The sequence below is a fragment of the Mustela nivalis genome, assembly GCF_964662115.1.
Source record: "Mustela nivalis genome assembly, chromosome: 3".
Taxonomy (NCBI): Eukaryota; Metazoa; Chordata; class Mammalia; order Carnivora; family Mustelidae; genus Mustela; species Mustela nivalis.
In genome coordinates this window covers 152,559,232-152,703,410 of record NC_139022.1, presented here as the reverse complement: position 1 = coordinate 152,703,410, position 144,179 = coordinate 152,559,232, and the positions used below count along the sequence as shown (strand labels likewise).

Genomic DNA, 144,179 nt, shown 5'->3' with positions numbered 1-144,179 from the left:
ACTCTACCCTTCCTTCCCTCACTCCAGAACTTAGTCCCTTCAATCATTTGATATCTCCTATACTTTTGCTATTTCTATTACATTCATTGGCTTTTTACCTTCAAGACTTTCTTATCGATCCAGACCTATACCCTGAGCTTTAGAATCATGTCCACTAAGCTGAACTTCCATGAGTAAATATATCATATGCCTTTTGATCAGGGTTAAATTTCTAGCACCTAGGACAGTACTCACTGGTAGTACTGAATATTTGCTTAATAAATACTTTCTGGTTGAGTGAATGCTCAACTGCCTATCTGTTTCTTACCTAGATATCCATAGAACTCTCAAAAGAGGGGCGCCTGGGTGGCTCAGTGGGTTAAGCCGCTGCCTTCGGCTCAGGTCATGATCTCGGGGTCCTGGGATCGAGTCCCGCATCGGGCTCTCTGCTCAGCAGGGAGCCTGCTTCCCTTCCTCTCTCTCTGCCTGCCTCTCCATCTGCTTGTGATTTCTCTCTGTCAAATAAATAAATAAAATCTTTAAAAAAAAAAAAAAAAAAAAAGAACTCTCAAAAGAGCTCTTCATCTACCCCACTGGTAGCTTCTCGAATTTGTCATTCCCAAGTCTGGTAGAGAAGCTGCCATGATTTGATGAACTTAAGAGACCCTGAAAAGAAGGACAGTAGATGTCTCATGTATAGACTATATGAACTGGGGTTTTCCCTTCCCTTCCCCTATATGCCTCATCTGAGAACCATAGAACAGGAGGCATCTTTGTGGCTCAGTCAGTTAAGCATCTGATTCTTGGTTTCAGCTTAGGTCATGATCTCATGGTTGTGTGATCAAGACCAGCATCAGGCTCTGTGCTCAGAAGAGACATCTGGAAATATATAAGTCGGGACAAATTATGGGAGCCTTAAATGCCATGCCATAGGTCTGAACTCTCAAATGGTCTTGGGGAATTACTGAATATCTTTAATATCTTTAAGAAATGAAGTGACATGATTGAACCTGAGGTGTAGGAAAAATCATCCTGGTATCAGCATGAAGGGTAGAGGAAAAGGTATAAGACTGAAGGCACAGACTTACCTGTGGACCATTTCTACATTTGAGGTAGGAAGAACTCAACATGTAAAATGGAGAAGGAGAAAAAGACAACAAAAAAAAAAATCAGCTGACTCAAAAAACTGCTGTAAAATAATAGCAAACCCTTCTATACAGCTTATTTAGCACCAGCTGAAGTTCTAAGTGCTTCCCATATATTAACCCATTATCTCTGCTTAGCAGATGAGAAACTGAGCTGTGAGAGATCAAGTAGTTTGTCTACACTTATAAAGCTAGTAAGCCACACAGAATCAGATTTGAAACCAGGCAGGCTGACTCTGGCATTTTCACTCTTAACCATTTCTTGGCAAGGGAGGGAACAAAGATCCTTGGGTTTCTAGCTCATGTAACTGAAGACTACAGACTGAGATAAAAGTTTGTTCAGTATTAGTAGAAGATAGGGAGGGACTAATGGAGGCCAGGGAAAGGAATAATGAATTTTATTTTGGATCTGCTGATTTCAAGTGAACGTGAATGACATGTGCAAATGTCTGTTACCTGGGCTCTTGCAATGGAAGAAAGTAAAGTTTCCCTTCCTGCCATTTTTTGGAGCTGGCATTATGTGTTAGGGCTAATATCTTAATGATGTTCTGATTTTTAACTCTATCTGATTCTAAAAATTTTCCCCACAATTTCTATCTGTAATAATAGTCTGCTTTGTCAGTAGACAATACTCACAAACCCTGAAAACTTCCCATAATTTATTAAATTAGGATGATTAGTTATTCTGCTGAATTATGTCCAGATAAGATTGTTCCAATTTAATTCTTCCCTCCAATATGAAACAAAAAAAGTATCTGATGTCTGGTCAGTTCACCAGGGCTTCAGTGAGGTACATTCCAAATGGTATGGAAATAAGATAGCCCATGGAGCAATATTATTTTTACTGTGATATTTTATACACAATTAATTAGAACAGAGGTATAGAAAAGTACCCTACAGAGACTAATTTCACCCTCAAATGGGTGAGGTAAGCCAGATCCTCAGTGATTCCATTGACATGTCTAATTAACATATCTAAAGTGAAAAGTGTGTCCCTTTCATGGGTAGGTGCTCAGCTATGAAACATTGAGAAACAGAGAGGTCAGGGAGGAATTTTTGTTAGTTCCCTCCAGGGATTGTTATGAAAAGAATATTATGGTCTTACTGGCAAGATGAATGCAATGCAATAAACTGTCAGCCTAATTTCATTAAGTATTCTAATACACATGCCCTTTGTTCTTATTCCAGTGACTAAATAACCTTATAATTGTTTCCAACAAAGAACCTGCCTCTAGGGCAAAAATTTTCTCATTTACTAACATAAGTAACCTGGTTCCAGCATGTGAGATAAGACATAGCTACAACTCTCCACGGAAAACTCCTGTGTGGACATAGATGGAAAATTCCTAGCTCCTATACCATAGAGGGAGATAAAGGATGAATTGTCTCAGTGTTGGCATAGCATGAATTTCAAGATCTAGAATAGAGCCATAAGCCAAGAGACAAGACAGGCCAAGTGAAGAATCATTACCTAATGTGGTTGTAGAAGTTGTTTTCTTCATTGCTAATATGACCAAGAATAGAAAAACCTCGGTTCTATACTCCTCCAACCTGGCAAATACCTTACTCCACATGGATTAGCAGGACCACCAAACATGTCTCCCTGAGAAGATGGAAGGCAGGGCACCTGGGTGGTTTAGTCAGTTAAGCACCTGCGTTCAGCTCAGGTCATGATCCCAGGGTCCTGGAGATTTAGCCCATGGGGCTCCCAGCTCAGTGGGGAGTCTTCTTCTCCCTCTCCCTCTGCCCTGCTCATTCTCTCTTAAAAAAAAAAAAAAAAAAGAAAGAAAGAAAGAAAGGAAGAGGAAGAAAATAAAAGAAAGGAAAAGAAAAGAAAGGAAGGAAGGAAGGAAGGAAGGAAGGAAGGAAGGAAGGAAGAAAGAAAGAAAGAAAGAAAGAAAGAAAGAAAGAAAGAAAGAAAGAAAGAAAGAAAGAAAATGGAAGAAAGAAAGAAAGAAAGAAAGAAAGAAAGAAAGAAAGAAAGAAAGAAAGAAAGAAAGAAAGAAAGAAAATGGAAGGCAGTAGGGACTGCTATTTTAAGTGGTAGAAACAGCTAGTGGTCCACTAAAATTTGTACTCTCTCCCTGTTAGATAGATTTGCATTGGCAGGAAGATTTCCTGATTGAGACCACACTTCCCAGCCTCCCTTGCATTTAGATATAATCATGAGACTAGTGCCATCAAACAAAATGCAAGCAGAAGAGATGTGTGTCCCTTCCAGACCATACCTTTTCAGAAAGTTCTTCAGCCTTCTCTACATACTCTTTCCCTTCAGATACCTCGATCTCAGTGACTACAGAGCCTGGGAAAACAGCAGAATCATAAAATGGAGGAATCGTGCAACCCAGAATCACCACCTGGAGGAAAGCTATTCACTGACCACAAACTGGATACATAATACTGCTTCAGGAATGAAAAAGAAATATCTATTATATGAGCTATGATAAATTTTAGGGTTTATTTACCACAAATGTTACCTAACATGCCATGTGTATGCCCTCTGCAACTGCTTAGTAGCATCGGAGAACAAATTGCTAAGTGACTAGACTAAGAGCTGAATCGTCGCTCTCTCCCATCCTCAAACCCAGAGGAGGCTCTGATCTGGCCTCCGCAAGTGTGAGAATTGCATTCTCCATAGTAGATGAGTGGCTTGGCATTCCAGTTGCTATGAGCTCGCTCAACATAGGTCTGTCTTAAGAGATGGACCCACTCCCGGCGGGCTGACACATTCAGAATCTCAAGGCTGGAAGTCTCCAGGACTCAGCCCTCCAATCAAAATGCCTCCACACAAGGCCTCTTGGGAGTGCTATTTTGCTCCTACACATGCCTGGGGGCACATATATTTTCTTGATACCTCCTTCATATTTTCAAGACTCTGATGGCAAGGAGAGGATGGCCCAGCATTGACAAATGGGCCAGGAAACCTTGCATCATCTGCCTTATGGAGGAGCCTAAAAGTGGGTTCCAAAGATGAATTCCCAAAACAGTTTGAAAGCTTTCCTCACTGGTTTACCCTAAAGTTCCAGAAAGCCTCCAAGTCTTTTTTTCCTGATAGGTTGACCCAGGACGTGATCCCACAAAATCCTAGTCTTCTACCAAGAGGGCCAACTGAGCTCACCTTCCTTTTGTCACCAGAATCACTGTGACTCCTGTTCACGCATGTGTGGGCATTTGTTGACTTTAAATCCCTGGCTTAAAATATGAAGATAGAAAAAAAAAAAAAAAAGACCATTAAATTTCAGAATAAAATAAATTTTATTTGTATTCACCAAGAGACACATTAGAATAAGTAAGCTCAGGAAATTTTACAAAGTCAGATGTTCTTCCAATCTTTTTATCATCACCCACTGCTAAAGACTGGAAAGAGAGGGAACAAATAGAGATTTGGGGAAACATCTACATTTACCCCTGTAAGAGGAATGACTGTAACAAGAGGTACATTATTTCACCGAAGAACCACTTGCCAGTCTCACTTCATGGCTTGCTTCATTCATTCCTTCCTTCCTTTTGTTCTTCCTTTCTTTCTGATTTAAAAATATATCCTCAAGCATTTAAGCAATGCATAGGATCCAGGCCATAAAGTAAGATGACTGAAGATCTATTGCTTTTAAAATCCTAGATCTTTCAGAAACTTTAGTTTACACCTTATCAAGAATCTATAGCATTGGACGTCTTTCAAAGTCATTCCACTCTCTGAGAGTCCCCGATTTCCAAAAGAATTAACAGACAGAAAGTCATAATCTCCAGGATTTTGTCATCATTAAAATGAAATAGGCATCCGTGTCAATAGAAGCACTGACACCAGCATAATAGTTCAAAAACTCTTCTTTCGAAACCTGAGAGGGATAAAGAGCAGGAGAAAAAGAAGGACATGGTGTCAAAATATGTGAGACATGGTAAGGCATTTTACATTCTCCCTGAAATGTTTTCAATGGAGTCTGATCTGCCACTGACAATCAAGCAAAGTCAGGTAACTGACTCTGAGATCAGGGAACCTGGCTTGCCCCTCCCCTCTGAGGTGGGACCCTTACACGGTAGGCTAAAGACCCACCTGCCCACTGGCCATCACCTTTTGCATTAAGATAAAAATGTTTAAAGCTGTGCTATCCAATACAGTAGCCTCTAACCCCACATGGCTTTTTAAGTTTAAATTTGTTAAAATTAAACATAATGAAAAACTGAATTCCTCTGTTGCACTAGCCACATTTCCATTGCTCAATCGCCGTATGTGGCTAGAGGCTGACATCTTGGAGAGCACAGATGGAGAACATTCCCATCATCACAGAAGGTCCTATGGGACCGTTCTACTCCAGAGCATACTTGGCATGATTATACTTGTGATTATTATTAATACTTTAGAGAAATTTATAGCATAAATGTACAGGTTAAAAAGCTCTTTAAGGAAAGGAAGTTTAAGTAAGATGACTGAAATAAAGGATAGAACTAGAGAATGGGGTGCTTCTCAGGATCCTTGGACACCCAGGAATCCACGATGGCTGGGATTCAATAACAGGATGTAAGGCACTAGCCACATGGGAGGTGCTAAAAGGCAAACTTCTCATTTTGGTCAGGATGTGTATTCGTGTTTCGTCATTGGCCCTGTGAAGCCTATAATGGGCAATGAAATTAAAAGAGCAGAAATCAGCCTGTGGGTTCCATTTCTTTCTCCTCCCTCTTAACCCCCCCTGTTTCTTAATACAAACACACAGAGTATTCTATTCCCCACAGTCTTAGGGGTACCACTCAGAGGCTGGGCATTGCGGGAACTTGCTTGGCCTGCCAAATGGGAGTAGTCCAACCCTGCAGGAAAAGGAATATAGACATCAAATTTTCAAACTCTCATTCTTGGCTCAAAATAAGTGGGGGTGGGGGGGGTAAAGTTACATTTTGTCCTTTTAAAAACATGAGCAAGTACAATTTGAAAAGGGCCTTATCATTTTCAAAGAAGAAATTTCATCCCCTTTAACTGAATTATCACACAAGCAACATTTTAAATGATCCAAAAGCACCATCTGGGAAGTAAACTTTTAAAAGAAGCATGATATGTAACATGTTAGCTATTAAAGAGATAAATATTTTGGAAAGACTTTAAAACAGAAACAAAAGCTAGATGAACTCTTTTAGTACAGGGTTGTTAATGCTTCAAGTCTTCAATTGAGGGAATTATGTTAAATTAGAAAATCATGTGAATGTCAAGACACAATATGATAATGTAGTAAATTGACAAAGTTGGTATTAGATATTAAATTAGATCTAACTTTGGAGCTCAAAATCTTCTTAATTTCTGGTTTCTCAAAGCAATATCTTAACTGTTGACATTATGACAAATTCTTGCTTTCAAAGCATACATAGCTTACCCACTACAAGCATGTATAGATTTTTTAAACAAAATATTTGAACATTTATATCATAATGTCACTGAAATTCTGCTTTATAAAACACCTTTTCAGCTTCAATTTCAATTAAAGATACTATCAGGATAAGATTTACATATAGGAACTCCTCACTATCTAGAAATGGTTTGAGTCACAGTTAGATAAATAAAGTCTTGCCAATGAACAATTGGCCTAGGGCCATTTTCAGATATGTGGGAACTTTTTATGACTAGCATTTTAATTACATTTATTTGCAAACAGATATCTCCAAATACCTGTAAAACATATATGCACATAAGCCGGCACAGCTCTTATAATCTTTACATAATGACTTGCTTAAGAACCCATCCTTTTTAGTGTTGGTGAGACGGAAGTAGATTTTCACTCAAACCCTAAGTGAGCTCAATTAGAGGAGCTTAAATTAATGGTGATTTACTCTATTTACTGTGCAGCTTCAAAGATTATCTTAAATAAATGGTTGTGGAATGATGTTGCTAAATGAGATTTTAGGCATGACTCAGGATGAAATCTGTGGAACAGAGTTTATTCTGCAGTCCCCTTGGAAACTAAAAGAATGATCTGGGTTTCAGAAGGTAATGCCTGGTGTTTGGTAATGCTCTGCGTTTGTGCTGCACTTTATCCCATCAAGGTGGAAGCAATCGGAGGCTCACGATAACCCCGGCAAGAGAAGCTACTCTGCCATCTGTCATTTTCTCTCAATTACAGGTTCCTTTTCTGTTCCAAGGCGCTCTCAGAGCACGGGCCATCATCAGTTCCGCATGTGGTCTGAGTGTTTCTAGGAGACCAGCAACTCAAACCTTTCAAGTATAAGATCAAGATGTTCCCAGAATCAATACCCGTGTCTGAGTGCCAAATGCAAAGGTTTGTAAAGAGCTTTCATGACAGGATTACAAACTACATACTCAGATCTTGCTTCAAAATTTCAGGAGCTTGAACTCCGAGTCACAGGGTCCCTCTTAAATTTATTATGGGGTCTCCTGCAGAATGACACACCTGAGCTGCGCGGCACTTGTCCCTATGTTGGGAACGAGAGTGGGAACAGGAAACTCATGGTGCTCACAAGAACTTTGGTGAAATAGAAATGGCATCAACCATGTTCCGTGGCTGTTAGAATTTGTCATACTCCAGAGAAATCATAAACAAATAAATTCCATTTATGAAGAGTAAGAAGACTCTAGAACAGGAGGGTTCATTTTGAGATTTTTCTTTCCCTGATATGATATACCTTTCTGGTTGTTGCAAGTTCCATTATCAAAACCTCAGCTACTGGTCGGTGGCTCACATTTTCAGTGGGTTCACTCCTAAAGAGCACCTTTCACTCTATTCTGCTGAGGGAAGATACTGGCTTTGGCGAAGCAGGTGTGAAAATAAAACAAGAAGGTCATGCTATTCTCAGAGAGGAAGAGCTGCTTCACCACAAGCTTCTCACCACACCAACTGAGGTGGCAAAAGAACTCTTCTCACACAGCAGCTTCTCAGAACCCCCATCAAGCATTTGTTTATGTTTCTTTCAATAGATTTCACTCGTCATCTGTTTTATAAGACATAATTTTAAGGGACTCATTTGGTAACTTGGTTTTTTTTTTTTTAAGACAAGGAAAAAACTAGTTATCTCTCTCTAAGTTATATAGTTTCCACATCAGCAACCTGGAGGAGTAGAAACACACTTAGAAACTGGCTTTCCAAAGGATCAGTTACATGAAGATGACATTATACGACAACCTATCAGATCCTTTGGCAGCTTTATTTTTCCTTGAATCATAAGCATTTCTAAAATTGAAAACTTTGCTGCTTCTTTCAATAAGCTCTTAATTTACAACAGCAGCTTACAATTTCCAGGAAAGCAAGTTTGTTGACCAATCTGAGAAACTGGAATTTGGAGGGGGGGGGGGGTTCTTTTATGCCCCAGAGGGTTGTTTATAAATCCAAAAAGGTATACCACTCAGAGGATGTTAGTAGAATTTCATGAAGGAGGAGCAGAAGGGCCCCACACACCAGCCAAGAATACATATTTGGTTAATTTCATCTCTCCACTTGATTAAACATCAGCAGAACAAATTGCCTCTGTAGGTTACCTGAAGAGGGTTGAATCATTCCCTACTTGTACTCTCATGGCTCAGCAAGGCAATTCACAGTGGCCAAGGGAAGTGAAACGCTGACAGTGATCTGCCTCCAAGAATAAAGGGGTCTTTTCCTGGCAGTGTCTTGATAGACTTCCTACAATCAGTAAATTTACTGCATGGTCCTACAGCACATTGTCATAGGAAGGGCCCCAACTATCCTCCCTTCAGGGCTGATGCTTCTCCTCCTCTCTTATCTCTGAACTCTGGGCTCTTGGTTTGGGTTCAAAGCCAGTGGTTTTGTTTGAATTTATCCTATAGCTTCTTCCTCTATCCCCAAAGCCTACACATAGTAGTGACTCAATAAATATTTACTGATGGGATGTATTCAACCTTGAACTGTGACAAAGGCAATCTGCAGCCTACTTGGCGGGGACCCAGCTCTGCCTTAAAAAGCTGCTCTTAGGGTATGAATGTTGTTCTGTGTTGCTACCAAACTACAAAGAGCCATGCATCATCCTCCAGAGTGTCATCTGGGTCTGGGACAAAATCCTATCAAGGTTCGAATGTCTAGGAAAATTAGCCATGCAGGTGGGCTGGAAGAATTCTGCCTCAGGCTGCAATACCAAGACTTCTTCAGGCAGGATGGGAACCAGCCCTTGGAGAAGCTGGTTAGGGTCAGAACACCATTCTTGCCTAGTTTTGCCTTTGCAGGGTAGGGCGGGGGAAAGGGTTAAAACCCAGATTCAGTATTGATATTGGTGGCTTCTTGTGGCCAATCCTGATTCTCAGAATTTTTACATACTGTTTCTGTTTCATGAAAAGCTGCTAAGCTCATCCTCTTCTCTTTGGCTTGTTTCCTTCCTTCCTGTCTGGGGTCCTGGCCCCAAAGGTAAAGTGCTCCTAAGGGTTGGAGATATTTCATTGTGTTTAGCTTCTGACCTCAGTATTTACATTTTCAATTGGAAATGGAGTAATATTTAAATTGTGTAAGTTAAATAAATAGAATATATATCCAGAAAAGTGTTGTTAGCAAATGATTTTTCTTAAATGACTCTTTGTTCCTCCCGTGCTACCAGAAGGAGTAAGAGTTAAATTATGAGTGAGCCCTGATGGGGCCAGAAATCACAGTTAAGACTCAGAATAGGAATGTAGTGATTCTTGACCATCAGATTGTTAGATTTTTTTTTTTTTTTTTTTTTTTTTTTACTGGGCGCGGGGGTCCTTGGTGGAATCTTCATTTGTGGGCCCAGCATCTGACCTGCTGGAAGGGAGACATCTGAATGTGGCCAGATACACGCTGAGGTACAGGTTATCTGAAATCTGATAGCTGTGCCCCAATTTGACAGGAAACAAGAGTACGACTGGGGAAGACAAAGCTGATAGCTACAACCTAGTCCTTATTCAGAATCACATGCTAACTCTCCAATTAAGCAGAGGTATGAGTCATTCCCAAAATCAAAGGCACAATCTATCTAGAACAATACACTTGAAATCATGGCCAGGAAACCTGGGACCTCTCCTTCACCATCATCTGCAAGGTGCAGGTTACAAAAAACATGGATTTTTTTTTCCCTATGCATTCCATCATAATCTCTTCTGGATTTCTACCTCATTTCTACATATTTCTTCATAATACCTGGCATCTTTTGGCCTGCCAATGTCTACATAAGCCTAGAGAATAAAGTCAGTGGAAAGCCAGACTTGTGCAATCAATTTCTGAAAAACTAGCTTCCCATAATTTGGGGATGTTCCCAACCTCAAGAAGTTGTTTCTTGAGGGAAGTGGGAAATTTCATAGGGAAGTGGGAAATTGGCTTCTTGACAACAAACAAACTTCTATGATTCTTATCTGGAAACACCTGCTTTCACAAATTTTAAATCAATGTGTATCTTGGTCTCCACTTCCAACTCTCTGAGATAAAAAGTAAACAAGCGAATTAGTACAAAATACAGCAAGTGTGTTTGATTGACCCTAAACCCAGAGCCACTTAAATACATGGGATCTTAAAGGGTACTATTATCTCAATCCACATCCCCAAAGCAGGGGATGAATGCAGCCAGGGACAGAGGTGACAAAAAGGACTGTCCTCGAGTAACAAGGCAGGTAGTCATAGTCAAAGGGCTGTCACTGTGCTTCTACCTCTGGCCCCAGACACAGAACACACAGAGGGACAGTGGTGGTTTCAATATCTATTTGCTAGTAGCTGGGGCTGCTTTTGCTCAGAAGCCTTTCATGGGGAGATTCTCACACACTGACAATATGAAGCCAAAGCTTAGATCTGGGAGGAGAACACTTTGGGCCATGAAGTGTCAAGATGGAAAATCTTGGAGTAGCAGGCCTACTCAAGTACCCCACCCCCTTGTACTAGTAGGAATGTCAATATTATTGGCCCATGGCAGGGACGGGGGAGATGAACATTCCACCAGACAAAGGCTTGCTGATATGGTCTGCTCACTCACAGGGCAAGAGGTCCCACATAATATCTGAGAGCACAGCCCAGCCTGAGACTTCAACCACACGGATGGTCCTAGCTCACCTGCTCAAGGAAATGGCCTCCCCTCTCACAGACACTTTAGATGGCCCAAAAATGTCATTTTAAACCTACTCACCAAACTGAGGCTTCCCTAAACCACTGGCAGAGAAACTTAAGATTCAGGTATAAAAATTGAGGCCAATGTGTGGTTCTTCTGGTCCCAATTTGGAACTGAAGCACTTAAATATTTACAGTCAGATATAAAAACAGGTGAATTCTCCCACCTAGAAACAGATCATCTAAAATGAGGTGGAGAAAGACTGTGGGTGCGTGGGTAGGGATTGTAATTAAAATAGTCAAACTTTTATTTATGGCCAAGGAAGACACCTATGCTTATTAGACATGTGTATGTATCCTAGAGCCTGGCTCTAGTAGCTTTTTGAATCTTATTTTAATTAATCCCTCTAGTAGATCTAAGGAAACAGCTTTAGCGAAGTCTTTTCTGCCCCAGAAGATGCAGTTTGCGTTGACACGAAAGAAACTGGGATGAACATGAAATCAAATGTGATCCCGGTTTGGGGCTGATGTTTAACCATTTGGAGCCACGTGCCATACACCCAAGACCCTAGTCACCAGGTCCTACATTTAGAGCTTCCAGGCAGTTCTCATCATGACAATGAAATACACATCCGTGTCAATGGACGCGCTCACCCCTGCATAGTAGTTCATAAACTCCTCAGGGGTCACCTGCAGTGGAAAAGTCAGACACAAAAACAAAACTTTGCTTCCCACCACTTCAGTAGAGGCCCATCACCAGTACCTGGAAATGAGAGAAAAACTTTGGGCAAGGCTCTTTAGTGACACAGATCAAGAGTAGATCTCACACGAGAGGAAACAGTCAAGGGGAGGATGGCCATGAGGGGTAGCGGAGGGGAAAAAGGAGTAGAAAGTCTTGAAAATTTCCAGACCAACCTAAATGAAAAGTGAGACACAGGCTTTTGCCTTTCTTTAAGTGCAGGAGCCTATCTGTTTGGATAAGTGTGACTGAAACACAGAATGGGAAAGAAGTTTCTTTAGTGGTAGTTAGTATGGGCTTTCTGCAACATGTCAGAAATAGTGCTTCAGGTTCTGGGTCTGGGCAAGTAATGGTTCACCTTTCAGAAAGTGGGATTCTGCCCTGTGGATAAAGAAACAGATTTCTACTTAAATACCCCTTGGCCTTATGCTTTTTTAAAGTAGAATGTACTCATTTCAAGGCACAAAGTGAGTGGGGAAAAAAAAGGCGACCTCTGCTCCATGCCTTCCCACACCCCCTAGGATGGGTTCTTTCTCCATCCTGTGTCTATAACTGTCTCTTTGGAATATCAATTAATGTGTTTACCTAGGCTAGAATTTTATTTTACTTTCCTTCTAGAAAGAAGAAACAATAGTTTTCAATCTTATTTTTTAATAGGTATAGACGATGTGTATGCTACAGTTCAACTATACGGGCTGACGTGATTAGGTGACTCAGGGAAAGAACTGTTTTCCTGTTCGACTGAGCTCTCTAACCAATCAATTTAGCCCAAGTACAGCCCTACTTACACAGGAGGACACAGAAACAATTATGATGGCTGTTAGCCCTCAATGTTAAGTGTCAGAAACGATTAAAAGCATCACAAAAAGTGAAACCCATAAATAAATAATAAATAAATCCATATAAATAAACCCATAAATACACCCATAAAAAAATGAACCCTTCTTTCACAGAATGCCCACCTATATCTACTAAGAATCATGGAGCTGACTCACCCACTTACCTTTTTTTGCAATTATAAGTGAACAGAGAAGGAAAGTCACAGGATCCATATTTCACTCTCTACACCTAGCTCCCACGTGAGCCCAAAATAGTAAAATCCAGAAGGAAGAAAGTCATTGGACTGAGCTAATAGTTAAGCTGGGCTTTTCAGTGGCCTAGAAGTAGAAGTCGATGGACATAGCTTTTACTAAAATCAGAATACTCTTAGTGTTCTCCTTTCTTCAATTTCTTTACCTATATCTTCCTTTGCATTTGTCCGTTACCTAGCATGAAACCCCACCCGAGAGTCAGGTTGCATAAAACTGGACATCAGAGCTAAGATATTTGATCACGTCAGAAAAGGCCATCAGTTATTCTTCGTGAGGTGTCTGCTTGTTTCCTGAGATTCACCGTATACGGAGAATAGCCTGAATTGAAAATCCTATGATTTCCCCAAGTTTGCCCTCATTGTAGTAAAAAGCACCTTTCACTAATAATACCCGACTACGGAATTATCTTGTTGGACATTAGTAAAAAGTGAGAAAGCGGACATGTCTGCTCTTGGTCAGCCTCTTGATGATGCTACCTTAGCTGATGGACTATTTATTATATGATGGAGAGTGTCCCAGATGGGAATGAGGGGAATATTTGAGTCATGATACAGAGTACAGTACCCTTTTCTCTGTTTAAGACTGATTTCTTAAAAATTGTAAGATAAATTTAGGTTATTTGTATAGACTCAGTAATATATTTAAAATAATTTTAATTATTAAAAAAAAACCGCTATGAGATAGATGAGGCAACAAGACCCATATTCTCTCACAGGCTAATCTACTTCTGAGAGATTTTTTTTTTAAATATTTGTAACTGTAAAATGAAATATATAAATGAAAACTTTCAAACATAGATATTAAAAATAAGAAGTAAAAAATTTCAACCAACTAGGGCGGGATTTAGAGAGAGAATAGGAGAGAGGATAGTGGCTGGGTGGCTTAGCTGGTTAGGCATCTGACTCTTGATTTTGGCTCAGGTCGTGATCTCAGGGTCATGAAATCAAGACCCACCTCAGGCTCCAGGCTTAGCGGGGAGACTGCTTGAGATTCTCTCTCTCTCCCCCTGCTTCTGTCCCTCCCCCTGCTCAGTCTCTCTCTCTTTCAAATATATAGATACATCTTTAAAAAAAAAAATCAGAGTGAATAGGGTTCACTTCATATATTATACAGTTGCTTTCATCCACATGACTTCTGTGCACCCATTGCTTGGAGGGCGGGGTATGGGAATTACTAGTACAGGACCATTACATCAAAATCCATGACTACTATAAACCCCAGGAGACTTTATGACTACTTGAGAGCTTAGCCCACAAATTTGAGCATCATCCTTAGCTGAGAAGTGTACTAAATTTCTTGCCGTAGTCTAAATTCTGTCTTACTTGGATATGAGCTGTATATTTTAACCATAAATGAGTGCACTGGCTTCAAACATAGCTATGCTTCACCATAAGAAATCTTGATGTATAAAACAACTCAATTTGGAAAGATAAGTTAAGAACTAATTATCCTCTTTATGAAAGAATTTACCGTGGAGTTTCTTTACATGAACAGTTCCTTGTGCATTTAAAATATGATTCAGTGTACAAAAGTCTGAATCACACATCACATTCCAGAAACATTTTCATTATGTCTTTTAGGTGAGATCGCTCTGTAAAACCCTTAGCACAATACCCAGTAGGTAAGTACTCAATAAATGATCTAGATCTGTAATTATGCCACATAAGTTTCATGTACGTATTATATGTAGTAATTAAAAAGGGGCACTTCTGAATCTTTTAGAGACAAGGATCTCAGATGTGAACATGATTAAGAGTCATCGGGGGCCCTTACTAAAACTGCAAACCTTTGATCTCCACCCGAAAATCATCAGGTTCTGTGGTTCTGCCCGGTGGCCAGCAAGGTACATTATTAATCCATCCCCCAGATGATGATCGGGCACAGTCAGCTGGGCATTTATACAGGGTCTGTGATATTCAGGTAATATCAAACACTATAACTGCTAAAACCCCCCAGTGACCTTTATGAGCATTTGAGAACTTGAGATGGCTTGTTAAAATAAATGTCAGAAAGGACAGGGGTGGGAACTTTAAATCAGCTGAATCATAACAACCGGCCACTCTGACTTGGGTTAGAGCAAAGAGCAGCTGAGGTTTCCCCTGGCAACGGGGAAAAGGAACCACCTGCAGAGAGCAGGCAAGTACACCCTGGGATCTCATGTAGAGGTGGGCTAATTTGGGGAAATGGCAGTTGACTATTTTTCCACTCCCATTTCAGAGATCAAAGGCTGGCTATGTTGGAAGAAAACATACGGTTCAGTTCTGTTATGTCTGTCTCTAAGCATTAGGCTGCCCTACAAAATCTACCCCTAACCCCTTCTTTGAATCCACCTCTATAATTCCTTCAACTAAAAGGAGGGGTATTTCTCTGTCCCCTGGGGGAAAATGTCAGCAGGAAGGAAAGAAAGGTAGTCCCCTAACCCCTTGCTAATAAGACTTTCCATGAAGTTTCACAGAAAAATTTGGGGGAAATTCCCTTCAGAAGGGGAAGCGTTGTTTCCTATTCCTACCATTGCCATTTTTCCTCCTGCCCAGGGCCCCACTCTTCTTCCTGTGTAACTCGTGGGGGAAGAACCCTCCCTAGGGTTCCGCTGCACTGAGTGTCAGCCAAGGAGAACACTCCCTTCCCCATCATCAGAGCAGCCAAGACACCTAATAGCAGAACTGAGGCCAAGTTCAAAAGTCTACTTACGGCTGTTGATAAAAGACAGACGACTGACACTGTCATCTCAGCGTGACACAGCTGCAGTTCCTTAGCCTATCAGACTATGCATTTGCAGCCTAAAGATACCAGTTAATGGAGGTGGGGTGGTTGCCTTTTTTTTTTAAGGCCGCTGTAGTTTCCAAATGCAAGTTAATCTCAAAACCCACTAACGATGAAATCAAAGCGAATTCTGTTATCTGGCATTCCCTTTACTGAGGGCCTCCCTTAAATGACAGGCCTGCATAGCAAAGTGTGAGGACACACAATGTTGTGGGGGTGAGTGTGAAAAGCACTGCCACAGCCTGTGAATCATGTTTCACCTTGTGAATCATGTTCCAAATAATTAAGTTTTGGTTTCATTTTGAAGTTGAATAGGCTCTGCTGCAGTCGAGTTCATTGGAATGTGGCTGGCTAAGTACGGTAAGTACAGTGACCATGAAATAGAGTGTTAAATCAAAGGACCACGTTCTCCAGATGATGGCTATTTAGCCGTATGGAGATCCCTTACCAATATATGTGCACACACACATATCTTATCACTTCCTCTCCCAACTTTCTAGATAGTCTCTAAGGAAATACTTTACTTCTACTTATAAGGAATATGTTACACATATCTGTTAAAGCTTTGGCTCTCTTTCCTAACTAAAATTACAAATTTGACAGAAGAAATTCCACTAAAGTTAAGCTCTTCTACTTACCAATCCATCTTTGTCATAGGGTGAATCAAAGTTATCCAGAAACTTCCTGAATACTTGCTCCTCCGTCCATTCTCCATTTTGGTACTTAGGGTGGTGTTTGGCGTTATATACCTCACGAAGATCTTCAATTGTTATAACTCCATCTCCAGTCTTGTCTAACTTCCGAAAAGCTTGCATAATTACCTCTTTTCTGGCTCTAGACATTGGAGGCTAGACAAACAGAAACACACACACACACACACAGACAACGCAAGTCAATGAGCTTGTTTTGTATCATACATCATGAAATACCTGTTTCCTCTCAAGGGTATGAAATGGTCTGCGTGCCGTTAAACAACATGCATGACAATTACTCTGAAAAGTCCCTACACCTGTTGCTGATCTCCTTCCCATCTCCTCCACAGTGCGCTGACAACTTCTGAAAACAAAACCTTAAAATAGCCAACCCAAACCATGTGAAAGCCAAACTCAGCAGATACAGATTCATGAGGCCACTTACTCTTAATGTAAGAAGAAATTCATTGAAGTCTATTGTTCCGTTTCCATCTTTATCAAACCTCCGGAAGAGCTCTTCTGCCTCTTCCTTTTCCATGACCACGGCATAATCATTTAGCCCTTTCACAAATTCTTTGAAGTCAAGAGTTCGGTTGTTATTGTCATCCATAATTCGAAACACTCTAAAGAAAACATACATGGACACAAAAAGAAAGACCGAAAAAAAAAAAAAAAACAAAACACAGAGAACAAGGGGTAAGAATAAAGATTTAAGAATAAACACTCTCACAGTTTTTTAAAGTAAAATACAGAAGCCCTAGATTCTACTCTGAACCCTCCTCCCAAAATAGGAGAGCCTCTTCCGAGCCTCTCATAAAATAAAATGTGCTATGCGATTCTAATTTTAAGACATTCTGAAAAATGCAAAGCTATAGAGACAATAAAAAGACAAGGGAACGGGGAGAAGAGAATAGGCAGAGCACAGGGGATTTTTAGGGCAGTGAAAATATTCTGTATGATTTTATAATGATGGGTACTTGGCCCTATGCACTTGCTAATGCCCACAGAACTTTAGTATACAAAGAGTAAACCTTAATGTGTAAATTTTTAAAAAATTATTTAGGAGGTCAGGGGATTCCAGGAAGGAACGTAGACGGTGACAGGAGAACCTAAAGTTGGAAATAATCTCACTGAATGTGGGGTGGGGTATGCTGACTTGTAACTGGAAATTAGAAGAGTGCGTAGGACTAAAGGCACAAGGAACTGCACATAGGCACCGGACTCTAGTTCATAAAGATATTTCCCATGGAGATTTGAGTGGTCAATTCTGACATGCTATAAGCTATACTGGAATTAAACAATTGAGTAAACAGAGGGCAGGTGGTGGAAGTTAGTGTATCACTGTTGAAATGAGAATTTAGATGAGCTAGGGAGGAGCCTAGAATGGTCTGATGCATGCGGGTAATGGGCTGGAGTTGGAGACATTGATATGAACTCATGTTTAGCTTAATATAAATAAAATGATTACATATAAAAATCTATAGCTATGTACACATATCATATATTTTCTTTTTCTGTCAGCTAAGAGAACCTAGAAGTAACACCCCATTAACAAGCACATCTAGAGCCTAGATCTTGGTTTCCAATACAGTTCTTCAATAAAAGGAATGGGGATTTTTGGAGAAATGTCTGATTCTAGGACTGGGGCATGATATACAAGATGAACTTGGAATATCTTATACCAGAAAGCAAGGAAGTGCTCAAAACAAACAAAACTACAAGTGAAAGAGCTCCTAAGGCCCAGACTTCAACATTTTGGGCAATAAAATAGTGTTGTGCTGTAACCCAAAGTATAAACTAAATATCCATGAGTTCATATTGATTTAAGTAAATGATTCAATAAAGAAATAAGCAAATATTACTTAGAAAAGACAAATTTCTCTTGCAGAAATATTCCAGATAAATTGTGCACATACTCTGTCAAGGAGGAAAGCATAGTCCCCACTCCCTATGTATGGCTCTGCACAGAGACTTCCTTCCAAGGAGTACAATACAGAAAGGGAGGGAACAGTAACTTTACATTGGAGAAGCCAGACTAACATTGTCTCAGCCAGATGATCAAGGTCAACATCAACAGTGATAAGTCAAGTTGACAGTAGGCATCCTTGACATGAGGTGATGAAAATGGTGCTTCCCTAATGTGGTCTCAAAAAACCATAAACCCAGTCTAATCATGAAGGAAAAAGGAGAGGGTAGCTTCCACTTGAGTTGAAGAGTGATTAAGGAAAGGGCAAAACCAGTAAAGGGGCAGAGGCAGACGGCACATTGGAGCATGAACGATCCAATAAATGAGCCAATAAACTGGCTTATAGGGGCAGGGCTGTTAGGGATTGGTCTGGGGGGTGGGGATGCAGGTAGCAAGAGGGACTCTACTGAGCGGGTCAGTGAGTAGGTGAGAGGGCAGTGTCGCCGAGGGGTTTGCACCAAAGACAGTGATAGGACTCCAGAATGAAAGAGGTGGAGTGTGGAAGTTAGGGTGATACAGTAGTGAAGAGAAGTGGGCTAGTCTTCCTGCTGGACTGTGGCCACCTGGCCACCAGGGTCCATGTGTCCACAGTCTGGACTTCTGACGGCACTGGGCTTCCTGTGAGAATTTGAGACCACTGAACGTGACAGTCCTGATACTCAGCGAGTACCTCACTGGAAGAGAAGCCTTCCACAACCTCCTCATGTGAGGCCGGGGCCCCTGAGGCTGCCCTGTACTTCTCTCACACACGACGTCACCACAGAGATTCTCACTTCCGTGACAATGAGTCTCCTCAGTCTAAGGCCTGCGTGGAGCCTGGAGGGGCCTTGTTCACCCACGAATGTACACGCACCTGGCTCATGGCAGGCTCTCCTATAGGCTGTCAGAGAGAGGTAATGGGGGGCTCGGTGGTTCAGTCAGTTAAGCGTCTGACTCTTGATTTTGGCTCGGTCATGATCTCAGGGTGGTGGGATCAAGCCCCGCGTTGGGGCTCTCCCTGCCCACCACAGAAAGCTCTCTCTCTCAAGTAAATTAATTGATTAATTAATTTTTAAAAATCTTTTTAAAAGGGGGGGCCTGGGAGGCTCAGTGGGTTAAGCCTCTGCCTTCAGCTCAGGTCATGGTCCTGGCGTCTTGGGATCGAGCCCCGCATTGGGCTCTCTGCTCAGCAGGGAGCCTGCTTCCCCCTCTCTCTCTGCCTACTTGTGATCTCTGTCAAATAAATAAATAAAATCTTAAAAAAAAAAATCTTTCAAAAAGGAGAGAGAGAGAATGCACAGGATCTGCCCACTGGAGGCTAACAATCTCTTTCTCCTTAGGTTTTGAGGACTTCTCCCATATCAGAGGGTCCGAGGACAGGCTCTATGGAGCTGGGAGAATCCCACTGCCGTGGTATATCCCACAGGCAATTCCTGTGGCCCCTCCAGAGGTGAGCAAGATAGGACCGCCTGAGAGCAACCTCCTCCCTCTTCCACGCCGGCCCCTATTGTCACAGCTGCTAGGAGCGTCTCTCTCCAGGTCCTGCTCCGTGTCTCTGGGACCTGGACATGCCTCTCCCTTCACTTCCAGGCATCCCAGCAGCTGGGCTCTCTTGTCACAGACACAGCCTTGCTGAATCTCGGACAAAGAACTAAAAATTGTCACAAGGGACCTCAGAGATCCGTTCCTCCAAACTGCATTTTACAACTAGGGAATGGAGACCCTAGGAGGCCAAGACTTGCTCAAAGACCCAGAGCTAGTCATAGCCTCACCTGGCTGTGTCCCGCCTCTCTACTTTGGGCCCCTGCGACCCCCTGGCCCGGATCCTACCTGCCGAGTCCTTTGATGCCTGCGGAGCCCCGGGCCAGGCACTGCAGCCGGAGTCTTTCAATGGGGTCAGTGGCCGTGGTGAGCTTTTTCTTGGCCTGGATTGCCATCTCCCGATCGTGCCGTGCTGTCCCTGCCATCTGAGAGGAGAATTCGCAGCACATCAGCAGAGCTCGGGCCTCATCAGCCAGCTTCTGGCTGGGCAGGGGGACAGCAGCCTCTCCCAGAAGGAAAACACTCTCACCCACTTCCTGGGAAAAGCCTCGAACTCCCCAGAATTTCCAGCTTTTGGCTAGACCAACTATGTGCCTGGAGTATTCCTTGCTTACTTCTCTGGTCCTGAGGACATCTGATTTCTCCAGCCTGGACAGCAGTTCTGGACCACAGTTCAAATAAACAGCCTTTCCCAGACACACTTTCATTTTGTCGAAACACTCCTCCCATCATACAATGAAAAGTCCCACTTCTCTATATTCTCCTTTTTGAGTTGTCCTTCTATTATTCTCGTAGTTAGCATTCTACCTCTTCCCTTTGACTCCACATTTAATATTCTCCTCTTTGGCCTAACATTAATTTTTATTGTTTCTGTCTTGGCTGAGCTGCTCCACACTGGGCCCTCGGAATCCCTGCCCATAGCTGGCATGTTTTGTTTAACAGGTTGGTGTTCATTACTACCTGGATTCCTGAGACAGAGAACGGTAAACAGGTACTCTCTCTCTCCTGACAAGTAGATATAAGATTTTTTTTTTTTTTTTTTTTTGTCTACAGTTTGGCTTTTGTGTTTTAAATATTCAGAAATAGGAGAGGGTGGGTACCGTGAACCTCCCTCCGGAGAAGTCCCTGAGCCACACACAAACTCCTGCACGGAGGTTTGGGGTTTCAGAACCTGCAGAAGTGGAAAGCGCTCTGGGATGAGCGCCTGGAGACCCAGGTTCTAGTCCAGACTCCCAACTCCCTCTCAGTGACGTCTGAGCAAATCTCTGGGCCTCTGGTTTCTCCTTCTCTGTCAAGTGAAAGGCTTAAACGATTTTACAGTTCCTCCCTGTTCCAAAAACAACTAATCCTCCTATGAGCTCACTGACCCTGCAAATGAGGGATTCTAGAAATTACTTTTCTTAATGGGAGTTGTGAATGAAGGAGCAAGACAGTTGAGGGGTCGGCAGACACAGCATTCAAATGCAGAAAAGATGGTGCTGGAATGGATCTGCTCTTGGCTCAAGGCCCCCCCCCCCCACCACGCCTTGTCCCTGGCCAAGTGCTGGCAATTCTCCTGAGGCCCACACTAAAAAGGGGGAATTCTTTTCATCGGAGCCGACAACTCTCAGACCGATGCTCTCTAAGGCTGTTCACCTACACTACAGGTCGTGAGTTCTCCCCCACAAAAATCTCATGATTTCACTTTGGAGCGAGGGAATCTCAGACTGAAAACTGAGACCACAACAGATAAGTCAGGGATGTGAATTCCCAACAGCCTCATTTCCTAGCACATGTCCCAAGAGCCAAGTTAGAAGTTCTCTCCTTCTTGACCCACATTCTGGTTCCCACGACTTGAATGTAACTTGGGAATAATTCTCAGTTCTCTTAGACCCCCAAGGCAAGAAGGAGACCTTTGTCCAGTAGGTCCTGGCCGCTTTATTCCACATGAAGAAGAAACTGGTCTGCCCAAGGCTGGCTGGATCCTTCCTCGCTTCCTCCAGCAGCGAAGGAACGGGTTGGCCAGAAATCCAGATGGCCACCTGCCATGCTTTTGGAGGCCTCTCTCTCCACTCCCAGTGGGCCTGTACACACAGGTCTCCAACTCACGCAGCCACCTCAGCCACAGCCCAAATCAGCTGCCTTCCTGGCAGCTTTAGCCTCTTCAAACCTTCCTTTTCCTGTTACTATTTTGTCACCTGATGTCAAACCGACAACTCCTGGAGCTTGACCCCAGCTTCTAGCCCTAAGGCCACCCCACAGAAGGCTTCAGCCACAGTCAGAACCCTGGGTTTTTCTGTACGAAAACCCCAGCTCCCTCCAGGCACCCCCTGCCCCCGTACACAGCTAGCCTTGCCCAAGCCTCTTCCTAGCCCTGAGCAGCCTGAGCAGCCCTGACCAGAGGCTGCTAGCAGCACCGCCACCGCGCCCCTCCCCACCACCGAGGGAGCTGGAAAGGCGATCGGCAATCTTGTGCCCTAGCTCCGTCAGGCCCCCAGCCCTCACTTGGTGCCATCTGCCCAGTGGTTGCCCCCTCCCCCTATTCATCTCCCTGTCCTCATTTCCATCACCTCTCCCCTGCCTTTTCACCCCGCCCTGCTGGTTCTGGTTTGCCACACCGGTCACAGGGGCAGGCGGGGAATGGAGAGACACACAGGCCACAAACCAGTAACGGGGTGTGTGAGAGACAGCACGAGAAAGGACCCAGGTGGGGCCCTACCGACACACCTTCAAAATTAACAGCGTCAGTTGCTAGAGTTTATGGCTCCCCGACCCCGTGGTAGGCGTGTGCCCAGGCCTCACAAATGCCCAAGGAGCTGAACTGAAAACAGAAGCTCAAACAAATACACGTGCGTCCTGTTCAGAGCATTCCTCACGGTGGCCAAAAGCACAGAAAGCCCAAATGTCCATCCACAGAGGAGCAGATGAACAGAACACGGTTCCACTTCTCCAAGGTCACCCAGTCTTCAGATGCCCTACCTCCTTGTGGACCCGGGTTTGGGATCATAATAACACTGCATTAACCTCTACTGTTCCCATGCTCCTGCTTGGTCCTTCTATGCAGTAAGTGTAACCTTGACCCACATAAAGAGTGGACTCGTCTGCTAATTCAACAGCTATTTGTTGGGTAGGTACCATTGGTCGGAGTCTGCTGGGTGCTGGGAATCCAAAGATGAACCCAGGTCTGTCCCTGTTCTTCAGATTTCACTAGCAGCTGGAGAAGGGGAGGTGCACATGGATGATTAGGGTAAAGTGAGAAAACTATAAGATTGGTGCTTCAGCAGAGAGCCGTCGTAATTGGGGAAAGGACCTCACATCTGGCCTTGAGAGGGAGTAGCAATGCAACGAGCAGAGAGCCGGACAAAGCATGCACAGACACAAGAAGGAAAAGCCAAAGTCACACACTGATTCCATGTACAGGGAACATCAAGAAAAGTCAAATGCACAGAGACAGAACACAGACTGGCTATGGCCAAGGCCTCAGGGAAGGTGGCCATGGGAAGTGGAGTTTTTTAGAGGAGCGGGAGGGGGGGTGATGAAAATGTTTTGGAACCTGATACAGATGGTGGTTGCACAACATTAGGAATCTACAGTATATTTTTAAATGACTAATTTCACATTATGTAAATTTCACCTCAATTAAAAAAAAAAAAAACCTGTGAGCTAGTTACAGTTATGGTTTCTATTTCACTGATAAAGCAACGGGGGGCGCCTTCGGTGTGGCTCCCAGGAATTCACACACCGTTAGGACCATGAGGTCACCCCAAGCCCCTCCTCCTTCAGCAGACTGGGGAACTGAGGCGTGTGCTGGTAAAACAACTTGCTCCCAGATCCTGGCTGACACCCAAACGTAGGTCTTCTGACGTTTCAGCAGAGCTCCTTCTACTTCACCACGTTTGTGAAGTAAGATAAAAGAATCTCAAAGCACAGTAGGTGGTTCCCATCCACAGGAGAGCAGGGCAGAGCTCAGGAAAGCCTCCTGCGGGTTTTATCCCCTGTGCCCAACCCCACACAGCGACCATGCACATGGTGGCCTCTGGGGTTGACTCTGATATATTCAGTAAAAAGAAGTCCATTCCCTCCTGCCATGATTCTTGAAATGCCTGAGTTAACCATTCACATCCATCGCTTAGTTACCTGGTTCATCAACAAACGTATGTTCTGTGCGCTGTTTTCAAATCACAAGTGTCAGAGAGGAAGGATGACTCTGAGAAGCAACTCCTTGAACAGCACAGGATCTTAAATTTGATTGAAGATTAACCACTGAAGTCCCGTGGTTAAGCAGGACAGGAAACAAAGTTTGGTAAGAACTGGGGGGTTTCAAAGAAAACCCAACAAGGCAGGGTTTTGGCGATGAAAGACGACACTCGGGACTTCCGGAACTTGCCTTAAGGCTCCAGGCACCTGGGCAAGAGTCTGTCCCCAAACGTGTGTCACTTAACATCACTGCAGGACATAAAGCGTCCCTAGACTGCAGAAGACCCTCCCTGAGCCTCTAGGAGCCGGCCTGGTGACCGCCGAAGAGCATGCCCTCCCTAGGCACGGGGCCGCAGCGCCACCTAGTGTTGGCACCGCGTCTGCGCATTTCCCCAGGGGGGCTGGGTCCCTTTCTCCAACAAATGTTTATTAAGGGCTTCATTTAGAGCTGGTCACTGAGTTGGACTGGGGAAGAGGGAGTAAGGGCGTGGGGGAGAGCAACCCTACTACTCACTCATCACACATCAGAAGAAGGTAGCTAACCTGACTTCGAGCAGGGTTTTCTGAAGACTTCTCAGAGAAGGGGCTGTCTAAGCTTTTATCCTAAAGGAAAGAGTAGTTAACCAGTCTAGGGGTGTGGGGGGCAGAAGAAGGAAGGGTACCGTACACTTCCAGAGTGCCAAGGCCCAAACGAAAGAGAAAGTGGTATAATTACAGAAATGCAAGTATTCTAGCAGGACTGCAGAATGGTGGGCGGGTGGTGTGATGAAGCCCTTGTTGGGAAAGGGAGGAAATATGGAAAGCAGAGATTTGGAGAAAGATGACACTGAGAAGGTAAGCAGGCATCAGATCACAAGGAGCCTGGGACACAAGCTGGGCAGTTTGGATCCTGTACCGAGAGCAACAGGAGACGACAAAGGACTTTAACGAGGCAGTGACAGTTTGTTGTCAAAGAGCCCTCGGATTCAGTATGGCACAGACTGGGGACAGCCAGGTGAGAGATCCTGCTGACTGAGCGAAGGTGTGGCAGCAGGGACAGAGAAAGGGAAAGATCTGAGATGGAGAGTACTCAAATATACAGTGTGAAGGAGAGGGAGGGCTCAGGGTTGGCAGAGATCAACCACCCACGACCTCGCCAACACCCCCCCACACACACACACTCCCCCAGCTGGTGAGGAGGAACGTTCACAGAGCAAATATAGGGAGGGACCTGGAGATGTGGGGCACAGGCCAGGTGGAGCCTCCAGCAGCAAAGCCAAAGGAAACTTTGCAGCAAGGGTCACTGGGGCTCCTCACACAGAAGCTAGTTAAGGCTCCCTCATCCCACTGTCCAGCTGCACAGCCTCCTGCCCCTGCCAAAACGCTCTGCTTGGATTTTAAATGAATCATTGTGAGACAGGATATGGACAGGTAAAATTGCATGGAGGTCTGTCTTTTCAAGTGTCTCAGGAAGTCGTCTTTGCAGAGTTCAGGGACAGATTTAAACTGAACCTTTGGTGCCTTCTTGCGGCCATAAGCTGAATTACAATTCTCTCGTGGCAGTAAGCGGAGAGAGGTCTCCGTCTCTCTCTGTCTCTCTCATAAGACTACACCCAACAGCTTACACACAGAGGTGGATCTTAAAACCAAAGAGAGAGCCCCAGGAGTCATTTATTCAGACACCGATACAGAGAGAGCACCAAGATCTTCCACATCCTCTGACACAAAACAGGAAACATCTCATCTGTAAAGCACACTACCCTCTGTTTTCTGTGACATTACACTTCTGGTTTTCCTCTTTCACGAAAAGGATGGTTGCAGGAAGGTGCAGAGGGAACTGCAGCAGGGTTAGTCAGGTCAGACAAACTTTAGAGAAAGGGAAAGCTAGCCTGGAAGTGTTGGGGGAAACTGAATTAGGGAACCGTGGTAGAGGGAACAGAGAGGCGGAGGCTGTGGGCTGAGGAGGAGGAGGGAGAGCAGGCTGGCCTCCCCTGGCTGCGCAGGGATGTTCACCATGATGATGGGACATGGTTTTGCCCAGAAAGTCCTCCTTTGCACCCCACTGCTTGGGGTGCAGAGACAGGGGGACAGTGTGTACTGTGAGGGAACTGTCCTACTGAGGAAGTCACAGAAGCCCAGCCCCATGAAAACAGTAACTGCCAGCAGAGCCGTCCAGTCTTTGGAAAGACTTCATGCTATCAAGCCCATTTTCCCCATAGCCAGGCCATGTAGTGTAGTGAATCTTGCCTTAAAAACCTTTTGAGGCATTTCTGTAACCGTTAAGTACCTGTGCCATTACATTAACCATTTCAATAGCAAGGGACCCAGAGTTGCTATAATAGCTCTGTGTGATTTTAAACATTTTTCTATTTAGAGAAAAGAAAAGAGCAAGGCAATGTCAGAGTAGGTAGCTGCTGCTTAAACTGTAGAGCTTCGAACTCACCCTTAGAAGATGGAAGACATACTGACCTTCTCTCAAACCCACACCCAAGCCAAACCTTTCCCCATCTTGACTTTGTGGGGATGATTCTGTGCCTAAGGGCCATCCCTATGTGGGGGGGTTTAGATCGTCTCCACTTGGGAACAGAATGTAAGACTCAAATTTTGATTTAGACTCAGTGCACCTTTTACTAATTAAAATGTCATCCAGGGATAGGGTAGGACATTCAACATATCGTGTTTGAAGGCAATAGTAGGGAAATATCAAACCATCTCTACTGACTCCAATCCGTTTAATAAACTAGCTCCTGTTATGTAGCAGATGGCAAAATCCTGTAGTTCCTCAAGAGTTTCCCTTAGAAAATGCTCCTCTGGCATGAACTGGCTCCCAGTAGCTCAGAGTAGCCTAGCAGGAGGCTAGAAGATGCCCCTCTGAGACTGAAATGAAAGACCCAGATGATTTGAGGAAAGACACAGTTTCTGCAGTAGAGTCCTGGGAACCTGCACTCACCCCAAGTTTAATCACAGGTGTGGGTCAGTGTTGTTGATGTCCTGGGGGATCCTTCATTGAACCCATTTGAGCTCAGTTCAGTGAAACAGACCCTTAGCATCTCTAGCTACTAACAAGGGACGGTGCTAAGTCTTCAGGAGCGGGTACAGAGCTATGGTTCCAACCAGGTACGATTTCACCCACTCTGCCCTCCCTCCCCATCCCCAGGGGATATTTGACAATGTTTGGAGACGTGTTTGGTTGTCACCGCAGGGGTCTGGGTGGGTATTACAGGCATCTAGTGAGTAGAAGCCAGAGATGCTGCTAAGCTTCCTACAAAGCACAGGACAGCCCTTGACAACCAAGAATCTTCCAGTCCAGAATGCCGGTAGTCCCGAGGTTGATCCCCCCTGGCGGAGAGAAGGAACTAGAGCACCAGGAGCAACAAGGGCACCAGAGGTGTTGTTGATGACTCAATGTCCGTGCCCCACCCCAAGCACAGGAAGTTAGAATCTCCAGGTGTGAGGGCAGGGATCTGTACGGGGCTCAACACGTGGCTCAACATGGGGCTCAAAACCCCGACCCTGCGATCAAGACCTGAGCTGAGATCAAGAGTCAGATGCTTAGCCAACTGAGCCACCAGGATGTCCCTTCAGAGGGTTTTAAGATGCACCCGAGTTTGAGAATAGAAGGAAGCAACAGGAGCTACAGGATCCCTCTAGTGGCAGGAGTGAGACCTTGAGTGACAGGGCTGGAGGAGAACTGAAAGGTAACACAGGATAAAATTCAGGCACGAGGAGAAGTGTTAAACCATAATTCAAACCACTCCGGGGGCCATGTCTGTGGCTCAGTGCTCTACATGCAGGAGTTCATGGCCTCGGGCAGTTGGTTCTATCAAACATTGTCACCCTATTCCAGGACGTTGGCATAAACCCAGAGAACCCAGATCCTTGCCCAACCAAGAAAGTGCCAGGGGCAGTGGCAGAGTCAGCGCGGACACCTTGAATGTGCTCTGGCGACGTCCCCATGTTCAACAGGGATGCTCCGGTGCTCAGACACTGCTTTGGGAATTCAGGGAAGGTCCCTGAAAGGAGAAGGAAAGCCAGAGCTCCAAGGAGGAAAGTGCCTTGGAGGGTTCGAAGGCTTTCACTGCAGACAAGGGAAGGGGACAACAGCACAGGGCCAAGCCAGGCCACACAAGGGGATCCTAAACACAACCCCTCGCCCTCCTGCCTCAGGGCCTTTGCTCAGTTAGCAGAGTGATGTGCAAGGTATTGGTTTTGTTTTTTGAGGTTTTCTTTTTTGTTTGTTTTTTTCCGAAATCAAAATCAAAGCTACTGAGCTGATTATCTTCCATTATATTTGTCTTTTCCCACAAATTATTTTTTTTAAGATTTTATTTATTTATTTGACAGACAGAGACTACAAGTAGGCAGAGAGGCAGGCAGAGAGAGAGAGGGAGAAGCAGGCTCTCTGCTGAGCAGAAAGCCCGACTCAGGGCTCGATCCCAGGACCCTGAGATCATGACCTGAGCCGGAGGCAGAGACTTAACCCACTGAGCCACCCAGGTACCCCATTCCCACAAATTATTTTTAAAATTGCTCCACAACCTATGAATACATGAAACATCTGGGTTTTGTTTGGATTGTTAATTTCCACATCAATTTGAAGTATGATGGTATGCAGATCTACACTTTAATGATAAGAACACACTGGAAATGAGACATCACTGAAGTCTGGCATCTTATCAGGTTTTCTCTGTGCCAAAATACATTTTCATAAGATGTTTAAAATTCCTGCTTTAGCCTTTGTCAATTGGCAGGTTTCTCTAGAGCCCATGTCTCCTAAATCATTGTCTTTTATTCTCTCTACTGTTCTTTGGGATGTGACTTAAGTCCTCGTGTTACTGTTTATGATATGGCATGATTTGAGAATAATGCATTATAAATATCAGTGTTGGAAAGTGTCTACTTCATACATCTGCTTGAAATTTTATTTTATTAATTCAACCAGGGCCAGGATTCAGGCCCAGTAAGGTAGGGGACTAGGGTGCCATGTTTAAGGAGGCCCTTCATCTCAAGACGGTGCAAATGTCAACATTGCACTTGTCCAAACCTAAGAGTCAGTGCCTCCTTAAATATTGTGCCCTAGGTGCCTGCTTTGCCTCACCCTGGTCCTGGTCCTGAAGTTAATGTCTGTTTACTGAACACCCATTATGTGCCACAACACAGTGATAAATGGGACAGCCAAGGTCTCTTCCAGGAGTTTCCAGTCCTCAGAGTAGTTTTAACCTTGTTGAATTTGAACTACATCTGATGTTCCAGACACTGCAACTGGCTTATTCTAAAGTCATTCCAATCTCCTTTGTCTGCTGCATTCCATTTTCAGTTGGGTGGCCACGTGAATGAGTTCTGGCCAGAAACCCAACTGAAAGTATCGAGAGCTCTAGGAGAACTCTTCCATTTAGTTTGCCTCTTCCTGCCTTGAACAAGAACGCAATGTCCAGAGATTTAGCAGCCTTTATGCAGTCATGAGGAAAAAGCCAAGGGAATCACAGATACCAACTTAAAGCCCTACTGTCACTGTGCTGCTGTACCAAGTTAGCAACTGCCTGACTCCATGCTCTTGTCCTGAGGAACCTGTCAGTCAGGTTCTCTATCACAGCCAAAAGTATTTCTAACTGATATAGTTGGCAAAAGCTTCTGTGTACAGAGCTTGGCTTGACCTTAGATATTGACCTTTACCCAGGTAAAATAACTAGCAATCCAATGTGAGGAGAGAAGCTCCCCCGAGAAACAGTCGAGAGGAGATCAAGTGACTCCATTACAATCTGCTCTCTCCACAGAATTTTATCAGCATTCAGCAACCTCTGCAGCATTTTTGGCTACGAAGAAGTGAAAAATACTCTTCAGCCTTATACTCAAGAACCCATATCACTAACACAATGTGATACCAGTTTATTAAAGCCCAGAGGTCCCAGGCTTGCGAGATCCTTATAATGAGCATCTCCAGGGAATCTCTGGAGGCAGGAGGCGGTGTAATAACACTCTCCTTGCTGTCTCCTTCTCCATCTTTCTCTGCCTTTAGTCTCTGGGGTTTTTACCAGGAAATCGCTTGCAATCTATTCCGGTCAGACAGCCTATTACACGAAAGATCTTAAAGAGGCAGAGTAAGAAAAGACCTAAGCTACACAAAAGTAAGAAAAGATTTGGCTGGATTTGTGTACAAAATGCAAAAAAAAACCAAATAAACAAACAAAAAAAAAAGACAAAAGAAAAATAAAACTTTCATTCCATACTCCCTGGTTTTAGTGACTATGCTCTTAGATCCAACCAGGCAACATTCCAATATCCCATTTTTCAGGTACCGTGAGACCTTGGCCTCAGTGATTTCAAACCCACTGCAGAGACAAACCCCAAATGTCTATCTTCTACTACTTTTAGATGGGAATAAAGGTCTGAGTACCATTTGTATTCTTGCAACATTAGAAACCAAAATCACTTAAGTAACTATTTTACGGCCACTGAAAATGCCTCCTTTGGGGTCATTTGTCCATATAATGTTTATTTTATAGCCACTTAGAAATCCAGCCAACTATTTGCATCTTGCAGGCTTTTAACTGATACTTCCAGAAAACCAAGAAGCACCAATGGATAAAAACCCAATGTCAGAGTGACAGTATCTGCATAGCTAGCGTATCAGACAGAAATCATGTCCAGCTACTCATAATAGAAACACGTAATTGTCTGTGAATATGACAGAGGTTTATTTCCTCTCATGTAAAGGAGTCTGGAGGCATTTCAGAGAGTCTATGTCCCAAAGAACTACCATCTTTCTACTTTACCATTGTTTGTATCCTCAGAGTTGCTTCAAGTTACAAAAGAACCTTTGTTGCTCCCACCATTACATCCACACCCCAGGCAGCAGAGAAGAGTGAGGACAAGGAGAGTGCCCTTGGCAGCTGAGTCATCCCTTCTTAATGGCTCCCACCTCCTTCCTTAATGGCACCCAACTCCTTCCACTGAAATCTCATTGGCCAGTCCCTCAAAGGCGGCTAGCACTATGATCTGAATGTTCATACCCTTCCAAAATTCATAAGTCAAAGTCCTAACTCCCGGTATTAAGAGGTGGGGACTTTGGGAGGTACTTAATTCACAAGGGTAAAACATGAATGGGATTAGTGTCTCATAAAGGAAGCTCCAGAGAAATCCCCTGCCCCTTCTACCACCTAAGCAGTAGCGCGAAGGTGATGGCTCTACACCAGGTAGGGGGCCCAACCATGCTGGTGTCTTGGTCTTAGATTCCTAGCCCACAGAATTATGAGAAATAAGTTTTTGTTTTTATAAGCTACCCAGTCTGTGGTATCTTGCTAGAGCACTCCAAACAGATTAAGACAGCTAAGAAACCTAATTTTGGGCTGGGTACTTTGCCATCCTTCAGGTTGTTTATAAAGAAGAGGAAAATTGACAGGTTCTGCCACAGTTGTCAGAAGAAATAGAGTCCTTCTAGAAACTATGTCAGCGCTTCCAGATCAGTTTTTCCCACAACATCCTGCGAAGCCACCATATCATCCTGACGGAGAACACCAGTGTGAATCCTGGAATCAGAAGTGAGTACGTTGATGATTTCTGGGCTCTCAACCTCTGTTTCCCCAAAGAAACTAAGATCCACAATTCCCTGGGCAGTTGTCGAGAAGACCCTGAGTTTACACCAACATACCCGAAAATGATCTAGACCTGGAGACACCAAACCACAGCCCGTGGGCCAAATTTGCCCCTCCATCCAGTTTTGTAGATAAAGTTTTACTGGAAAACAGACACACGCATTTGTTTATGCATGATCCTTGGCTGCTTTCATGCTACAGCAGGAAAGGTTAATAGTTGCCACAGAGACCTCTGGTCTACAAACCCTGAAATATTAGTTTGACATTGATTAGATTCCTCTTTCAATCTTCTCAACCTATGCCACGCTCCTCCACACCTTGTCTTGAAAATCACAGTAAAAATGGAGATGAACTCACTTGCATCACCTCCTCCAAGTCTGTACAGGTATTTATCTCCAAAACCATCCTGACTTTGTCCTCCCTGCCCTGTAGGAAGTGAGAATTGCCTCCCAGCTGAGGATGGTCTCCACCTAAAACACAAATCCCAACCCCTCTTCAACCCTCAGCCCCCATTTATGCCCCTTCCCTCCCCTCCACCAGCTCCTCCTTTTAGTTCATGAATCTGCAGTGATCCCTCCATCGTACACGGCCTCCAGCTCTCGCCCTTCAAAGCCCACTACCTGGAGGAGTCTCTGGCTTCTCCACTTTCTTCCCTTCCATCCATACTTCAGCCCACTGCAGTCTGGTCTCCGCCGTCCCTCCACTGAGCCTTCTCTCAGGAAGCACTGCCCACCTGATTACCACCACCAACAGTCACTCCTCATCTATTGCACTTTGCCCAGCAGTTGACTCTGTTGATCATTCTTCCTTCTTAAAACTAATCTCTCAATGAATCTACTTTCCTCTGTCTCCCTTTGTCTCAGGAGGTCTGACCTATTTTGCCTCTCCCTTGCCTTTTGGCTGCTTTCTAAAATGCTACTCCCTCCCAGGATTTGGTTATTTATCCTCTTCATGCTCTCATACCATCCCACGGCCCTTTCAGCCCCATCTACCGACAGCACGATGGCTCCTGAGTCTTTATTCCAACTCATGCACTGTGCTAGCTTCACAGTCAGCTTTCCCCACAAAATGTGTGTGCTTCAAGGACCTACAGGCAACTCAAGTTTAATGTTCCAGAGCCAAGTTCATTATCTTTTTCCTCCTATTCCTTGCCTCAGGAAATGATACCACCATTTCCCCAGGTCATCCACTGAACATTATCCTAGACGACTCCTCCCCTCTGTGTTGAATCAGCAGGCAAATACTGTAGAATTTCGCCATCTTGACACCCCTTGCCTCTCTGTTCCCTCCCTCATCTCCATTGCCATGGATACCACCTAAGTCCAGGACCTGGTCACCTCCCATCTCCACTATTGAATTTGCCTCTTAGCTGATTCCTTTTCCCTAGTCTTCCCCTCTCCAACCAGCCTTCAGATGACTGCCATAGCCATCTTTAAAAATGGAAATCTGAACTTCAAACTCTAATTAAAAACTTTTTTAAAGACTTTTTAAAAACCTTTAAGTTTTTTAAAGGTTTAATGGCTTAAAGGTCTAATGGCTCCCCATTGTGTACAGGTAAAGAGTAAACATCTTCCCATTTGAAGTAGACACTGGCCCTGCCTGTCTCCCCAGCCTGGTTTCTAGCAATTCTCCACCTCTTTACAATTTATTCTGCATTTATACCCACTCACATTCCCCACACGCACTATCGCATTTTGTCCCTGTGCCTTTATACATGCAGTCCCGTGTTCAGGAACACTTTTCCTCACTTGTTGGCCTAGAAAAGTCCTGTTCTTCCTTGTATAGTCACTATGGTGAAGCCTGGCATAACCACTCTCACCAGAGGAAAACAGCTTGCGTCTTTCTTTGCACCATCTGCGCAAAATCCAGATAGTGTCCATGCTGAATCACGATGCAACTCTCCACTTTCAGAACTGCCTCTCCTACTAGACTATAAGGTTCTTAAGGGCAAATGCTGTAAACTTTGTGTCTCCAGTCATACCATCAGCACTCAGCAGGGTGCTACTAGATTGTTATTAGATCACCGCTATTTACATATAAATAGAAATACATGTCCACAATTTAAATCTCGGTATTTAAGATGCAGTTACAAAATAGAGACATTTCTGTAGTAAAGAGATTTTGGTAAAAAATAAACAAACAAATAAATAGGAGCTCTAAAAACTGGAAACGAATTCATCTACTTAGTATGATTTAACTACACCCTAGAGACTGAAGGCAAGATAAACAGTATTGCTGTTTAATAAGGTCCTTCTCAATTTTGTGACCAATCAAATCAACTCGACAACGTCTAGCAAGCAGTGTCCAGCCTACTGCTGTTTTCTGTCTAAGTGGTCAGTTCAGCAGGGTATGACAGAAATAGCACATCTTTCAATGCCGGAAAAACCAAAGTCTGAATCAAAGCTCAGTCTCTTGATGGCATTAATGACTTGGAGATGCTTCACCTCGAAGCTGTTTCCAATGGTCATACAGGCTAGATGAAGCAATTCACCCAAACGCTTCACACGTCAGTACCCTACACCTAGTGACTGCTCAGTGATGTGTACTGCCCTCCCCTTTAGGGAATAAAATTGATTCTGTACCTTTTTATCTGAGCTCTTCTTCTCAAAAGATGACCAATCGTCTCCCAGAACCACGCTATTTCCTCCCCAGACTGACAACCGAGAAGTCTCATCAACTGCTGGTTTTCTCTTTAGAAAGTAACACCTTTCGTCTTCCCTCTCCTTCTTTCTTTCTTTAGCTAAAACTAACCAAAGTGATCAAGCCAACATAATAGTTCAAAAACATTGATTTACCTTCAATGCTAACCTGAGGCCACCAGTTGCTGGGAACCGAAACTACGGACGCGCTCCCGGGTGTGCGCCTGGGCGGGTTCAGCCCCCCTGCATCTCCCGAGGCCTCCTCCGCGTCCCTCCCCCGCGACCCGCTCCGGCCGCCCTCGGCGCTCAGTGCAAGGGGCTTGGACTCCCAGAAGCAGAGTCACACCCTGATTGGCTCAACTCACTGTCCATCCCTTCCGTGGCCCTGCCCTTCCCCAAGTTTACATTTTGGTTGCCTAGGAAACGCGGTGGCGGTGAAAGCCCCAGCGGCTCCCCGCCTTCTGCAAGAAGTGTACCTGGCGATTGTTTGGTTTCAAGGACGGCATCAAAACTTACCTCGTTTGTTGTATCAAATGATGTTCAGCAAATTGTCTTACTCCCTCAGGCCACCCCCTCCCGCCTTTCTGTTGTCTCCAGGCGGCACCCTGCTGGGGTGTCTCATTCTTTCTCAGGTGACGCTGAAAACCTCAACACACAGGAGACGCCACGTTATTCTAAGTGATTCAAAGTCCTCCCTCGTTCTCCACAAGCTCAAGCTGACACGATGCCATTCTGTCCTGTTTTGGTGACCTCTTTTCTCCTTTCTTCTCACTTCCCTTCTCTTCTTACACTTGTTGCTCACGATGAGTTTGCCAGATTAGAAGCAGCCTAGGGCCCTGTTCAGAAAAGGTACCTAACTCCAGCTCTCCTCCCTCCTTGCACCCGTGACATCCGCCCCTTCTCTCGCTTCTGTCATGAACTTGTCCAAAGAAACCAGGACTCTAATGATGAGGACAGGAGTTCCACCCTCTGTCTGGCATTCTACATTCTACGGATTCTCAGACAAGTGTGGTCATTGATGTCTACTGTCTCTACAGAGGACATTACATGTCTCTTGTCCACTTGTCACCCTCGCCCTGGAGATCAAAGAGGTAATATTCTCTGGGGATTTTAAGGAGGACTTGCCTTGGTCGAAGGAATTTCCATCCGCGTGTGATTTGAGGAGCAAGAAGGGCCACTTGCAAAATAAGTCCTTTGTTTCTCTTTTAGGATAAATGTTGCTTTCAGAAAGCCCCTCTCAAAGGTACACAACACCCACCAAGCAGTAAAAACTATTGACACTGGCAGGGTATTTGATGTGGCACCCACCTTCACCCCAGGATAGTTCCCAGAGTCTTCCCCACACACCATTAGCTTTTTGTCCAAACGCATCCCTCCTTACTGCAGCTGACCCCGAGGTACTAAGCAGTATCATTTCACTTTCACTAAGTGAGATTACTAAGCTAAACTGACCATGAGACAAGAGGCACTGCCAATGACAGATAAGTCTACTTTTCAACTAATAAATCAGTAAGACTGTGGGAAGTCACATGAGAGGACCAGGAAACTCTGCATCATCTTTGTATCTTTCAAAGCTCCCAGCATGATGCCTTGTTACAAATAGGAAATCAGTTGATGTTGGCTGAATCAAATTGTTGAACTGGGTAAAACGCACTCATGTTAAGGACATTTAAAATATGAAATCTAGAAAGAGCTAGTTCCTTGGACTAGGTAGAAATTTGCTTAAGACAACAAGTATTCCATTTACCTCCTTTTTCAAGGGTAATTGGTTGACACTTGTACAAATAACTATCTCCCAGTAGACTGCAATTAGGATGTGATTTTTTAAAAAATATTTTATTTATTTATTTGACAGAGAGAGAGATCACAAGTAGGCAGAGAGGCAGGCAGAGAGAGAGGAAGCAGGCTCCTGCTGAGCAGAGAGCCCCATGTGGGGCTCGATCCCAGGACCCTGAGATCATGACCTGAGACAAAGACAGAGGCTTTAAACCATTGAGCCACCCAGGTACCCCAAGGGTGTGATAAACCAAACAACAGAAGATTGACATGGGGGGAACCATGTCAATTACCGTAGGAACCAACAAGTGATCATGACTGATGCTAATATAGAAATAGATAAGCAGAAGAATCATTACATAATGAAGGGAAACATAAATGACAGATTGAACTCTATATCAGCATCTTAAAATGTACCTCTAAATACATGTATTTTGTATGCAGATACTGAGTGTCCTATTTCATGCCCATCAAAGATCAACATATTAAATATTTTACCTGTGTTTATCATTTCTCAAATGTGTTATTTTAGGTTATAATTATGGAACAACTCTAGGTCCCACTCACAAAATAAACTTGAATTAAGTCTGATACATGTATCTGATCACTTAGTCTGATTCTTCAAGAAGTAACTCCAATTCTTACACACACTATCTCTTCTCTCTTCCAAACTGTACTAGCTCTATTTTAGAAATTATTAAAATGTATTTGAATTTCTAATTATGTTCAAATACAACAATAATTCTTGAATACTACATTTTAAGGGACTCAACAGAGTGACACTGAAAAACACATCTCACACTTAGAGATTTTCAAATCAATTTTAAGTATAATTTGTATACAACAAGCTGCATCCATTATATAACTATAATACAAATGCTACTTCATTCATCTTTTCATGGGCATGTAGTTTTTTTCTGGGGCTATTATAAATAAAGCTGTTATGAACATTTGTGTACAGATTTCCAAGTGGACATAGGCTTTCATTAACCAGAGTAAATACCTAGAAGTGGAATGTCTTGGTCATGCGGCCAGTGTGGCTGAACTGAGAAACTGCAGAGCAATTTTCCTGTGTGTGGCTACACCATTTCCCACTCCCCTCAGCAATGGAACAGATAGGAGTGCCAGTAGCTCTGTCTCCTTGCATTATAACTGTTCATATCATCAGTCTTTTTAATTTTACTCATTCTAGTAGGTGTGCTATGATACTGTGGTTTTATTTTGCTTTTCTCTAATCACCAATGTGTCAAGTAATTTTTCATGTGATTATTGGCCCTTTGCATATCCTCTTTTGAGAATTGTCTGCTCAAACCTTTTTTTCATTTCTGTACTGGTTGTGAGATTTGTTTGGATATTCTATATACAAGGGTTTTGTCTGAAAAATGTGCTGCAATATTTTCTCCCAGCTGATGGCTTACATTTTTATTTTCTTGTACATGTCTTTAGAAGAGTGAAAGTTTTTCCTTTTTATAAAATCCAACTTATCAAATGTATTTATTTTATGATTTTAGCTTGTGTGATATGAATAATAAATCTGTGCAATCATAAGACTAGGATGACTTTCCTTTAGAATATTCATAGCTTCAGTGTTCACATTTAGGTTGATGATACACTATGAGTTAGTTTTTGTATATGGTACATAGTAACAGTCAATGTTTCTTGTGTATGTTATTAAGGAAAAAATATAAGTCATTCAGATATCAGTTGTTCCAGTACAATTTGATGGGAGATTTTTCTTTTCCCATTGACTTGTTTGTGTACCTTCATGAATCAACTAAAGATGTCTATGTGGGTCTATTTCAGAGTTTTCCAGCTACCTTTGGAAGTAGTAACCAGAATCAAATCACAGAAGGCTATATCCCATGCAAGGAGAACCAACAAAGGATCTGAATCAGGGAATGATGAGATCAGATGTCCATACCATCAAGGCCATGCTGACAGTCTGCCCCAAGGAGAAGATTTCAATGAAAAGAGACTGGAGGCATCAGCCCGGTTCACCGGCTGCCTTGGATCAGATTCCTTGGATGAAAGTGGAACTTAGGAAGGAGTAGGCACAGAGCTGGCTTCTCTGATTTATAAGTGTTCAGGCAGGATGACAGGGTGAGAGTGGGAACAGGACTCATCAGCTGGAAGCCTCATTCCTTGGTCCCTTCGTTGGTTATGAGGGGGAAGAGTCTTGGCTATTTATTCTAATGACAACACAGAGAAAGCTTCAGGTCTGCCTTTCAGGAATTATTACAGAGACAAATTTCAGAGATTTCATAAGAATTGCAGAAATAAAACTTGAATTACACACACACACACACACACACACACGCATGTCTTCATGGACGTGCTTGTGGCTGTAGGTGACATCATACAACACGAGAACTCACAGAACCTGGTAGACACCTGCCACCAGCTCTGCATTCTACCTAGAAAATCTTATCTTGACATGAGCACGGGTGGGCCTCTTGCCACTTCTGCATGGAGTATTTCGTAGTAGCTGCTTCATCCTCCATTTGAATTATTTCAAACATGTGGTCATAATCCCAGAATTAACCAATTAAAAATTAGGGTGTCTGGGGCCATCCTGGATATGTACTGTTTTCTTTACTATGTTTTAATCCACAAGGTAACATACATTTAAAACTTTTAAGGAAAATTTACTTCAATCTGAAAATGCAAAAGCAAATATAAGCACAGAATCTGAAGATTGCTTCATAAGAATTTCTAAGGGAGGCAGAAAATAGTGAAAATCAATTTTTGAATTATGTTCAAATACAACAATAATTCTTGAATACTACATTTTAAGGGATGAATATGAGAAGTGTATGAAGTATGAATATGAGAAGACACCAGCGGTGCCCTGTGTGAGGGAAAATCCTTCTACAACCAAGACCTCCCCAAACATGCATCAAGGCTGCACCTCCATCAGGCTTTCTTTAGCTTCCTGAACCCATATAGCCAGCTGACCACCATGCCCGGCAGCTTTCCACAGAGCCACAGGGTGCCCAGCGTGACCATCAGCAAGAACAAGAAGACATCCAGCAGGTACTGTTCATGCCACGGCTGCTGCAGGCCATGGGCTTGAGGTGGGCTACACCCCCTGTCTGGAGGATGTGGTCAATCCAGCCCACCAGCCTCTGGGCAGGGGTCAGGGGGTGGGAGCGCCTGATGATGCTGGTGGCCATAGCTGCTGACTTGTACCTGTTGGCAGAGACAGAGGTTGGGCATTACTCATGTGGTCTTAGAACTCTTAGAGACCTTGTATCACACACACACACACACACACACACACACACACACACTTTCAGTTATATGCACAAAAGACTCTGTTTCAAGGAATAGTTGTTGGCCTGGACTTGTTAGAGTTTAGCTGGGTACCATTGAAAAGTTCAGGCTGGTCCTTCCATGCAAAGATGCATGCCTAGTGCTAAAAGTGCTAAATTATTTAAAAAAAAAAAAAAAAGTGTATACTTACTAAGTGTAAGGATGAGTCTCTACCCAGGGGAAAAAACTATAAAGAAGTGTCTGAACTGTAAACACGCCTCTACACAAGGACACTTACAGTAGGCTAAAGGAAAGAGTATATAGGAATACATGTGATAGAACATACCCTGGATTCAGAGTAAATTTCCTTGAGACCCTAATAAGATACCCAGTCCATTGTGATTTTCCCATCATTGTGCCAGAAGGGAATTTACCAAAGAGAAGATGGGCCCTTTTACTGACTTACTTAACAGAAATTCATCCCAACTTACTTTTGTGGCAGGCCCTGTGATAGTCCCTGAGAACACAGGGAAAAACAAGAGACACTGGGCTGTCGAGGGTAACTCTCTACTTGCTAGTGTGAGGGACACTCAGTAAATTAAAACAGAAAGAAATGGGGTAGTTACTGATCCTGAGAAGTGTTAAGAAGGAAAAATGAATCATGATTGAAGAGGGTGGAAGACAGGGACACATTTAGGACTGTCACACAAAGACCACCCGCCTCTCTGATATGAGGGTACTGGAGAAGAACCCAACTGTCAAGAAGGAGACAGACCTGTGAAGAGAAGAAGGGATGTCTGAGGGAACAACACTGACAAATGGTCTGAAGCAGGAAACACTGTGGCATATTAGGGAACAAGAAGGTGTCCTCCTGCTCAGTGTAATTCTATTATCAGTAGCCCCCAAATATAAGATCTCTCAGAGACCCTATGTAAGTAGGTCAGAGTCCTCACAACACTTAGGGAAAAATTGCTCACAATATCTAACCTAAATTGCCTAGTCCTGTTCTCAGAAAAAACAGGCCATCTGTTAACATCACACAGATATCATTCCATGTCCCAGAAGCTTCAGCTTTTATTACAAAAAAAGAGCCACATGTTGCCCTTTTTGCTTAATGTCTTCATTCAGCTTAAGTGAACACAAGCCCAGAGAACTCCATACCTCTTGTCTTCAATGACTTCCTTCATCTTCAGAGCCAATGTCTCTGCCTTGATCTGCTTTAGCTGGATGGAGACACCAAACTTTTGGCTACTACTTGGACCAGGTTGTCAGACTGGTCTCCAAAGACAGGAATCCCCACCATGGGTACACCATGTTGGATGGCCTCCATTATGCTATTCAATCCACCATGCGTGACAAAGAGACAGACAGATCTGTGGGTTAGCTGTTGCAGATCAGGAACAAAGCAGAATATTTCAAGATGAAAACTTCAGAACACCAGGGAATGTATTTGGGTAGGAAAAAATACCAAAGGATCTCAAGGTATGTTAGATAAAATGGATTTACTGACTTAGTTTTAGACAGACTCAAGGGAGCATATTCCAGAATACAAAATTCTTGCCTTGACTCTGTACAGAGACTCTAAATCAATCCATCTAAGACTTGGAGCTCAGGGAAATCTGTAGAGAAGGGTGGTAAGTAAGGCATATTCTTCCTCCCATTCATCCAACCTTCTTTCTATCTTTTTTCTCTCTCTGCTTCCCTCTCTTTGTTCTCTCTCCCTCTCTGTGTCTTGTCTGTTTCTTACTTTGTAGGTCTCAGGCTCTCCCTTTCACTGCCCATTCACTTCCTGCTTACATGAAGGCTAACACCGTCACTAACATTACATCTCATATGGCATTCATCAAACTTACACTGTATGTCCTTTCTCCTCAATTTCTTAAGAAATCCTCTAAAGTAGGCAATGATGGAGCACCCATCTAGGTATATCCAGTTCCTGTGTGCTCACCCCACTATTATTTAGAGAAAACTAAAACAAGTGTTGATAATGAAGAGTTCATGTCAAACACTGCTTCTCAATAGGGATGTGCATCAGAATCTATTTGTGACTGGGTAATGCATATTATTAAGGGCACCTGTGGTCATGAGCACTGGGTGTTATAACACAACTAATGAATCATTGAACACCACATCAAAGCTAATGATGTACTAGATGCTGGTTAATTGAACATAATAACTAAAAATTAACTAATTAATTAATTAATTAAAAGAATCTATTTGTGTTTCTTTGAAAATTAGAAACCTTTTTCCCTACACCATGTGTAGACCCTGTATCATAACTTCTCAATATGCTTGTGAGCCATAGTCTTAGGGATCAACTTCTGATGTAATCAGTGGTTTTGGTAGTGAGGAGGCTCTAAAAAGTGGCACAGGACAAAGACAACCTATTAGTGTACAAGAAGTTCTCTGTTACCAGAGAGCTGGATGGACAAAATAACTGGCTGAGAGGTTACTTAGCTTCACACTCAGAAGTTTTGGCACATTCTTCAGACACTGTCAACATAAACTTTGTGAAAGTGTGAGTACACTTTTTGGGGAAAAAGAGGAAGAACCAATGTGTATTGATTGGAGTGTTTCTATAATGGCATGTGGCCTACCAGGGACTAAAGAGGCTAGGAACAACAGTGGCAACAAGAACCCCAAATGTAATCCCAGAGTCCGCAAACTGTCTTTGATTGTGTCTGGACAACCTTGGTCTGTGCCAAATATGGTAAATTCCAAATAACCTAATGAAAATATTGCTTCTGGTGGCAAGAATCAGGACTGGAATAGAAAGGAAGAAAAAAACATAGCAGCTGAAGCCATTTGGGAAGCCGAGCCTGATTTCCCAAGAACTCCAGCTGACTGCTCCATTCCTGTCCTCTAAAGATTACCTTTAGCTACTAGATGGCCCTTCTCATGCTGGTGGGGTTGCCCAGAGGAAACCTAAATATACATAAATAGGAAGAGAAAGAAGATCCAGGCACTCCTCACCCAAGAGGTCATTCTGAGGAAGCCAGTCCACGATTCTCACATCTGCTGCCAATTTGACATCTTTGGGCCAACAAGAAGGATTATACTTCCATATCACCCCTTGGGACAGATGAGCAAAGGCACTGTTCATCTCCCTGAGAACTTCCTGGGACTGATAGCTGTTCACAATGGAGCTTAGGGCCACAAGGACAAAACCAGTCTCCCTACACGGCAATGAAATTCTCACTCTCCTAGAGGGAGGTAAGAAAGAAAAGGAGATTAACACAGTTGTTCATGAAAGCCTGGATGCTTTGAAATGAAAGTCAGATATTTACTGAATACATCTTCCTGTCAGTGCTTAGAGCTCACTAGGTTCTCCTAGCCCCTGGAAAGCTCAGTGTCCTCTGCACTCTGCTCATATCCATTGTCTGTTGGACTTGAAGTCATTTCTCTGAGATCTCAGGACACATCTTACCATATAAACACTTTCAGTAATCACAAACGAATGTGAAGACAGCTGTAGGTGTCCAGCGACTTCCACAATAGTCCAAGTTGCCCTTGAGGCACTCAAAGCATACTATAGCACCAACATCTAGATCCAGGACTTGCGTGTATAACAGTGTTTTATAGCAAAGGAAAGTGGAGGTGGTGGGAATCTCTTCCTTCATTGAAAACATGGTCCCAGGGTTATCTTCATCCCTCATTCTAGGTGTGGGGAGGTATGGTCATTTCGGAGTGTTCCAATGCCAGAGCAGAGGTGCTAGTGCCTGGGAGAATGCCAGTTGCTGTGCTGGCCCAGTCGGGGGCAGCATGCTTTCTGGAGGCTGAGGTAGATGATGGGGAAATGTTTTTATTATTGTCTCCTTCATATGCTTATTAGCTATCTGTCTGTCCTCTTTGTTAAGGGCTCTGGGAAGGTTTAACCATTTTAAAATTTTTGATTGGGGTTTTTTATTGTTATTATTGAGATTTAAGGGTTTTTTTGTATATTTTGTGTATATGGTTGTGTATTTCTTATAATAGTCTTTATCAGATATTTCTTCTACAAACATTTACTTTTGGTTTGAGTTTCTTACTTTTATTCCCTTAGGACTGTCTTTCTCAGAACAGAAATTTTAATTTCAATTTAGCCCATTTACCAACTCTCTCCCAGAACATGTCATAGGTTTTGTATCTAAAAAGTAATTACCCAACCCTATGCTTCATTCAGATTTTTCAATTCTTTAAAACACTTTTCTTCTTTCCTTTGTATTTTTAGATGTTTCCAGATCCCAGCCTCTACCCCATTGCTCCACTCGGGCTTTACATGACTCCATGCAGCACAACACTCTAAAAATTACTACTCCAAAGGAACCACTTAAAACAGTTTCATTGCCCTTTTATAATTATAATGATCAATATAAATTTATTACTTAAAATTAGAAAAGGCAGAATATGATGTCAGGATAAGAAGGTGAAGGCTCTCATTTCCCCACAGAAACATTTAAAACAAGAAGAACTAAAGACTGACTTCATAACTTTATAGGCCTTGGGGAAACAGTATATACAGAAACCACATATACCCATCGAGGGACAAAAAACACACTCAAAATGCTGGAACTTTCTATGGCATTCTTACTCTCCCTTGTCCTACCCTCTTCCTGGAGAGGCGTGTCACAGTCCAGAGGCAGCAGTGCTGGCCTTGCCTTCCCCAGCAGCAGAAGAACAGAAAAAAATTGCAACATTACAGCCACTCTGTGGGCTCCCAAGTGGAAGTTTCTGTCTCACCAAACTTGGAACTTTCACTGGAAATGGAAATATAGTCCAGATATCAGGCTGGCAGGACTCTTGTAAGGTAATAGTGGCACCATGGCATTTAAAACATGCACAATTCCACAGAATTTAGAGTCTTGGGGCAAGAGATATGGGCAAAAACTAAAATAGAACACCTAAAAGTCCTAAAAAAAAAAAAAAAAAAAAAAGAACACCTAAAAGTCCTGAACAGAATCTGGGTGAGAGTCTCTGGGAACATAAGACATTAAAATTAGTCAAGTACGCAGGAAGAATCAGAGTTGAATAAATAAATAGATTAATTAATTAATTAATTAATTGCATATAAATAAATAAATGCAAATAAATGTCCTAGACAGGACAAATACCCAAAAATATCTAAGAGACTTTAATCCTTTGCCCCTGGCTCTTCCAAAAACTCATAACATGCCCCACTAATTAGTAAGGTTCTTTCATGGTAGTCTGCAAACACTGGCTGAGGTGACTGTTCTTCCAAATGCCCAATTTTCTACAAAAGATCACCAAAAAAAGAAACAAGTCATCCAAAGGAAGAAAATAAATCTCCAGAAACCCCCCTTGAGGACACACAGAAATTGGGTTTACTAAACAAAGACTTACAAAGTTGACTAAATATGTTCAAAAAACTAAAGAAAAATGTGGACAAAATCTAAAGAAAATCAGGAAGACAATATATGAATAAAACTGATAATATCAAGAAGTGCAGAATTTTTTTAAAAAAGAGTAAAGGAAATCTGGAGCTGAAAAACACAATAATTAAATTGAAAAATTCAGTAGGATATTTCAACAGGAGGCCTAAACAAACCAAAGAAAGATGTATTCAGCTTGAAGGCAGGGCATTTAAAACGTCAAATATAAGAAGCAAAATGGAGAAAGTATCCAGAAAATGGAAAGGAGTCTAGGGACTCATAGGACCCCATCATATAGATTAATGTATATGTTGTGAAGATCACAAGAGAAGAGAAAGAGAAAGAAGCACAACAATTGCTTAAGGAAATAATGGCATACAAGATAATATTACATGTAGATATTATATGTAACACCATATTATATGTAACAATTCCAAACACAACAAAAAACCCTGTCAGAACTAATAAACAGTAATGAAAAGTACCAAAAACACCAAAAAAAATTAGCTCACAAATATCAATTGCAATACTGTATGTTAATAATGAACATTTCAAGAAGGAAATGAGTAAAACAATTCTATTTATAATGTACTCAAAAATAAAATACTTAGGAATAAACTTAACCAAAGAAATGAAAGATTTTACATTGAAAACTATAAGATATTGTCAAAAAAAATTTAAAAGATATAAATACATGGAAAGAAGTCCAGGCTTTATGAGTTGAAGACTTAATGCTTTATAAAGATGTCAATATGAACCAAAGTGATCTACAGATACATACAATCTTTATCAATAGCAAACAATATTTTGTTGCAGAAATAGAAAACTTATTCTAAAATTCATATGGAATTTCAAAAGAACCTGAGTACCCAAAACATCTTGGGAAAAAAAGAAAAGTTGGAGGTCTCACTTTTCCAGATTTCCAAACTTACTAAAAAGCAACAATAATCCAATAATCAAAATAATGTGTGACTGGTATAAAGATAGATAGATATATCAATAAATAAAAAAGCTATCCCAGAAATACACCCTTATATATATTTGGTCAAATATCTTATGACAAATGTGCCAAGACCACTGATGAAGTAAAAGACAATATTATCAACAAATGATGTTGAAAACTGGATAAAACCATAACTCAAAATGGGCAAAGACTTAGATATTTCTCCAAGAAGACATATAAAAAGCCAATAAGCTTATGAAATGGTGAACATCACTAATCAAGGAAATTCTAATCTAATCAAAGTGAGACTGTACTTCCCAACCATTAAGAGGGCTAAAAACAAAATTAAAACACACACACAAACAGAAAATGACAAGTATTTATGAAAATATGGAAAAGTTGGAACTCTTATGCATTGTTGACAGAAATGTAAACTGGGGCAGTCACTCTAAAGGACTATATAGCAGTTCCTCAAAAAATTAAATATATAATTGTCATACAAACCAGAAATTCCATTTCTCAGTATATTCCAAAAGGAATTAAAAGCAGGGGCTCAAACAAATATTTTACATTACTGTTAATGAACATAGCAGCATTATTCACAATAGCCAATATTGAAAATAACCCAAGTGCCTTGGATAGATGAATAGATAAACAAATGTGGTATACACATACAATGAAATATTACTCAACCTAATAAGGAAAGAAATTTGGACACATGCTAAAACATGATTGAATCTTGAAGACGTTATGCAAAGTGAAATAAGCCATCACAGAATAAACATTGTACGATTCCACCTATATAAGGTACCTATAGTTGTCAAATTCGTATGATAAAAGGAGAACAGTGGTTTCCAGGGTCTGGAGGCAAAGAGGAAATAAGAAGTCATGGTTGAGTGGGTATGAAGTTTCAGTTTGGAAAGAAGAAAATGTTCTGGAGATGCGGTGATGGTTGCCAACAGTATGGAAGTTCTTAATGCCCCCAACTGTACTCTTCACGTGGTTTAAGTGGTGAATTTCACACTATGTATATTTGGTCACATTAAAAAAAAAATTGGAAAGGAGAGAAGAAAAATTACACAAGTGTTTGCTGTCTCACGGATTACACTCTAACTTCCATTATTCTCCACCTCAGTAATTCCTGTCTCAGTTCCAAGACCTAACTCACCATCATGTCAGGTAAGACCTGTGTTTTGTTCTGGTCTTATTCATTCAACTGAATCTTCCACTACTCTAGTGTGGCCAGTGTCACTGAAGGAACCCAGCCTCATGGCCATCTCACTTATACCTCCACACACTGGACCTCCTATTCTCTCGACATGCTGTTTCTTCCTCCCCAGTTCCATTTCTTTGAAAATGTCACCATGAACCAAAGTCCATCTTGCCCATGAATCATTCCCCAGCTTTTTCTGTTCACTCAATACAAGGCCAGCAGAGGAAGGGTGGAGAACTTGGTGCCTAGAAAGCACAAGGACATCTAGGCTTTGGTGCTCTGAGCTGAATGTACTAGGGGGAAAAAATTAAAAAATTTTTAAAAATTAAATATATATTCACCTGAATGTCTGTCCTCTCATTTATAAAATTGGAGGCCATCACTGTTCCCCCAAGGTGGCATGATATACAATCTATGAAGTAAATTCCATATAATAGCAACCCAGTACCTACAGGCAACAGGCAGCCTCTAATCTCAGCTCTACTTCATTTTGATAACTTCTAGAGCAGTGGTTCTGAGTTCAGGCTCTGCATTCAGACCAGCTGAGTAGCATTTAAAACTTACAATGCCTAGCCCCAATCCCAGACCAATCAAATCAGAAAATTTAGACTGAGTCAGGGATGGGGGCTCTAGAGAAAGGAGCCATTGGAGATGATGGCTGCAGGTCTTGCTGTCAGTTGCACCCAGTCCAGCCTTGTTATACTATGTCTCTTTAGTTTTTTTAAGATTTTATGTATTTATTTGAGAGAGACAGTGAGAGAGAGATCATGAAGAGGGGTAAGGGTAGAGAGAGAAGTAGACTCCCCACTGAGCAAGAAGCCCAATGCAGACTTCATCCCAAGGCCCTGAGATCATGACCTGAACTGAAGGCAGATGCTTAACCAACTGAGCCACCCAGTGGCCTCTATGTCTCTCTCAACCTCTCTCTTTCTCTCTTCAAAATATATTTCATCATGGATAACCAATCTCCTTAAAAATCGTTTCATGCGGTAGCCTCTCACTTCATAATTATTATGCATATGATCATAAAAAAAGTAAAATTAAAATGTCAACATACTGAAGCATTTTTACCAGCAAGATTAGGACCAGGGTAAGGAATAGGAAAAGCTTAAGAGTTCCTCAAGGAGGTTCACAATAGCAGGGTCATGTAGGACCTAACAATACTTCCATTACCCTTACAGGAAGGGCTTCCTTAAAAGTAGATCCTGGAGTCAGCAAGATGGCAGAGTAGGAATCCCTGGACATTCTTTCCCCCTGAAAGCACACCAATTTGGCAAAATTTCATGGTCAAATTCTCTTTGTAAGAAATCCAGAAACTAAATGAAGGGGTACTGCACCCAATGCAAAGGTTAAACAAATTCACCAGAGCTGGCAGATAGTTTTGAAAATACCCTCTCATCAGAATTCCAGCAGATGGATAGCCACATAAACAAGAATAAATTTGGACCTTTACATCATACAAAATTTCAAAATTGATGAAAGAATAAAAATAAGACCTGAACTACAAAGCTCTTAGAAGAAAACATGGGAGGAAAATTTCATGGTTTTGGTCTTGCCAATGATTTCAGAGATATAGGACCATGGACAGGCAACAAAACCAAAAATAAACAAGTGGGACTATATCAAACCAGAAAGCTCTATAAAGACTAAAAAGACAATTTAGAGAATACAACCTAGAGAATAATACATTAATTATTATTATTATGTATTAATACATTAATACATAATGTATTAATGTACAACCTAGAGAAAGTATTAAAAACAATATACCTGATAAGAGGTTAATCTCCAAAATATACAGAGAGGACTACAACTCAATAGCAAAAATTAAAAAAAGAAAAATTCCTATAACTAGATTAAAAAGTGGGCTAAGTATATAAATGACATTTATCCAAAGACAAAATACAAACAGCCAACAGATACATGAAAAAAGGCTCAAAAAGCACTAGTCATCTGGGAAACACAAATCAAAACCACAGTGAGGTTTCTCTTCATATCTGTCAGTACAGCTAATACCAAAAAGCAGAAAGAATAAATTACAACATTTATATACTAGTTTCCAACTAGTAGCTGGAAATGCAAAGTGGTATAGCCACTGTGGCAAACAGTGTAGTGATTCCTCAAAAAGTTGCAAATACAACCACCTAATGATTCATCAATCTGATTTCTGTGTATATAGCCAAGAAAATAAATCAGGATCTCAAAAAGATTTCTGCACTCCCATATTAATTAAAGCAGGATTCATAAGAGCTGAGACATGGATACAACCAAAATATCCATTAAAGATGAATAGGTAAAAAATTATCATGTATAGATACATAAACACAAAGGAATATTATTTACCCCCTTAAAAGAAAGACATTTTATCCAACACTTAGGTGGCTCAGTTGGTTAAGTGTCTGCCTTCAGCTCAGGTCATGATCCCAGGGTCTTGAGATTAAGACCCTCTACCTCTCCCCCCAATTCATGTGTTCAATCTTCTCTCTCTCTCTCTGTCAAATAAGCAAATAAAAAATCTTAAAAGAAAAGAAGGAAATTTTACAATATATGAAAACATGGATGAATTTTGATGACATTATGCTAAGTGGCATAAACAAATATTACATGATTTTAATTATATGAAATATCTAAAACTCAAATTCATAGAATCAAGAGAGAAAAACCACGTGGTCCTCTCAATTGATGCAGAAAAAGCATTTTGTTCCTGATTAAAATGATTCAAAGTATAGGGATAGAGGATAACTATGAAAAATCCACAGTGACTATCATCCTCAATGGGGAAAGCTGACAGCCTTCCCTTTAAGATGAGGAACACAACAAGCATGCACACTCTTGCCACTTCTAATACTCTGAAGTCCTGGCAACAGCAATCAGACAACAAAGAGAAATAAAAGGTATCCAGGTTGGCAATGAAGAAGTCAAGCTCTCTCTCTTCACAGATGACATGGAAAACCCAAAAGACTTCACCCCCAAACTACTAGAACTCATACAGCAATTCAGTAATGTGGCAGGATACAAAATCAATGTACAGAAATCAGTTGCTTTCTTACATGCTAACAACTAAAATAGAAAAAGGGAATTTAGAGAATCAATTCCATTTACTATAGCACCAAGAACAATAAGATACCTGGGAATAAACCTAACCAAAGAGGTAAAAGATCTGTACTCAAGGAACTATAGAACACTCATGAAAGAAATTGAATAAGACACAAAAAGATGGGAGACCATTCCATGCTCATGGATCGGAAGAATAAATATTGTTAAAATGTCTATACTGCCTAGAGCAATCTATACTTTCAATGCCATTCCAATCAAAATTCCACCAGTATTTTTCAAAGTGCTGGAGCAAACAATCCTAAAATTTGTATGTAACCAGAAGAGACACCAAATTGCTAAGGAAATGTTGAAAAAGAAGAACAAAACTGGGAGCATTACGTTGCCTGATTTCAAGCTTTACTACAAAGCTGTGATCACCAAGACAGCATGGTACTGACACAAAAACAGACACATAGACCAGTGGAACAGAGTAGAGAGCCCAGATATGGACCCTCAACTCTATGGTCAAATTATCTTTGACAAAGCAGGAAAAAAATATACAGTGGAAAAAAGTGTTCAATAAATGGTGTTCTGAAAATTGGATAGCTATGTGTAGAAGGATGAAACTTGACCATTCTCTTACACCTTACACAAAGATAAACTTGAAATGGATACAAGACTTCAACATGAGACAGGAGTCCATCAGAATCCTAGAGGAGAATATAGGCAGTAACCTCTTTGATATCAGCCACAAGTTCTTTCAAGATATGTCTCCAAAGGCAAAGGAAAAAAAAAAAAAGCAAAAATAAACTTTTAGGACTTCCTCAAGATCAAAAGCTTCTGCACAGCAAAGGAAACAGTCAACAAAACAAGGAGACAACCCACAGAATGGGAGAATATATTTGAAAATGATAGTACAGACAAAAGGTTGATATCCAGGATCTATAATGAACTCCTCAAACTCAACACACACAAAACAAAAAATCATGTCAAAAAATGGGCAGAAGACATGAACAGAAACTTCTCCAAAGAAGACATAGAAATGGCTAACAGGCACATGAAAAAATGTTCATCATCATTAGCTATCAGGGAGATTCAAATCACAACCACATTGAGATACCACCTTACTTACACCAGTTAGAATGACCAAGATCAATAAGACAGTAAACAACAAGTGTTGGAGAGGACGTGGAGAAAGGGGAACCCTATTACACTGTTGGCAGGAATCCAAGTTGGTGCAGCCACTTTGGAAAACAGTGTGGAGATTCCTTAAGAAATTAATAATAGAGCTTCCTTATGACCCTGCTATTGCACTACTGGGTATTTATCCCAAAGGTACAGATGTAGTGAAAAGAAGGGCCATCTGTACCCCAATGTTCATAGCAATAATGGCCACAGTTGCCAAACTGTGGAAAGAGCCAAGATGCCCTTCAACAGATGAATAGATAAAGAAGATGTGGTCCATATACACTATGGAGTATTATGCCTCCATCAGGAAGGATGAATACCCAACTTTTATATCAACATGGACAGGACTAGAAGAGAGTATGCCAAGTGAAATAAGTCAAGCAAAGAGAGTCAATTATCATATGGTATTGCTTATTTGTGGAGTATAAGGAATAGCATGGAGGACATGTGGAAATGGAGAGAAGTGAGTTGGGAGAAATTGGAGGGAGAGATGAACCATGAAAGACTCTAGACTCTTAGAAACAAACTGAGGGTTTTGGAGGGGAGTGGCAGGTTGGGTGAGCCTGGTGGTGGGTATTATGGAGGGCACATATTGCATGGAGCACTGGGTGTGGTGCATAAACAATGAATTCTGGAACATTGAAAAGAAATTTTTAAAAATTAATTTTTAAAAAATTTACCTATGTAAAAAAAAAAAGTACTCATTAATTTCCAGGGGTTGGGGGAAGTAGGTAATTGGTAATTACTATTCAAAGGAGGAAGAGTTACAGTTAAGTGAAATGAATAAGATATAGAGATCTAAGGCACAACATGGTACATATAGTCAATAGTTATGTGGTATATGTTAAAAATGTGTTAGAAGAGGCACCTGGGTGGCTCAGTGGGTTAAAGCCTCTGCCTTTGGCTCAGGTCATGATCCCAGGGTCCTGGGATCAAGCCCCGCATCAGGATCTCTGCTCAGCGGGGAGCCTGCTTCCCCCCCCCCACCCCCGCATCTCTCTCTCTCTGGCTGCCTCTCTGCATACTTGTGATCTCAGCCTGTCAAATAAATAAATAAATCTTTTTAAAAAAAAAAGGTGTTAGGAAGGTGGATCCCATATTGCCATTCTTACCACAGTAAAATAAATTATAAAATAACAGAATGGAATAAAATTAAATGAAATTGATTTAAATTAAATCAAATTAAAATAAAAAGGTACATCCTAACTGTTTTGTTATCTCATCCTACTTTACTCCCAGTTCCCATTGGCAGAGGAGTCAACAACTCTGCACTAAAAGCTTTGCATAAGTCCATATTGAGCGTAAAGGTTTCACTTACTTGTGGTAATGCTTTAACAGGTCTCACCATTAAGCCTCCAACATACACAATGCTGGGTAACAGGAGCTGAGTAAATTCAAAGGCAAAGTCAGAGCTCAAACCACAGCTCTGCTTTCCTTAGAAGATGAGACAAAACAGGCCTAGAACCTTCTGGGAAATGTTCCTTAATGGTGCTGTCAAATGCAGACTGGATTCACCATTGCCTCTTGAAGAAATCAAAGAGCATCAGAAAATTCTTCATTCTTCCCCAGAAGTCCATGTGGTCAGTTAGCAAGGAATGGCATGCTGGAACATAAGACATAGGGATTGGTAGCCTAAAGTCCACACTGGCAAATGGGGTGGGAAGAATTGACACAAATGGTTTCCGAAGCTTGTCAGCAACCAGGAAAGAACAGAAGTCAAATGCTTCAACAAATAATAGGTCAAAGTTCTCATACTTTAAGGAATCCATGATATCTCCTCTCCTTAGTAAATCACAGGGTGGCTCAGTGGGTTAAAGCCTCAGCCTTCAAATCAGGTCATGATCCCAGGTCACTCAAACCCTGAAGTCCCAGGTTTCAATCTAGGGGGCTGCCCTAAAGAACTTTCCCTTTGCTGTGGGTCTGTGAGTCTGTCCTCAGTCCCCAGCATGGGAGGCTTTTGTGCTCTGGTGGTGCAAGATCCCAGAGACTCCCTCCCCCTTCCATTTATCTTCCAGTATTTCCTGTAGAGTCATGGCTCCCTGCTTCATACCTCAAAACCAACCGCCAGAGATACTCTGTTTGTAGAGATCTGGATATATCTTCTTACATCTCAGGCTGATTTCCTGGGTGTTCAGAGTGGTCTGGTAGGTATACAGCTCAATTCAGGGAACTGGTTGAAATAGGGTCCCCCTCCTCTTCTGTCATCTTGCTGCAACTCCCATAGCTTGTGCTTTATGTGGGACAGCAGCACAACCCTCTTTGTGAGCTCCTGTGTGAATGTTCGTGTCTTGAATGAGTGTGCACAATGAATCTCTGTAAAAGCAAGTTGTCCTCAAAGCAGTGTAATACATGTGCTCCTGGAGAAAGTTCAATGTGGTTAAGATCTTGCCAGCCAAGCTTATGAGCAGGGCTGTTGAGGCAGTCCATGAGAAGCCAGTTATGAGGGATTTATATCCTTCCAAGATGAAGATGAAGAGAAATTGTGGTTGAGAGCTTGTTGAAATAGAAATTAAACAGAAAATATGCACCAAATTTGTATGGTTGTGAAGTATTTATGGGTACTTAGATATGGTCAGCAATTTCAATAACATTGGAAATGGGAGCCCTGATAGATGAGGCATGGCATTAAAGTTATAGTAGTCCCCTGTAAGGCACCATTCATTCTTTCCAGGTTTAGGAATAGTCTAAATTAGGCTATTAAATGGAGAATCACTGGGAATAATCACTCCTCCACTAAATAGGATTTAATCCTTAAAGGCACTGTTCTAATATAAATTAAGTTGTATTAACAGTTTTAATATGTTGAGCAGATCCAACATTATCTCTGTTTTTTTGTTATGCTGACTGTAAGTGCCAAAACCTTAATTTTATTTTAATTTATGACTTTTTAGATAAGAGCTACCACGTCCACTTTGAAATTATTTAACAAATGGGTTTTCTAACTATGGGATATTTAATTTCATGTGTTATGACAGGGCATGCACATTTGTCTTCTAATGTTTTGTAACTTTTAAGAGTTACAAACTCCTAAAACTAATTTCAGGGAATTACCTTGATAAAATTAGATAGCTATTCTGATGTATTGATGAAGATCATTAAGTCTTGCCATTCATTCATCTCACCTGATGTTAAAAGTAATTTAGAAGCTCTGATGTCAAAAGCACAGAAACAAATCTGTTATAAAGTTTTAAAATAATATTAAACTCCACATGTCAAAACTAAGAACTTTGCTTTAATTTCTTTCCTGACCCTCCCATCTTGCCTTTTCCTTCTCTTTCTGCTTTCCTTTGGTTGTTATTAGATGTATTTTGGAGAAGATATTCTTTCCAATCTGTTCATATTTATAAGTTTCTTCCTCACAATGTCCTACTTAATATCATCAAGGTGAGGGGCATTCTCACTGGTGATTTTGAGAGATCTTAGATTAAGCTGAGTTTGAATTAACTCCCTGAATTAACTCCATGGGGGTTATCTATGATCAGTGTTTTCCCCTATTACTCTGTTAGTCAAGGTTTTCTTTTCGCTAGAGAGATATAATCAGCAGCAGTAGCAAAGGCATTTTCTAAGGTTCTAGTGCACCTTCTATGTTTACAGGTATGGATCTCATGATATGCCATGATGACTACTCTTCTTCACACCATTCTCTGGGCTTGTAAATTGTATCAGTCTTACCCTGGAGGACCATCCTTAATGGGGAAAGTGCCTGACTAGCACACAGCCATTGGTTAGAGGGTTCCAACTAGCCTGGTGTCAGTTACAGTTCATGCTGCAATCCAGGGCCATTTAAAGGCTAAACCCATACTTTTGTCTAAATGCACTTATAGAAGCCTCTCAAAGGGATGGAAGTGAGGATTTCCCTACTTGGATCTGACTTGCTTGGCTTGAAAATCTTGCTTACACAAGGGAGGGTATGTTGAGACTTTCACTTTGCCAAGATGATTCAGAGAGGATTAAGAGGGAGGTGAAGTTTGAAAGCTGTCAGCAGTCCAACCTCAAAAATGGTGTCAGACTCTATTACACATGAGTTTTGGGGGAAATCCAGGATGGTAAGTAGGGCTGCAGAGGACTGTGGTTTTTAACTTAGCCTTTAGTATTTTGGGGCAGAATAAAAAACCTTGGAAGGTACCACCTTTATGTTTAACCTTTTTTTCAAAAAGAGAAAAGAATGGGGAACTATGTATGATAATAGAAGATCTGTATTTCAGTATAAAGGATACCACTCATTATATGTTCAATCTTGAGAAATTATTTGACACTCTATTCATTTTTGTTTTCTCACTTGTATGATGAAGAATAGCTATACCTTTAAGCGAAAGCTTTAAGTAGAAACTTCTGGTACTTTAAATTGAATAAAAGTGACTGGATCATTATAAGGTTCTCAATAATATTATCAGGTCCTATGATTGAAAACTGAGAAAGCAAGAAAACAACAGCAATAAAACATACTTTTTACTTTTTTATTATTTATTTAAAAGCATATATATATATATATATATATATATATATTCTTTTGGAATTAAAAAACTATTGTATCATCATGTTAATATTAATCTGAGGTATGTGACCTAACTCTATCTTTATTATTGCTTATTATGGTGTGTTTTTTTTTTTAGAGAAGAATGCAAAATCATACCAAGTTATCAGTTGGTTTCCCATTGAAGATCATGAAAAACAATTTTAAAAAGTTTTTATTCTTTTTAAAGACAGAAGCTTTGCATGGCAGGTAATTCTTTTTATTTTCTGAATGAAAGACTTACCATTTTAGTGACACAAATGAATTTTTGGATGCATGGATACTTGGAGTGAGTTTAAGAGAAATGGATGGATGGATGGATGGATGAGTGGATGGATGGGGAGATAATGATGGGTGGCAGTGGATGGGTAAAGTAAATGAGTCTGGCACCCCCAATTTTTCAGTCTGTGTACTATTCCTCTTCCACTGAAAACAAAAATGTATTTCTGTATACTGAAGAGGATTGTTCCTTCTGGATCATCCTGGTAATACTTCACCTACAGTCTTTGTGTATATATTCTCTCCCTAATTAAAAATGTGGATAGACAACTTAACTTCCCATTGTTGGTAGGCAAATCGGAGCCACCATTTTTTATTTACTTTTCCTCCGTTCTCCTCACATAAAATCAAGAATGGAAAAATACTGATTTTTTAGACCTTGAGCCACTATTTTTTTTTAATTTTTTATTTTTTATAAACATATATTTTTATCCCCAGGGTTACAGGTCTGTGAATCACCAGGTTTACACACTTCACAGCACTCACCAAAGCACATACCCTCCCCAATGACCATAATCCCACCCCCTTCTCCCAAACCCCCTCCCCCCAGCAACCCTCAGTTTGTTTTGTGAGCACTATTGGGTATTTACCCTAAAGATACAAATGTAGTGAGCCGCATCTCCACCTACTCATGGGCCCTGTCCCCGTGCCCTAATAAAACGACGTCTTAAGAATTCTTTCTTTAGTCGTCGGCTCCGAACCTCCTCACCCCACCGAACCTGACTTAGGTTCTGGGACTTCATCATTTTTGGCGAGCCAGCAGGAGTTTTGTGAGTCTTTACATTTGGACTCTGAGCTTCGGTGCAAAATTGATAGAAGAGAAGAAGAACAGCAATTCTGGAAACAGAAAAACAACCACTTTCTGAAAGGTAGGACCGGCGGAGAAGTGAATCCAAAGCGACGGGAAGATAGACCCCGGGGGGAGGGGCCGGCTCCCGGCAAGCGGCGGAGCAACCGCGCACAAAATCAGGACTTTTAAAAGTCTGTTCCGCTGAGGGACATCGCTCCAGAGGCTAAACCGGGGTGAAGCCCACGCGGGGTCAGCGTGGCCTCAGGTCCCGCAGGGTCACAGAAGGATCGGGGGTGTCTGAGTGTCGCAGAGCTTGCGGGTATTGGAACGGGAAAGCCGGCTGCAGAGACAGAGCCGACAGTAAGCTCGCAGCTCGGTGTTACCTTGAACCGGTCGCAGGCTCGGGGAGCTCGGAGCGCGGCCGGAGGTCAGGCAGACGGGAGTGACTGGGCGCTGTTCTCTGAGGGCGCACTGAGGAGTGAGGCCCTGGGCTCTCGGCTCCTCCGGGCCGAAGACTAGGGGGCCGCCATTTGTATTCCCGTCCTCCAGAACTCTACGGAAATCGCTCAGGGAACAAAAGCTCCTGAAAGCAAACCCGAGCGATTACTCACCCCGGCCCCGGGTAAGGGCGGTGTAATTCCGCCTGGGGCAAAGACACTTGAGAATCACTACAACAGGCCCCTCCCCCAGAAGATCAACAAGAAATCCAGCCTAGACCAAGTTCACCTACCAAGGAGTGCGGTTTCAATACCAAGGAGAGCAGCAGAATTCCAGAGGAGGAGAAAGCCAAGCACGGAACTCACGGCTTTTTTCCTGTGATTTTTTTAGTCTTGCAGTTAATTGAATTTTTTCTTTTTCATTTTTTTTTTTTTTTCTTCTCGCCTTCGGGTAAAATTTTTTTTTTTTTTAACTATTACCTTTTTCTTTTTTAACGATTTTTTACTAGTTTATCTAATATATATATATATTTTCTTTTTTACATTTTTCTCAGGTGTTTTCTCTTTTTTAAAAATTTTTTTCTTTTCTTTTTTTTTTTTCTTTTCTTTGTTCTTTTTTTTTCCTTTCTTCCTTTTTGAACCTCTTTTTATCCCCTTTCTCCCCACTCACGATTTTTGGATCTTTTCTAATTTGGTTAAAGCATATTTTCCTGGGGTTGTTGCCACCCTTTTAGTATTTTACTTGCCCCTTCATTTACGCTTATCTGGCCAAAATGACAAGACGTAAAAATTCAACACAAAAAAAAGAACAAGAGGCAGTACCGAAGGCTAGGGACCTAATCAATACAGACATCAGTAATATGTCAGATCTAGAGTTCAGAATGACAATTCTCAAGGTTCTAGCCGGGCTCGAAAAAGGCATGGAAGATATTAGAGAAACCCTCTCGAGAGATATAAAAGCCCTTTCTGGAGAAATAAAAGAACTAAAATCTAACCAAGTTGAAATCAAAAAAGCTATTAATGAGGTGCAATCAAAAATGGAGGCTCTAACTGCTAGGATAAATGAGGCAGAAGAAAGAATTAGTGATATAGAAGACCAAATGACAGAGAATAAAGAAGCTGAGCAAAAGAGGGACAAACAGCTACTGGACCACGAGGGGAGAATTCGAAAGATAAGTGACACCATAAGACGAAACAACATTAGAATAATTGGGATTCCAGAAGAAGAAGAAAGAGAGAGGGGAGCAGAAGGTGTACTGGAGAGAATTATTGGGGAGAATTTCCCCAATATGGCAAAGGGAACGAGCATCAAAATTCAGGAGGTTCAGAGAACGCCCCTCAAAATCAATAAGAATAGGCCCACACCCCGTCACCTAATAGTAAAATTTACAAGTCTCAGTGACAAAGAGAAAATCTTGAAAGCAGCCCGGGAAAAGAAGTCTGTAACATACAATGGTAAAAATATTAGATTGGCAGCTGACTTATCCACAGAGACCTGGCAGGCCAGAAAGAGCTGGCATGATATTTTTAGAGCACTAAACGAGAAAAACATGCAGCCCAGAATACTATATCCAGCTAGGCTATCATTGAAAATAGAAGGAGAGATTAAAAGCTTCCAGGACAAACAACAACTGAAAGAATTTGCAAATACCAAACCAGCTCTACAGGAAATATTGAAAGGGGTCCTCTAAGCAAAGAGAGAGCCTACAAGTGGTAGATCAGAAAGGAACAGAGACCATATACAGTAACAGTCACCTTACAGGCAATACAATGGCACTAAATTCATATCTCTCAATAGTTACCCTGAATGTGAATGGGCTAAATGCCCCTGTCAAAAGACACAGGGTATCAGAATGGATAAAAAAACAAAACCCATTTATATGTTGCCTCCAAGAAACTCATTTTAAGCCCGAAGACACCTCCAGATTTAAAGTGAGGGGGTGGAAAAGAATTTACCATGCTAATGGACATCAGAAGAAAGCAGGAGTGGCAATCCTTATATCAGATCAATTAGATTTTAAGCCAAAGACTATAATAAGAGATGAGGAAGGACACTATATCATACTCAAAGGGTCTGTCCAACAAGAAGATTTAACAATTTTAAATATCTATGCCCCCAACGTGGGAGCAGCCAACTATATAAACCAATTAATAACAAAATCAAAGAAACACATCAACAACAATACAATAATAGTAGGGGACTTTAACACTCCCCTCACTGAAATGGACAGGTCATCCAAGCAAAAGATCAGCAAGGAAATAAAGGCCTTAAACGACACACTGGACCAGATGGACATCACAGATATATTCAGAACATTTCATCCCAAAGCAACAGAATACACATTCTTCTCTAGTGCACATGGAACATTCTCTAGAATAGATCACATCCTCGGTCCTAAATCAGGACTCAACCGGTATCAAAAGATTGGGATCATTCCCTGCATATTTTCAGACCACAATGCTCTAAAGCTAGAACTCAACCACAAAAGGAAGTTTGGAAAGAACCCAAATACATGGAGACTAAACAGTATCCTTCTAAAGAATGAATGGGTCAACCGGGAAATTAAAGAAGAATTGAAAAAAATCATGGAAACAAATGATAATGAAAATACAACGGTTCAAAATCTGTGCGACACAATAAAGGCAGTCCTGAGAGGAAAATATATAGCGGTACAAGCCTTTCTCAAGAAACAAGAAAGGTCTCAGGTACACAACCTAACCCTACACCTAAAGGAGCTGGAGAAAGAACAAGAAAGAAACCCTAAGCCCAGCAGGAGAAGAGAAATCATAAAGATCAGAGCAGAAATCAATGAAATAGAAACCAAAAAAACAATAGAACAAATCAACGAAACTAGGAGCTGGTTCTTTGAAAGAATTAATAAAATTGATAAACCCCTGGCCCGACTTATCAAAAAGAAAAGAGAAAGGACCCAAATAAATAAAATCATGAATGAAAGAGGAGAGATCACAACTAACACCAAAGAAATACAAACTATTATAAGAACATACTATGAGCAACTCTACGGCAATAAATTCGACAATCTGGAAGAAATGGATGCATTCCTAGAAACATATAAACTACCACAACTGAACCAGGAAGAAATAGAAAGCCTGAACAGACCCATAACCAGTAAGGAGATTGAAACAGTCATTAAAAATCTCCAAACAAACAAAAGCCCAGGGCCAGATGGCTTCCCGGGGGAATTATACCAAACATTTAAAGAAGAACTAATTCCTATTCTCCTGAAACTGTTCCAAAAAATAGAAATGGAAGGAAAACTTCCAAACTCATTTTATGAGGCCAGCATCACCTTGATCCCAAAACCAGACAAGGATCCCACCAAAAAAGAGAGCTATAGACCGATATCCTTGATGAACACAGATGCGAAAATACTCAACAAAATACTAGCCAATAGGATTCAACAGTACATTAAAAAGATTATTCACCACGACCAAGTGGGATTTATTCCAGGGCTGCAAGGTTGGTTCAACATCCGCAAATCAGTCAATGTGATACAACACATCAATAAAAGAAAGAACAAGAACCATATGATACTTTCAATAGATGCTGAAAAAGCATTTGACAAAGTACAGCATCCCTTCCTGATCAAAACTCTTCAAAGTGTAGGGATAGAGGGCACATACCTCAATATCATCAAAGCCATCTATGAAAAACCCACCGCAAATATCATTCTCAATGGAGAAAAACTGAAAGCTTTTCCACTAAGGTCAGGAACACGGCAGGGATGTCCATTATCACCACTGCTATTCAACATAGTACTAGAGGTCCTAGCCTCAGCAATCAGACAACAAAAGGAAATTAAAGGCATCCAAATTGGCAAAGAAGAAGTCAAATTATCACTCTTCGCAGATGATATGATACTATATGTGGAAAACCCAAAAGACTCCACTCCAAAACTGCTAGAACTTATACAGGAATTCAGTAAAGTGTCAGGATATAAAATCAATGCACAGAAATCAGTTGCATTTCTCTACACCAACAGCAAGACAGAAGAAAGAGATATTAAGGAGTCAATCCCATTTACAATTGCATCCAAAACCATAAGATACCTAGGAATAAACCTAACCAAAGAGACACAGAATCTATACTCAGAAAACTATAAAGTACTCATGAAAGAAATTGAGGAAGACACAAAGAAATGGAAAAATGTTCCATGCTCCTGGATTGGAAGAATAAATATTGTGAAAATGTCTATGCTACCTAAAGCAATCTACACATTTAATGCAATTCCTATCAAAGTACCATCCATCTTTTTCAAAGAAATGGAACAAATAATGCTAAAATTTATATGGAACCAGAAAAGACCTCGAATAGCCAAAGGGATATTGAAAAAAAAAGCCAACGTTGGTGGCATCACAATTCCGGACTTCAAGCTCTATTACAAAGCTGTCATCATCAAGACAGCATGGTACTGGCATAAAAACAGACACATAGATCAATGGAATAGAATAGAGAGCCCAGAAATAGACCCTCAAATCTATGGTCAACTCATCTTCGACAAAGCAGGAAAGAATGTCCAATGGAAAAAAGACAGCCTCTTCAATAAATGGTGCTGGGAAAATTGGACAGCCACATGCAGAAAAATGAAATTGGACCATTTCCTTACACCACACACAAAAATAGACTCAAAATGGATGAAGGACCTCAATGTGAGAAAGGAATCCATCAAAATCCTTGAGGAGAACACAGGCAGCAACCTCTTCGACCTCTGCCGCAGCAACATCTTCCTAGGAACAACGCAAAAGGCAAGGGAAGCAAGGGAAAAAATGAACTATTGGGATTTCATCAAGATCAAAAGCTTTTGCACAGCAAAGGAAACAGTTAACAAAATCAAAAGACAACTGACAGAATGGGAGAAGATATTTGCAAACGACATATCAGATAAAGGACTAGTGTCCAGAATCTATAAAGAACTTAGCAAACTCAACACCCAAAGAACAAATAATCCAATCAAGAAATGGGCAGAGGACATGAACAGACATTTCTGCAAAGAAGACATCCAGATGGCCAACAGACACATGAAAAAGTGCTCCATATCACTCGGCATCAGGGAAATACAAATCAAAACCACAATGAGATATCACCTCACACCAGTCAGAATGGCTAAAATCAACAAGTCAGGAAATGACAGATGCTGGCGAGGATGTGGAGAAAGGGGAACCCTCCTACACTGTTGGTGGGAATGCAAGCTGGTGCAGCCACTCTGGAAAACAGCATGGAGGTTCCTCAAAATGTTGAAAATAGAATTGCCCTATGACCCAGCAATTGCACTACTGGGTATTTACCCTAAAGATACAAACGTAGTGATCCAAAGGGGCACGTGTACTCGAATGTTTATAGCAGCAATGTCCACAATAGCCAAACTATGGAAAGAACCTAGATGTCCATCAACAGATGAATGGATCACGAATATGTGGTATATATACACAATGGAATACTATGCAGCCATCAAAAGAAATGAAATCTTGCCATTTGCGACAACATGGATGGAACTAGAGCGAATCATGCTTAGCGAAATAAGTCAAGCAGAGAAAGACAACTATCATATGATCTCCCTGATATGAGGAAGTGGTGATGCAACATGGAGGCTTAAGTGGGTAGGAGTAGAATAAAAGAAACAAGATGGGATTGGGAGGGAGACAAACCATAAGTGACTCTTAATCTCACAAAACAAACTGAGGGTTGCTGGGGGGAGGGGGTTTGGGAGAAGAGGGTGGGATTATGGACATTGGGGAGGGTATGTGCTTTGGTGAGTGCTGTGAAGTGTGTAAACCTGGTGATTCACAGACCTGTACCCCTGGGGATAAAAATATATGTTTATAAAAAATTAAAAAATTAAAAAAGAAAAAAAAAAGATACAAATGTAGTGATCCAAAGGGGCACATGCACCCAAATGTTTATAGCAGCAATGTCCACAAGAGCCACTATTTTTTAAACTCATTTTAAAACCCAAATACCTTGATGATAACAATGGGTGATTAGCCTGAGAGTTTTTATCATTACCTGGAGTATATAGAAAGTTCATCTTTGACATAAGAGGGGAAAGACAAAAATTCATGCTTTGTTGGTTAATAACAGCAGCCTAACCACACCTCTTTTCTTTCCTTAAATTTTTATTGAGTTAAGGTGGTCCTAAAATCTGACTTTTCCCAGAAAGCCTTTCTCCTTACCTAAACTAGGCCAAATTCTCTCATCTGTAAGAGATCTGATATACCCATTTGAAACTTTGGCTATGTCATCTTCTGTTATTCATAATTTTTAGTGCACATCTTGTCTCTTCTCCCCAGCTTGATACTTTGTAGACTAATTGTCTAAAATTGACTAAAATACATGTTAAATATGGTATGGTATACTGAACACAGTGATTTCTTATATTTTGTTCAATTTATTAACTTCAAATCTTATTAATGCTCTACTTTTGAGGAGTTTGTACTTCATGACTTGCATTTATCCACAATCTATAGTAATTATTCATTATGCAAAACCTTTAAAAATGTAATAGAGGGTAATTTCGGCTAATCATCTGTTGTCTTAAAGTTGATTCTAAAGTGCCATGGGCATTTCGTATTGCTAAGGAGCTCTCACCTGTGGGCCTTCTCTAAGTGGGCTGATATGGTGTAGTGTTGTATGGGTTAGAGGTTTGGTGGGCCATTGATTCTCAGTCCTTCATTTAAGTAAGAGGAACATGGGTCTCCAAAGCACCAGCACCTGTAATATCTGGTCAGGAGCATTCTTATCTATTGCCCATAAGTTGTGTAAAAATGTTCATTTTTTTTTCCAGGTACTGATGGGAAAATGTTGAATGAGAATAGTGCCATAGACAGCGTCTTAAATAGGTATCAGTAAAATGTTAACATTACTTCTTTGAATACTCTTGGAAACATGAAATGGATAGGTTAATTATAAGCTTCAAACATACTTTTATTTTTTTTAATTGTTTACCTCATAAGCTAGAAAAATGTGAATCTTGTGTTCAGCTTAGAATTTGGATTCTAACTTTTACCATCAGAAGGTTCCTTATATGAAGCAATTTGTCAAATTTAGATTGTACACAATTTAAAGAAAAAAACAGGGCTAGATTATCAATATTGGAGGACCCTGCTACCAAGTTACTTCCACAGGTAGGCTGGGAAGAAGATCGTCACTCATAAAAAGTCAGACAACTTTCATACAGATAAAAGTTATACAGAGCATCATAGAATGTGTCAAGAAGACAAGGAACTATGAGATTTGCTACAGTCAGGGATGGCTTCCAAAGTGGAAAGTTCTTGAGTTGGCATGGATGATGGGTATATACAATTGGCTGGGGAAAGGGCAGGAGAGGAGGTGAGAACAATTTAGGAAGCAGAAACAACCAAGACAGTATGACCAGAGCAGAATTATTTGTTGGAAACTTTTAAAATAGGTGGGCTGTTGCCAGATATGGTCTTTCTTAACCTGGGGTATTTTATTTGAGCCAAAGATTCTCCTAAATATTATGAAATTGACATCTTCAATGAATATTTGTCATGACCATGAACTTCAGGAGTGCACTGTAAACTGGGGATGGCAGGTGGCTTTAGAAACACAAAGGGCAGAGACATGCCCAGACCTGGAAGCAAGGGCTGGGAGGGCTGCTGTGGGGCACATAACCCAGAACACTGTGGTTTTTAGCAGCACATACAAAAATGGAGAGAGTATGGCCTGCAGTTTTTACTGAAGAACAGGCTCTGATATTTCTGTTCTGAGACAGAAGTTCAGATATGGTTACTTCTGCTCTGACTCAGAGAAAAGATGTGGAGAGCCACCAGAGAAAGCCGCCAGAGAATAAAAGCCCCTAAAACCTGTTTTCACCGAGCCCCCCCCCCCCCGCAAAGGGCAGAGAAACTCTGCCCAAACAGGTTTGCCTGAGTAATAGCACTGCAGGCCCTCCCCTATAAAACAGATGAAAGAACAAGAGGCTGACAACCCTAAGGTCCCTATAAATCAAGTGCATCTTGCTTAGGTTGTTGCCAATAATTTGGACTCTAAACATTCCCTCAACCACCCCTCAACAGAATGACTAAGTGGAGAAACCCCCAGCATAGGAAAAATTCAGAGACTGTGACCTCTGCCACAGAACTAATAGATGTGGATATAAACAAGATGTCAGAAATAGACTTCAGGGTAACAGTTATGCAGATAATAACTACATTGTAGAAAACTATTAATGGCAACATAGATTCTCTAAAGGCAGAAGTGAGAGCTGAGATGGCAGAACTTAAAAATGCTAGGAATGAGATCCAGTCTAATCTAGATACTCTAACAGCTAGGGTAAACAAGGCAGAAGAATGAATTCATTATCCAGAAGACAAACTGATAGAAAAGAAGGAAAAGGAGGAGGCTTGGAACAGCTTTGAAGCCATGAAAACAGAACTAGAGAAATAAATGATGCCATGAAAATGTTCCAATGATGGAATCATTGATGTCCCTGAGGGGTTGCAGGGAGAGAGAGGGCTAGAACATATATTTGAGCAAATCCTAGCTGAGAACTTCCCTAATCTGTGGAATGAAACAAGCGTTTGTGTCCTAGAGGCAGATAGAACCCCTTCCAAGGTCAAGAAGAATAAACCAACGACCTGGCATGTAATAGTAAAACTTGCAAATCTTAAAACCAAGAAAATCATCTTAAGGGCAGTTAGGGGAAAGAGATTCCATGTGTACAGAGGAAGGGACATCAGAATAACATTAGGCTAGTCCACAGAGACTTGACAAGCCAGAAAGGGTTGGCAAGACATATTCAGGGTACTAAATGAGAACATTCATCCAAGAATACTTTATCCAGTAAGGCTGTAATTTAGCATGGATGGAGTGATAAAGAGCTTCCAAAACCAGCAAAAACTAAAAGAATATGTGACCACTAAGCTGGCCCTGCAAGAAATATTAAGAGGGTTCTATGAAAGGAGAAAGACCCCAAGAGTGATACAGAACAGAAATTTACAGAGACAATCTATAGAAGCAAGGCACTCACAGGCAAAATGGTAACAATAAAATTGTATCTTTCACTAATCACTCTCAACATGAAAGGCCTAAATGCTCCCATAAAATGAGAAAGTTGCAGATTGTATAAAAAGATAGGACCCATCCATATGCTATCTACAAGAGACTCATTTTGAACCTAAAGATACATCCAGACTGAAAGTGAAGGGATGGAGAACCATCTTTCATGCCAATGAATAATGAAAGCCAGAGTAGCAATTCTCATATCAGACAAATTAGACTTTAAGTTGAAGACTGTAGTCAGAGATACAGAAGGACACTATATCATTCTTAAAGGGTCTATCCAACAAGAATATCTAACAATTGTAAATATCTATACCCCTAACATGGGAGTAGCCAAGTACATAACCCAACTGTTAACCAAAATAAAGAATTTGTGGAGCATAACAAAAAACATGGAGGACATGGGGAGTTAGAGAGAAGGGGGTTGGGGTAAATTGGAAGGGTAGGTGAATCATGAGAGACTATGGACTCTGAAAAACAATCTGAAGGGTTTGAAGTGGCAGGGGAGTGGGAGGTCAGGGTACCAGGTGGTGGGTATTATAGAGGGCACGGATTGCATGGAGCACTGAGTGTGGTGAAAAAATAATGATACTGTTATGCTGAAAATAAATAAATGAAAATAATAATAATAATAATAATACATTAAATGTAGGAGACCTTAACACTCCACTCTCAGCAAAAATACAGATCATTTAAGCAGAATATCAACACAGAAACAAAAGCTTTGAATGACACACTGGACCAGATGGACCTCATAGAACATTCCACCCTAAAACAACAGAATAGTCATTCTTCTCAAGCGCTCATAGAACTTTCTCCAGAAGAGACCACATACTGAGTCACAAATCAGGTCACAACCGAAAAGACTGAGATTATTCCCTACATACTCTCAGATCACAATACTTTGAAACTGGAACTCAATCACAAGAAAAAGTTTGAAAGAAATTCGAACACTTCAAAGACAAAGACCATCCTGCTCAAGAATGTTGGGGTCACAAGAAAATCAAAGAAGACAACAAAAGGAAATTAAAGGCATCCAAATCGGCAAAGAAGAAGTCAAATTATCACTCTTCGCAGATGATATGATACTATATGTGGAAAACCCAAAAGACTCCACTCCAAAACTGCTAGAACTTATACAGGAATTCAGTTAAGTGTCAGGATATAAAATCAATGCACAGAAATCAGTTGCATTTCTCTACACCAACAGCAAGACAGAAGAAAGAGATATTAAGGAGTCAATCCCATTTACAATTGCATCCAAAACCATAAGATACCTAGGAATAAACCTAACCAAAGAGACACAGAATCTATACTCAGAAAACTATAAAGTACTCATGAAAGAAATTGAGGAAGACACAAAGAAATGGAAAAATGTTCCATGCTCCTGGATTGGAAGAATAAATATTGTGAAAATGTCTATGCTACCTAAAGCAATATACACATTTAATGCAATTCCTATCAAAGTACCATCCATCTTTTTCAAAGAAATGGAACAAATAATGCTAAAATTTATATGGAACCAGAAAAGACCTCGAATAGCCAAAGGGATATTGAAAAAGAAAGCCAACGTTGGTGGCATCACAATTCCGGACTTCAAGCTCTATTACAAAGCTGTCATCATCAAGACAGCATGGTACTGGCACAAAAACAGACCCATAGATCAATGGAACAGAATAGAGAGCCCAGAAATAGACCCTCAAATCTATGGTCAACTCATCTTCGACAAAGCAGGAAAGAATGTCCAATGGAAAAAAGACAGCCTCTTCAATAAATGGTGCTGGGAAAATTGGACAGCCACATGCAGAAAAGTGAAATTGGACCATTTCCTTACACCGCACACAAAAATAGACTCAAAATGGATGAAGGACCTCAATGTGCGAAAGGAATCCATCAAAATCCTTGAGGAGAACACAGGCAGCAACCTCTTCGACCTCTGCCGCAGCAACATCTTCCTAGGAACAATGCAAAAGGCAAGGGAAGCAAGGGCAAAAATGAACTATTGGGATTTCATCAAGATCAAAAGCTTTTGCACAGCAAAGGAAACAGTTAACAAAATCAAAAGACAACTGACAGAATGGGATAAGATATTTGCAAACGACATATCAGATAAAGGACTAGTGTCCAGAATCTATAAAGAACTTAGCAAACTCAACACCCAAAGAACAAATAATCCAATCAAGAAATGGGCAGAGGACATGAACAGACATTTCTGCAAAGAAGACATCCAGATGGCCAACAGACACATGAAAAAGTGCTCCATATCACTCGGCATCAGGGAAATACAAATCAAAACCACAATGAGATATCACCTCATACAGTCAGAATGGCTAAAATCAACAAGTCAGGAAATGACAGATGCTGGCGAGTATGCGGAGAAAGGGGAACCCTCCTACATTGTTGGTGGGAATGCAAGCTGGTGCAGCCACTCTGGAAAACAGCATGGAGGTTCCTCAAAATGTTGAAAATAGAACTGCCCTATGACCCAGCAATTGCACTATTGGGTATTTACCCTAAAGATACAAATGTAGTGATCCAAAGGGGCACATGCACCCGAATGTTTATAGCAGCAATGTCCACAATAGCCAAACTATGGAAAGAACCTAGATGTCCATCAACAGATGAATGGATCACGAATATGTGGTATATATACACAATGGAATACTATGCAGCCATCAAAAGAAATGAAATCTTGCCATTTGCGACAACATGGATGGAACTAGAGCATATCATGCTTAGCGAAATAAGTCAAGCGGAGAAAGACAACTATCATATGATCTCCCTGATATGAGGAAGTGGTGATGCAACATGGGGGCTTAAGTGGTTACGAGAAGAATAAATGAAAGAAGATGGGATTGGGAGGGAGACAAACCATAAGTGACTCTTAATCTCACAAAACAAACTGAGGGTTGCTGGGGGGAGGGGGTTTGGGAGAAGGGGGTGGTATTATGGACATTGGGGAGGGTATGTGTTTTGGTGAGTGCTGTGAAGTGTGTAAACCTGGTGATTCACAGACCTGTACCCCTGGGGATAAAAATATATGTTTATAAAAAAGAAAAAAAAAATGTATTCAAATTGCCAAAGAAGAAATCAAACTCTCTCTCTTTGCAGATGACATTATACTTTATATGGAAAATCCAGAAGACTTCACCCCCAAACTACTGGAACTCATACAGCAATTCAGTAGTATGACAGAAGAGAAACTCAATGCACAAAAATCAGTTGCTTTCTTATACACTAACAATAGAACTATGGAAAAAGAAATTAGAGAATAGATTCCATTTACAATAGTACCAAAAACCATAAGATGCCTTGGAATAAAACTAATCAAAAAGGTAAAGGACCTATACCCTAGGAACTACAGAACATTCATGAACAAAATAGAAGAAGACACAAAAGATGGAAAAACATTTCATGCTCATGGATCAGAAGAATAAACTTTGTTAAACTGTCTATGCTGCAAAGAGCATTCTATACTTTCAACACCATCCCAATCAAAATACCACTGGCATTTTACAAAGTGTTGGAACAAATAATCTTAAAATTTGTATGGAACCAGGGGCGCCTGGGTGGCTCAGTGGGTTAAAGCCTCTGCTTTCAGCTCAGGTCATGATCCCAGGATCCTGGGATCGAGCCCCGCATCGGGCTCTCTGTTCAGCAAGGAGCCTGCTTTCCTTCCTCTCTCTCTGCCTGCCTCTCTACCTACCTGTTATCTCTGTCAAATAAATTTTTTTAAAAAAATTTTTTTAATTTAAAATTTGTATGGAACCAGAAAATACCCTTAATCACTAAGGAAATGTTGGGAAAAAAAAAAAAAAGCTGGAGGCATCACACTGCCTGATTTCAAGCTATATTACAAAGCTGTGATCACCAAGACAGCATGGTACTGGCACAAAAACAGACACATAGACCAATGGAACAGGATAGAGCGCCCAGATATGGACCCACAATTCTATGGTCAAAAATCTTTGACAAAGCAGGAAAAAATATCTAATGGAAAAAAGAAACGCTTCTCAATAAACAGTGCTGGGTAAATGGGACAGCTATGTGTAGAAGAATGAAACACAACCATTCGCTTATACCATACAAAAAGATAAACTCTAAAAGGATTAAAGACCTCAATGTGAGACAGGAATCCATCAGAATCCTAGAGGAGAACATAGGCAATACCTCTTTGACATTGGCCACAGCAAATTCTTTCAAGACACATCTCTAAAGGCAAGGGAAACAAAAGTGAAAATGAATTTTTAGGACTTCATCAAGATAAAAAGCTTCTGCACAGCAAGGGAACAATCAACAAAACTAAGAAGCAACCCATGGAATGGGAGAAGATATTTGCAAATGACATTGCAGACAAAGAGCTGATATCCAAGATCTATAAAGGACTTCTAAAACTCAACACCCAAAAAACAAATAATCAAGTCAAAAAATGGGCAGCAGATATAAACAGACACTTCTCCAAAGAAGGCATACAAATGGCTAACAGACACATAAAAAGATGTTCATCATTAGCCATCAGGGAGATTCAAATCAAAACCACATTGAGATACCACCTTACACCAGTTAGAATGGCAAAAATTAACAAGGCAAGAAACAAAAAATATTGGCAAGGCTGGAATGCAAGTTGGTGCAACCACTTTGGAAAACAGTGTGGAAGTTCCTCAGAAAATTAAAAATAAAACTACCCCCTGACCCATTAATTGCACTACTGAGCATTTACCTCAAAGATACAGATGTAGTGAAAAAAAGAGCCATATGCACCCTGATGTTCATAGCAGCAATGTCCACAATAGCTAAACTGTGGAAAGAGCTGAGATGCCCTTCAACAGATGAATGGATAAAGAAGATATGGTCCATATATAAAATGGAATATCATTTAGGCATCAGAAAGGATGAATACCCAATTTTTGCATCAGCATGAATGGGACTGGAGGAGGTTATGCTGAGTGAAATAAGTCAGGCAGAGAAAGTCAATTATCATATGGTTTCACTTATTTGTGGAATATATGGAATAGCATGGAGGACATTAGGAGAAGGAAGGGAAAAATGAAGGGGGATTTCAGAGGGGGAGATGAACCATGAAAGACAACAGACTCTAAGAAACAAACTGAGAGTCTTAGAGGGGAGGGGTAACAGGGATGGGATAACCAGAGATGAGTACTAAGGAGGGCATATATTACATGGAGCGCTGGGTACTATACACAAATAATGAATCATGGAACACTACAATAAAAACTAATGATGTACTGTATTGTAACTAACATAATGTAATAAAAAGATTTAAAAATTAAAATAAAAAAAAGCACAAGCTATGGCATGTCAGTTAAAATTTCTGAGAAGAACTATTGTTGCGTTGAAGATCTTTCCATCCCTACTGTCAAGGATGCAGTTTTATTTCCAGCATGACAGTACTGGAAACTTTCCCAAATACATGTTCCTACAGAGGTATATATGGAGGTGGGGAAGATTCTGAGACAATGGTGGAACACCAGGAATCTGTCTTCTGACCTAGACAACAATTCCACTTGCAGAATCTTTCTAAAATAACTATTTTGACATTCTGCAGTCAATTGATCACTTGCAACACCCAGGAGAAGTCTGTAAGTGTAAATTGCAGATAATTTCAGTTAGCTTCATCTCTTATCACAGTACAGTTACCCATTCCACCACCCCTCAGTCTCAAAGCAGGCAGCTGAACATGTGTTCAAAAAGCAGCTTACATACAGGTTTAAGGAGCCTACGCAGGCAAAAAGGAGGTTCTTATCCAAATATCAGGTATCTGTGCTCTAATTGCTGATTGCTTCTTCTGATCAAAGAGGTATAGACAAAGAAGTCAGCAGCAATATTTTTGCAACACTGTCCCATTGTTGCAAGTACTTCCTCTTCTACTTGAATGGAATTCCAGGGAACTTAAAAGCCTAACACCATTTTTTCCCCTTATTTTTCTCATTTTGCCCTATTGAGAGAAAATATTAAAGGCTAGGATTTAAAATTTGAGTGTTGTAGTTTTAGCATGTTAAATAAATCCCCATGGCAACACACACAGAAAATAGCTACAGGATACACAAAAGGAAATCAGAAAGTAATTAAACATTTCACAACAAAGATTTGATTAAACACAAAACAAAGAGTAACACACAAAAATAAAGTATAAGAAGCTAAAAGACATATAGAAAACAATTATCAAAATGACAGAATGTAAGTCTTTCCTTACCAGTAATTTAAATGTAAATGGTTTAAACTCTCCAATCAGAAGACAAAGAATAGCAGAATGAACAAACCAAATCAAATAAGACTGCAAGAAACAAAGAAGGACATTATGTATTAATAAGGTTCAATATAACAACAAAAAGATATACCTATTATGAACACATAACACACATAACAAGAGACCATTAAATAGCTAAAGCAATAGCTGGCAGAATAGAGGGAGAAACAGACACTTCTATATAATCTTTGGACATTTCAACACCCACTCTCAATAAATGGATAGAAAAAACTGAAAGAAGATCAGTAAAGAGACATAAGACTTACACACATTGATTCACGGACATATAAAACACACTCTACCCAAAAACAATAGTATACACATTGCTCTCAAGGGTATGTGGGACATTTTCTAGCAGAGACCATATATTCAGTCACAAGTAAGTCTCAATGATTTTAAAAGATAGATATTATAAAATATAACTTTTCTGACCATATCAAGATGAAGTTAGTAATCGACAACAGAAGGAAAATTGGAAAATTTCAAGTTATGGAAATTAAACAACACTCTTTTAAATAACCAATGTGTCAAATCTGGAGAACTCACAAGGGAAATCAGAAAATATTTAGAGATGAATAGAAAATGAAAATGAAAATACAACATAACAAAACTTATGGGATGCACCAAAAGCAGTACTCAGAAGGAAATTTAAACCTGTATTATGCCTATATTACAAAAGAAAGCTCTTAAATCAATAACCTATTTTGCCCCTTAAAACACTGGGGAAGAAAGTGTACTAAATCTAAAATAAACAGAAGGTAGAATTAAAAGATTGTGGAAGAAACTAATAAAATTGGAAATGCAAAATAAATAAGAACACAATGAAAGCCAATTCTTTGAAAAGTTTAAGAACACTGATTAACAAGACAGAAAGAAACAAATTACAAGGACCAGAAATGAGAGAAGGACTATCACTAATGCTGACAAAATGATAAAAAGAATTCTAGAATTCTATGAATTTTAGATGGCAATAAATTGGAAACATAGTTGAAATAAACAAATTCTTAGAAGACAGAAACTACCAAAGTTAACCTGACGAAGAAAATGACATTCTGAATAGACTATAAAGAAGAAAATTGTACCATTTTGGTAAAGAACACTGAATCTCTTGCCATTTAGATATCCAAAGTATAAATGAAGGTTACACATGTGTCTAATGACACAATATACAGCCTTAACCAATATTCTCCTTATCTTCTGCAGATTTTCAGACACTACTAATCATGATCAAGGCACTGATTAATTTCTATACATGCACAAACCTAATCTTCTTTGAACAAGACATTCAATGAAACATTCAACTCCCTCACTAACCTCAGTCAGTAGGTCTCATACAATGCCATGATGACTTATACAGATTCAAACTGAAATTAATGAAACATGGCACATTCTGGTCATCAGTCAAATGTGAAGGGAAACAGCCATTCCAGCCCCACCACTAACCACCATAAAAACCCAAACACATCCTCCTTTTCCTGCTCTTTTAATGTATGTTTAGACCAGCTTTGGAGTTTCTTTACTCTTCCCTGTGAAGCCTCATTATGTTATTAATAAATCATTTATTAGCCTCCTGGTATGTATATAAAGCCATAAGTCTCAACATTCAAATCTAACTTTGGGATGGGGAGAGACATCCTGTCTCTCAGAGTGCCTAAAACAATTTAGGAAGAAATAATACTAATTCTACCCAAACTCTTCTATAAAAATGAAAAAAGAATACTACCCAATTCATTCTCTGAAGTAAGCATTGCATTGATAACAATGCCATAAAAATAGGAAAAAAAAGTTCCAAGAACACAACAATGTCCCATATGGTCACAGATATAATATTTTAAACTAAAATTTAAAAAACCAAATCTAAAAATATGAAAACAGAAAGTACATTTTGACAAAGTGGGGATTGTCCCCATAATATGAGTTAGTTTAACATTTGAGAACCACCTAGTAAAACTGATCATATTAAGAGAATAAATAAAAATCATATATACATATTAATACATGCAGTAAAAACATGAAATATATTTCCCCACACTAAAAATTGTGCTCTTCAAAAGATACTGCTAATAGTGTAAAAAAATCAGCCATGGACTGGCAAAGAACATTTGCAAAGTTTGTATCTGATAAAATACTTATATCCAAAGTATATATCAAGAACTGAAGACTCAATAAAGAGAAAAAAAAAAAAAGATCCAATTTAAAAATAGGCAAATTTGACAAACATTTCACCCGGAAAGATAAATGGATGACAAATAAGCCCAGGGCAAAAATGTTCAACATCATTAGTCACAAAGGAAATGCATATAGAAACCACAATGAAACACAAGTAAACACTTACACAATGATGGCTAAAAGCAAAGACCAACCATACCAAGTATTGGCAAGGATGTGGTGTGCCGGGAACTTGCAGTCACTTCTGGTGAGAAGGCAGAATGTTACAGCCCCTGGGGAAACAGTGTGGCCATTTCTTAAGAAGTGAAACATACACCTAGCATATGGTTCAGCCACTGCACTCCTACTAATTAATCCAGATAAAAGATAGCCTACATTCCTTCAAAGTCTTGTACACAACTTTTCACTGCAGTCTTATCTGTAATAACTCAAAACAGGAGAAAACCCTAATGCCCACCAACAAGCAACTAACTAAGCATATTGTGGTAATCCATACAAAAAACATCATTCATCAAAAAAACCAAAATATTTATGCTGAATGCACTAAACCAAAATATAAGGGGGCATAATTATGATCCCATTTCTATAAAATCTACATGATGCCATCTAACACATGGTGACATATCAGTGATGGATTGGCAATGGGAATAGAAAGGTAGGAGAGCTGGGAGGGGAGATGGCAGAAGGACATTAGACATCTTCTGGTAAAGAACAAATATATTTTTTATCTTGATGATGTTGATAGTTTCACAGGTATAGATACATACATATGCTACCATATGTATATATCCAAAGATAACAAATTGTGAATATTGTTTCCATATAATGGTTTAAATAATGAAGATAAGAAACTTCAGTCTGCAGCCATGCAAAGGGAGAGGACCATATTAAAATTCTTACTTTAAACAACTAAATAAAACAAGACCAAATACATGTTAAAATGGTTTTTAGACATTGAACTCTAGGTAGTGCAAGATATTCACAAATGGCTGGTGAAAACATCCACAATACAGTTCAAGAAGGAGATACCCAGATGTAGCCTGACCATCTCTCTGAGTGGAGAACTTATGATTTGGGGGAAGGCATGGCAGCTGGAACTCACAGGGAAGAATACCAGAATACACAAGAGAGCTGTAGGGAGAGAAATCTCTGGGATTGGGGTCTTTCTGGGAACAGTCAATGAAAACATGGAGAAAACTACTCAAAGCACCATAAAAAATAAACAGAAAAAAACCTAGAGTTTTTACAGAGCCTCTTCTCAAGCCACTACTCAGTCTTGAAATCTTCCCAATCAGCTAGATAAAGGTGCATTTTGAACTAACTCCTGTTAAGGAGTTATGGAGTTAACTTTTCTCAATAGGTTCTAAAATTCAGAGGGAAAAGCTGTAATTTATTAAACTTTATAAACCTCAGCAATAAGAAACTGATCTCCTCTTGATAACAGCAGACTAGATACTAGGGTTTTGGGTTTTTTTTTTTTTTAACTCCCAGGGCTAAGATGAAAAAAAATCTAGTTAGATAAACTGAGGATCCCATGAATCCAAAGCCTGAATCACAACATAGGGCTTCCTAACATTAGCTGCTGATCTGCTCTCCTACCACCATACCCAACAAAAGCAGAACTAACTGGCTGAAGGGGTGGAATTGTCTGGTCAGGACAATTGTCCCTCTAGACAGAACTTTGCTTCAGGGTTTGTAGTAAAGCCTATGAGAATCAATGACATAACTAAACAGAAGAAAGAAAACCTGTCACTTGGGGAATGTCTACCTGGCAGAAGACAGCAAGCTCTTTTCGGAAAAGAAAGGGTCAGAACTGCAGGTCATTAAGTCCTCCATAAGTTGGCATCTTATACCTCTGACCTCAGTTATTAATAGAACAATCCACCATCTCAGCATTAGAAAAAATAGCTACTTCAATTTTTCTGAAGTAATTTATTCATTAAAGTTGTAAATAAAAACCGCTTAAATAAGTTATCTGAGGGGTGCCTGGGTGGCTCAGTGGGTTAAAGCCTCTGCCTTCAGCTCAGGTCATGATCCCAGGGTCCTGGATCGAGTCCCACATCGGGCTCTCTGCTCTGCGGGGAGCTTGCTTCCTCCTTCTCTCTCTGCCTCCCTCTCTGCCTACTTGTGATCTCTGTCTGTCAAATAAATAAATAAAATCTTTAAAAAAAAAAAAAGAAGTTATCTGAGAAGTAGTTAATACAGATTCAAGTTTCAATATTGAGTATTGAATAATCCAATCAAATGTTCCCTTATTTGCAGACCTCTTCCAAGATCAACTGCTGATGAGAAAAAAAAAAAATCCATTTCAAAAACCTCAGAAATTCTCAATGAATGGTAAATATTTCAAGAAACTCTGGACTATTAAAACTTGGAACCAAGAATAAAACTAAGGGAATCCATGGGTCCCCTGAATGGTTTGTAATTTTGAATGTGGGCATGTTTGTTAAAGAGGTAGAGGGTCTAAAGCTTTCAGCAGTTCCTCAATCTGTGGGTACCACCAAAATGAAATGATCATGGACTACAACTACCATGATTGGTAGTCAAGGAAAATGCATAATCAGACTGATAATCAAGGCAGATAAGGGGATGTGTGTAAAAAAGATATCCAGTGAACAATATAGAACCCAATCTAGAAGGCAAGTTCATCTCTAGATTTTCATACCTGCTCAGACTTGTTTTTCATCAAAAATGATTAATTTTTGATTTTTTTAATTAAAGTTTCAGCAATTCTGAATGAGAAATCCAGAGCTTAAAGTTCCAGATCCACACAACTCTATTATTAACATGCTATATGAACTTGAACAAATCTTTTGAGTTCTCTGAGCCTCTGTGTCCTTGTCTGTCAACAGAAGACTTGACAACATTGATGAATTTCATCTTAAGTTCAAGCTTAAGTGACTCAAGCAATTCTCCATCACTATGCACAAATCATGGGCAGCCAAGGACTTCTCAAGAATTTAGAATCATGTCATTGACAGATTCTGATCCTAGGATATGATTAAAAGACATCCTTTAAAAAATCTTTCTTAAAGTTCAGGTGTCATAGCAGGAGTAGAAAGTAACCTATGAAAAAGGAAGAATAACTTTCTTTATAGAAAGAATCTATAAATATGGCTGAACACTTCTGTTCAATACAAATTAAAGTCAAAGCACACAGTAGTACTTTTCAAAATGATCAGTAATAATTTATAAAGGCTTGCCTGAAATGAAGTGACACCTAGGTAAGGGGGTAAACCATGTAGTTATAGCATGTGGAAGCCAGATCTACAGAGCCTGATAAGATACCAAAGAGGCAACACACACCCACATACACACACACACACACACACACACTCACATTTTTTTCTACCCTGTCAGTACAACTAGATTCAAAAATATTTTGCGCTAAGTGCTAAGTAGTTATACAAAAAACATTATATCTGTTTGCCTTCAATGGAAAAAATCAAGAATTCAATACTTACAAAACAAAAATGTACCTGGGATTAAAAAATCTCATCCATAAAGAAGCATAATGACATCATAGCCATGATCTTGAAGAATCTGAGATAACCGATCCAGCAGTAGATAATGGCTTCCACCTAGGAACAATACAAAATTTAATTTTTGCGAAGATGTGAACAGAGGGTCTGAAATTGATGTGGGAATGGGAAATCCAAGGTAAAAGGACAGAGAGTTGATGGTGAGCAGAGGAAGATGAGTTTCTTCAGTCTCCCTGTCTCACTTTAGGTAAGCAGCAGCTGAGATACCTAGAAACTGCCTGTGGCAATCCTCCATCAAAGACTTGTCTGTGATTATGGTCACCATACCAGTGTGAGGAGCTTCTCTAAACTAAGGCCTGAAGGAGTTTCTGATCTTGGTACATGGTGTATTTTAGCCAAGCCTTATGGAAACACCATGTCCTAAAGAAATAACTATACTGGTAGAAATCTCGAGACACTCATGTGTAAGAGGGAGGGAAACATTCCTATTGGACAATCAATCAGAGCTTGTTCTGGAATCTAGTGTAGGAGCCAGAAACAAGGGAACTTGAGTATCATTACAATAAACAGTACCTTGAGTTTCAGAGGGTTCAGATAGAGAGAAAAGTTGAATGCTTTGATTTGTTTACAAATGAATATTTTTATATTTCTGTAAGTCACAGATATCTTTTTTTTAATTTTTTTAATTTTTTATTTTTTATAAACATATATTTTTATCCCCAGGGGTACAGGTCTGTGAATCACCAGGCTTACACACTTCACAGCACTCACCAAAGCACATACCCTCCCCAATGTCCATAATCCCACCCTCTTCTCCCAAACCCCCTCCCCCCAGCAACCCTCAGTTTGTTTTGTGAGATTAAGAGTCACTTATGGTTTGTCTCCCTCCCAATCCCATCTTGTTTCATTTATTCTTCTCCTACCCACTTAAGCCCCCATGTTGTATCACCACTTCCTCATATCAGGGAGATCATATGTGTAAGTCACAGATATCTTAAGAAAGAAGTTTCCTTAGTCTAAAATAGCAAACATTAGAGAACCAGCAGTGTTTAAAATGAGACACAACACTATAATCTTTTATTCATTTAGTCCCATGTTACTAATTTTGGTTTAGTTTGAATGCAGCTTTAGTTAGTTCTGGAAATTCTTACTCATTTCAGTTCTTATCTTAAAGATATTTAATACCTGTGTTGTCCTGAAAGTCCTTTATATGAATCTCCATTAAGGTGAAACTCATTTTGCAAGAGAATTAAAACAACTATAAATGACAAAAGCTCAAAATAGATATGGTTAAAGAGTTGATGAGATGAGAGTTTACAATATAGCTGGCAAGTAAATCAGGTTATTTCTGTAGTACATAACACTTCAATAATTAAAATAGCAAGTCATGACCTTATCAAAACATTAATGTATAGAACCTGTAGAACAGTTATAGCATTTACCCAAATGTAACCAAAGGTTTATCATTTGTTTAGCAGTACTTCCTGAGTAACTTAGCATACCAAGGAAAAGCCTAATGAGCTAAAGAGATTTCATTTATAATTTAAGTCTTGTCAACATTTGCTAAAATCTTATAAAGTTTTAAAGCACATACCTGAAAATAATTAGGGATGTTAAAGACCTGATGTAGGCAAAATGTGGAAAATGGTTTTTCTGGTCAGGCAAAGAGGAAACTGTTTACATTTTCTTCTTAACAGCAGGTCAATTAATCTAAGAAAACTTCATCTTTTTGAACAGAGAGAAAGCAGACTTTATACCAGTGTCTATTTAAAATTCACTTCAATATTAGTCCATTCCTACCATACCTAAAATTCCATTGCAAAATTTTCCCTTCAGAAACCTTCTACAACTTTCCTTTGCCTTCAGATTGTGTCCCATTCCATTTCTTTCCAAACAACCATTTCCTCAAAAAAATGCATTTCCATTCCTTATCTTTCTTACGTATCTCCTACTTTTCCACATACAGAGTTGTTTCCTTTATTTCCATCAGTCTTAGTTACAGTTAGCAGAATTTCATATTCTTAGAAACACCTTAGTCTCTATAGACAGTTAAGTATTAACCAATTGTGAACTATTAAAACAGAATTCTTTAGACAGCACATTTATGAATCAGTTAAGCACAAAATATGTTTACCATATTTAATTTAAATATTTACATATTTAAATATTCTTAGTTTCTTTGCAGTAAGTCAAAATTACAAACCTATGTCCAGTAATCAATGCTTTAGCACTTTATCCTATTTGGAAAAGACATAGATGGCCAACAAATTTAATTCCATTTGTCATCCAAGCAAAACGTGATGAACTTAAAGGTTGCCAAAGAGATTGAAAGCTATCTCAACAATTACCCACGAAAACTTTGAGACAGACAATGAACCACCAGTTTAGTCATCTTTTCGCTAGAGGTAACAAGGTTATTTCACATTCAGTAAACCCTGATAGAACAAAAGTTTCACATTTACTGCTGTAACTTCAAAGACGTGTCTAACTTAATTAAACCAACAAACCTAACTTAGTTTAAATACTGATTTATGTTCCACCTGGGCCTACCAATTTTCGGTGTTTACCTGAGACACAGGTGGGGAAATCTGGAGTGGGGGGTGTTAGGTCCAGGGGGTGCTCTTTTTGCTCCTTGACAGTGAAGAGAGAAGGAGCCTTGGAGCATGGTCTAGAGGCCAGTCATGCAAGCCACACCCACGTTGGTGCAAAAACAGAAGGGGAAGACACAAGGTAGAGAAAGGATTCCTTGTTTTAGAGCTCATCAGCCCCAAAAGAGAAGCAGACTCCATGCTTTCCCAACAACAAGGAGGAAAGCATTAGGCAGTCCACATCGGGTCAGACAAGAAAGGGAATTTCTCCAAAACAAAGGGAGTTTTGGCAGCTGCTTGGGAATATTTCTTAAAGTCTCCATCTCAAGTTAGACTAACCCCAGTTGGCTCCAATTATAGTCATTAACATGGGAAATGAGTGAGGGAGAAACCCCCACATCTCTTAGGAGGAACATAGAGAGATAAAGTCAGAGTCCGCTTTGCTAGGGATGGCCTGTGTGTCGTCCAGCAAAGTGGGTTTACTGGAAAAAGACTTATTTACATAATTATCATCCAATATGTCAGGAGGGAGTTTACTAGCTGACTCATTTAGGCAAACACATTCTGCAAAAGGCCCTTAGGTTGGGGTCCTGGTGTAGAGCAATGAAAGCCTAGGTATGAGCAATGAAGGTATCCTAGGTTCATGTGCCCTGTTTACTGCAGAGGAGATCTAACTGATAGAACCCACTGAGGCCACGCAGTGTTATAGGGGATCAGTACCTTCCTAAGTTTTGCAATCCAAATTACTTACAGTGGGTTAAAAGACACCCAAAGGTAGAGTCCTTGGAAACTGAAAAAGCTTACTGAGGCTATGCTCCCAGAAAAGTAAAGAAAGTCCATTACCAAATCCTCCCTAAATATACAAAAAATAAATAAATAAATAAATAAATAAATAAACCAAATCCTCCCTGACTCCTGGGTGGTGTCCCACACAGGATATGTCAGAGGTTCCTGTGTGTCAAAAGCAACTGGAGGCGGCACTCAACAAGACATCGCTATTGATCACAATCCTGCCTTCCCTGGGAAGGCATCCTTGCCATAAAAGGCCCTGAAGGGGTGCTGGCACCCCTACCTTTACCCATCGCATCCTAGGCTGCTGATGGGTGCCTGGTGAATGCACCAAAATACTGTACTGTGTCATGCCATTGTCTGTCCTGAAGATTGCATACTGTTTTCAACTTTATTTTATTTTTTTTAATATTCTTTTTTTTTAATTTTTTATTTTTTATAAACATATATTTTTATCCCCAGGGGTACAGGTCTGTGAATCACCAGGTTTACACACTTCACAGCACTCACCAAAGCACATACCCTCCCCAATGTCCATAACCCCACTCCCCTTCTCCCAACCCCCTTCCCCCAGCAACCCTCAGCTTGTTTTGTGAGATTAAGAGTCACTTATGGTTTGTCTCCCTCCCAATCCCATCTTGTTTCATTGATTCTTCTCGTACCCACTTAAGCCCCCATGCTGCATCACCACTTCCTCATATCAGGGAGATCATATGATAGTTGTCTTTCTCTGCTTGACTTATTTCACTAAACATGATACACTCTAGTTCCATCCATGTTGTCGCAAATGGCAAGATTTCATTTCTTTTGATGGCTGCATAGTATTCCATTGTGTATATATACCACATCTTCTTGATCCATTCATCTGTTGATGGACATCTAGGTTCTTTCCATAGTTTGGCTATTGTGGACATTGCTGCTATAAACATTCAGGTGCACGTGCCCCTTTGGATCACTACATTTGTATCTTTAGGGTAAATACCCAGTAGTGCAATTGCAGGGTCATAGGGTAACTGTATTTTTAATTTCTTGAGGAATCTCTACATTGTTTTCCAAAGCGGTTGCACCAACTTGCGTTCCCACCAAAAATGTAAAAAAATTCCCCTTTCTCCACATCCTCCCCAACACTTGTTGTTTACTGTCTTGTTGATCTTGGACATTCTAACTGGTGTAAGGTGGTATCTCAATGTGGTTTTGATTTGAATCTCCCTGATGGCTAGTGATGATGAACATTTTTTCATGTGTCTGGTAGCCATTTGTATGTCTTCATTAGAGAAGTGTCTGTTCATGTCTTCTGCCCATTTTTTGACATGATTATCTGTTTTGTGTGTGTTGAGTTTGAGGAGTTCTTTATAGATCCTGGATATCAGCCCTTTGTCTGTACTGTCATTTGCAAATATCTCCTCCCATTCCATGGGTTGTCTTTTTCTTTTGTTGACCATTTCATTTGCTGTGCAGAAGCTGTTGATCCTGATGAAATCCCAAAAAAGCCTTTTCACTTTCGTTTCCTCTGCTTTTGGAGACATATCTTGAAAGAAGTTGCTGTCGCTGATATCAAAGAGGTTACTGCCTATGTTCTTCCTCTATGATTCTGATGGATTCCTGCCTCACATTGAGGTCTTTGATCCATTTTGAGTTTATCTTTGTATATGGCATAAGAGAATGGTCGAGTTTCATTCTTCTACACATAGCTGTCCAATTTTCCCAACACCATTTATTAAACACTTATTCCACTGTATATTTTTTCCTGCTTTATCAAAGATTATTTCACCATAGAGTTAAGGGTCCATATCTGGGCTCTCTACTCTGTTCCACTGGTCTATGTGTCTGTTTTTGCACCAGTACCATGCTGTCTTGGTGATCAAAGCTTCGTAGTAAAGCTTGAAATCAGGCAATGTGATGCCCCCAGTTTTGTTTTTCTTTTTCAACATTTTCTTAGCAATTTGGGATCTCTTCTGATTCCATACAAATATTAGGATTATTTTCTCCAGCTTTTTGAAAAATACCAGTGGAATTTTGATTGGAGTGGCATTAAAATTATAAATTGCTCTAGGCAGTTTAGACATTTTAACAATGTTTATTTTTCCAATCTATGAACATGGAATGGTCTTCCATCTTTTTGTGTCTTCTTCAATTTCTTTCTTGAGTGTTCTGTAGTTCCTTGAGTACAGATCCTTTACCTCTTTGGTTAGGTTTATTCCAGGTATATTATTGTTGTTGGTGTTATAGTAAATGGCATTGATTCTCTAATTTCTCTATTTTTTATTGTTAGTGTATAAGAAAGCAACTGACTTCTGTACATTGATTTTGTATCCTGCCACATTACTGTATTGTTGTGTGAGGTCTAGTAGTTTGGGAGTGGAGTCTAGTGGTTTGGGAGTGGAGATATGAAGTATTTTGTCATCTGTGAAGAGAGTTAGAATTCTTCATTGTCAATTCAAATAGCTTTTATTTCTCTTTGTTGTCTGATTGCTGTTGTTAGGACTTCTAATACTATGTTGAGCAAGAGTGGTGAAAGTGGGCATCCTTGTTGTGTTCCTGATCTTAATGGGAAGGCTATCAGCTTTTTCCCATTGAGGATATTTGGGTGGGATTTTCATAGATAGATTTGATGAAGTTGATAAATGTTTCCTCTATCCCTATACTTTGAAGTGTTTTAATCAAGAATGGATGCTGTATCTTGTCAAATGTTTTTTCTGCATCAATTGAGAGGACCATGTGGTTCTTCTCTCTTCTCTTATTGATTTGTTCTATCACATTGACTGATTTGTGAATGTTGAACCATCCTTGGAACCCAGGGATGAATCCCACCTGGTTATGGTGGATAATCTTTTTAATGTGCTGTTGGATCCTATTAGCTAGGATCTTGTTGAGAATCTTAGTATCCATATTCATCAGGGATATTGGTCTGAAATTCTCCTTTTTGGTGGGGTCTTTTCCCAGCTTGAGGATCAAGGTAATGCTGGATTCATAAAAAGAGTCTGGAAGTTTTCCTTCTGCTACAATTTTATTAAACAGTTTCAGAAGAATAGGTGTTATTTCTTCTTTGAAAGTTTGGTAGAGTTCCCCAGGGAATCCATCATGTCCTGGGCTCTGGTTTTTTGGGAGGTTTTTGATCACTGCTTCAATCTTTTTACTAGATATCAGTCTATTCAGGTTGTCAATTTCTTCCTGGTTTAGTTTTGGAAGTTTATACTTTTCCAGAAATGCATCCATTTCATCTAGGTTGCTTAACTTATTGGCATATAACTGCTGATAATAATTTCTGATGATTATTTCTATTTTCTTGGTGTTGTGATCTCTCCCTTTTCATAATTTTATTAATTTGGCCTTCTCTCTTTTCTTTTGGATTAGTTTGGGTAATGGTTTATCAATCTTATTGATTCTTTCAAAAAAAAAACAGCTTCTGGTTTCATTGATGCATTCTACTGTATCTCTAATTTCTATCTCATTTATCTCTGCTCTAATCTTGATTATTTCCCTTCTTGTGTGTGGAGTTAGCTTAATTTGTTTTTGATTCTCCAGTTCTTTAAGGTGTAAATACAGCTGATATATTCTGGATTTTTCAATTTTTTTGAGAGAGGCTTGGATGGCTATGTATTTCCCCCTTAGGACTGCCTTTGCTGTATCCCATAGGTTTTAGACTGAAGTATCTTCCTTCTCACTGTTTTCCATGAATTGTTTAAGTTCTTTGATTTCCTGGTTGATCCAAGCATTCTTAATTAGCTTCCAGGTATTTGAATGCCTTCTAAACTTTTCCTTGTGGTTGAGCTCCACTTTCAATGCATTATGATCTGAGAATATGCAGGGAATAATCTCAGTCTTTTGGTATCAGTTGAGTCCTGATTTGTGACCTAGTATGTGGTCCATTATAGAGAAGGTTCCATGTGCACTCGAGAAGAATGAGTATTCTGTTGTTTTAGGGTGGAATGTTCTGTATATATCCATGAGGTCCACCTGGTCCAATGTATCATTCAATGTTCTTGTTTCTTTATTGATTTTCTGCTTGGATAATCTGTCTATTACTGAGAGTGGTGTGTTAAGATCTCCTACTATTAATGTATTCATATCAATATGACTCTATCTTGATTAACAGTTTTCTCATGTAATTGGCTGCTCCTATGGTGGGGGCATAAATATTTACAGTTGTTAGATCTTCTTGGTGGATAGTTCCTTTAAAAATTATGTAGTGTCCTTCTGTATCTCTGGCCACAGTCTTTGGTTTAAAACCAAGTTTATAGGGGCACCTGGGTGGCTCAGAGGGTTAAAGCCTCTTCCTTTGGCTCAGGTCATAATCCCAAGGTCCTCAGGTTGAGCCCCACATTAGGCTCTCTGCTTGGTGGGGAGTCTGCTTTCCCCTGTCTCTCTGCCCACCTCTCTCCCTACTTGTGATCTCTCTTTCTGTCAAATAAATAAATAAAAATATTTTTAAAAATTAATAAAATAAAAATAATAAAATCTAATTTATCTGATATGAGAATCACTACCCCAGCCTTTTTTTTTTTTTTGATGCCCATTGGCATAAAAGATGCGTCTCTATCCCTTAAGTTTCAGTCTGATTTATTCTTGGGTTTAAAATGGGTCTCTTGTAGACAACATATGGATGGGTCCTGTCATTTTATCCAATCTTCAACATTTGGGCATTTACAATCAGCTTGACAAAAAGAGACTCTTTGGATCTGCCCAACGTTCTAAAATGGTTAATACAAATAGTGCCTTTAAGAATTAAATCCCATTGTAAAGGATCTGTTAAGCAAAAGAGTGATTACCTCCACTGGTTTTCCTTTTAATGGCCTAGTTTATACTATTAAACAGCAAAGAAGTAATGATGCCTTGCAGTGGATAAATATAACATAATTGTGCAGTGACATATTATATTAAGCACCCCCCATTTCCAATGTTACTGAAATTGCTGACTATATCTAAGTATTAATAGATATTTTACATGCATAGATTTGGTAACATGTTCTGCTCAGTTTCTATTTCAACAAGCATTCAGCTAGTTTCTCTCCTTCTTCATCTTGGCAGGTTACAAATCATTTGTAACTGCTTTCTTATGGACTACCTCAACAACCTGCACACAAGCTTTCCCGGCAAGACCTTAACCGCATTCAGTTTTCTCCAGAAGTACATTATGACATTGCATCAAGGACAACCTCCTTTTGCAGAGATTCATCCAGCACGGGCACTCAGGACACAAACATTCACACAGGAGCTCACAAGAGGGATGTGCTGCTGCCCTACACAAAGCACAATACATGGTGCCTCAGTTTAATTCCTATGAAGAATTACTTGTCAGTTGAAGGTCTTTCCATCCCTGACACCATCAAGAAACAACTATTTAGGTTCCACTTCCAGCATGAGAGTATAAGGAGCTTTCCTGGACACACATTTAAACAGGAACTGGTGAAAGTTTTCTTTTATATGTACACACATATATTCAACTATACATATATATTCTGAAAGCAAAAGGTAGTAGTGAAGACTCTGGGAAGATCGTAGAGCACCAGGAATCTGTCTTCCCACCTAGATAACAATTGACTGGCAGAATATGTCTAAAATATTTATTTTGGAACCTTGTAGTCAACTTCCAGAGAAGGATGTAACTGTAAATTGCAGATAATTTTAGTTAATTTCAGTTATTCCAGCAATGTTCACAGTACCAGCCACCCATCCCAAACATACATCTCATGGCAGGCAGCTGAATATATGTTCATAAAGCAGTTTACACACAGGTTTCAGGAGCCAGAGTGGGTAAAAAGGATGTTCTCCAAATCTCAGGTGTCTGTACTTTGACTATGAATTGCTACTTCTGATCACATAGGTACAGACAAAGAGAAGGCAGTGATGCTTTTGCACCATGCTATTTTTTTTTTTCAAGCACATTTTGTTCTGGCTGAATAAACTTCTACGGGTCTTAAGAGACTGTTATCTGTTTTTTTCTCCCTGACTTTTCTCTTTTTCCTCTTATGGGAGACAAACATTAAGGGCTAGGATATTGGACAAAAACTACATATATGATGAAAATTAGAAAGTGTCTGTTCATGTCACTAAAAGGCTCAGAAAACACCTAAGAAAACAAAAATTTACAACTCACACTGATGTTCACCCAAAGGCAGCCTAAAACAACCACAAAATAAAAACAATAAACAAAATTAATTTTAAAAATCTGCAAATCCTGGGGAAAAGAGGAGAGTCTAATCTCCAGATTTAACACATTGTTAAATTCAACAGGTCAGTATTCAACAAAAAACTCAAGAGATACCAAACAACAGGAAACACCCTAATTCAGAGGAAAGTAATAAATTAACAAACTGTCTCTGAGAAAGACCTGATGGCAGATATATTAGACTATGACTTTAAAATAAGGGCCATATGGACCACATTTTCTTTATCCATTCGTCCGTTGAAGGGCATCTTGGTTTTTTCCATAGTTTGGCAACCATGGCCATTGCTGCTATAAACATTGGGGTACAGATGGCTCTTCTTTGCACTACATCTGTATCTTTGGGATAAATACCCAGGAGTGCAATGGCAGGGTCATAGGGAAGTTCTATTTTTAATTTCTTGAAGAATCTCCATACTGTTCTCCAAAGAGGCTGCACCAACCTGCATTCCCACCAACAGTGGAAGAGGGTTTCCCTTTCTCCACATCCCCTCCAACACATGTTGTTTCCCGTCTTGTTAATTTTGGCCATTCTAACTGGTGTAAGGTGATATCTCAATGTGGTTTTTTTTTTTTAAGATTTTATTTATTTTGACAGACAGAAATCACAGGGAGGCAGAGAGGCAGAGAGAGAGGAAAGGAAGCAGGCTCCCTTATGAGCAGAGAGCCCGATGCGGGGCTCGATCCCCGGATCCCGGGATTATGACCTGAGCTGAAGGCAGAGGCTTTAACCCACTGAGCCACCCAGGTGCCCCTCAATGTGGTTTTAATTTGAATCTCCCTGAGGACTAGTGATGATGAACATTTTTTCATGTGACTGATAGCCATTTGTATGTCTTCATTGGAGAAGTGTCTGTCCATATTTTCGATATGATTGCCTGTTTTGTGTCTGTTGAGTTTGAGGAGTTCATTATAGATCCTGGATATCAACCTTTTGTCTGTGCTGTCATTTGCAAATATCTTCTCCCATTCCGTGGGTTGCCTCTTTGTTTTTTTGACTGTTTCCTTTGCTGTGCAGAAGCTTTTGATTTTGATGAAGTCCCAAAAGTTTATTTTGGCTTTTGTTTCCTTTGCCTTTGGAGACATATCTGGAAAGAAGTTGCTGTGGCTGATATCGAAGAGATTACTGCCAATGTTCTCCTTAAGGATTCTGATGGATTCCTGTCTCACATTGAGGTCTTTTATCCAGTTTGAGTTTATCTTTGTGTACAGTGTAAGAGAATGGTCGAGTTTCATTCTTCTACATATAGTTGTCCAGTTTTCCCGGCACCATTTATTGAAGAGACTTTTTTCCACTGTATATTTTTTCCTGTTTTGTCGAAGATTAATTGACCATAGAGTTGAGGATCCATATCTGGGCTCTCTACTCTGTTCCACTGGTCTATGTGTCTGTTTTTATGCCAGTACCATGCTGTCCTGGTGACCACAGCTACACTATGGAGTATTATGCCTCCATCAAAAAGGATGAATACCCAACTTTTGTAGCAACATGGATAGGGCTGGAAGAGATTAGGCTGAGTGAAATAAGTCAAGCAGAGAGAGTCAATTATCAGATGGTTTCACTTATTTGTGGGGCATAACAAATAGATGGAGGACATAGGGAGTTAGAGAGGAGAAGGGAGTTGGGGGAAATTCGAAGGGGTGGTGAACTATGAGAGACTATGGACTCTGAAAAACAATCTGAGGGGTTTGAAGTGGTGGGTGGGTGGGAGGTTGGGGTACCAGGTGGTGGGTATTATAGAGGGCACAGATTGCATAGAGCACTGGGTATGGTGCAAAAATAATGAATACTGTTATGCTGAAAATAAATTTAAAAAAATCTACACAATGCTATCTAACATATGGTAACATATTAGTGATAGATAGGCAATGAGAATAGAAAGGTGGGAGAGCTGGGAGGGGAGATTGCAGAAGGACATTAGAGATATTCTGGTGGAGGAACAAATATATTTGTTATCTTGATGATGTTGATGATTTCAGAGGTATATACACACATGTGAGTGTATATATATATATATATATATATATATGCACATATATGTGTATCTCAGCATATGTATATGCCCAAATATATCAAATTGTAATTTTTAAATAGATGCAGTTTATTATATGCCGATATTACTTAAATACAGGTTGGAATAATGAAGATAAGGAACTTCGGTCTGTGGCCACAAGAAGATGACAAGACCTTATTGAAATTCTGACTTTAAACAACTAAATAAAACCAGACCAAATACATGTTAAAATGGTTTTTAGACATTGCACCCCAGGTAGTGTAGGACATTCATTGATACCTGGGGAAAACTTCCAAGATACAACTCATGGAGGAGATACCCAGATCTGGCCTGGCCATCTCCCTGTGGGAGCACTTCAGATTTGGGGGAGGACATGGCAGCTGGAACTCACAGGGCAGAAAACCAGAATACCAAAAGAGAGCTGTAGGGAGAGAAAGCTCTGGAGTTTGGGGTCTTCCTGAAAACAGTTATTGCAAACATGGGAGAAAACTACCCAGGACACCATAACAAATAAACAGAACAAAACCCAGAGGTTATAGAGAGACTCTACTAAAGCTACTACTCAGCCTTGACAGTTAATGAGGATCTAAGGAAAGCTCCCCGATCAGCTAGATAAAGGTGCATTTTGATCTAACTTCTGTAGATTTTTCTCAATTGATTCCAAAATTCAGAGGGAATGTTGGTTGTAATTTATTAAACTCTATGAACCCCAGTAATAAGATCTGACCTGGGGGTAACTGGGTGGCTCAGTTGGTTAAGTGTCCAACTGTTGGGTTCAGCTCAGGTCATGATTTCATGTTCCTGAGATAAAGCTCAGCACTAGATCCATGCTCAGAAGAGTCACTTGCGATTCTCTCCCAACCCCTCTGCATCTCCCCTCCCCCCTCTCTTTCTTTCTCTCTCTCTCTCTCATAAATAAATAATAAATGAATAAATAAATATTTTTTTTTAAAGGAGAGAAAGAAAGAAATTGACCTCACTCTGATAACAGCCGACTAAGATACTGGGATTTTTAACTCCCAGGCTAAGGTGAGCACTATTTGATAGATTATCTGAGGAACCTATGAATCCAATCAAAGCCTGAATTCCAACATAGGGCTTCCTTGCATTATCTTTTGATCTTCTCTCCTACAACCATATTCAACAAAAGCAGAACTAGCTGACTAAAGGGGTGGAACTGTCTGGTCATGATGATGTCCCTCCAGATAACTTTGCTTCAGTGATTTTAGGCAAGCCCTTGAGCATCAATGATGTAACAGATCCCCCAAAACAAAGAAGACCTGTCACTTGGGCAATATCTACCTGGTAGAGAAGTAGAGCAAGCTCTCTTAGGAAAAGGAAGAGTCAGAACTGCAGACAACTAATTCTTCTAGGGTGGCATTTTATACTTCTGATTTCAGGTAGTGATTGAAATAATCTTACAGGGGCACCTGGGTGGCTCAGTGGGTTGGGCCTCTGCCTTCCACTCGGGTCATGATCTCAGGGTCCTGGGATCGAACCCCGCATTGGGGTCTCTGCTCAACGGGGAGCCTGCTTCCCCTTCTCTCTCTGCCTGTCTCTCTGCCTGCTTGTGATCTCTCTCTCTCAAATAAATAAATAAATAAAATCTTAAAAAAAAAAAGAAAAAGAAATAATCTTATAAGTCAATATTAGAAACTGAGGTTAATTCATTATTTCTGACGTCATTTATTCATTAAAGTTGTACATAATAACCTTATGAGGAAGTTATCCAAGCAGGTAGTCAATGTAGGTTCAAAAGTTTCAATATTGAGTGTTGAATCGGGTCAACAAAAGTAATCCAATCACGTGTTCCCTTATTTGCAAGCCTCTACCAAAGTCTACTGCTGAAGAGAAAAATAAATAATCCATTTCTAAATCTCAGAAATTCCCGGTGAATGGTAAATATTGCAAGAAACTCTGGACTATTAAAACTTAGAACCAAGAACAAAACTAAGGGAATCCATGGGTCCTCTGAATGGTTTGTAAGTTTTGAGTGTGTGTAAAGAGTTAGAGGATCTAAAGCTTTCAGCAGCTTCTCAATCTGTGGGAACAACCAAAATGAAATGATAATGGCCTACAACTACCATGGTTGGCAGTCAAGGCAAATACACAATCAAACTGACAAGGCAGATACAAAGGGATGTGTACAGAAAGGAAATCTAGTGAACAATATAGTACTTAATCCAGAGGGTGATTAAACAGCAACAGAGCCTGAAGTTCATCTTCAGAATTTCATAATTGCTCAGACTTGTTTTTCATCAACAATCATTAGTTTTGGATTTTTTAAAATTAAAGTCTCAGCAAGTTTGAATGAGACACCCAGAGCTTAAAGTTCTGGATCCACCCACTCTATTATTAACCTGCTATGTGGAATTGAACAAATCTTTTGAGTTCTCTGGTCCTCTGTGTCCTTGTCTGTCAACAGAGAAGATTTCTCAAGATTGATGAGCTTCATCTTAGCTATAGATTTTTTTTGGATTTTCTTAATTCAGATTCAATTAGTCAACATATAATACATCATTAGTTTTTGATGTAATGTTCAATGGTTCATTAGTTACATATAACACCTTACACTAGTTAGAATGGCTAAAATTAACAAGACAGGGAACAACAAATGTTGGCAAGGATGTGGAGAAAGGAAACCCTCTTACACTGTTTGTGGGAATGAAAGGCGGTACAGCCACTCTGGAAAACAGTATGGAAGTTCCTCAAGATGTTAAATAGAGCTACCCTACAACTCAGCAATGGCACTACTGGGTATTTAGACCAAGGACTCAAGAACTTCTGACATCTTCTGGCTGTCATGGGCAGCCAGAGACACTCAAGAATATAGGCTCATCTCATTGATAGATCTGATCCTAGGACATGATTAAAAGACATCCTTTAAAAATGCTTTCTTAAAAGTTCAGGTCTCATAACAGGAGTAGAAAGTAACATATGAAACAAGAAGAGCAGCTCTCCTTAAAACAAAAACTGTAAATATGGCTGAACAATTCTGTTCAACACAATTAAAGGCACACCACAGAGTAGAGTTATCAAAATGAACAATAATGATATACAGAGTTTTGCCTAGATGAAGTGACACCTAGCTGAGGGGGTAAAACATGGAGTTATGACATGCAGAGGCCAGATCTACAAATCTTAATATGATATCCAGGAGATAACATGAACATACATGCACATATTTTCCCCCTTTATTCAATATAGCTATATTCAAACAGATTTTGTGCTAAGCAGTGTTATACAGAAGACATAGTCTCTCTGGGATAGAAGAATTCAATGCTTACAAAAAACAAACGAACAAACAAAAACACACCTGGGATTAAAAATTCTTCTCCATAGATTCTTCTCCTACCCACTTAAGCCCCCAACAAGATAGGATTGGGAGGGAGACAAACCATAAGTGACTCTTAATCTCACAAAACAAACTGAGGGTTGCTGGGGGGAGGGGGTTTGGGAGAAGGGGGTGGGATTATGGACATTGGGGAGGGTATGTGCTTTGGTGAGTGCTGTGAAGTGTGTAAACCTGGTGATTCACAGACCTGTACCCCTGGGGATAAAAATATATGTTTATAAAAAATAAAAAATTTTAAAAAAAATTCTTCTCCATAAAAAAGCATAGTGACATTGTAACCATGATCTTGAAGAATCTGAGATACCCGGTCCTGCAGTAGATAATGGCTTCCACCTAGGAAAAACACAAAATTTCATTTTGTAAAAATGAGAATGGAGGGTCTGAAATTGATGTGTTGGATAGAGAAATCCAAGGTAAGAGGGCAGAGAGTTGACTGTGAGCAGAGGAAGATGAGTTTCTTCAGTCCCCCTGTAGCAGTTTGAGTAAGCAGCAGCCAAGACACCTACCCAGTGTGTGTCCAAATCCCAACCAGTGTAAATGCTCCATCAAGATTTCCTTTTGTGATTCAAGGTCTCCATGTCACTATGACAAGCTTCTCTACTTAGGCCTTAGGAGTTCCTGATCCTAGGTACATACTGATATTAGCCAGCTCTTACGGGGACACAGTGGAAATTAGGCACATTACTATGGAGGAGAGTGGGAAGAGTTCCCATTGAACAACTGGTCAGAGATCTTTATGAAATAATTCCCTTAGGAAATTTATGTTAGAGTCAGACCCAGAAACTGGGAACTTGAATATCAGACTGAGAAATAGTCGTTGGAGCATGAGGAGGTAGACCCACCACTTAGAACCCAAATCCCTGAGATTCAAAAATATTTGACAGGATGTTTCCAATTGGAGCTTGAAAATTGCTGAGTATGAAATTAAGTCATTCAGGACAACTGTGGACCTTTGGATGGAACTACAGGATCCTACACATGACAGGTTTGGATATCACCCATCTTAAGATTCCTGAGATTCTAATAAAGAGGAAGTTTGATCCTCTAGAATGGTACGGGTTCTATCAATGCAATGACTGTGAGAGACCATAAGCCACCATGGAGATTTTTGTTGACTCTATGGATCTTGGCAGCAGAAAAAGTCAGAGTAGGAAGAAAGCTATAGACTTTGCCCACGTGGAAAGTGATGGTTATTTGGAAGATGAAGATCTCATGATTACTAAGTAGGCAAGAGGGATGTCAGACTACAGTAATGGTGTGTATCTGTGGAAATTACTCTAGTTTTTTATATCTATACTGTGTTGGCTGGGGTAACGCCAGTTATATATAACATAAACCCCTCTCCTCCTCAGACTGCCTTCAATGGATCACATTAAATCCTTGAGAAAAATGGATGCAGGGAAGAAGCCATCCACAGAGGCAGCCATTCCTGAGGGTATTGGGGAAACCAGTGCATTCTGGGCCAGAGGTGGGGTTTCTAGCTCTTCTAAACCATACGTGCTCCCTCCCAGAATCCAGAGGACACATACTTTAAAAGTACTTTTGTTCTGCCACCTTTTTCACCAAAAATAGTTTTAAAATAGAAAACAGTTTTTTTTAAATACTGGTTTTTAGGAATCCCCACTGTGAAGTGTAGATTCTGAGGAAGAAGATCGTTTTGAGGTAAGAAATAGTGAGTAAAGTCCGAATTTGTCCATCAGGGAGGTCTGGTGTGCTCTTGCAAAATGCCCCTCATTTCCCTGACCCTCAGGTTCCCGGTCAGGAAATAAATTAGGGATATCCAATTAGATGAACTTGGTGTTTCTTCTAGCTCTAGGACCCCCAGATACATAGGGATTTAAAGTGATCCCAGTAGCCCCCTATCCTTTCACAGTGGGTCCAAAATATTCTTGGGGGAAACTCCATCCTATGATAACTCATTATCCTAATAAGTGTGCCTGTTGCCCTTCTGTTCCCATTGGGGAAAAGTAAGGGGACAAATTTCATTGACAAAATTAACTGCTTCACTGTCCTTTAAAAGCTTCCAGCAGCACAGGCAAAAGAGAGAGGGGCTCTAAGAATTTGATTGTCCTCTGCCCTGCCAGTCTTCTAGGTGTCCTATCACTGACACATTTTTAGTCTGCGCTGTCTCCAAGACCCTAAAACTGACCTCACCATCCACTTTCTACTGGTATCTACTCCACACCCCCAGATTTTTAGGGTGTGCCTCTGAAAGTATCTTCTTTCACTAGAGTAGATGGCTTAAGGTCTCCAGGTCAGTCTGGAACTAAATTCTGGCCCCAGATATGCACCCTTCCAGAGAGGATAAAATGAGATGAAAGGACACAACTGATTTCTCCACAACTATCTTCCCTATCCCCAGCAGTAGAAACTCCACTCTGAAACTCCAGGCCCCCTCCCTCTTCTTCTTCCTCTAACCTAGGACTCAAGCCCTGTAAGGAAAACCACATAGAATGACCCTCTGACCTATGGTATGTGTCTGAGTCCTAGAGCAGGTACATGGGGTGCACCAGACTCTGATTCTCCTGCCACTCACTCACCCAGTGAGAATGTAGTCAGAATTTTGATGGCCTCTGAGAGCAGGAACCCAGGCAGAAGGAAGCCTACTAGCAACAACATTCCCTTCCCTGCCATGCTAGCTCCCGTACCAGCTGTGTCACCCAGCCCTGTGCCCAGATCCCTGTGCCTGAGCCCTGCACAGTGACCTGTGGGTTCTGGGGACATGTGCTGCACTGGAAATCAAGAAAATGTGCTGACAGGCAGCTAGGGAAGAGGAGAGGGGTGGATCCCAACTGTCTTCTCTTCTGTTTTGTCACTTCTGGCCCTTCTGCTCCTCCTCCCAGGGTGCCTACTCTACTGGCCAATCTGTCCTCACCCTCTCTAACCTGGAGCGGTGAGAAGGAGGAGTTAGTGAACTCTCCTTAACTCCTCTCTGTCCCTGTAATCACTGCACTCTCCACAGAGAAGAGACTCTGAACCAGGCGTGTAGGGACCTTAGGAAGTCACTTCCAAGATAGTTCCATCTCCAGGTGACTCAGTTCAATTTCCATTTTAGGGACATTTTAATGAATTTTCCACGTCCTAACTGTTCTATTGACCTCATTGTGACATCCCCATGCCCCAATGCCCCAGGTACTTGCTTAAAATCTTTGCTAGTGTTCCAATATCAAGATCCCCAAAGCTGATTCCCAAAGAAAAACTGCCTACACTTATTGCTCAAAGAATTTCTTTGGAAAATAACCTGTTGATGACAAGTGCCAGGGTCCCCTAAATCTTAAGCTCCACTAGAAGGCTAGGTCTTGACCTGAAGTCTATAATTCTGAATGGGCATGACAAAACAAGACTGGGTGGTGGGGCACCAAGAAGCTCTAATCTTATAAACACTTGAAATCCTTTCTTAGAAAGATTAGAAAACTCTCCAAACATTATTCCAGTTTTCCCTTATACTATGTGATTGCATGCATGTGCATTCACAATTATCAACCGTTCAGGTATTCTATCTTCCCTATGAAAAACTTAATCTGCATTAGGAAGGCACCATTTAATGTTTATCTAATCATGGTATTTTATCTACAAACCTTATTCGATTAACCCCTTGTCTGATTAATATCCTGTGATGTGATATGAATTTGCTGGTGCAGGAGCCAACCCAGGATCACTTATTACATTTACTTATCATGTCTATTCATCTCCTTTAGTGAGGATTGGTTCTCACCCCCTCTTTGTCTTTCATGTCATTGATATTTTAAAGAGTACAAGCTGCTTATTTTGTGTGATGGATCCCAAGTTAGATTTGCCTGATGTTTCTCATTATACTTCAGGGATACTACAAAGGTGCTGTTGATTCCATCTCAGTGAGTCACGATGGGAAGCACGTGATGTCAGATGGTCCTGTCATTAAAGATGATAACTATCCTTTGTTTAAGGGGGTACTCACCAAGTACTTCTCCACTGTAAAGTTGTTATTTTCTAACCCTATTATTAGGAAGATGTGGGGAGACATTTTGAAGCTGTGTAAATATTCTGTTTCTATCAAATTTCCCTCCCTCATTTTATCATCTTTCATATTTCTTACCTGAAGCAATCATTGCCATCATGATGGCTTATCAATTATTTTAATTGAATTTTTCTTTCTTTTTTTCATGTAACATTGTATTGTTACAAAAACCTTTCTCTTTCCCCCTCTATCTGGTTATCGATCCATCCATCCATCAATCTATTTACCTATCATCAATCTGTATCAATCTGTTGTTATTATTTATTCACCAATTTATATTTATTCAGTGGTCTATCATCTTTTACTCTCACCATGTATTGGGTTACTCCTGTTTAACCTCAGCCATTTTGGAACTTTTTCTTTATTTCTTGCACATAATTTCTTGACTCCTCTTATACTTTTCTTGTCTCTGTCTTAAATTCTTCCATTTCTCAGTTCTTTTTTAGTAAGAAATGGTACTCACAAACCTGGATATGGTTGGCAGAAGTGCTCATTGTTAATGAAGCTCCTTTGCTTAGAACTGTTTTCAGTGGACAGAGTTATTCGATAGATACAGCTATGAACAAAATTTTACATATGTACATTGCCATGTTTGTATTTGTGAAAAATTGTGAATTCATACTGATACCTTCCAATCCAATACACCACTATAGAGGTGATTTTAAGCCTCTCCATTTCCACATTAGTAAATTCCCTTCCTAAGACTGAGAAATCTCCTTTCAACATCTTTGGTATATTTACTCATTTGCTCAGTCGTGCTATGCACTGGAAAGTTTACCATGTACTCATCCACCAACTGTGAATATCAGCCCTACCCAACATACTACTCAAAAAATAGTCTTCTCAAAAACAGACGTTTTGCAGTTCTTTTTTCCTTTAGATTGACAAGACAGATATTCAAAGCAATATGTGCAAAATGCAGTTGTGTTCACTCATGTGTTTTTAGTACACGCAATTATGTTACTACATTTGAAAGCGTTTTAAGGCGTGCCTGGGTGACTCAGTTGGTTAAGGGTCTGCCTTCAGCTCAAGTCATTTTCTCAGTATCCTGTGATCAAGCAGGCATCAGGCTTCCTGCTCAGCAGAGTCTGCTTCTCTCTCTCTCTCTCCCCCATCCTCACTTTACCCCTCCCCACTGCATATTCTCTCTCTTTTAAAAAAAAATAATAAAATCTTTAAAAAGAAAAAAAAGAAACATTTGAGTTCTCTTCTTTTTGTTTGTATTCCATTATAGAGTTTTCTTCTCCATTATTTTGTTTTTTTTAATTTATTTTTTATTTATTTTCAGCATAACAGTATTTATTATTTTTGCACCACACCAAGTGCTCCATGCTATCTGTGCCCTCTATAATACGTAAAATACTAATGTGCTTTGGAAAACCAAACTATGTAAACAAAGAAATCACTAGGCCTGCATTTGTTTCCCTGACCTTCATGCTATTCAAAAATAGCTTTATAGATAATCTATCACATTACTCTGTCTTTTCCTTCCTCTCCTTTGTTTTTTGCAAAGAAATGCAGATAGATTTATATTTTTACTCTCTCTCTCTCCTTTCTCTTGTCTTAAAAATAAAAGTTAGCTTACTATATTTATCTTTAGACTATATTCTTTCTTACTTTGTAGATTACAATCCAGTCACCATATGTTTAAAGTTGTCTTGTTCAGTATAGTTTATAGCTGCCTACGATTTTGATGTGTGCATATACCTGCATAGGTAAATTTACATAGCTTTATCCCATAATTTTAATAGTTTTTTTAAATGTTGGGAATAGTAGTCCTGTATATGTGATGAAAGTTACATATATGTTACATATATGTGGCATATATACATATGTAACATATATACATAAAGCTACATGTATACATATGTTACATATAACATGGAAGTTACATATATTTTTCTCACTATTTTCTTTTTTTGAGGAGGGTGGGAAGAAGTTTCCTATATTTACTTGTTTTTTCCTTTTTTCTTAATTAATGAATCATTCAACACTACATATGTACTAAATACAGTTCATACTAAATACAGTTCATATATAGTTTTTGATGCAGTGTTCAATGATTCATTAGTTAAGTATAACATTCAGTGCTCATCACAACACATGCCCTCCTCAATACCCATCCCCTTATTACCCCCCTCCTCCTATCCTCCTCTCCTCTGAAACCCCCAGATTTTTTCTTGGGGTCCATAGTCTTTCATGGTTCATCTTCCTCTCTGATTTTTCCCCCTTTCAGATTTCCCTCCCTTCCCCTATGGTCCTCTGTGCTATTGCTTATGTTCCACATATGACTGAAACCATATGATAATTGTCTTTCTCTCCTTGACTTACTTCACTTAGCATAACCCCTCCAGTTCCATCCATGTCAGAAAGGTATTCATCCTTTCTGATGGTGGAATAATATTTCATTGTGTATATGTACTATTTCTTTATCATTCATCTGTTGAAGGGCATCTCAGCTCCTTCTACACTTTGGCTGTTATGGACATTGCTGCTATAAACTTTGGGGTGCACATGCCCATTCTTTTTAATACATCTGTATCTTTGGGGTCAATACCCAGAAGTGAAGTTGCTGGGCCAATGGTAGCTCTATTCTTAACATCTTGAGGAGCCACCATACTGTTTTCCAGACTGGCTATACCAGCTTGCATTCCCAACAGTGTAAGAGGGTTTCCCCTTTCTCTACATCCTTGAATTTGTTGCTTCCTGTTTTGTTACTTTTAGCCAGTCTAACTGGTACAAGGTGGTATCTCATTGTGGTTTTGACTTGTGTTTCCCTGATGGCTAGTAATGTTGAGCATTTTTTCATGTGTCTGTTAGCCATTTGTATGTCTTTTCTGGAGAAGTGTCTCTTGCATTATTAGTTTTTTGAGTGTTGAGTTTGTATTTTGGCCCGACTTGTGGTGATTTAGCCATGCAAAAAAGCTTTAATGTTGTCAAATTACATTAGTTGACTTTTCTTTGTGGCATCAGGATTTTTAAGTCGCATTTTGAAAGTCTTACCATATACCCTTCTTATGGAGAAATTCACCATTTTCTGTTAGACTCAGTATGTTGTCGTTTTTGTACTAAATATCTAATGTGTTTAAAGTCAACTTTTAGATATGTTGTGAAATATGGATCAAATATTGTCTTTTTTCTAAAAGATTATCTGGTCATTTCAGCATTGTTTGTTCAAGCTACCATGCCATGTGCTATAACAACAAGATAAATAGAACCCATTCCTGACTGTCAGGGTCTTAGAGTATCTAAATACAGACACATAAATGTTAAAAATTTCAATATAGCAAAAAAAATGCTTCAAAAGAGGATATACGGTGAGCTCTGTTGCAAGCACCAAAGTCAAGTCTAGTCACACTAATGTGAACATAAAGGTGAAATAAATCTTTGCTAGGAAGAACACGGGGAAGTTTTTTGTTCCAGTGAAAGCATAATGGCATTTCTTAGAGAGGACAGAGCTAGGTCAAAGACAGAAGGGTACAAAAAATATGATGTGTTGGAGTAGGTGGAAAAAAACTTCCCTCCTTAGGTAGATTGTATCAGGATCCTCTGAATCCTCTTCCAGACTAAGATTCAACTTTGGCCTGCTGCCCTGCCCTTAGTCCACTAAGCCCACTTTTAGCAAAGAATCTGCATCTTCCAAAGGCCCAGAATGGTGCCTTCTACAAACATAAAATCAGTCAATGTTAGCTGAGCCATATTGTTGAACTGGGTAAAATGTACTCATATTAAGGATATTCAAAATACGAAATCTACTTTTCAGAAAGAGCTAGTTTTTTGAATTAAGGAGAACTAGCTTAAGACAACAAATATTTCATTTACCTTCTTTTACATGGGTAATTACATAAGTAATTTTTCATGTGATTACTGGCCATTTACATATCTTTTTTGTGAAGCGTTCAACATTTTTTGTCCATTTTTGTATGGGTTATAATAATGTATAGATATTCTAGATACAATTTTTTTGAAAAATGTGTGGCAATATTTCCTCCTAGTCTATGGTTTAATTTTTGTCTTCTCATGTATGCCTTTAGAAGATTGAAAGTTTTTCACTTCGGTAAAATCCAATTTATCCCTCTTTCTGTGATTTGAGCTTATGTGATCTGAAGAGCAAATCTCCACAATATTAAGACTACAGGGACTTGGAGCACCTGAGTGGCTCAGTGGGTTAAAGCCTCTGTCTTTGACTCAGGTCATGATCTCAGATCCTGGGATTGAGCCCTGCATCGGGCTCTCTGCTCAGTGGGAAGACTGCTTCCCCCACCCCCACCCCCCGCCTGCCTCTCTGCCTACTTGTAATCTCTGTCTGTAAAGTAAATAAATAAAATCTTTAAAAAAAAAAAAAAAGGGGCTGCCTGGGTGGCTCAGTCGGTTGGGCGTCTGCCTTCGGCTCGGGTCATGATCTCGGGGTCCTGAGATCGAGTCCCACATGCGGAATCCCTGCTCGGCAGGGAGTCTGCTTCTCCCCTTCCCTCTGCCTGCCTCTCTCTCTCTGTCAAATAAATAAAATCTTAAAATTTAAAAAAAAAAAAAAGACTATGCTGACTTTCCTTTAGAATGTTCATAGCAACATTTAGATAAATGATACACTCTGGGTTAATGTTTATGTATAGGGTACACAGTAATAGTCAGTGCCCTTTGATGTAGGTAACTAAAAAAAATCAAAGACTCTTCCAACTTGCCAAAGAGATTTTTTCTTTTCCCATTGACTGGTCTTTGCACCTTATTCATAAATCAAGTGAGCATGTCTGTGTGGATCTATTTCAGATTTTTCAAGATACACTTGGAGTAGTAGCTAGAAATAAATCACAGAAGGCTTGTATTCCATGCCATGGGAGCCAACAAAGGATCTGAACCAGGGAATGATGAGATCAGATGTCCATACCATCAAGGCCTTGCTGACAGACTGCTCCATGGAGAAAGTTTTGATGAAATGAGACTGGAGGCATCAGCCTGGCTCACTGGCTGCCTTTGATCAGAATCCCTGGATGGAAGTGGAACTCAAAAAGAAGCAGACACAAAGTTGGCCTTACTGAATTACAGTGTTTGAGAGGATGACATGGTGGGAGTAGGAATAGGGTTCATCAGCTGGAAGCTATCTGTCAGTCATTTTGTTGATTATGAGGGGGAAAAACCATGGCTATGAATTCTCATGACAAGACAGAGAAAGCTTCAAGTCTGCCTCTGAAGGAACTGTTACCAGAGATAAATTTCAGAGATTTCATAAAAATTTGAGAATTGAATTATAAACACACATACACACTAAAAGTTTAAAATGGTTAATTTTATCTTGAAGAAGTACCAAAAGTTCATTTTCACTTTTGTTTCCTTTGCCTTTGAAGACATGTCTTGAAAGAAGTTGCTGTGGCTGATGTTGAAGAGCTGATTGCCTATGTTCTTCTCTAGGATTTTGATATATTCCTGCTTCACATTGAGGTTTTTTATCCATTTTGAGTTTATCTTTGTGTATAGTATAAGAGAGTAGTCAAGTTTTATTTTATACATAGATATCCAATTTTCCCAGAACCATTTATTGAAGAGACTATCTTTTTTCCACCAGATATTTTTTCCTGCTTTGTCGGAGATATTTAACCATAGAGTTGCAGGTCCATTTCTAGACTCTCTACTCTGTTCCACTGGTTTATGTGTCTGTTTTTGTGCCAGTATCATGCTGTCTTGGTGATCATAGCCTTGTAATAAAGCTTCTATGCAGCAAAGGAAACAGTCAACAAACAAAGAGGCAACCCACAGAATGGGAGAAGATATTCAGAAATGACACTAAAGACAAAGGGCTGATGCCCAAGATCTATAAAGAACTCCTCAAACTCAACACACACACAAAACAGGTAATCATGTCAAAAAATGGGCAGAAGACATGAATAGATACTTCTCCAAAGAAGGCATACAAAAAATACATACAAAAGACATACAAATACAAAGAAGACATACAAAAAAAAAAACACATAAAAAAATATTCATCAGGGAGATGAATAGCCATCAGGGAGATTCAAATCAAAACCACATTGAGATACCACCTTACACCAGTTAGAATGGCCAAAATGATCAAAACAGTAAACAGCAAGTGTTGGAGAGGATGTGGAGGAAGGGGAACCCTCTTACACTGTTGGTGGGAATGCAAGTTGGTGCAGCCACTTTGGAAAAGAGTGTGGAGATTCCTTAAGAAATTAATAATAGAGCTACCCTATGACCCTGCAATTGCATTACTGGGTATTTACTGTGAAAATACAGATGTAGTGAAAAGAAGGGCCATCTGTACCCCAATGTTCATAGCAGCAATGGCCACAGCTCGCCAAACTGTGGAAAGAGCCAAGATGCCCTTTAACAGACAAATGGATAAAGAAGATATGGTTCATATATACAATGGAGTATTATGCCTCCAACAGGAAGGATGAATACCCAACTTTTGTATCAACATGGATGGGACTGGAGGAGATTATGCTGAGTGAAATAAGTCAAGCAGAGAGAGTCTATTATCATATGGTTTCACTTACTTATGGAATAAAAAGAATAACATGGAGGACATTAGGAGAAGGGAAGGAAAAGTGAATTGGGGGAAATCGGAGAGGGAGACAAAACATGAGACACTGTGGACTCTGAGAAACAAACTGAGGATTTTGGAGGGGAGTAGAGTAGAGAGTTAGGTGAGCCTGGTGGTGGGTATTAAGGAGGACATGTATTGCATGGAGCACTGGGTGTGGTGCATAAACAATGAATCTTGGAACACTAAAAAATAAAATTAAATTTAAAAAAATAAATAAAATGATAAATTTTATAAAATATATATTTTACCACAATTCAGAAGAAGAATCCCAAGAGTGCTTCACAAGAATTCTTAAACACAGGCAGAAAATAGTGAAAAGAAATTTTGTGCCACCCTCAAGTGCCAATGTAGGGAAGACACCAGGGTTGCCCTGTGCTAGGGAAAGCCTTCTACAATAAGTGGTTCCCCAAACCTCCACCAAGACAGCACCTCCATCAGGCCTTCTTCAGCTTCCTGGCTCCACACAACCACCTGGCTACCATGCCCACCAGCTTCCCACAGAGCTACAGTGTGCCCAGGGTGACCACCAGCAGGAACAAGAAGACATCCAGCATGTACTGCTCATGCCATGGCTGCCACAGGCCGTGGGGCTTGAGGTGGGCTGCACCCCGTGTCTGGAGGATGTGGTCGATCCAGTCCACCAACCTCTGGGCAGGGGTCAGGGGGTGGGAGCGCCTGATGATACTGGCGGCCACAGCCGCTGACTTGTACCTGTTAGCAGAGACAGAGGTTGGGCGTTACTCATGTGGTCTCAGAAGTCTTAGAGACCTTGTATCTCTCTCTCTCTCTCTCTCACACACACACACACACACACACACACACACTTTCATGCATATGCACAAAAGACTCAGTTTCAAGGAAAAGATATTGACCTGGCCTTATCACAGTCTAGCTGGGTCTCATGGAAAAGTTCTAACTGGTCTATCCATGCAAAGATCCATGCCTAGTGCGAAAAGTGCCAAATTATTAAAAAAGTGACTAAATTTAAGGATGAGTCTCTATCCAGGGAGCTTTTGGTAGGCTAAAGGAAAAAGTATTTATGAATATATGTGATATAACATAAACCCAAATCAGGGTAAATGACCTTGAGACCCTAATAAGATATTCAGTTTATCATGGTTACCACATCTTTATGCTGGATGGCAATTTACATAAGAGAACATGGAACCTTTTACTGACTCACTTAGTAGAAATACACCCCACCTTACTTTCTGGAAAGCCCTGTGCTAGGCCCTGGGAACACAGGAGAAAAAAGAGACACACTTGACCATCCAGGGGAGCTACTTTCTACTTTCTAATGTGAGGGACACACAGTGAATTAAAGCAGAAAGAAATGGGGGTAGCGACTGATCCTGTGAAGGGTTAAGACAGAAAAGTGAATTATGATTAAAAGTGGTGGGAAACTGGTGTATTTAGGACAGTCAGACAAAGACTGCCTGCCTCTCTGAGGAGAAGACATTGAAGATGAGTTTGGCTGTCAGATGAGTTAGCCCTGGGAAGAGAAGGGAAGCATGTTCTAGGGAGCAGCACTGACAAAGGCCTGAATCCAGAAACAGTGTGGCATTTTGGGGACAAGAAGGCAACTTCCTGCCTCAGTGTAATTCTACTATAAGCACTCCCAAAATAGAAGAACTCTCAGAGATCCTGTGTAAATAATTCAAGATGGTCACAACAGTTAGGGAAGAAGTTGTTCTCAACATCTAACCTGCATTGCCTTGTTCTCAGACATGTCAGGTATCAGCACTACACACCTAATATTCCACATCTTGAAGTTTTATCTTTCATTACAAAAAAAAGAACCATATAGTGCCCTATGTGTTTGACAGTTTGTTTCATCCAAAGTGACCATAAGGCCAGAGAGCTCCATACCTCTTGTCTTCAATGACTTCCTTCATCTTCAGAGCCAATGTCTCTGCCCTGATCTGTTTAAGTTGGATAGAGACACCAAACTTTTTGGCTTCTACTCGGATCGGGTTTTCAGCCTGTTCTCCAAGGACAGGAATCCCTACCATGGGTACACCATGTTGGATGGCCTCCATTATGCTATTCAATCCACCATGGGTGACAAAGAGACGAATGCGTGGGTGAGCTGTTGCAAATCAGGAAATATTTCAGGATGAAAATTTTCAGAATACCAGACAAATTTCCAAGGACAGAAAAACTACAAAGGGATCTTAAAGCATGTTGTAAACTTGTATTTATTGATTTAGCTTAGGACACACTTAGCACACACATTCCAAGATATAAAATTCTGAACTTGTCTCTGTACAGAGATTCTTCTAAACCAATATATTTAAGAGGCAAAACCCAGGAAAAGTTCAGAGAACAGTGCTAAGAAAGACATATTCTTCTTCCCATTGACCCATTAATCCATACATTCATGCATCCATCATTCTCTCTCCACACTGTCTCTCACCTTCCTTCTATTATCTCTGTCCTTTCTTAGTCTCTCCTAGTGTCACTCTGTCTGTATCTTCTCTGGTTTTCTATCTCTGACTATCTCTGTCTTGTGCTCTCCCGGTCTTGTGCTCTCCCCTTCACTTCCTTTTCACTTCCCCCTTATCTGAAATGTTAACACTTTTATTGACATCACATCTCACGTGGCACTCATCAAACTTGTACTATATGTGTTTTCTCCTCGAGTTCATAAGAAATCCTATAAAGTAAGCTATGATAGACCACCCAACTTAGTATTTCTAGTTTCTGTGTGCTCAGTCCACTCATATTTAGAGAAAACTAAAACAAGTGTTGATAATGAAGAGTTCATCTCAAACACTGCCTCTCAATAGAGATGTGCATCAGAATCTATCTGTATTTTTTTGAAAATCAGAATCCTTTTTACCTACAACAAGCCTTCTGAATAAATGTGCAGAACCCTCTATTTTAAGTTCCAATATATTTGTGAGCCATAATTGGGGGATGAGCCTCTGCTGTAGGAAGTGGTTGTGGTACTGATGGGCTCCAAAAAGTGACACAAAGGACAAAGAAAATGTATTGGGGTATAGGGAGTTCTGTTACCAAAGAACCGATGGAACAAATAACCAGCTGACAGTTTACTCAGCTTTACATATAAATATTTTGGCACACTCTTTACAAATGATAAATATCAATTTTGTGAGAGCATGAGGACATCTTTTGCAGGGTAGGAGAATATACTAAAATGTGTGGGAGTGTGTGTCTGTAGTGGCACACAGCCTAACAGATACTCAAGAGGCTAGGAACCACAGTGGCAACAAGAACCCCAATATATGTTCTCAGAGTTCACAAACTGTCTTCATTTGTGTCTGGGCTACCTTGGCCTTTGACAAGTAGTGTAGGGTCAAAATAACCTGATGATTATATCATTTCTGGCCACAGGTATCAGGACTAGAATAGAAAGAAAGAAAACATGGCAGGTTTAGCCATTTGGGAAGCAGAGCCTGATTTCCCAAGAACTCCAGCTGACTGCTCCATTCCTGTCCTCTAAAGATTATCTTTAGATACTAGATGCCCTTCCTCATGTTGGTGGGGTTCCGCAGTGGAAACTTAAAGATAAATAAATGGAAAGAGAGGAGTAGAACTGAAGAGTTCTTACCTAAGAGGTCATTCTGAGGAAGCCAGTCCATGATTTTCACATTTGCAGACAATTTGACATCTTTGGACCAATGAGAAGAATTACACTTCCATATCACCCCTTGAGACAGATGAGCAAAGGCACTGTTCATCTCCCTGAGAACTTCCTGGGACTGATATATACTCACAATAGAGCCCAGGGCCACAAGGACAAAACCAGAGTCTCCAAATTTGGCAATGAAATTCTCAAATTCCTAGAGAGAAGGAAGAAAAGAAAGGAGGTGAACAAAGTTGTTCATCAAAGCCTAGACAGCCATGAAATGAAAGTTGGCTTTTTGCTGAATACAAACCTCCTATCTGTGCCTAGACCTCACTGTCTTGAAGCCTCTGAACAGCTCAGTGCCCTCTGCACTCTGGTCATCCATTGTGTCTGGTGGTATTGAAGTCATTTCTCCTTCCTTCCAGCAGCCCTCAATTTGAGAAGACCGATAATTTAAAAATGGGCTATCCCCTCAACACAGAAGACAGACAGATGGCTAATAAGAATACAAAAGAGCCAATAGTAGAAACATTTCCCCAGCATCTACCTCAGCCTCCAGAAGATATGCTGCCTTTTACTGGGCCAGGACAGGAGCTGGCACTCTCCCAGGCACTAGCACCTCTGGTCTGGCATTGGAACACTCTGAAATGACCATATCTGCAACACCTAGAATGAGGGATGAGGTACTGGGGCCATGTTTTCAATGAAGGAAGAGATTCCCACCACCCCAACTTTGCTCTTCTATAAAACATTGTTATACATGTAAGTCCTAGATCTAGGTGTTGGTGCTACAGTATGCTCTGAGTTCCTCAAGGACAACTTGGACTATTGTGGTAGTGACTGGACACCTACAGCTGTCTTCACATTCATCTGTGATTACTGAACGTGTTTATATGGTAGGATGTGTCTTTTTCTGGAAGAAGAAGTAGATGAGGTACATTATATGTTTGTCAAAAAATTTAAAAATAATAATAATAAATAAATAAATAATGTGCCAGAGGTTAGCATAAAACACTATTAATCTGTTAAATGTTTAATGATAAGAAAATAACATTCTTGTCAATTATGGATAAAAAAGGGAAAATAAAACCTCCATTATTTCTGGATTTAAAAAATTATTGTTTTTTTTTACTGTTAAGTTCTAGCATTCTTGTATACTGTGTATATTTGTGTGTATAAAGTGCTTATTTGTGTATTTTAATAACTGTTTTAAAAATTGAGGAGGAAATGTATTGCAATGAGCACTGGGTATTATATGCAAACAATGAATCATGGAACACTACATCAAAAACTGGGTGTAGTGCAAAAATAATGAATACTGTTATGCTGAAAATAAATTTTAAAAAATTTTTTAAAACTAATGAATTTTATTGTGTTAAATAAAATTTTTAAAATTTTTAAAAATGAGAATATATTGTGACCAAATAGGATTTATCTGGGGATGCAAAGGTGGTTAACTATTCAGAAATCAGTAACTATAATCTTATTAATAAACTACTAAAGCAGGGGGAAAAATGACAGATAGGTCTCTTCCAAATACTTTCTCTTGTTCTTGTTCTTGTGGCTCCTCTTTTCATTCTCTTGACAGTGCCTATCCCGAACAGAAATTTCAATTTCAGCTTCACACACTGATCAACTTCTTTTTCTTTATAGAATACAACTTAGGTTTTGCAATTTAAAAGTTTTCACCACACTCCATTTCATCTAGATTTTCTCTGATATCACATTCTAAAAGATTTATACATTACCATTTGCCATTTATATTTAGGTCTGTGGTCTATTGGAGTTAATTTTCTTTAAGTGTCTATGATCTTGGCCTAATTGTGTGTGTGTGTGTGTGTGTGTGTGTGCACGCAGATATCCATTTTTCCTGCGCAATTTTTTGAAAGTCTGTGTTTTCACTATACAATTATCCTTACTTCTTTGTGAATCATCAGTTTACTAAATTTAGGTGGGTCTATTTTGGGGTTCTCTATTGTGTTATGTTGACTCTTTTCCTAATCTTCTGCCAATATCATTCCATCTTGATTATTGTAGCTTTATAATAAGTAATCAAGTTGGTAATGTCAGCCCTCCAACTTTCTTCAATATTGGGTTGGCTTCAATTGGGTTGAAGTTCAATATTGGGTTCATCTTCAATATTGGGTTGACTCTTTAGAATTTTGGTTCTCCAGGCTAATTTTAGTATCATTGCATAATTATCTACAAAATAAATTGGTGAGATTTTTATTGTGATTGCATTGAATGTATTGATCAATTTAGAGAGAACTAAATACTTGACAATATTGACTCTTCCTATCTATGAACATATTCTCTCCACTTATTTAGATCTTTGATTTCCTTCATTAGACCTTTGTAGTTTTCCATATATGGATCTTGTACATATTTTTTAGGTTTATTCCCAATTTTGGTGATGCTAACATAAATGGCATAGTGTTTTTAATTTCACATTCTTCTGTGAATTGTTTATATATAAGACTGGTTTTATACATTAAACTTGTATCTTGTGACATTGCACTAATTGCTTACTAAAGTTACAGGAATTTTTATTTGTTTTTTCTTTTTCAGATTTTTGTATTGGACCATCATGTCATCTGTGAACAAAAGCAGTTTTATTGATCCCTTCCTAACCTATATGCCTATTATTCCCTTTGCTATTATTTACCTAGGACCTCCAGTATGAGGCAAAGAGGGCCTAGTAAGAGGACATGCTTATCTTGTACCTGATAGGTTGTCCTTTCATTTTCTACATAATGCCCTTTGATACAGAGCAGGTTTTAATCCTGATGAAGTCCTATTTATCTACTTTTCATTTTGTTACTCATGCTTCCCACGTCACATCTACGAATTCATTACCAATTACAAGTCCATGCAGATTTATGCCTTTCCTTTCTTCTGAGATTTTTATGGTTCTTAGTTCTTTATTTAGGCCATTGATCCATTTTGAGTTAATTTCAGTATGTAGTGTAAGGAAGCCTGAAATACATTCTCTTTCATGTAAAAATCTAGCAGAATCAACATTATTTGCTAAAGAAACTATTCTTTCCTTGTTTGGATGGTTTTGGCACCCTTGTCAAATATGAATTGGTCACAGATGTATGAGTCATTGAACTGTTCTTCTTCATGTTCTTTTGGCAATTCAAGGTCTCGTAACATTACCATATGAATTTGAAAATTGGCTTTTTCATTTCTATAATTGATAAGGATTAGATCAATTGAGCCATTGATAAGGATTAGATCAAATCTGTAGATCACTTTGAGTAGTAGTATACTCTTAATAAGATTAAGTATCACAATCTATGGTCTGGAGATATCTTTCTATTTATTTAGGTCTCCCAGAATTTCTTTCAGCTATTTTGTAGTGTCCTGTGTACATGTCTTTCAAATCCTCAGTTTAATTGGATCCTGTGGAAATAGAATAGTTTACTTAATTTCATTTACAGATTGCTCATAGCTGCCATATGGAACATAATTGCACATTGATATTTTCCCATGCAACTTTGCTGAACTCATTTATTACATCTAGTAGTTTCTTTCTGGGATATGAATTCTTTAGGATTTTCTCTATAGAGAATTACATCATATGAAAATCAAACTATTTCTACATTGTCCAATTTGGGTGACTTTCTTGTCCTTTTCTTGTCTACTTGCTCTGTCAAGGGCATATTTGAATAGCAGTGATGGGAGGGCATCTCAGACCACTGATCTTAGGCAGCACAATTGCAGTCTATCATAATGAATGTTATGCAGAGAGTGTACCATAACTCTTTATTATGTTCAAGAAGTACCTTTCTACCCCTAGCTCTGTGAGTATTTTTATCATGAAAAGGAGTTAGTTTTGTATCAGACACATGAAAAAATGTTCATCATCACTAGCCCTCAGGGAGATTCAAATTAAAACCACATTGAGATACCACCTTACACCAGTTAGAATGGCCAAAATTAGCAAGACAGGAAACAACATGTGTTGAAGGGGATGTGGAGAAAGGGAAACCCTCTTACACTGTTGGTCAGAATGCAAGTTGGTGCAGCCTCTTTGGAGAACAGTGTGGATATTCCTCAAGAAATTAAAAATAGAGCTTCCCTATGACCCTGCAATTGCACTCCTGGGTATTTACCACAAAGATACAGATGTCATGAAAAGAAGGGCCATCTGTACCCCAATGTTTATAGCAGCAATGGCCACGGTCGCCAAACTGTGGAAAGAACCAAGATGCCCTTCAACAGACGAATGGATAAGGAAGATGTGGTCCATATACACTATGGAGTATTACGCCTCCATCAGAAAGGACGAATACCCATGGGACGCCTGGGTGGCTCAGTTGGTTAAGCAGCTGCCTTCGGCTCAGGTCATGATCCCAGCGTCCTGGGATCGAGTCCCACATCGGGCTCCTTGCTCGGCGGGGAGCCTGCTTCTCCCTCTGCCTCTGCCTGCCATTCTGTCTGCCTGTGCTTGCTCTCTGCCCCTCTCTCTCTCTGACAAATAAATAAAAATAAAATCTTTAAAAAAAAAAATAAATAAAAAATTAAAAAAAAAAAAAAAAAGAAAGGACGAATACCCAACTTTTTTAGCAACATGGACGGGACTGGAAGAGGTTATGCTGAGTGAAATAAGTCAAGCAGAGAGAGTCAATTATCAGATGGTTTCACTTATTTGTGGAGCATAACAAATAGCATGGAGGACATGGGGAGTTAGAGAGGAGAAGGGAGTTAGGGGAAATTGGAAGGGGAGGTGAACCATGAGAGACTATGGACTCTGAGAAACAATCTGAGGGGTTTGAAGTCACGGGGGGTGGGAAGTTGGGGTATCAGGTGGTGGGTATTATAGACGGCACAGATTGCATGGAGCACTGGGTGTGGTGCAAAAATAATGAATACTCTTATGCTGACAATAAATAAAAAATAAATTTTAAAAAGTTTTAAAAAAGGAAAAAAAAATCTTTTCTGCACCTCTTGACATGATTTTTTTTCTTCCCTTCATTCTAATGACATGTTGTATTACATTGACTGATTTTGTTATTTTATAAAATATCCTTATCTCTTGCAAAGTTATGACATAGTCTGTTTTCTGTGGTATTAATTAGTATATAACTACCTCTAGATGATTCTTAAGAAGTTCTGATTTAATCCTCTAAAAATGAGTGTTAATACACTTTTGTCGATTCTTCAAAAAATTCGTTTCTTCTTCGTCTGCATTGTTTGGTTGTCCCCAGCTCACAGCCTTTACTCTATTGTCATATCTGGCTCTATTTTGACTCCATCCAACACTACACCAAAGATCTGCCAGCCAAGAGACCATTTAAAATCAGCTTTGTTGTCTTTTGATAATTATAAGATTAATATAAATCTATTACTTAAAATTGAAAAGAGTAGAGCATGACATCAGAATAAGAAGCTCCATGCTCTCACTCCCTAAAAGAAATATTAAATATATATATATTTAAAGAATTGAAGATGAACTCTACCCCAGGCAAATGTATAACCGGTCTCACTGAATACAGCAAATAGCTTTGAAAACACCATCTGATCAGAATCCCTACCCCCAGCATTGGATATTCACATGAACAAGAATAAAATCGACCCTCACCTTACACCATACAAAAAACTTAACTCAAAATGGATTAAAGATTTAAATATTTAAATGTAAGAAACTACAAAGCTCTTAGAAGAAAACATAGGGGAAAACTTTCATGGCATTGGTCTTAACAATGATTTCAGTGATATAGCACAATGCAAAAGAAAATGAAATATCAAATTCAAAATGAACAAACACCAAAACAAACAACAACCATAAAACCAACTAGGACTACATTAAACTAAACTAAAAAGCTTCTGCACGGTAAAAGAAAAAATCAAGAAGGTAACAGACAACGTACAGAATAGAAAATACTACAAACTATCCCTGATAAGAAATTAATCTCTAAAATGTATAGGAAAAGTCTACAACTCCATAACAAAAAAATTAAAAAATCTTATAACCCCATTAAAAAGTAGGCTAAGGACTGAAATAGACATGCATCCAAAGACAACATGCAAATGGCAAACACATATATGAAAAAATGCTCAGCAACACTAGTCATCAGGGAAATACAAATCAATACCACAGTGTGATATGAATTCACACCTATTGGTATGGTTATTACTAAAAAACAGAAGGCGTGTTAATGATATGGAGAAAAAACAACTATCATATACTGTTGTTAGGAATGAAAAATGGTGAAGGCACTATGGAAAACAGTATGGAAATTCCCCGCAAAATTAAAAATAGAACCACCATATGATGGAGCAATCTGATTCTCTTTCTATACTCAAGAGAATGAAAATAAAGATCTCAAAGAGATATCTGTATTCCCATGTTTATTGATGCATTATTCACAATAGCCTAGATGTGGTAAGAAACAATGTACATTCAAAAGATAAGTGGGTAAAGAAACTGTGATATATATACATAAACATTCAAAAGATAAGTGGGTAAAGAAACTGTGATATATATACATATAGATATATATGTATATATACATATACAATATGTATATGTTGTATATGTATACAATATGTATATATTGTATGTATATAATGGAATACTACCTATTGCTTACCCTTCAAGGAGGAAATTTTTCAATATGAGAAAACGAATCTTAGGGAAATTATGCTAAGTGGCATAAGCCAGAATAGCAAATACTGTATAAATTAACTTATAGAAAGCATCAAATATAGTCACATTTTAGAATCAAAAGTGGGAGTTGGTTTCTAAGGGTAGGAGGGTGAGGGAAAAGGGTAGTTGTTATTCCATGGAGGAAGAGTTTCAGGTAAGCAAGATGAATAATATCTTACAGATGTGAGGTACACATGATCCCTACAGTAAATAATTATATTTTGTACTGTTAAAAATTTGATAAGGGTGTAGATCTCATATTGTTTTTACCACAATAAAATCAAATTTGAAATGAAATCAAATACAAAAAATAGACTAGAAAAATATAAAAATAAATATGTATTTATAGTATAAAATAAATTAAAATATATATTCTCATTGTTGTCTTTCTCACACTACATCACTCCCAGTTCCTACTGGCAGGGGAGACACCAGTTCTGCATTAAAGAGCTCTCCATGAAGTCCATATTGAGAGCTAAGGTTTCACTTACTTGTGGTACTGGTTTAACAGGTCTCACCATTAAGCCTCCAACATATACAGTATTGGGAAGTAGAGGCCGAGCAAACTCAAGGGCAAAGTCAGAGTTAACAAACCACAGCTCTGCTTTCCTTAGAAGATGAGACAGAACTGGCCTTGGACCTTCTGGGAAATTTTCCTTGATGGTGTTGTCAAATATAGACTGGACTTGCCATTGCTTCATGGAAACACCAAAGAACTTCAACAAATTCTTCAGTCTTCCCAGAAAGTCCATGTGGTCAGTTAGCAAGGAATGGAATACTGGAACATAAGACACAGGGCTTGGTAGCCCAAGGTCCAAAGTGTTAAGCTGTGTGGGAAGAATTGCCACAAATGGCTTCCCAAGCTTCTCAGCAACCAGGAAAGAACAGAAGTCAAATGCTTCAATGAATATCAGGTCAAAGTTCTCATTTTTCAGGGAATCCATGATATCACCTCTCTTGAGCAAATCACTGCATTGGATTCCCAGTTGTACCATTAACTTAAAAAACTTGTCAGGTGTTTCCCTGTAAAAAAATTAATGGCAAATATTCATTGGAGCTATAATTTCACAAAGTTTAAGAGAATCTTTGGCTCAAAGAACATATCCCAGGTAAGTAAGATCATATCTGGCATTAGCCCACATAATTTACCAGTGTCTAATGAATACTCTGTTCTCATCACTTGCTCTGGGTGTTTCTGCTTCCTAAAATGTTCTCACTTCCTCCCCTCCCCTTTCTCTGGCCAATCCATATGTATGCACTAGTAAAGTTAATTCATGGTCCTTCTAGTTCGTCTTTTTGTTTTGATTTACTTTGTTCTTTTTAAGGTCATTCTACATCGAAAACATTCTCTGTCACTTGTAGATCTCAGAGTCCCATGTCTAGCTGATACATTCTGTGATGTTCTGTTGAAGTTAATTTGTTTCATTTCTTCTGTTGAAGTTTCATACTGACATCTTACAAGTGACTGACTACCCTGTTTCCTAACCAAACTATGGAAATAACTTCATGGCATCAATATTCATTTATTTGAAACTGGGTATATCCTGAATTTGACAGATTGTCTCATACAAGGAACTTTCTGACAGTAGTATTAGAATCTAAATCTTAAGTTGAACATGAGATTTATCTCTTCCTACCTAAAGAGATTAACAGTTTTAAACAAACAAAAATAAAAGCCTATTCAAATCTAACTATTATCCTTCCATTTCATGCCAGCTGGAGTATTCACAAAAGTTCATGCTAAAATTTTACCACTACCTATTAAGACTCCTCTCTATGGCACTATTCCAGAAATTAGTCTCTCAATGTTTTGCCATCAGTGTCTGCAAAGAGTATGACCTTTTTTATACAGCATATGGATGATAGATGAGAATATTCTTGATGAGAGGTTACAGGCCAGGTGCTTTGGAGACCCATGGGCCTCCTATTGAATGAAGGACTGAGAGAACCAAGGCCCAGCAAACCTGTAACCTGTGCAACATTCTACCCTACCATCCCACTTAAAGAAGGACCATAGGTGAGAGCTTATTAGCAATATGCAGATATACATGGGATTTAAAATCACCTTCATGTGACAATAGATGATTAGCTGAAATTATTCTCTATTACATTATAAAAGATTTTATATAAAGAAATATTGGTTAATATCGTTGAAAATTCAAGATATGAAGTACAAATTCTTTAAAAGGAGAGCATTAATCATATTGGAAATTAAGTTAATCCATTGAAGAAATACAGGAAAGTGCTGTGCTTCACATATTATACCATATCTAACATGTGTATAAAACTGGTCTCTAAAATAATCAAGTGAGGTAGAAGAGACAACACATATAATTTTTAAATATGTGAGTAGCAACACAAGATAAAATAGACAAAGTTTCAAATGAGAACTTTAGATCAGATCTCTTATAGATGAGAGAATTTAGTCTTCTAGTCTGACTAAGGAAAAAGGATTTATGGAAAAAGCCAGATTTTAGAATCACCTTGTAGCAAATAAAATTTCTATGGAAAGAAGGGAGATAGAGATGAGGCAACTGTATTAATCCAGCAGGAATGAATTTGTGTCTTTTCCCTATAACATGATAAGTGACAACTTTCTATATTTCCCAGGTAATGAACACTACTCTCAGGTTATTCACTCATTTTGTATCACCAAGATACTTGGTTTTTCAAATGAGTTTAAAAGACAGTGGTTGAAGGTATTAAAAAAACAATATTCAGGATGCCTGGGCATTTCAGTGGGTTAAGCCTCTGCCTTCAGCTCTGGTCATGATCACAGGGTCCTGGGATCGAGCCCCACATCAGGCTCTCTGCTCAGCTGGGAGCCTGGCTTCCCCCTCTCTCTCTGCCTGCCTCTCTGCCTACTTGAAATCTCTCTCTCTCTCTCTGTCAAATACAAAAGAAAATCTTTAAAAATATATATATTCATAAGCATCTTTCTATTCTTGAATTTATGTGAGGGTAAGAGAGAATAAACAAGTATTACATGGTGGTTCTCACTTGCCTAACAACAATGAGAAATTTAAGTTGTCTAAACCACCTTCTTTGTTGTAGAGTATGAAAACAAATATCTAGGTGAAATATTGCCTGGAAGATCCAGAAGGAATCCTCACTATATGGAAATACATACATGTATTCCCTCACTATATGAAAATACATACATGTTTGCAGTGGAATAGCAACAGTACAAAGACTGAATGTTTGGGGGTGCAAAACTCATCCACTCCATCCATCCACTGCCACCATCATTGATCTCCCCATCCATTCACTCATCCATCTATACATGCAAGTATCCATTCATGCAACCATTCATTTCTATCACTAAAGTGGCAAGTGTTTTGTTCAGAGAATAAAAGAAATTACCTGCCAAGCAAAGCTTCTGTCACAAAGAAATCAAAAAGTTTCTTAAATTCTTTTCTATGATCTTCAGATGGAAGCCAACTGATAACTTTGTACGAAATGTTTCTCTTTTCTAAAAAAAAAAAAAAAATTAAAATTAAAAATAAAACACCAATAAGAAAATGTTTAATGATACCATACAACCCTAATTAACAATGACATGATGATATCGTGTTTGTTTACTCCAAGGATTGTATATATATATTCAAATGTTTGCTTTTTGAACTGGTTTGGTTTGGTATTTCTGCTTTCTCATTTCTTCAATCATGCAACCTGCTAAACTTTATTGAGAACGATATAATGATAGTCACTTTTACTCATTTTAAAGTAAGAGAAGTTTCTGTTTAAAGTTTGCACTTAAAGGTGTAACTAGTCACCATTTTATAGGTGAGAAAAGAGTACCAGATAATTGGTTCAGAGTGTACATATAGTGAATGGTACACTTCATATCTAAATACATGTCTTATCCCAGCTTCCCAGGCATTTCCCACCTATAAAAAGAAATCATTTTCATTAAAATTTAAAGTGATATATGCACAGGTTTTTCACTCTGCCAAAAGAATTACCAAACTCTAGATTTTAAAAAGCGGTCTTCTGCAGCCCTACTTCACATCCCGGAATTTCTCCCATAAGTCATGTGTAAAGGAGTCTGACACCATTCTTGAGGTTGGACTGATGACAGCTTTCAAGTTCTATCCCCCCCTTAAACTTCTGGGACATATCTTGGCAAACGGAGAAGACAGCCTCAACGTGCCATCTCTTAAGTGAGGAGGAGTTTCAAGCCAAGCAAACCAGACCCAAGTAGGGGAATCTTCACCTCCACCCTACTCAGAAGCTTCCATAATTGGCATTTGGGGACAAAAGTATGGGAGTAGCCTTTCAGTGGCCGGGGCCATGTGTCTCACCAAACCTGTTTTCTGTGTTAGCTTAGACTGTGCTTCTGAATCGCAGCATGAGCCATGATTGACACTAGGCTACATAGTACATTAACCTGTGACCCATGGTTGCGTGTCTCAAGTACTGTCCCCATTACGAACAGTGCTCTGGGTAAGACTGATTCCAGTTTACAAGTACAATGAATGGTGTGAAGAAGGACAGTCACCATGTCATAGGTAGGAAGAGATCCATACCTACAAAAGTAGCAATAACTCTACAATCCTAGAAAATGCTTTTGCTACCACTGCCGATTATATCTCTTTAGCTTAAAGAAAACCTTGATTAAAAGAGGAACAGCGTGATCTCACAAAACAAACTGAGGGTTGCTGGGGGGAGGGGGGTTGGGAGAAGGGGGGTGGGGTTATGGACTTTGGGGAGGGTATGTGCTTTGGTGAGTGCTGTGAAGTGTGTAAACCTGGTGATTCACAGACCTGTACCCCTGGGGATAAAAATATATGTTTATAAAAAATTAAAAAATTAAAAATAAAAATAAAAGAGGAACAGCATGTATGTGTATGGTTAGCTTGTGCAGTTGTGATCTTTCTACTTTTTTTTTTTTAATGTACAAAGCAGCTTTCTTTTTCTTTTTCTTTTTCTTTTTTTATTTTCAGCATAACAGTATTCCTTGTTTTTGCACCACACCCAGTGCTCCATGCAATCTGTGCCCTCTCTAATACCCACCACCTGGTTCCCCCAACCTCCCACCCACCGCTGCTTCAAACCCCTCAGATTGTTTTTCAGAGTCCATAGTCTCTCATGGTTCACCTCCCCTTCCAATTTCCTCCAACCCCCTTCCCTTGTCCTCCATGTTATTTTTTATGATACTTCCAACTCTGTTCTCCTTTTTCAAGACAGCTTTGCCTACCCTGCATCCTTTTCATAGTTCCATATAAATTTGAAGATTGTTCAAGTTCTGGGAAAGAAAAAGCTGTTGGCATTTTGATAGGGATTGCACTACATGTTTTGGGTAGTGTACATTTTAACAATATTAGTTTTTCTAATCCATGATCATAAAATGTTTTTCCCTAAAAAAAAAAAAAAAAAAAAAAAGGAACAGGGAAAAACACTGATGATACCCCCATGGAGATTAACTCAACAGGTTCATTCAAACTCAATCTCAGGTCTCTCAAAATCACTGCTAGCAAGGCACTGCTACCTAGCCTTGATGATACTAATTGGGGTGCTCCGAGGGAGAAATTTAAAAATATGAGCAGGTTAGAACAAACACGGACCCAAAACACATCTAACAACAACCCAAACAAAGAGGAAAGACAGGCGGAAAGCAGGGTGGGAGAGTCAGGAAAGAAAATAAAACAGAGGTCTCAGCTTTGATACATGTGGAATTTAACATTACTTGTAAAAAGCCTTTATAACAGAAGAAAAGCACAGAATGGCTTTTGTCCTCTACATCAAAGCTTCTAAATTACTTTAAACATTGAATGAGATATACCAATGACAAACCTTAATTGTCTTAATGAATACTTGGGCAAAAATAACAGATACATAAGAAGAGCTCACTGAATTTATCAAAGAAATTCCTGTACTCTAAGGAGTCAAAAATATTAGTTATAGAGGACAGATTTGCATGCCCTGTCTTAACTACTGGGACTAAATATCCCATAGTCATAATAGCCATTTTTTATATTATCTCCTGGTGGCTATGGTTGCTCTTATGTAACAATTAACAAAAATAAAATTAAGGTTTTAGCATTTACAGTAATTTTGACAAAAAGGGACCCTTTGGATCTGCCCAATATATTAAAACTGTTAATACACCCAAATATATATTAAAAAGAGTATCTTTAAGGATTATAATAAGATTTAACCATTACATAGAATATGTTAAGCAAAGAGTGATTATCTCCACTGATTCTCTAATTTATAAAATTTTAATAGCCTAATTCAGACTATTCTTAAACCAGAAAAGAAGTAATGATGCCTTGCAGTGGATTACTATAAGGCTATGGACATGATGTAGCATACTAAGACCCCCCATTTCTAATTATTACTGAAATTGCAGACTATGTCTAGGTACTAATAGATGCTTTACATGCATAGATTTGGCAATGATTCCTATTTGGCAATCAATTCCTATTTCAACAAGCTCTCAGCTGCAGTGTCTCCTCACCTTCACCTTGGCAGGAGACAAATCATTTGTAACTGCTTTCTTATGGACTACCTCAACAACCTGCACACAAGCTTTCCCGGCAAGACCTTAACCACATTCAGTTTTCTCCAGAAGTACATGTATGACATTGCATCAAGGACAACCTCCTTTTGCAGAGATCCATCCAGCACGGGCACTCAGGACACAAACATTCACACAGGAGCTCACAAGAGGGATGTGCTGCTGCCCTACACAAAGCACAAGCCGTGGCACCTCAGTTGAATTCCTGTGAAGAGTTACCTGTCAGTTGAAGGTCTTTCCATCCCTGACACCATCAAGAAACAATTATTGGGGCTCACTTCCAGCATGAGAGTATAAGAGCTTTCCTGGACACACATTCAAACAGAAACTGGTCAAAATTTTATTTTATATGTACACACACAAATTCAACTAAATATACATAAATGCTGAACAGAAAAGTTGGTCAGAAGGTAGTGGTAAATATTCTAGGAAGATGGGGGAGAACCAAGAATCTGTCTCTGCACCTAGATGACAATTGTCCATCTGTGCCCAAGAAAATGCTTGAAAGATCTTTCAGAACAGATCTGAAAGTACCAAAATTTATACCTCAGGTTGAGCCTCACCACAAAGGCAGCCTGACACAATCACAATATAAAAATAATAAGCAAATTAATAGCAAAAACCTGCAAACTCTGTAGAAGGGAGGAGAGTCTTATCTCCAGATTTAACACATTGTTAAATTCAATTGGTCAGTTTTCAACAAAAATCATAAGACACACCAAGAAACAGGAAACTGAAGCCCATTCAGAGAAAAATAATAAATCAACAGAAATTGTCCCTGAGAAAGCCTGATGGCAGATATACTAGATGATGACTTTAAAATAACGGCTTTGAAGATTCCCAGGCAACTAAAGGAAAATGGAGAGAAGGTTACAAAGAGTGTATGTAAAGTAGAAATATCAATAAAGCATAGAAAATCTAAAAAATTTCAAAAACAAATTGTGGCACTGAAAAATGTAATAAATGAAATGAAAATTTCACTAGGAGGATTCAAAGACAGATTTGAGGGAGAGAAGAAATAATCTGTGAACCTGAAAATAAGACAATGGAAATTATCAAATGCAAAGAACAGAACGTTAAAACACTGAAAAAAAGAACACAGCCTAAGGGACCAACATATGCATTGTGGATGCTCAGAAGAAGACAGAAAGAAAGGAATAGAGAGAATATTTTAAGTCATAATGGCTGAAATCCCATAAACTGGGTGAAAGATATGAATAGAAACATCCAGGAAACTCAATAAACTCCAAGGAAAATGAACTCAGACACCCACATCAGGACACATTATAATTAAAATTTAGAAAGATAAAGGGAGAATAGTAAAAGCAGCAAAAGAGGGCATGTAAAATGATGAGGTGTTATATATAACTGGAATTGAATTATATGGAATTATTGAATGCTATATCTGAAACTAATGATGTACTATATGCTGGCTAATTGAATTTAAACTTAAAAAGTAAAAATAATAAAAGCAGCAAGAGAAAAGTGACTCATCACATACAAATAACTGATTTACTCAACAAAATTTTTTCTGAAGGATGTCAATGAGATGATGAATAGATTTCTTTTTATGGAGGGAGGATAGGCATCCAAGGAAAGAGAGAGAAAGAGAACCTCAAGCGGTTTCCTTGCCAACATGGAGCCAGCCATAGGGATGGATCTCACAACGCTGAGATCATGACCTGAGCCAAATCAAGAGTCAGATGCTTAATCAACTGAACTTCCCAAGCACCCCTAAAATTATCAACAGATTTTTAATCAGAAGTTTTGGTGCCCAGAAGGCAGTGGGCTAATATATTCCAAGTGCTAAGAAAAAGAATGATCAACAAAAAATTCAGTATCTGGCAACACTTCAAAAGTGACATTCCTATTAACACATTCCTGGTAAACAAAAGCTAAAGTTGGTTGTTACCACCAGGCCTACACTGACAGTAGGGAGCCCTCCTGGGAAAAAGGAGGCCAACAGATAGTAACTCAAGAGATATGGAAAAATAAAGATTTTAATAGAGGTGAATGCATAGGAATTAGATAGCTAGTATTATGGCAATGCTTTCTAACTTGACTTGAACTTTCTACATGTTTTTTGAAAATAGTACATTTTTGTAAAAAATATGTTATTAGTTTGAAAACAAGTATTTAAACGTTGTAACTCCAAGTTTTCTCTGTAATTTAAGGTACTAACACACTTAAATTAATGATAGTTTATGTTTGGGGCACACAATGTAAAAAAATGTAATTTTGTGATATCAATGATTCAAGGGATGAAAAAACATTATATGAGGAGAATTTCTGAATTTTGTTAAACTGTTATAAATTAAAATGTGAGTAGCATAGATTTTAGCATGTTAAATTAAATCCCCATCGTAACACACATAAAAAATAACTATAGCCATACACAAAAGGAATGGCACAAGAATTTAACATTTCACAAGAATCAGCTAAACACAAAAGAAATGGTAATAGAGAAAGTGAAGAACAAGAAACCTATAAGATATATAGAAAACAAGTATCAAAAGGACAGAAGTATCTCCTTATCAGCAATTACATCCAGTGAACATGATTAAACTCTCCAATGAAAATACAGACATTGACACAATGGACAAAAACAGATGTACCCAATGTTCACAGCAGCAATGGCCACAGTCGCCAAACTGTAGAAAGAGCCAAGATGTCCTTCAACAGACAAATGGATAAAGATCTGGTCCATACATACAATGGAATATTACATCTCCATCAGGAAGGATGAATACCCAATTTTGTATCAACATGGATGGGACTGGAGGAGATTATGCTGAGTGAAATAAGTCAAACAGAGAGAGTCTATTATCATATGGTTTCACTTACTTATGGAGTAAAAGGAATAACATGGAGGACATTAGGAGAAGGGAAGGAAAAGTGAATTGGGGGAAATCGGAGGCAGAGATGAACCATGAGCAACTGTGGACTCTGAGAAACAAACTAAGGCTTTTGGAAGGGAGGGAGATGGGGGGTGAGTGAGCCTGGTGGGTATTAAGGAGGGCACATATTGCATGGAGCACTGGGTGTGGTGCATAAACAATGAATCTTAGAAACCTGAAAAAATTAAATTAAATTAAAAATATATATATAATCCAAATGTAATAGCCTTGTGAGGTGACAGATGCAAGCTATACTTGTGGTGAACACTTCATAAAATGAACAGTTGACAAATCAATATGTCACATACCTGAAACTATTGTAACATTATGTATCAACTATACTTCAATAAAAAGTAATACTTTAAAAAATTAAAAATAAAATGGGACTAACAATGGAAAAAAGAGGATGGGGTCTGTGGAACCTTCCTGTACTATCTTTGCAGCTTTTCTGTAAATCTACCATTATTCCCAAAAAACCAAATGTATTTTTAAAAATACAAAAATAAAAAGCCTATAAACACCCACACAAAGAAAAACATGATCCAACTGTACATACTGTGTTCAAGAGACTCACTGTAGGTCCAATGAGACAGACAGACAGGAAAATGATGGGAAAAGAAATTCTAAGTGAAGAATAAGCAAAAGAAAGCAGATGACCACATATCAATCACAACAGACTTTAAATCAAGTAAGATTGCAAGAAACAAAGAAGGACATTAAATATTAATAGATGTTCAACACAGCAAGAAGATAGGACTATTATAAGCACATATTCACCTAATGAGAGACCATAAAAATAGCTAAAGCAATAACTGACAGCTGGATATTTCAATATCTACTCTTCAATAATAGATAGAAAAACCAGAAAGAAGATCAGCTAGGAGACAGAAGACGTACACACATTGATCCACGTGGTGTAATAGACATACACAGAACACTCTGCCCAACAGCAGCATACACATTGTTCTCAAGAGTACATAGGACATTTTTCAGCAGAGTCCATTGTTTAGCCACAATAAGTCTCAATAGGTGTTAAAACATACTTATCACAGGCTATCTAACCACACCAGGATGAAGTTAGAAATCAACAGCAAAAAAAGAAAAAAGAAAGAAAGAAAAGAAAAGAAATCAACAGCAGACAGAAAACAGAAAATTCACAAATTATGGAAATTAACATCCTTATAAATAATGCACATATCAAAGAGAAATTACAAGGGAAATCATAAAATACTTACAGAAAATTAAAAGTGGTATACAACACACCAAAAGCTATGGGATGCCAAAAGCAGCGGTTAAAAGGGAACTTGGAGTTTTAGTGCTTATATTAAAAAGGAAGTTATCAAATCAATACCCTATTCTTCCACCTTAAGACACCAGTGAAGAAAGTGTACTAAACCTAAAACAGAAGGCGAAATTGACAAAGACTGGGGGAAACTAATGAAATTGGAAATAGAAAACCAACAGAAGTCAATAAAAGCAGAGCCAGTTCTTTGAAAATATCAAGAACATTTACAAACAAGAAAGATACAAATTATTAGCACCACAGATGAAAGAAGGAACACCACTAATTACCACACAGAAATGAAAAGGACTATAGGAGAATGGGTGATATAGACAAATTCTTAAAGACAGAAACTACCAAAGTTAACTAAAAGAAGAAAAAGACATTCCAAAGAGACCTATAAAGACAAAAGGTTGTTCCATTTGGGTAAAGAGCACAGAAACTCTTGCCATATAGATATCCAAAATATACCTGAAGGTTACACATGTGTCTCCACACACCAAAGACGCAACACACAGCATGAAGCAAGACTCCTTATCCTCTACAGATTTTCAGACATTACTGATTATGAATGACCAAGGCACTGCTTCATTTCTCTACGTGCTTCATTTCTCTACCTTACATTAGCTCATTTCTCTACCCTCCAAGAATAGGGTATTGATTTGATAACTTCCTTTTTAATATAAGCACTAAAACTCCAAGTTCCCTTTTAACCGCTGCTTTTGGCATCCCATAGCTTTTGGTGTGTTGTATACCACTTTTAATTTTCTGTAAGTATTTTATGATTTCCCTTGTAATTTCTCTTTGATATGTGCACAATGCTAGTCTTTTGAACAAGACATTCAGTGAAACATTCAGCTCCCTCAACAGCCTCTGGCAGCAGGTCTCATAAAATGCCATAATCGACTTTCTTATAAAAGATCCAACTGAAATAAATGAAACAGGATGTTCTCATCATCAGTCAAACATGAAGGGAAACACCCATTCCAGCCCCACCACCGACTACCATAAAAGCCCAAAAGCATCCTCTTTTCCCTGCTCTCTCAATGTATGTTTGGACAAGATTGAGACTTTCTTTACTCTCTCCATGAAGCCTGATTATGTTATTAATAAGCCATTGCATATTTTTAAATATTTTATGTTTAAGTAATCTCTGCATCCAAAGTAAGGGCTCAAACCCACAACCCCAAGATTGAACGTTGCATGCTCTACCAACTGAGTGAGCCAGGAGCCCCTAATAAACCACTTTATAACTTCTTTGTGTGTATACAAGGCTATAAATCTCAACATTCCAATCTAACTTTGGGGTGGGGAGAAGTTAGAAATCAACAACAGTCTCTCAGGGTTGGCTACAACAATTTCAGAAGAAACAATAGTTTTACCCAAACTCTTCCAGAAAAGTGAAAGAGGAATACTATCCAATTCACTCTGTCAGGAAACTATTGCACTGATAATATTGCCAGAAAAAAGAAAGAAAGAAATCCCAAGAAAATCAGAGAACCATGGAACCACATGGACACGGATATAAAATTTAAGCCAAAATTGAACAAATTACATCGAAAATTACATAAAAGAGAAAACACATTGAGACCAAGTGGAATTCGTTCCCAGGACAAAAGGTTAGTTTAACACTTGTAAATCAGTGTCACTCATTATTTTGACAAAACAAGCAAAAAAAAAAATCATATATTCCTACCAATACATGCCACAGAAGCATGAAATTAGACTTCATCGACTTAAATATTCTGCTCTTCCAAAGAGAGTGAAAGATAAGTCATGGATTGGAAAGAATATTTGCAGATTTATATCTGATAAAAGACTTATATCCAAAATATCTGATGATTCAATAATAAGAACTATTTATAATAATAACCCAATTTATGAATGGCAAATTTGGCAAACAGTTACCAGTAAAGATATATGAATGACAAGCACATGAAAAAAATGTACAGCATCATTAGTGATAAAGGAAATGCATGTGAAAACCACCATGAAATACAACTAAACACTTACACAATGGTGACTAAAAGCGAAAAGACTAACCTTATCAAGTATTGGCAAGGATGTGGTATGCATAGAACTTGCAGTCACTTCTGCTGTGAGAAGGAATGTTACAGCCTCTTGGGAAGTGGTGTGGCCCTTTCTTCAAAAGTGAAATATACACCTAACATACGGTTCAGCTACTGCACTCCTACCAGTTAATCCAAAGAAAAGATAATACATGTTTATACACGAGCTTGTACACAACTCTTCACAGCAGGTTTATTTGTAATAGCTCAAATAGGAGACACACCTAATGCCCATCAACAAGCAAATAAATAAAAACATTGTGGCAATAAATACACTGAACATTATTCAGCAATAAAAGTGAGTGAACTATGCATACACACATTATAAATGAATCACAAAATACTATTTGTTGAGTTCAATAAACCAAAATCTGAGACAGCATAATTGTGATCTGATTTCTATAAAATCTATCTGATACAATCTGACATAGGGTGACATATTGGGGATCATTAGGAAATGGGAATGGAAAGGTGGGAGAGTCAGGAGGGGAGATTGCAGAAGGACACTAGACATCTTCTAGTGAGGAACAAATATATTTGTTATCTTGACAATGTTGATAGTTTCACAGGTATAAATACAGACATATGTTATCATATGTATATATCCAAAGGTAACAAATTCAAAATATTATTTCCATACAATGGTTTAAATAATGAAGATAAGGAACTTCAATCTGTGCCCACAAGAAGATGACAGGACCATATTGAAATTCTTGACTAAATAAAACCAGACCAAATACATGCTAAAATGGTTTTTAGACATTGCAACCCAGGTAGTACAGGATATTTGTGGACAGCTGGAGAAAATTTCCAAGATAGAGCTCATGAAGGAGATACCCAGATCTGGCCTGGCCATCTCCCTGAGGGAGCACATCAGATTTGGGGGCGGACATGGCAGCTGGAACTCACAGGGCAGAATACCACAAGAGAGTTATGGGGAGAGAAAGCTCTGGGGTTGGGTTCTTCCTGAGAACAGTCAGTGCAAACATGGGAAGAAACTACCCAAGGCACCATAAAGAATGAAACACAACAAAACCCAGAGGTTATACAGAGCCTCTTCTCAAGCTACTACTCAGTCTTGAGAGTTAATGAAGATCTATGGAAAGCTCCCCGATCAGCTAGATAAAGGTGCATTTTGATCCAACTTCTGTAATTTCTCTCAATAGGATCTAAAATTCAGAGGAAAATAATGGTTGTAATTTATTAAACTCTATAAACCCCAGCAATAAGAAACTGACCTCCCCTTGGTAACAGCAGACTAAGATACTGGGTTTTTTAACTCCCAGGGCTAAAGTGAGCACTGCTTCATAGATAAACTAAGGAGCCCATGAGTCTAATCAAAGCTTGAATTTCAACATAGAGCTTCCTTACATTAGCTACTGATCTCCTCTCCTGCCTCCATACCCAAAGAAAGCTGGACTAAATGACTTCAAGGGGTGGAATTATCTGGTCAGGACAATATCCCACCAGGCAGAAATTTACTTAAATGTTTGTAGGCAAGCCCCCTGAGAACCAAAGATGTAAGTGCACAGATCCCCAATACAAAGAAGAACTGTCATCTGGGGAATATCTATCTACCTGGTAAAAGGAGAGGCATGACAAGCTCTCTTAGGAAAAGGAAGAGTCAGAATTGCAGACAATTAAGTCCATTTGAAATTGGCATCTTAAACTTGTGATTTCAGTTATTGATTAGAACAATCCTATGTCTCAGCAATATAAAATGGAGCTAACTGAGTTTTTCTACAGCCATTTATTCATGAAAGTTATAAATAAAAACCTTATGGGGAAGTTATCCAAGCAGGCAGTTAATGCAGGTTCTAAAGTTTCACTATTGAGTGTGCAATTAAGTCAACAAAAATAACCCAATCACATGTTTCTTTATTTGCAGACCTCCCCCAAGGTCTACTGCTGAAGAGAAAATAATCTATTTCAAAACCTCAGAAATCCCCAGTGAATGGCAAATGTTGCAAGAAACTCTGGACTAGTAAAACTTGGAAGCAAGAATAAGACTAAAAGAATCCATGGGTCCCCTGAATGGTTAGTAGTTTTGAGTGTAGGTATATTTGTCAAAGAGGTAGAATGTCTACAGCTTTCAGCAGTTCCTCAATCCATAGAAATCACCAAAATGAAACAATCATGGACTACAACTACCATGGTTGTCAGTCAAGGCAAATACACAATTAGACTGACAAACAAAGGGATGTGTATAGGAAGGATAGAAAGGATATCCAGTGAACAAAATAGAAGCCAATTTAGATGATTAAACCGTAACAGAGCCTGAAGTTCAACTCCAAATGTTCATAATTGCTCATATTTGTTTTTATCAAAAATGATTAATTTGGGTTTTTTTTAAGTAAAGTTTCAGCAATTCTGAATGAGAAACCCAGAGTTAAAGTTCCAGATCTACCCAACTCTATTATTCACCTGCTATGTGAACATGAACAAATCTTTTGAGTTCTTTGGTCCTCTATATTCCTGTCTGTCAACAAGAGACTTGACCCGATTGATGAGTTTCATCTTAGCTACAAATTTTTTGGATTCAGTGACCCAAGAACATCTAACATCACTATGCACAAAGTCAAGGACAGTCAGTGACTTCTCAAGAAAATAGGATCATCCCACTGATAGATTCTGATCCTAGGATATGACCAAAAGACATTCTTTTAAGAAGCTTTCTTAAAGTTCTGGTCTCATAACAAGAGTAGAAAGTAACCTATAAAAGAGAAAGAACAGCTCTCCTTGCATAACAGAAGCTAGAAATATGACTAAGCCGTTCTGTTCAATACAATTAAAGGCACACCACAGAGCAGCAGTTATCAAAATGATCATAATCATGTATGGAGGTTTGCCTGAAATGAAGTGACACCTAGGTAAGGGGGTAAGCCATGGAGTTATGGCATGTGGGGTCCTGGTCTTTAGAGCCTATTATAATATCCAGCAGGTAACATAAAAACAGACACACACAGATTTTTCCCCTTCTTTCAATATAGCTAGATTCAAACAGATTTTGTGCTAAGCAGTGCTGTACAGAAGACACGGTCTCTCTGGGATAGAAGAATGAAATGATTCATAAAAAAACATACCTGGGATTAAAAATTCTTCTATGTGAAGAAACATAGTGACATTATGACCATGATCTTGAAGAATCTGAGATACCCGGTCCAGCAGGAGATAATGGCTTCCACCTAGGAACAATATAAAATTTCATTTTTGTAAAAATGTGAACAGAGTCTGAAATTGATGTGGAGGATGGGGATATGCAAGGTAAGGGGGCAGAGTAGTGTTCATGGTGATCCAAGGAAGATAAATTACTTCAGTACCCCCATCTCACTCTGGATATGCTCCAACAAAGATATCTCTGTCTGGTCTGTCCAAATCTTGACCTGGGGCAATCCTCCATCAGACACTTCCTTTTGTGACTCATAGTCTTCATGTCAGTGTGATGAGCTTCTCTTCTTGGGCCTTAAGGAATTCCTGATCTGGTGTACATACTGATATTAGCCAGACCTTAGGAGACACCATGCCCTAAAGAAATAACTGTACTGGAAATTAGAAACAGTGCTGTGTGGGATTGGGAAGGGTGCGTAGTGGACAATCAGTCAGAGCTCTTTATAGAATACTTCTGTCTGGAAATTCATGTTAGAGTGGGAACAGACCCATGGGAACTTAAATAACAGTCCAAGAAATAGGATTTGAAGCAGAAGGAGGTAGACCCACCCTTTAGAATCAAAATCCTGGGAGATTCAAATATACTTGGCAGGATGTTTCAGGCCTGAAAATTGCTGAACATTTAATTAAGGCATTCAGGATAACTATGAACCCTTGGGTGGAACTACAGGATCCTGTATGTGACAGACTGGGGTGTCATCCATCCTAAGACTCCTGAGATTCTAAGGAATGAGAACTTTGATCTTCTGGGAGGTACAAGTTTTATCAATGATTTTCTAAAACCATGAGTGATCATGGGACCTCTTTTATTTTAGTCTATGGGTCTCAGAGACAGAGAACGCCATATCAGTAATAAAGGAATAGAATTTGCCCACACTAAGAAGTGGGATTGTTAGCAAGATGAAGATTTCATGATTATTGGGTCAGCAGAGAGGGATGTAGGACTATCGGAAAGGTGTGTATCTGTGGAAATCATTCTAGTCTTTTATATCTGTGCTTGTCCTGCCTGAGGTAACAAGGATTATAGAAAACAAAAACCCCTACTCTCTCAGACTGCCTGCTCTGCCTTCACATTTAACCCTTGGAAAGAAAGGACACACGGGACAAGCCATCTACAGAGGCAGCCATTCCTGAGGTCTTGGTGAACCCAGTGCATTCTAGGCTAGAGGTGGGGCTTCCAGTGTCTCCAAACCACACCTGCTCCCTCTCAGAGTCTGGAGGAGACGTGCTTTGAAGAGTAAGGAAGTTTGTTTTCTGCCACTATTATTAAAAAATTGATTTAAAATAAAAATCAAGGTTTTTTAAATACTGACTTTTAGGAATCCTTACTGTATAGAGTTTGGGGAAGAAGACAGGTTGAAGGTAAGAAACAGTGTGTAAAGTCCAAGTGTGTCTATCATGAAGGTCTGATGTGCTCTTGCAAAAGGCCCCTCATTCCCCTGACCCTCAGAGTGCCTCTCAGGAAATAAAAAGAGTGATGCCCAGTTAGATGAACTCAATGGTTTCTTAAAGTCTAAGATCCCAGATTCACAGGGATCTAAAAGTGATCATCAGAGCTCCCTATCCTTTCACAATGGATCCAAAAGAGTCTTGAGGAAATTCTATCCTATGATGCCTCCTTATCCTGATAAATGTTCTTATTCCCCTTCTGTTGCTTTTGGAGGCAAAAAATAAAGGAAATAAACCTGAGCTCACATAGAACTAACTGCTTCACTGTCTTTCAAAACCTTCCACCACCAAGGGTGAAAACAGAGAGGGGATCCCAAGATGTTGATTATCCTGGGGCCCCCTCCTCTGCCCTGTCAGTTCTCCAGGTGTCTTATTAATGACACATTCCCAGTCTACCCTGTTGCTCCCAAAAGCCCCCATCCTTGGCCTCCAAGAGCCTGATACTTACCTCACCTTCCACTTTCTACTGGCATCTACTGCACACCCCTAGACTTCTAGGGTGTACCTCTCAAAGTGCCTACCTTCCCTAGAGTAGGTGACTCAAGGTCTCCAGGTCATCACTGGAACTAAATTCTGGCCCCAGTTATGCACAATAGGAATCACCTCCAGAGCAGATAAAAAGAGAGGAAAGGAGGGGCACCTGGGTGGCTTGGTGGATTAATCCTCTGCCTTCAGATTGGGTCATGATCCCAGGGTCCTGGGATGGAGCCCCGCATCGGGCTCTGTGCTCAGCAGGGAGCCTGCTTCCCCCTCTCTCTCTGTCTGCTTGTGATCTCTCTCTGTCAAATAAATAAATAAAATTTTAAAAAAAAGAGAGAGAGAGCGAGAGAGGAAAGGAAACTGCTTTTTCTTTCTCCAGACCCACTCCCTCTTCTCCCTAGTCTGGGATCCAAGCCCTGTTTGGAAAACCATATGGAATGACACTCTGACCCAAGGCTGTCTGCCTGAGCCATAGCTGAAGTGCCTAGGAAACAGCTGTCTCTAATTCTTCTGCCAAGTACTCACCTAGGGAGGATGATACAGTCATAATTTTGGCAGCCTCTGAGAGCAGGAATCCAGGCAGAAGGAAGGCAGCAAGTAGGAGTGTCCACTGCCCCGCCATGCTGACTCCTGTTCTAGCTTCAGAGCACAAACCTGTGCCCAGAGCCCTGTCCCAGGAGAACTGCCCAGTAACCTGTGGATTCTGGAAGCATGTGCTGTGTTGGCAGCCAAGGAAATGTGTTTGCAAAGAGCTGGGGAAGAGGAGAGGAGTGGATTTTGCCTCTCTTCCTGTTTGTTAATTCTTACGCATCTGTTCCTCCTCTCAGTAATCACTCCACTGGTTAATGTGTCCTCACCCTCCCTAACCTGGGGCAATTGGAAGGAGGGGTTCGTGAGTCTCCTTAACCCTCTCGATCCACCACACACTCCACAGAGAAGATACTCTGAACCAGGAATGATAGAGACCTCAGGAAGTCACTTTCAAGATAGTTCCATTACCAGGTGACTGAGACATTACCTGTCTCCATTTTAAGGACTCTCTGAATTTTCCCACCTCCTAAGTGCTCTATTGACTTCGTGCTGCCATCCCCATACCCCCTTTCCCCATGTACCTGCTTAAAATCTCTGCTAGTCTCCAATCTCAAGGTCCCAAAATCTGATTCCCAAAGAAAAAATACCTACGTTAATTGCTCAGAGTTTCTTTGGAAAATAACTAAATATTGGTAACAAGTGCCAGTGTCTCCTAAGTGTTAAGCCCCCCTGGAAGGCCAGGTCTTGACCAGAAGCATTGAACCTCCAAAGGTGGGTCTATAGTTCTGAATGGGCATGACAAAGAAGTTCTATTTTTATAAACATCTGAACTTATTCATTAGAAGATTTGTAAAACTCTCCCAATATTATTCTAGTTTTCCCTTGTACTATGTGATTCTATGCATGTGCATTCACAATTATCGTCTGTTCTGGTATTCTATCTTCCCCGTGAAAAATATATCTGCATTATGAACACACCACTTAATATTGATGTGATCACATTGCTTTGTCTACAAATCTTATTTCAATCCTTTCAATGGTCTGATTAATATCCGCCAATGGTCCAATTAATATCCTCTGTTGTCCTATGAATCTGGTGGTTCAGGAACAAATCCAGATCACAGTGCCATTAGTTATCACTTCTATTCATCTCCTTTAGTGAGGACTGACTTTTAGCCCTTTTTTGTCTTTCATGTCATTGATATTTTAAAGAGTATAAGCTGCTTATTTTGTATAATGGATCCTAAATTGGGTTTGCCTGATGCTTCTCATTACAGTTCAGGTTACTAGGGAGTTTGGTGGGAATACTACAAAGATGGTGTTGATTCCATCTCAGTGAATCACAATGGGAAGCTTATGATGTCAGATGGTCCTGTCGTTAGAGATAAAAACTCTATCCCTTGTTTAAGGTGGTGTTCACCAAGATTCTCAACTGTAAAGTTGCTATTGTTTACCCTATAATTAAGGAATAATATGTGGAGAGACATTTTGAAACTAAATATTCTGTTCCTATCAAATTTCACTCACTCATTTTATCATCTTTCATATTTCTTATGTTTCAAGTATTATTGTCATGGTGGCAAATTAATGATTTTTTTATTATGTTGTTACCCACTGTATAGTACATGATTAGTTTTTGACATAGTGTTCAATGATTCATTAGTTAAGTATAACACCCAGTGCTCACCACAACAATATCCTTAATATCCATCACCCTGTTACCCTTCTCTCAAACCTCCTCCCCTCGGAAACCCTTAGTTTGCTTCCCAGCATCCAGTCTCTCATGATTCTTCTACATCTCTGATTTCTCCCCCTTCAGACTTCCTTCCCTTCCCTTATGGTCTTCCATGCTATTGCTTATGTTCCACATATGAGTGAAACCATATGATAATTATTTTTCTCTGTTTGACTTACTTCGCTTAATATAATCCCCTCTAGTTCCACCCATGTCAATGCAATGGTGGGTATTCATCCTTTCTGATGGCTGAATAATATTCCATCATATATAATACCACCTCTTTATCCATTCATCCACTGAAGTGCATCTCCACTGTGCAGAAGCTTTTTATCTCAATGAAATCCCAAAAATTCATTTTTGCTTTTGTTTCCCTTGTCTTTGGAGACATGTCTTGAAGGAAGTAACTGTGGTCAATGTCTAAGAGGTTACTGTCTATGTTCTCTATATCATTCATACAGGGTCTACCAAACAAGAAAATCTAACAACTATGAAGATCTATGCCCCCAACATGGGAGCAACCAACTACATAACCCAGCTATTAACAAAAATAAAGAGTCAGATCAACAATAATACATTAATAGGAGATTTTAACACTCCACTCTCAGCTTTGGACAGATCATCTAAACAGTAAATCAACAAATAAGAGCTTTGAATGACACATTGGGCCAGATGGACTTCATAGATATATATATATATATATATATATATATATATATATATATATATATATATATATGTATAGATATATACTCATTCTTCTCAAATACATGAAGAACTTTCTCTGAAGTAGACCACATATCAGGTCACAAATCAGGTCTCCACTAATACCAAAATTGAGATTATTCCCTGCATATTATCAGACCACAAGGCCTTAAAACTGGAACTCAATCACAAGAAAAAAATTTAGAAGGAGTTCAAACACTTGGAAGTTAAAGAACATCCTGCTAAAGAATAATTGGGTCAACCAGAAACTTAAAGAACTTAATCAATTCTTGGAAACTACCTTAGTCCAAAACCTGTGGGATACTGCAAAGATGGTCCTAAGACAGAAATATATAGCCATCCAAGCCTGTGGGATACTGCAAAGATGGTCCTAAGACGGAAATACATAGCCATCCAAGCCTCTCTCAGAAAATTAGAAAAATTCCAGATGCAAAGCTAACCTTATACCTGAAGGAACTGGAGAAAGAACAGCAAATAAAACCTAAACCAAGTGGGAAAAGAGGGCTTCCATTGCTTCCAGATTGTTTTACTTGTTGGCATATAGTTGCTGGTAATAATTTCTAATAATTGTTTCTATTTCCTTGGTGTTAGTCACGATCTCTCCCATTTCATTCATAATTTTATTATTTTGGGTCCTTTTGAAAACTTACAAACTACCAAGACTGAAACAAAAAGAAATAGACAATCTGAATAGACAAATAACCAGTAACAAGATTGAAGCAGTAACCAAAAACCTCCCAAAAGAGTCCAGGGCCAGATGGTTTTCCAGCAGAATTCTACCAAACATTTAAAGAAGAAATAATACCTATTCTACTGAAGCTATTCCAAAAAATAGAAACAGAAGGAATACTTCCAAATGTCTTCTGTGAGACCAACATTACCCTGATCCCAAAACCAGGAAAAGAGCCCATCAAAGGAGAACTACAGACCAATATCTCTGATGAACATGGATGCCAAAATACTCAATAGGATCCTAGCTAATATGATCCAACAGTACGTTAAAGGGATTACTCGCCACAACAAAGTGGGTTTTATTCCTAGGATGCAAGGGTGGCTCACATTCACAATTCAATCAGTGTGATAGAGCACATCAATAGAAGAAAAGAAAAGACCATATGATCCTCTCAATTGATGCAGAAACAGTATTTGACAAAATACAACATCTGTTCTGATTAAAACTCTTTGGAGTATAGAGATAAGGGAACATTCCTCAATATCATAAAAACCATCTATGAAAAGCCCAAGGGAATATCATGAACAATGATAAACAATGAAAAGCTCTCAGCTTTTTCCTTCAGGTCAGGAACACAACAGGGATGCTCACTCTCACCACTGTTGTTCAACATGGTGCTAGAAGTCCACGCCTCAGCAGTCAGACAACAAAAAGAAATAAGGGCACCCAAATTGGCAAAGAAGAAGTCAAATTCTCTCTCTTCACAGATGACATGATTCTTTATGTGGAAAACTCTAAAGACTCCAGTCCGAAATTAGAACTCATATAACAATTCAGCAATGTGGCGGGATTTAAAATCAATGCACAGAAATCAGTTGCTTTCCTATACACTAACAACGTAACTGTAGAAAGAGAAATTAAGGAATCAATTCCATTCACAGTAGCAACAAAAACCATAAGATAGCTAGGAATAAACATAACCAAAGAGGTAAAGGATCTATACTCTAGAAACTACAGAACACTTATGAAAGAAATTGAGGAAGACACAAAAAGATGGGAAAATATTCCATGCTCATGGACTGGAAGAATAAACATTATTAAAATGTTTATCTTACCCAGAGCAAAATACACTTGAAATGCGATCTCTATTAAAATATTGTTGGCGGGGCACCTGGGTGGCTCAGTGGGTTAAAGCCTCTGCCTTCGGCTCAGGTCATGATCCCAGGGTCCTGGGATTGAGCCCCGCATTGGGCTCTCTGCTCAGCAGGGAGCCTGCTTCCTCCTCTCTCTCTGCCTGCCTCTCTGCCTGTGATCTCTGTCAAATAAATAAAATATTTAAAATATATATATATATATCGTTGGCAAGGAGGAGTCAAGTTGGTGGAGAAGTAGCAGGCTGAGACAATATCAGGTAGCAGGAGATCAGCTAGATAGCTTATCAAACCATTCCAAACACCTACAAATCCAACAGGAGATATAAGAGAAGAGCAGTAATTCTAAAAACAGAAAATCAACCACTTTCTAAAAGGTAAGACCTGCAAAGAAGTGAATCCAAAGTGACAGAAAGATAGACTGCAGAGGGAGGGGCCGGCTCCCAGCAAGTGGCAGAGCAATGGAGCACAAAATCAGAACTTTTAAAAGTCTGCTCCACTGAAGGACATTGCTCCAGAGACTAAATTGGGGTGAAGCCCACACGGGGACAGTGTGGTCTCAGGTCCCGTGGGGTCACAGAAGGATCGAGGATGTCTGAGTGTCGCGAGCTCACAGGTATTAGAGCAGGGAAGCCGGCTACAGAGACAGAGACAAGGAGTGAGGTCTCAACTCAAGGTTACCTTAAATTGTGATCTATGGCAAAGACCACTGTTCTGTGAGTGGAGACCCCACAAGATCCGGGGAGACACCCCTGGAGGAGTGTGAGGATCTGTGGGGTTTGGAGACTCCAGGCAGGGCTGTGTGCCAGAGATAGAGACACTTGGTCACAGGCTGGATGAGCTCGGCACGCTGTCAGAGGCCAGGGGTGATTGAGCGCTTTTCTCTGAGGGCTCACTGAGGAGTGGGGCCCGGAGCTCTCGGCTCCTCCAGGATGGGGATTGGGAGGCTGCCATTTTTATTCCCATCCTCTGGAACTCTACAGAAAGTGTTCAGGGAACAAAAGCTCCTGAAAGTGTACCCGAGTGGGTTACTTAGCCTGGCCCTTTGTAAGGGCGGTGCAATTCCTCCTTGGGCAAAGACAGTGGAGAATCACTGCAACAGGCCCCTCCCCAAGAAGATCAGCAAGAAATCCAGCCATGACCAAGTTCACTTACCAAGGAGAACAGTGGAATTCCAGAGGAGGAGAAAACAAAGCATGGAATTCATGGCTTTTTCCCCATGATTCTTTAGTCTTGCAAAGTTAATTAATATTTTTAATTTTATTTTTTTCTTCTGCTAATTTAACTTTTACCCTTTCCACTTTTAATGTTTTATAACTAGTTTATGTTAAAAATGCCTTTTAAAAATCTTTTTTTGAAACTTCATTATTATAGTCATATTTTATCCTTCATTGTATCGAACTTTATTTTTTGTATACACATAGGGTTTTTTCTTCTAAAAAAATTGGGGACAAAACTTCTTCTAATAGATCAAAATATACCCAAAATCTAGCACAGGGCTTTGTTCTAGTCTCCAGCCTGAGCAAATTCTCTCCACTTTCTTTTTCTTTATTCTCCCAACTGACTTATCTTATCAACTCTTTTTTAAGAAATTTTTTAAAAAATTTTCATCTTTAAAGTCATATTCCATTCCTTCATTGTGTTTACCCTTATATATGTTTTTCATTCCTTAAAATTTTGGGAGGTAGTTTCTTCTTCTTTTTTTTTTTTTTAAGATTTTATTTATTTATTTTGCAGACAGAGATCACAAATCAGACAGAGATCACAAGTAGGCAGAGACAGGCAGAGAGAGAGGGAGAAGCAGTCTCCTTGCCGAGCAGAGAGCCCCGTGTGGGGCTCAATCCCAGGACCCTGGGATCATGACCTGAGCCAAAGGCAGAGGCTTTAACCCACTGAGCCACCCAGGTGCCCCAGGAAGTAGTTTCTTCTAAGAGACCAAAATACTCCCAAAATTAAGTGGGTGACCCTGTTCTATTCACCAGTCTAATATATATATATATAGATAGATATATAGATAGATAGATAGATAGATATGTGTGTATGTGTATGTATATATATATATATATATATATATATATATATATATATATATACAACACACATTCTTTTTTAAGTTTTTTATTTATTTTTTTAATTATTTTTTTCTTTTTTTAATTTTTTTTCTGAACTTTTTACCCCCTTTTTTCTCCCCCAATTTGGGGTCTCTTCTGATTTGGTTAGCATACATTTTTCTGGGGTCATTGCCACCCTTTTCGTATTTTATTCTCTCATTCACATATTCTTATCTGGATAAAATGACAAGGCAGAAAAACTCACCACAAAAAAAAAGAAGAACAACAACAATAAAAAAGAACAAGAGGCAGTAGCAAAAGCTAGGGACCTAATCAATATGGACATTGGTAATATTTCAGATCTATAGTTCAGAATGATGATTCTCAAGGTGCTAGCCAGGCTCAAAAAAGACATGAAAGATATTAGAGAAACCCTTTCTGGAGAAATAAAAGCCCTTTTGAGAAATAAAAGAACAAAGATCTAACCAAGTTGAAATCAAAAAAGCTATCAATGAGGTGCAATAAAAAATGGAGGCTATTACTGCTAGGATAAATGAGGCAGAAGAGAGAATTAGTGATATAGAAAACCAAATGACAGAGAATAAAGAAGCTGAGCAAAAGAGAGACAAACAACTACTGGACCACAAGGGTAGAATTTGAGAGATAAGTGTTACCATAAGACAAAACAACATTAGAATAATTGGGATTCCAGAAGAAGAAGAAGAAAGAGAGAGGGGAGTGGAAGGTATATTGAAGAGAATTATTGTAGAGAATTTCCCTAATATGGCAAAGGGAACAAGGATCAAAATCCAGGACATGCAGAGAAGCCCCCTTAAAATCAATAAAAATAGGTCCACACCCTGTCATCTAATAGTAAAATTTACAAGTCTTAGTGACAAAGAGAAAATCCTGAAAGCAGCTCGGGGCAAGAAGTCTGTAACAGACAATGATAAAAATATTAGATTGGCAACAGACTTATCCACAGAGACCTGGCAGGCCAGAAAGAACTGGCATGATATATTCAGAGTACTAAACAAGAAAAACATGCAGCCAAGAATACTATATCTATCTAGGCTACCATTGAAAATAGAAGGAGAGATAAAAAGCTTCTAGGACAAACAAAAAGAATTTTTTTTTTTCTAAAAGAATTCGTAAACACCAAACCAGCTCTACAGGAAATATTGAAAGGGGTCCTTTCAACGCAACTAGGAGATGGTTCTTTGAAAGAATTAATAGGACTGATAAACACCTGGCCAGACTTATCAAAAAGAAAATAGAAAGGACCCAAATAAATAAAATAATGAATGAAAGAGGAGAGATCACAACCAACACCAAAGAAATACAAATAATTATAAGAACATGTTATGAGCAACTATATGCCAGCAAATTTGACAATCTGGAAGAAATGGATGTATTCCTAGAGGCATATAAACTACCAAAACTGAATCAGGAAGAAATAGAAAACCTGAACAGACCCATAGCCAGTAAGGAGATTGAAGCAGTCATCAAAAATCTCCCAACAAACAAGAGCCCAGGGCCAGACAGCTTCCCAGGGGAATTCTACCAAACATTTAAAGAAGAATTAAATCTGGGGCACCTGAGTGGCTCAGTGGGTTAAAGCCTCTGCCTTCGGCTCAGGTCATGATCCCAGGGTCCTGGGATCAAGCCCCGAGTCAGGCTCTCTGCTCTGCAGGGAGCATGCTTCCTCCTCTCTCTCTCTCTGTCTGCCTCCCTGCCTACTTGTGATCTCTGTCAAATAAATAAATAAAATCTTTAAAAAAAAAAAAAAAGAAGAATTAAATCTGGTAACGTGATGCCCCCAGTTTTATTTTTGTTTTTCAAAATTTTCCTTAGCGATTTGGGGTCTCTTCTGATTCCATACAAATTTCTGAATTATTTGCTCCAGGTTGGAATTTTGATCAGAATGGCATTAAAAGTACAGATTGCTCCGGCAGTATAGACATTTTAACAATGTTTATTCTTCTGATCCAAGAGCATGGAATGGTGTTCCATCTTTTTGTGTCTTCTTCAATTTCCTTCATGAGTGTTCTGTAGTTCCTCAAGAAGATCCTTTACCTCTTTGGTTAGGTTTATTCCCAGGTATTTTATGGATCTTGGTGCTATAGTAAATGGAATCGATTCTCTAATTTCCCTTTCTGTATTTTCATTGTTAGTGTATAAGAAAGCCACTGATTTCTGCACATTGACTTTGTATCCTGCCACGTTGTTGAATTGCTGTATGAGTTCTAGTAGTTTGGGGGTGGAATCTTTTGGTTTTTCCATATAAAGAATCATGTCATCTGTGAAGAGAGAGAGTTTGACTTCTTCATTGCCAATTTGGATACCTTTTATTTCTCTTTGTTGTCTGATTGCTGTTGCTAGGACTTCTAATACTATGTTGAACCAGAGTGGTGAAAGTGGGTAACCTTGTCTTGTTCCTGATCTCAACGGGAAGGCTGCAAGCTTTTTCCCATTGAGGATGATATTTGCTGTGGGTCTTTCATAGATAGATTTGATGAAGTTCAAGAATGTTCCCTCTATCCCTATACTTTGAAGCATTTTAATCAGGAACGGATGCTGAATTTTGTCAAATGCTTTTTCTGCATCAATTGAGAAAACCATGTGGTTCTTCTCTCTTCTCATATTAATTTGTTCTATCACATTGATTGATTTGTGAATGTTGAACCATCCTTGAAGCCCAGGGATGAATCCTACCTGGTCATGGTGGATAATCTTTTTAATGTGCTATTGGATCCAGTTTGCTAGGATCTTGTTGAGAATCTTAGCATCCATATTCATCAGTGATATTGGTCTGAAATTCTCCTTTTTGGTAGGGGCTTTTCCTGGTTTGGGGATCAGGGTAATGCTGGCTTCATAGAAAGAGTCTGGAAGTTTTCCTTCTGCTTCAATTTTCTTAAACAGCTTCAGGAGAATAGGTGTTATTTCTTCTTTGAAAGTTTGGTAGAATTCCCCAGGGAATCCATCAGATCCTGGGCTCTTGTTTTTTGGGAGGTTTTTGATCACTGCTTCAATCTCGTTATTAGATATCGGTCTCTTCAGGTTGTCGATTTCTTCCTGGTTCACTGGGGCATCACGTTATCTGGTTTCAAGCTTTATTACAAAGCTGTGGTCACCAAGACAGCATGGTACTGGCATAAAAACAGACACATGGACCAGTGGAACAGAGTAGAGAGCCCAGATATGGACCCTCAACTCTATGGTCAATTAATCTTTGACAAAACAGGAAAAAATATACAGTGGAAAAAAGACACTCTTCAATAAATGGTACTGGGAAAACCGGACAGCTATATGTAGAAGAATGAAACTCGACCATTCTCTTCCACCGTACACAAAGATAAACTCAAAATGGATAAAAGACCTCAATGTGAGATAGGAATCCATCAGAATCCTAGAGGAGAACATAGGCAGATATCTCTTTGATATCAGCCACAGCAACTTCTTTCAAGATATGTCTCCAAAGGCAAAGGAAACAAAAGCTAAAATAAACTTTTGGGAATTCATCAAAATCAAAAGCTTCTGCGCAGCAAAGGAAACAGTCAACAAAACAAAGAGGCAACCCACGGAATGGGAGAAGATATTTGCAAATGACAGTACAGACAAAAGGTTGATATCCAGGATCTATAATGAACTCCTCAAACTCAACAGGCACAAAACAGGCAATCATATCAAAAAATGGGCAGAAGATATGAACAGACACTTCTCCAATGAAGACATACAAATGGCTATCAGACACATGAAAAAATGTTCATCATCACTAGCGCTCAGGGAGATTCAAATTAAAACCACATTGAGATATCACCTTACACCAGTTAGAATGGCCAAAATTAGCAAGACAGGAAACAACATGTATTGGAGGGCATATGGAGAAAGGGAAACCCTCTTACATTGTTGGTGAGAATGCAAGTTGGTGCAGCCTCTTTGGAGAACAGTGTGGAGATTCCTCAAGAAATTAAAAATAGAACTTCCCTATGACCCTGCAATTGCACTCCTGGGTATTTACCACAAAGATACAGATGTCGTGAAAAGAAGGGCCATCTGTACCCCAATGTTTATAGCAGCAATGGCCACAGTTGCCAAACTATGGAAAGAACCAAGATGTCCTTCAACAGACAAATGGATAAGGAAAATGTGGTCCATATACACTATGGAGTATTATGCCTCCATCTTCAGAAAGGATGAATACCCAGCTTTTGTCACAACATGGACGGTACTCAAAGAGATTATGCTGAGTGAAATAAGTCAAGCAGAGAGAGTCAATTACCAGATGGTTTCACTTAGTTGTGGAGCATAACAAATAGCATGGAGGACATGGGGAGTTAGAGAGGAGAAGGGAGTTGGGGGAAATTGGAAGGGGAGGTGAATCATGAGAGACTATGGACGCTGAAAAACAATCTGAGGGGTTTGAAGTGGCCAGGGAGTGGGAGGTTAGGGTACGGATTGCATGGAGCACTGGGTGTGGTGAAAAAATAATGAATACTGTTATGCTGAAAAGAAATAAATTTAATTAAAAAAATAAAATAAAATAAAGAAGAATTAATTCCTATTCTCCTGAAACTTTTGTAAAAAATAGAAATGGAAGGAATACTTCCAAACTCATTTTATGAGGCCAGCAGTGCCTTGATCCCAAAACCAGACAAGGATCCCATCAAAAAAGAGAATTATAGACGAACATCTTTGATGAACACAGATGTGAAAATTCTCACCAAACTACTAGCCAATAGGATCCAACAGTACATTAAAAGGGTTATTCACCACAACCAAGTGGGATTTATCCCAGGACTGCAAGGTTGGTTCAACATCCACAAATCAATCAATATGATACAATACATTAATAAAAGAAAGAACAAGAACCATATGATACTCTCAATAGATGCTGAAAAAGCATTTGACAAAGAACAGCATCCTTTCCTGATTAGAACTCTGCAACGTGTTGGGATAGAGGGTACATGCCTCAGTATCATCAAAGCCATTTATGGAAAAACCCACTGCAAATATCATTCTCAATGGAAAAAAACTGAGAGCTTTTCCACTAAGGTCAGTAACATGGCAGGGATGTCCATTATCACCACTACTACTCAACATAGTACTAGAAGTCCTAGCCTCAGCAATCAGACAACAAAAAGAAATTAAAGGCATCCAAATTGGCAAAGAAGAAGTCAAACTTCCAATCTTTGCAGATGATATGATACTATATACGGGAAACCCAAAAGACTCTACTCCAAATCGGCTAGAACTTGTACAGGAATTCAGTAAAGTGTCAGGATATAAAATCAATGCACAGAAATCAGTTGCATTTCTATACACCAAAAACAAGACAGAAGAAAGTGAAATTAAGGAGTCAATCCCATTTACAATTGCAACCAAAAATCATAAGATACCTAGGAATAAACCTAACCAAAGAGGCAAAGAATCTGTACTCAGAAAACTATAAAAGACTCATGAAAGAAATTGAGGAAGACACAAAGAAGTGGAAAAGTGTTCCATGCTCATGGATTGGAAGAACAAATATTGTGAAAATTATCTATGCTACCTAAAGCAATATACACGTTTAATGCAATCCCTATCAAAATCCCATCAGTTTTTTCCAAAGAAATGGAACAAACAATCCTAAAATTTATATGGAACCAGAGAAAACCTCAAATAGCCAAAGGAATGTTGAAAAATAAAGCCAAAGT

General features: G+C 39.5%; 2 protein-coding genes, 1 long non-coding RNA gene and 1 pseudogene across 27 annotated transcripts; 1 reads left to right on the top strand and 3 right to left on the bottom strand.

Moving 5' to 3' along the window:
* Positions 1-4,360: 4,360 nt before the first annotated feature.
* On the bottom strand, positions 4,361-35,172 carry CAPSL (calcyphosine like). Of its 23 annotated transcripts, none has more exons than XR_014309914.1 (7): positions 34,428-34,608; positions 20,174-20,310; positions 16,844-17,021; positions 16,345-16,554; positions 11,700-11,803; positions 5,865-5,924; positions 4,361-4,960 (listed from the first exon to the last, which is right to left on the bottom strand). XR_014309914.1 is itself a non-coding variant. In XM_082724219.1 (7 exons), the coding sequence occupies exons 2-6, from the start codon at positions 20,308-20,310 to the stop codon at positions 5,868-5,870; spliced, it is 618 nt and encodes a 205-aa protein (XP_082580345.1). In that variant the 5' UTR covers positions 34,428-34,608; the 3' UTR covers positions 4,361-4,960; positions 5,832-5,867. The 23 variants fall into 23 exon arrangements, 17 of the variants coding, with proteins under 17 accessions (XP_082580345.1, XP_082580346.1, XP_082580349.1 ...); XR_014309916.1 differs by having other exon boundaries at positions 5,832-5,924; positions 34,215-34,523; XR_014309917.1 differs by having other exon boundaries at positions 34,215-34,523.
* Positions 14,522-20,167, top strand: LOC309861386. Of its 2 annotated transcripts, none has more exons than XR_014309920.1 (3): positions 14,522-14,564; positions 14,666-16,066; positions 19,684-20,167. It is a non-coding gene; the product is annotated as an uncharacterized lncRNA (long non-coding RNA). The 2 variants fall into 2 exon arrangements; XR_014309921.1 differs by lacking the exon at positions 14,522-14,564 and having other exon boundaries at positions 14,578-14,786; positions 16,014-16,066.
* A 3,729-nt stretch (positions 35,173-38,901) lies between the features above and the next one.
* Positions 38,902-53,399, bottom strand: LOC309860966 (UDP-glucuronosyltransferase 3A1-like; annotated as a pseudogene). Its single transcript has 5 exons — positions 53,259-53,399; positions 52,367-52,850; positions 42,266-42,502; positions 40,461-40,672; positions 38,902-39,236 (listed from the first exon to the last, which is right to left on the bottom strand). The product of its transcript is annotated as a UDP-glucuronosyltransferase 3A1-like (transcript).
* Positions 53,400-104,004: 50,605 nt separating this feature from the next.
* Positions 104,005-136,439, bottom strand: LOC309861382 (UDP-glucuronosyltransferase 3A2-like; the record flags this gene model as incomplete). Its single annotated transcript, XM_082724215.1, has 8 exons — positions 134,955-136,439; positions 132,142-134,901; positions 129,603-129,704; positions 117,112-117,220; positions 114,240-114,771; positions 107,076-107,307; positions 105,371-105,590; positions 104,005-104,212 (listed from the first exon to the last, which is right to left on the bottom strand). Exons 2-8 carry the CDS (start codon positions 132,236-132,238, stop codon positions 104,005-104,007), a joined length of 1,500 nt encoding a protein of 499 aa, XP_082580341.1. The 5' UTR covers positions 132,239-134,901; positions 134,955-136,439.
* Positions 136,440-144,179: the final 7,740 nt, after the last annotated feature.

What these genes read in the sequence shown, in the direction of transcription:
- CAPSL (XM_082724232.1), bottom strand. Translation starts at nt 20,310, where the DNA reads ATGGCAGGGACAGCACGGCACGATCGGGAGATGGCAATCCAGGCCAAG. An exon ending in GGCATCAAAGGACTCGGCAG is followed by an intron (nt 17,022 to 20,173) that starts GTAGGATCCGGG and finishes TGTTTTCTTTAG; the next exon opens with AGTGTTTCGAATTATGGATG. An exon ending in CCTATGACAAAGATGGATTG is followed by an intron (nt 11,804 to 16,344) that starts GTAAGTAGAAGA and finishes TTTCCACTGCAG; the next exon opens with GTGACCCCTGAGGAGTTTAT.